Consider the following 144,179-nt stretch of genomic DNA (forward strand, 5'->3'; position numbering starts at 1 on the left):
CGTGAACCCCAATAGGTTTAAATGATGAAGATGGTAATAAAAATCTCTCCTGTTTCCAATGCAGAAAGGAGAAAAAGAAACACTTTGAAATATGCTCAGAGAAGTCTGCTCTCCTTCACAAAGGTATGCTCCCAGGGAAAACGATTTCACTAGAGCCTAACCATAGGGGGATTTATCAGAGTCTAACCAACATGGGGAATGGGAAACATCCATCTCTTGCCCTAATAGCCTTCCTGTATTAATTAAGGGGGAAAAAATTCCAGAAGCACTTGTCAAAGTCACAGCCCAGGGTACAGGTTTGCTAAAAGCCTTACACCCAACCTAATGATAGGGCATTTCTTACACTCCCAACTTTTATTGCTACATTAATTATAGGCTTCTGTATTGTGACTTAACTTAGCTGAAAAGAACTACAGGACTCATACCTTTAAAAAATAAAAATAAAAGAGTCCCTAGGAAAACCCAAGACAGTGAGGGAGACAAGGGCACCACAGAAATTTTAGCCTCTGACACCTACCTCTACAGCAAACAGTGAACACAGCATAGCTCCACAAAGCCTCACACTGAAATCCTATTTACCTCAGTTTCTAAAGTTAACATTATTGATTTAAAAAATTCATCATAAGAATAAAGTGCATCCCTAGGAGCTGTCGTGTGTGTATGTGTGTTTGTGATTGTCTCTATTATTTAAACAAATTAATAATCTTATAAATCAATGAAAGGGAATAGACTATTTAAAAAACTATACTATTCTATTTTCTGTTTTGTTACTTGCTAATAAATATACAACTTCGACTATAGAGACAGTAGCTTGCAAGACTTGTTCATAACAGTTTCCAGTAATTTACATTTTTCTGAAAATATTCTGGTTAATCATGGATTGCATATGATCTTACTTTGTCTATCTTAAATGATTTTTTTCTTAATCCAAGTAAGTTATTAGCCATAGAATATTTATATCCTATTACTTATTCCTCCCATCAATTTTCTTGAAAACAACCTAGAATCTCAGCTCTTTCTCTCTTTTTACCCGGATCAAAAGCATAAACCCATGCTATCATTAAAGGGAAATGATAGCATAACAAAAATGAATTAATTGCATATAAAACTTCAAAAGACTAAACATAGCACCTCAAAACATAACCAAATTGAGATTTAACCTTTGATGAACTAAATATATCTCCACTTTCTCCTTCAGAATCCTTGTTATCCCTGTCTCAGTTTTCACTATGTCACCGTTTCTGACTCTCTTTTCTACCTTTCACTCTAATTTGCCTGTCTCTTCTTCTATCATTATTCTTTATTTACCTGAACAAAATAGCACAAGAAGAAACTATGTACTGTAAACTATGTTGATTTTATTCTACAAGTCTGCACTAAGCTATTAGTGTTTTTATAGGTAGGTAGCTTTATTTATTTAGGTGTTTGGAAGGAAACATAGTCAGGAAGTAGATATTATGCTGTGAAAGGAGCAATAAGGAATATGTTTCATCTGGAGGAAAACATTATCATCAACTATCCTGACTAGGAAACTTCACAAAATTCAATCATAGATTTATAGTCTCTCAATTCTATTGAGAAAATCTCATTTGGGAGTAATCAAAATTATCTTTTGACCAAAAAAGTTTAAAAAAGGTTATAAACCATAAAAGTTAGAATGATTAGATCTTCAAGAAATTACATTAAATCAAGGTTACATATATTAAACATTAGGCATATCCATAATTTATTTACTACAAGCCATATATTTCTATTTGTTCACGTCAGTGAAATATAAATGAGGTGGTAAAATGAATTAGTTATGAATCACTGTATATTGAGTGAATGCTAATGTTATAATTATTGATTTTCTATGATTTTTTTCCTTCAAATTCTGGAGAAAATGTCCTTCAATTCAAGTTTAGCCTTGTTATATTATGTTATTTTCTGTGAATATATATTTGCATTAGTAGGTGGTCTAGTCTATTAGACTCTTTGCAAGTATACTCTAAACGCCTATTCTAACCTTTCGATCTGAAAGTCATTTTTTTCCTCCTTTTTAAAAGAATACTTCATCCGTTTTCAAATCAAAAGTCCTAATACACAAAAATGAAAATCTTGTAATCATTAAGAAACCTCAATAAGCTGAGGAAAGACCAAAAGAAAGGTATTCCTAAAAGTGTCATGCTATTCGTCTTATCTTTGGTGATATTTTGTTTCTGGCAATGTTTGACTACTTTCAGACCAATTCTTCCTCTGAGACTGATTTTAAAATCTTGACAAAATGTAAATATCTTATGTATGAAGGAAAGCTACAAAGAGAACGGAAATTTCAGGGGCTGTAAACTTGTATTGGAGGAAAGCGCAGATTGACTATCAGGTACTTTGGGACCTCTTTTCCTTCTCAGGTGATTGCTGATTCAAAAACTGAGAGTGGTAGCAATAGACTGAGAAGCTGAGCAAAGATTTCTGCAGTCTCATGAGACTTTGAAAGTCCACTTTAAATGAAGACTTGTAAATTTCCCAAGCTATTGATTGGGACTCTAAGGGGGTCCATACTGGGATGACAGATGAAGCATAATAGATCATAGACTCCCAAGGACCAAAGACAGGCTTCACATAATCTTGGTCCCCAACAGGGAAAAGGGATATGGTACCCCAACAGTAGCTGCCTGCCCCAAGGAACCATACATTTTCTCTGAAGAAAGATGACAACCACAGTCTCTAATTCTTTCTATTATATTTTTTATAGCCAAGATTCATCATTTAGTTTTAAAAAAGCACCATTTTTAAAACACAAAAGTTTAAGGAAATCAAAGTATTTTTAACAGCAATTTTCAGATACGGACTTCAAAATAACTATGACAAATCCCAGCAGTTAAGAATCAACAAAGAAAGTATTGGCAGATATTATAAAGGAGAAACAAGTGGGAATTCTTAAAAAACCTAATATTTTTAAAATCTGCAATAGGTTTAACAACAGATGAAATGGAGATTTTAAAATGAAAAAGATATTTAAAATATTCAGACTGAAGAATAGAGTGGCAAATTTATGGGAAGTATATAAGAGATTACATGAGATATATAAAACAAAATGAAATAACTAACAAAAGTATAATTACTTTTGCAGAATAAACTATGTAGAATAGAACAGATTCCATCGTTGAAGGGATAACAAGGACAAAATTCCCAAAATAGAGCATATAAATTAGGTCACATATCAAGCAGAATAAACATTATGAATGCCACACCTAATCTCAGAGAAGAATAAAGCTATGTTTAGGTTTAACGCTGCTACAGGTGTTTATATTTGTCCTGTTTTTCCTTTCCTTTGTTTATTCTTTCTAGCTTTCTTGTGTTTCATTCACCTTTTATATTTTAGTATTCAATTTCTCTCTATTTGCTTTTCAGTATAATTAATTTTAAAAAGATATTTTAGGTTCTTTTAGGCTTTACAATACGCATGCTTTTTTTTAAATCATAGAATTCTAGGTAGCTGTATTTTATACTATTTCACCTATAAAAGTTTTACAAAACTGTATTTCCATTTAATTCTTACTTGTTATCTATATTATTGTTGCCCTTTATTTCACTTTTTTATATATTATCCATATAATAATACTATTTTATTGTTTTTGTTTAAAGAAACTTAGGAAGAAAAACAGGCTTTTAATTATTTATTCTTTGCTGTTTCTCATGCTCTTTATTCTTACATGTTTATTTCTATACTGAAATCCCCTTTCTGCTTACTCATTTGTATTCACTTTTTCAAGGAGTCAAGTAACAATTGCTTAAAGGGCCACAAAGTTAATATTTTAAGGTTGGAGACCATATGGTCTCTATCACAACTACTATACTCAAGCCCACTGATTTCTGGCAAATGCAGCCCTAAACAATTTGCATATGATAGCTGTTTTCCAGTAAATTTTATAAAAAATAATTAGCCAGTGTGTAGGCCATAATTTGTCCATTCTAATATTTTCCATTATGTCTTTCAGCATATTTGTAAATGCTGTTTTCATTTCTGATAATGGTGAGCTTCGTGTCAAATCTGAATTTATTTTGTTATATTTTCCTGCTTACGATAGACATATTTCTGCTTATTCACATGTCTAATATATATATTTATATATTTTCTTTCCTTAAAAATTTTACATTGGTCATTATAGATACTGTGATGTTGAAGATTGTGATTTTATTTTCTTTCATTAAATAGTGTTAAATTTTGTTTGGAAGGCAGGCAATTTACTGGCAAATGAATTTGATCTTCCAGCTTATATTTAAGTTTTGTTAGCAAGATGCTATATAGCCATTATTCTGGGGCTAAGACAGGGCTACTATGAATGAAACTCTTTGGCTGACTTCAGGGAACGGTCTGGAATGTTCAGGTTAGTTTCTTCACTCTGGCTTGTGTATTCTTCTGTTTCTCAATATAATGTAACTTGTGGAATCTCTATTGAACTCCCAGATACCTAGTAATTGTTTTGTACTGAGGCTTGCAGAATTCACCATATGCATACATAACTCAGTAGTCATCCAAAGTACAAAGTTCTCGTATGCAAAGTTTAAAGCTATGGCTATTTTTCCATAAACATTTCCAAAAATAGGTCGCCAGACACCAAACTATCATTTACGGACCATTTCTCTAGAGTATAAAACTATGTGACTTAATATCCTCATCCTTCCTAAACTTGAGTTCGAATTTTGGTATTACTGTGTATTAAAAACATTTCTTGGGGTAAGAGATTTAAGGTTTTCAAATGTAATTTTTCCAATACATACATTAGCTTATTATAGAAGAACTTCATAAAATTGTTGGAAGAATTAAATTAGATAATTTATATTGTATAGTCCCTTGCACTGAAAGATAGCAAAAATAATGTAACCACTATTATTCCTGTTATTTTAATTTTTTATTATAAATTCACTGCTAAGTTGTCTTTTTTCTCTGACAGAAAAATATAATGCTAATTAACTTAGAAATGTCTTAGAACCTATATCAGAGGACACTGTGACTGAGAAAGACTTCCAAATATGCTCTGACATTGAATAGCATGATTTTTTAAATCCATATTTAAATATGAACATTTCATTTAGTGTCTCAAAATATTGCTTTTCTTGCTGTCTCAACTTCCTATTGGCTTACCGTAAGTTTAACTTTAGGAACTCGGTTTCCTTTATAAATTACAAAGTTAGCTTTCTGCTGTAGCCTAAGATGACTATATTAAAGTGATTAATATTGGAATGTCTTACACAAACATCATTCTCTTTTTTCCACTAACTCTAAATTTTATTGATCTACAATGACCAAAAAGTGAATACCCTTTATCAGTCACTTTGTAATATTTTACACTAAGATGGAAACAATATGAATAACCTTACATACTTATAAGCTTTTCAAGCACTTACCAAGCTTAAATGGCTAATTAATTCCATAAAACATAACAATGTGTTTTACAACCCAAGGAACTTGCCACTGCCAGCTCTAACACTGAATAAAAGTTAATAATGAGAGCAATATAGAACAATTCACATAATCAAGAGGTGACTTAGTCAAAACACATGTAAATTAGTATTGTAAATTTGTTCACACTAATAAAAACTTATTTTATTTAGGCGGACAACTTAATTTAAGTCTGTGCCCCTATGTCAAAATGATAGTCTCTCTTAAATATGAGTCCTAAATAATCCAGGAGTCAGGTCCTGAAAATGTTGAGATATTCTATGGTACTCTAATGTGAATAAAAATAAAATTCACTTAAAATTAAGCAAAAGCACATGGTGGATTAACAGATCCTCAAAACATATATAAATTAGCATTGAGTTAAAGTAATTCTCAACCTGGATATCATTCTCAGCATATATGAATATTCAGTTCCACTGAATATTTTAAATTCATATCTTCAGGATAAATTCTGATCAGATAATTTAGATCTGACACATGTGAACTTAATGTATTAGACAATTATATTTTCATTTGGTTATATGCTTTAAGCAAATCATCTAATTATCTGCTTCTATGGCATCAACAAGTTTAATCATTGACACAGAGTCGCTCTCTGTGTCTCTACATATGTGTATACATATAATGTAGACATTTATGTTCATTATATATATTATATAATTATGCATGTAATATATATTTTGGCTGGCGTATATATAAATATATAATAGATATGATTTACATATCTATATCCATCTTATACATGTGATCTACATATCTATATCTATTAGATGTATAAAACTATATATCTAATATATATTTATACCTACCATATTATATATATATGGAGAGAGATAATTTAATAGATTTTGTAATATCATATGAAGTAAAGATAGTTTAGACAAATTTCATGTAGTCCTGAGCAGTTTATTCTTGGAAGAAAGTGCCAAACTATCTTTTAAAGTGGCTGTACCACATTGCATTCCCAACATAAATCCCAAGAAGCACAATTGCTGGATCCAAGAGCATGGTTAATCTTGGAAGAAACTGCCAAATTGTCTTCCAAAGCAGCTGTACTATTATGCGGTACTACCAGCAATGAATGAGAATTCCTTTTGCCTCGTATCCTAAGCTACAATTGTTATTGTCAGCGTTTTGAACTAGTAATTTTAATAGGAGCATAATAGTATCTCATTATTGTTTTAATTTGTAATTTCCTAGTGATATATTATTCATCATATTTTTAAGAGCCTACCTTGGTGCTAGGCACTAATTCAATAGAACTTAACAAGGAATATCCATACTCATTTTGATGAGGAGGAGGAATCACAAAATAATAAAATAAGTAATTAACATAATGTGATATTACATAGTCTAATATAGCATGATATCTAAGGCTTTATTCAATAGGATATTTTATAATTTAAATAATGATAATCGCTATGAATTAAATAAGTGTGGGGTAAGAAAATAGATGTATGTGTATGTGTGGGAGATTTGCTAGAGTTCAAAAGTGGTGTGAGCAGGGTGTTAGCTGTACAGTTGGTAGTAATGGTGGCAGTTTGAAAGATTAGCTAAGATATGTGTTATGAGAAGCAAATAAGAACTACTCCCAGATTTTTGAACTGAGTAACTCGATGTATTGTGGTGTTATTTGCTGAGGTAGATAGGACTCAATAAAGAAGTCGGGGAAAAGCTGATATAAAGACTTTATTTTGCAATCTGGCCGGGCACAGTAGCTCACACCTGTAATCCCAGCACTTTGGGAAGCCAAGGCAGGTGGATTATTGAGGTGAGAAGTTCAACTCAGGCTGGCCAACATGGCAAAACCCCGTCTCTCCTAAAAATATAAAAATTAGCTGTGAGTGGTGGCTGGCCCCTGTAATCTCAGCTACTCAGAAGGCTGAGGCAGGAGAATTGCTAAAACCCAGGAGGCAGAAGTTGCAGTGAGCTGAGATCGCGCCACTACACTGCAGCCTGGGTGACAGAGCAAGACTCTGACATAAAAAGAAAAAAAAAAAAAAAAAGACTTTCCTTTGCAATCTGTTAAAGTTCTTAAAGGCTAAAAATTCAGCATACAAACCACAAAAAATTCATTAATTCAATCATTATTTATCATATTTCTAATATAGCTTACCGCTATTATGGGAATAACAAGTCTAAAACACAATTTTATTATAGAAGTGTAAATTATTTCACTGTTTAGGAAGAACAGCGGGATAAAATAATTTTAAAATCTCTTCTTGTCTACTTATTCACATCCCTTGCCAAGAGTGGTTTACTTCCCAGATGCTTGAGAAGGGGGAAAAAAAAAAAAAAAAAAAAAATCAAGCCTATCTGAGAACTCAAGATGCAGCAACAAATTTGTATCTTTAGATGCGAAGTATTTATTATAAAGCCTCGCTCATACTGTTCAAACACAGATGTCCCTTCAGTTAAAACTTTCTCTGTACTGTATGTAATATAGTTATATATTTTCTGCCCAAATTAAATCTCTTTCTGTCTCTCTCTGATTTGCATTTTAACAAGATCATTCTGGCAGTTGCTGCTGAACAACAGATAGGAGTTCCAAGAGTGAATGGAAAAAGTGAACTCACACTGGAGGCTGTTGGAGTGAGTGAGTGGTAGATGGCAGAAATGGTTTAATTCTGTTATGATTCTGCAGATGTGGAAAGATTTAATACAATTTGTAATCATCTGGATGTGGATAGTGAGAACAAATAGAATATAGGAGGATTACTGATTTTTGACTTTGAGAAAATGGATAGATGAGGGAGGCAATTATAGGAAAATATTCTTCGTGGGTTATATATTTTTATTTTCATTTATTTCTATATACATCTTTTGTAAATATAAATGAACATATTTCATAGGTATTATCTGTATTATTTGTTTAACCTTCTGGTTAATTTTCTTAAGAAAATTTCTTTTCTTGAGAGATTTTAAAAAGTATACATACTTTTACTATATTAATAGTTTTTGTTTCCAATTTTAAGTATTAATTTAGCTTAAATTAACTTGTATATGGTGTGTGAAAGGGTAATGTGATGGTTAACTTTATGTATCAACTTGGCTAGGTTAAGGGATGCCGGGATAGTTGCTAAAATATTTCTAGATGTACGCATGAGGGTCTTTGCAAAGGAAATTCAAATCAGTAGACTGAGTAAAGAAGATCATCCTCAACAATGTGAGTGGACATTAGCCAATCCATTGAATACCTGAATAGAACTAAAAAGTATCGGAAGGGCAAATTTACCTTTTTTCGTTGTTGTTGTTAGATCTGGGACAGAAATCTTCTGCCCACTTGGGCATCCAGCTCCTCCTTTGGACTTGAAATAAATTGCAACTCAAGCTTTGCTGGTTTTCAATCGTGCAGAAAGCAGATAGTAGGCCTTCCTATCTACTACAATTGCATGAGCCAATGCCCATAACAAATATCTCCCTCTAAGTATCTATATTTATCCCATTAATCTCCTTTCTCTGGATAACCAGCACTGATAAATGTATTAATTAATTTTTGTCTTCAAAATGGCTTTCACTTATCTGAATACTGGTTATTAGTTAATGACATGGAGTTTAATGAGTCATTATCTTATAAGTATTGGGATATCTGCAAGTTATGTCAAATATTATCTAGATGATTTTTCTGGAGATTAAATATCATGCGTTTTGGAAATACATGAAGTAGTCAGATAAAGATTCAAATGCATACATTTCAGACTAGGCTTTTCTGATGCATGTGTTAATATATAATTACAAATTGGTAATATTTTGTAAGAAATGTAGGATTTAAATATATATTGAAATTCATTTAGCATAAATGTGTGTTGAGAAAGGTACAAGGATTAATTAATGAAAATATCTTATTTCTCATACTTTTGTCGGATTCATAGAAAAATGTGACCTGGAGTATTATTTTCTTCTTTATCATTGAACAAATAATCCAAAAAGTAATTTTCTGAGTGCATATTATTTTAATCAATTTTAATACGAAAAAATGTTATATTTAAGGTTTTTAAAATGGAAAATTTGGTATATACATGTACTGACGTTAGATTATTCCAACTAAACATATTTGTTTTATTTCAAATAAATCTTTTTTTTTTTTTTTGCTTATTTGGAGGGACATTCTATAAAACATTTGATGTACATCTTATTGTTATTAACAATAATTTTAATATTCTCTCTTTTGAAATGTGCAGTACCTATGGGACAACTCTCTGTGTTAAGATTCTTTATTCAAATTACCTTTGTTCTTTTTTCCTGTCTGAAAGATAAGCATCATTCCCACTTTACTAGAATTATTTTTGGGTATTCCTGGGAGGCCTCATATAGCAAATGATCCTATATTTTCCTTCTAGAACATGGCCCTGACCAAATATCTATTCAGTATCGGATTTCTATGTCTATTCTTCCTTCCTTCCTCCCTCCATCCCTCCTTCCCTCCCTCCCTCCCTTCCTTCCTTCCTTTCTTTCCTCCTTCCTTCCTTCCTTCCTTCCTTCCTTCCTTCCTTCCTTCCTTCCTTCCTTCCTTCCTTCCTTCCCTCTCTCCCTCCCTCCCTTCCTCCCTCCCTCTCTCTCTTTCTTTTTCTTTCTTTCTCCCTTTTCATTTTTTTTAAGGTTTTCACCTTGGTATCCCAGTATCCCAGACATAAGCTGTGTCACTTAGGTGGCTATTGTGTGTGACTACATGCATGCTGCTTTTTTTCCTTATTCTGAAAATGTTGATGGAATAGTTCTGCTTGTATGTGAACAAAACTTAGCTTCAGAGGTATAACTATATCAGGTCTATAAGCCACTGTTAAAAATACCTCAATGCTTCCTTATAATCTATGCAGTAAATCATCAAAATGTGTACACATTTAATAGTTTAAACTTTTTTATGGCAGTAACATTTATGGGAGCAAAAGTTAGAAACAACTATCTTAGAAATTTTTAACTTAATTTTCATATAACTGTGACTTTATTGTTACCATTTAAATTACCAAGGCATAATAAGTAGTCCAACACATTTTAATTTTGTTTTCTTCATAAGAAATAAACTTAGTAGCTTTATTTTCCATCAATTACATTAAATATAATTAGTCTTAAATAATATAATTACGAAGTTTTCTTTTCAATTAGACCTTTATATACTTGTAACAAAAACTGCTTGTGATTCTGTGTACTATATCTAAACAAGGGTCATTATGACCTAAAAGCTTTATGCCTTTTATGTACTTTAGTCTGAAAGGTTTACTGCTACTATTACATTTTGCAATTACAGTGAAGTGAGGCAGAAAATAGCAGTTCAAAAATGTATTCATGTAATGAAGTCGGAACCATTAGTTTCAAGGCTCTTGTTATTTTGGTAAATATTTAATCTTTCTAGCAGCATGGGTTCCTAATTGATCTTTAAGTATTATTGTTCTTGGACATTTCTAATCGACTTCTAATTGCTACATTAAGGCAGTTAGGGAATAAAATGTAATGGATGGTGGAGACTATTACAGTACACTAAATCAGCAGAATATAGTAAAACTTATAACTCATTTCTATTATTGAAATTTAAATCAAAATATACTAAAGTCTACCTTTATATCCATCTTCTTATTTTGAAGAGTTCTACCAATCTAAAGAAAGCCATAAATAATGTATTCCATTTATGCTAAGATAGATATGTGCAATAAATTATTAAGATGTGATTTAAAATCTCTTTTAATAATAGTTATTTTTGGTAATTCCCAGGTTCCTATGTATTTCACTTTAATTTTATTCAGATCACCTTTAATTTTCATGTATATCTATCTCTCTATCTTCCTAACTTGTAGAAAGTGAACCAGTTCTTTCCTTTATGAGAAATGTATTGAACATTTAAAAGCAATTTAAAAGCAAGTTAGTATAAACAAGAAATATAAAATAAAGTCCTTCACTTATTATTAATAATAGTTGCATAGACACTAGAAGATAACTCTTACATTCCATACCAGATCCAGATGGAACAAGACCTGAGAGACACAACTAGAGAAACTGTTCTGCTGATTCTATTTGAGTTCCTTTTGCTGCTTAAAAATTACAAACCACTCAATTTTTCAGTTGATAGTGAATCTATGAATTCACTTTATTCTTCTCCTCTCTTTTTTTTAATGTTAACAGGAATTTGGAAGAATGTTTTTTATAATATATTTTAGTTAGTTTTTTTCATATAAAACAGGAAGAATAATAAAATAAATGAATTGGTAATGAGGTCATTGAATCTCTTATTTTGATTATATCTTACTATATTTCTTCTCTGAAATTATGAATAGTGGTTAATTACTAATTCTCACTTTATTTTAGATTCATGTTTTGTCATTCGAAAATAATAAAATGTTTCTGGAAACATGACAGGATATTATTTGAATTAAAAATTACTCAGCTTTGAATATATTAACTAAGTCAAGAGATTTTACTAAACTTCAATTGAGACTCAAATTTATAGGTTAGAAATTCATTATTGTATTACAGTCGAAGTAACTTATGTTCAATTTAGGGAAGCAATGAATACCACAAATCTGAAATGGTGAGCCGGTCATACCCATTGACTATTGGAGTCATGATAAATCTCATCTTCATTGAATTTACTTATTAAATTTGGTCAATTTCTAAAAGGTAATTTATTTCCTCATTATACTTGTGATGAGACTGGTAGCTACAGAACTGGTTAATTATGAAAAAAATTTCTGAAAAACTGGCTAATTAAAGTCACTAAACTTCTTGATGTTTTTCCTAATTAAGCCTAAGGGAAATGTAAAGAGTATTTTCAATTAACTTAAACTATATAAATATACTGATTGCTGCAATTTGAAGTTTTTTCCTTATATCTAAAGATTTATAAGTCATAGTGCATCCAAAGAAAAATCAATCTTAAAACTTAATAAAAACTAAGCAAATAAATTCATCCTTAAAATATTATGTAATTTCAAAAGGAAAAAAAATAAAGGGAGAAGGAAAATATGGTTTCATATTATAAAACTCTTGATGTCAGAGACAATAAATTATGATTTTTCTAAATTAACAATATTAGCATAGAGTATGGGAAGATTTTTTTCAGTATTAATAAGGGAAGAAATATAGATTTAATTCCTTAAAATAATCAGAATGAGGAAAATATTCAAAGAGGGAAGAAAACAATCAGTGAGAATATACGTTAATTATTAATTATAATTAATTAAAAAGTGGCAGTTAAATCATTCAGTTGGAAAGGTTTAACACAGTTTATTAGAGAAAATGATTAAAAGTGTGAACATTTTTATTTTTCAGTAGAAATTTTAAGTAGAAAAACATGAGATGAATTTTTGTATTTTAATCAATTGATTGAATGATTCATAATTACTTGTATGGTACTCTTGATTCCCCAAAATAACACCTGAGAAACTGTTAATTGAATGAAACTAAATTCACTACAACAACGGAGAAAACCATCTGTCTCATTCTTAGCATCCTCTCAGAAGGGAAGTTCAAAGGAGGAATAAGATTAGGACTTTGCGGTCTGGATAAAGTAATTTAAGGTGGATTTTTCAAGATGGGAAATTGCTTTAGATTTGGCATTTGATGATTTGATTTGGCATTAGTCATGCTATTAGGACTGGACAGAGTGAAGCAAGGATCTTGAAGTGAATGTTGATGAGTAGACTGCTGTTTGATAAAGGAGTCACTGTTATCATCTGATAAATTGATCTCTTATAATTCCAGTAAACAGCAAAGTTATTTATTAGTTCATGGTTTTGTATGTCTTTGGCATAAATTTCCTCAAAGAAACAACTAAGTTATATTAATGTGGGTAGACTATCGTTCTATTACTCATGTTGACAAAGACAGCTTTGATGATTACATTTAACTATATGCCTGATCTTCTTTATGTGCTTTTTAATTATCTAACTTAATTCTCATTAAAAATTTGTGGATTTTTCATGTTCTATTCTTGTCCTTATTTTATAGATGAATAAATTGAGTATCAGAAATGTTAAGAACCTTGTCCAGGATCAAACCAGTATGTAAACATTTCTATATGAATCTGTTCATAGTGTTTATGTTTGAAGTAGAGAGGTTGTAGAGAGATGGGGAGGTTGAAGAAAGGTTGAATAAAGAGTTATTGCATTCTATTGCTTGTTATTGTTAGTATTAAATAAATGTATAAATACTGAAAATAAAAAAAATCAAGAGCTGGCATTGAGGTATTTCCTTTTTCAAGTTTATCACCTCAGATATTTGGAAAATTTACAGCGATCAAATTGTTTCTTTTTATTTAAAATACTAGTATTTTCAGAGACAACTAAAAATGAGATTTAGAAAATAATGTTGCCAATATAGTGCCCGTAATGTTTTTGTATATCTATATAATATACATATATATACACATTTATATAAATATAAGATGCTGTCAAAATAACATACAGAAGTGTAACATACCACTATATTGGCAAAATTCTTTTTTTTTTTTTTTTTTTTTGAGATGTAGTCTCTCTCTGTCGCCCAGGCTGGAGGGCAGTGGCGCAATCTTGCTCACTGCAAGGTTCGCCTCCCGGGTTCACGCCATTCTCCTGCCTCAGCCTCCCCAGTAGCTGGGACTACAGGCACCCGCCACCACGCCCGGCTAATTTTTTGTATTTTTAGTAGAGATGGGATTTCACCGTGTTGGACAATATGGTCTCCATCTCCTGACCTCATGATCCGCCCGCCTCGGCCTCCCAAAGTGCTGAGATTACAGGCGTGAGCCACCGAGCCCGGCCGGCAAAATTCTTTTCTAAACCATATTTTTAGTTGATTCTGTAAACAGAAGCGTTTCAAATAAAAGGTATTTAATACTGACAATAACATATATGCATGTCTTTAATGTTTTTGTATACAATATCTATATTTTTAGGTACTTTCAAAGTAACATATATGGAAATATAACAGGCTGCTATGTTGGCAAAATTCTCTTCAAATTGTATTTTCAGGTGATTTAGGAAATATTAGTATCTGAAATAAAAGTATTTAATAATGATAATATATATGCATGCCTTTAAGGATTTGCTTATCAAATAGTGAATTTGCTTATCAAATAGTGAAAATAACTTATTTCTGAATGTTGATAAATGTAACAGGTGTTTATTAGGACTATGTTTAAGAGCATATTTTTGCAAATGCTATTGCAAATGTGTGAATTTCTAGAACCAAATTTATGGTCTGCTATTGAAGAATTTAAAACAAGAATAAATAGTAGAATGAATGTATGTACATCTGAGATGCTAAAGGAATAATAGGTTGTATGATGTCATATGTTACAAAAGTGCTTTATCTCATGTAAATAAAAAAAATAAAATAATTGTTTTCTAATCACTATGTGTATATTTTTGGAAAGGTCTCTGATGCATAATTTTATGTAACATGTCTAAAATTTATGATAGAAGTATTATAGTGTTACAACTCTTTGGTACGACTAGATTAAAATAGAATTTTCTGACAGATGGGGCTTTTATTCTATAGAGAGGAGAAAGGCAACTTTAGGAAATACAAAGAAATTGATCAGAAGCAGTTTTAAAAGGCCCTTCATGTTTTCAAGAAATTACAAGAAGTCCAGAATGATTATAGATTTCCAGTAAGAGGAAAAAAAATGTAGCTATCTAAAGACAGGTCAAAATGAATTTTGGAATATGGAGTTCGGTCTTATACTTCTTTTAAAGAATTGTCTGTGATATTTGAGTAAGGAAGTAAAATTATATTTGCCTTTTAGAAAGATTAAAATGTTAGCAAAATATGATACTCTGGAAAATTGATTTTAGTATGGGAAGTATCAAGGACCTCAATTAGGAAATACTTGTATCATTTTCATCAAGGGAGTTAAGTCTGACCAATATTTGAAATCACACTGAATAAAGTTCTAATTATACCTTTGCCACTTAGTACCTACAGGGGACTTACTCAGACTAGAAATTATGAGTGATTGAAAATTATGTGAAATAATGTTTGAAAATCCTTTAGTATCGATTCTAGCACCTAGTGAACAGCAAGATATGATACTATGTTGTCTGTGTGTGTGTGTCTGCATGTGTGTGTGTGCATTTCTACGTCTTTGAAATACGTGTGATTTGTAAAGCATAACCAATAAGCAGTGTTTAACAAATAAAGTTTCACAAATGTAGTGCGCCGACATGCACAATCAAAATGCAATCTAGAAGATTTGAGAGTCAGTTCACACTTATAATCACCAATAATGGCTATGAGGAGTAAAGGACAGGTGATTTAGTAGATGGGAGATTGTGGGTTCCTCAAGATAGAGAAGATAGAAAAAGATCTAGGTTTAATAGAAAGAACACAATGTAGCTTTGTATATGTTGGATTAGATATGACAGTAGGAAAACATAAAATTGACCTGCGGCGGTATTTGATGAGAGGTCAAGAGACCCATGATGGAACAAGAGTAAATAATGTGAGGGTTAAACAGGACAAAAGAAGGATTTAGATACTGCATGATGAACTGCCAAAAAGCAGTGTTACTTATATGAGTGCAATGTTTCCGCTTTTGGAAGAAAGAAAGGAGATAAAACCACTTTATTGTCACTTTTGAAAACACGTATGAAAACATATTGGTTTTAATTGGGAAAATATATCAAGCAGAAAATTTGCCACTCACATCAATTTGGTATACCTAAATACAAAAATAGAAGACTGGGTTTATAACATATTATTTTCACTAATGGAAAGCAAACAATAGCTAAAATGTAAAAAAGTCTGGTATCCTAGAATGTAGCTTATTTTAAAATGTTTTGATAATGCAGTTTTTTTTCTCTTAGGTGACACAATAAATCAAATCAAATCCAGAACAGGTTCATAACAAATTGTGAGGTTTTGCCCAACCACATTGGTATAGGAAAATAAATGTTTCCACTCCTACATTTCATTTTATCTTTTATGTGTTTATTCCTCATTTTCATAAAATGCTTCTTGACATAAAGATTAATAAATATTTAATAAACAGAAAACAATGGGGTAAGCAAAATTAAAATAATTTTCTTGATGTGATGTTTAATTCAGTTAATCTATTTCAGAAGAATTATCATGATTTTTATTTATTTAAAAATGTCTTTCAAGTACTAGATATTGTAATAAAACTTAGATTATGATTAAAAATGATGATCAATCAAATAAGAGAAAAGCACTGCTCTGTCAGCAAAAGAGTCCCCCGCTAAGACAGGGAAAGTAAACCAACTCTGTTGAAGCAGAGGCACTCACTGAGTGTTCAATTAATTCTAATCATGAACATAGTTACTATCTCAACTATAAAAGATTTGTTCTCTACTTTAACATTTTAAGATTAAAACAAATTGGATTAAGGGTTAAGACGCTGACATTCATGATCTTTTTTGCTGCCTAAATGTTTAAACAGGAAGAGACCTTGGTAAATTCCACGTCTTTGAAATATAAGTGATTTGTGAAGCATAACCAGTAAGCAGTGTTTAACAAATAGAGATTAACAAAGAGTCTGGGATACTGTTGTGGTCTTGCAGTTTATAAAGGAATCCTGAGGCAACCTTTAACTACCAAAGTAAAAAGAAAATAGGAACTCAAACATTGATTTCACATGTAATAAATCTAAAATATATGGTTAATATTTCCACTCATTAAATTACATTTGTAGAAATCATTAGTGCTCTAGAGATTGTGTATGTTCCACAAGGACTATGAGGACTCTTGTCTTGGTTAGCATGTATTAACACAATGCACTTAGTCTCAGTTCATCTTTTTATCATAGTATTCATGTGATATTATTTATCTTTTTAAAAATGTTTACTTGTTGATATTGAACTCTTACATCAAAGCTTCAATTCATAAAAATAGATCAATGGCTCAAAAGTGGTTTGTTGATGCATCATAGCAGTGTTGAAACAAAAACATAACTATAATAACGTAGAATCCAATTTTAAATATAAGAAGTAAAGAGAACTTAGGGAGAAATTTACTTTATTCCTATCTTAGTCCTCTGAAAGCTTTGAAAGATCACTCTACTGTCTTTGCCATTTGGATAGCTCTTCAAGCTCTTGACAATTCCCACATTTAGAACATGCTCGTTCATATTCTTACTCACTTTGAGCTATGAGAACTAGAGATACATGACTTCTTTAGAAAGCAAAGTCCTTAAAGGTGGATATAGAGCCTACTATGTCCCTCTCTGAACTATCCCAGTATCCTTTAAGGCCTGAGGTTATTATTATTATTATTCTATTACTACTAACCTATTATTTAAGGACTCCTTGGCAAGGTCTCCTTGCTTCCAACTTTTGCCCATGCAAAACATTCATTTTACCTGGGGATGACGATGGGAGTGAGTAAACTAATGGAAGTGTTAGCAATTAGTCAAATATTTACCAGTCATAAATGAAATTGTAAAACCCAGATTCCTTTGGATCCCAAACTCCAATACTACTGTCACTTTCATACTCTCCAGTATCACTCATTTGCCACTGTTGACTTATGCTCTTATTTCCTCAGCATGCCTCTTCACCCTTACTCTCAATAGCTAATCTCCTTTACATGGGACAAGCAACAGTATACTTGGATAGTCATTTACCAGAGACTTAGAGAAGACCCCAGTCATTTTCCCTGGACATTCAATGCAAATCCGAGGGGATTTCATCTTCCTTTCCAATTTAATGCTTATCCAATATGTAGATGGCTTCCTTCTTTATTCTATAACATATTATAATTCTTTGAAAACCACACACTACTTATTAAAAACCTTGGCTCTAAAGGGACATAAGATATCAAAAAATAAAACCATCTCCATTCACCTGGAATAATAGAGCTAATGGAATACTAAAATAAAAAATTGCTAAAATGAAGAAAGGACTTAATCTCCAATGATATAGGAGATTCTTAGGTCCCAGTATAAAATAATACCTGGCTGACACAAAGATTCTCTGTTTTTCCTGCCTCTTGAATATTTGAATGTGGTAAATTCATATGTTCTAAAATACTTCAAGAGATATATTAATTATATTCACTTACCATCAACAGGTTGAAGCTGCTTTTCTCTAGTTCTATGCAAACCACTCTCCAACCTAGAAATTGGAGACCGAATTCTCTGGAAGGGGCATCATCAGAAAACTAATCTTTTACCTTGTCCACAGGGCCCTTATGTCATACTCCTCGCCACTAAGATTGCTGCAAAATTCCAATAGATCCAATCTAGATGCATGTCGTTCAACTATAAACATCCAAAAGCTCCTCAAATAGCAGTCCATCTAAATTGGACACTGAAAACTGTGGCTCTCTCAAGATTCCTCCATAAACAAATGGCATCAAAAGGTAGATAGCTTTCGTAAGAACTTTGGACCAACCAGATGAAAATAGGAGTTAGTTACCTTTCCCTTAAAATGTTGAAAGCAAAATCCCCTAGGATTTCCTTGTTTATTTCCTAACTTCAGTATTTTTGTTATGTTTCTTGACTGTATTCTTCTTCTCTGTCTCCTTCAAGTTGGTATTTACATAAATTTTTACCCCCACTACACTTCAGCTTTCCAATAACAGACCTTGCTTTGCACTCTCTCTTCCCTGCTTCACCCAAGCTGTTCCTTCATTAATAATTCCATGAGTCTAACCAAGATCTCTGAGTCCATGGTATTCATTCACTCAGTTCATAGCAAAATCTCACAACCCTATTGTTGATTGCTAGTTATATCCTCTCTTGCTTTTAGAAGCTTCTAGATTATCCTAAATGTTTATGCTATTTCAGGTTCAAGGGCATTTATGTTATCACTCAGAAGCCCTTTAGGTTTTCTCTTTAAACTTCAACAATAACTTTCTTCAACTTCAATATGTTTTCAAAAGAACTGTATCTGATTCCACCCTAACATAACCAAGGACAGTTTCATGGGCCTAAGTGTCTGTAATTATAAATACTCTGCAACCACTAAAAATACCTATGTTTGTATGATGAAAGGCAAGAGTTCATATTCCTTGCCTTGTTATGTACTTTAATACACCTAGAAAATCGTAAATGTAATTTTATCTGATATGCTTGGGATAATTCTCTTCATTAAAGAAACGTTCCTCTTCCTAATTGGACAAGATGGTATCTTCATCCAAAGGGGTCCTATAGACTCCAAAATGCAAAATCATGGGACAATTATTTATACAAAACCTGGAGAACCACTAATAAGACATATTTTATTTGTGACAACCGAGCCTATAGGTATCTGCCCACTAATTAGATCCTGTTATTCAGCTAACTTTATTAGTTCTTAACAAATCTTTAACCACATTGTCTTCTTTTCTCACCTTAACCACTCTATTACATAAGGTTTAAGTGTTCTAGGTACCAGATGATCCAAAAGTCTACAAAAATGTATTACAGTTACAGACTTTGGTGCAAAATTCCAGCCCCAGAAGGAGGTTGTAACCTTACTTTCTCATAAGATTCTTAATTAGCCTTAGAATGAAAGGCTAAAAGAGTGAGAGTAAACTTAGAGGACTTGATTATTGCAGCAGATCGTGTATTCTTTCCTGGATCAGCTGCCACATGGTCAATCAAAGTCAATAGAATGCCAATATTTTCAGAGTTCTGCCTTAAGAAATAATCAGGACTGTCATTCTTACCAAAACCACCAACATCATCACTAGAGAACTACAGTAACTCCAATGAGTGGTCCTCTACAATCATCTGCCATTAGGCATCTCTGGAGGAAGCTCTTCCACAGTTATCACAAGTGATGGTTATGTATATCTTCCATGGGACTTCTCTGGTGTCTATGTCAATAGCCAAAAATATTTAGATGGGAAACAGGGAAATTAGCTAGATTACCTCTCTTGTCCCCATTCTGCAATCTAATACACTTTGAATCCAATGTCTTGAAATCCTTTAACGTGACTCCCTTCAGACTTTAGATCCTGTTTCACTCCCTGAAAACATTGCAATTGTTATTTCTATTATATTACTATTCATACCTCTTACCAAGTGCCTACTCTCTCACTCCCTCCAACAGCTGTCATTCAGACAACATACTTAACAGTTGATATGGCTTGTCGTTCAAGGCCAGCTATAACATAAAGTCCAGCCCACTTCTGAAAATTGCATTGGTTAGCCTCAGCCCCACAATGACTCTTATTTTATCCCTTATTGTGTTTAAGTACAGTCTTTGTCTTCTCTGACAGAGGGAACTTAGCCAAATGCTCACAATTTTCCATTACTGAACCTCTAACTTGGCTTGACCACACTTTAGTCAGGCTTTTATTGTCTTTACAATATCTTTAACTTTGGTTCGCTTTTAGGTTTATCCGAGCAGACATCTTTTTTTATTAGCTCATTCCAATCACAGAAATGCATGTTTCCTGGTAAACTGTCTCAGTCATGGTGTCACCTCCAACTCTTGCCATGATTCTCCTAAAAGTTCTTATTCATGATGTTTTATTCACCCCATAAAACAAAGCCTTTTACTGTTTGATATTGAGCTGCCTACACATTCTGAGGTAGAAACATTATCAATATTGCAGTAATCTTTTCTATTAAAGTCTCTCCTTACTTAGGTCTGATTTTTTTTTTATTTGATGATGCCTATGCTTCAGTTTTGTAATAATTAACTGAAAAAATTTACTCTCTGAGTGCCTGCAGTTCCTGATTTACCATAGAATTAATATTTCTGCAAATGCTCTCGGAGTCTACAGACAAAATGACCTCTCAATTCAGGGCTCATGCTTCCCCCAGGAAGAGCACCTGCCTCCTCTTTCCCAGGACTGTAACCTTTATTTTCATTGTGATTACTTCTGCTGTTATTGCCCTTATCACTGTCATAATTTTTATCCCTAGGACATCACCTCTGAGCCATGGCTCCAGTTACTCAGGCGTGTATGTGTATGCTGGCGAGCCATGTCCACTACTCAAGGCACACATTGCTTACTGTATCCCCTAGATAATTCTTAACCCCCTCCTCCCATCTACCATGACCATGGCCTGAGCCTGTATGTGCTTGCTGCTACCCAGCATATCTCCTCTGCTCACAGGCATATTCTACTGTCCAGTGAAACTTCACCTACAAAACACAAGTTCAAAGATGAAATGTTTAAGAATTTCAAGACAATTGACAGCAGAGCATTTAATCAAGAGCAGAAAAATTCCTGAAAGTAGGATTCTGTATGTCTACACTTGTCTCATGCTCATAAAACCAGTTCTACTGGGGAGCTTTCCACAGGATTGGAATCAGGGCCTAATCAAGGCATAGTTTCTATCCCATTGTGGAAGGTCACCACAAATTCTGTGTAGTGAGACTTAGCAAAAGCTACCAACAAGTGGCTATTGACCGAACTTTGTACCTGTTTATTATAGGGGTGTTTGCTATAGTTATTCCATCTCTGTTCAATTATTAAATATGAGTTAACAAAAGAGTCTTTTTTTTTTTTTATTTGAGATGGAGTCTTGCTCTGTCGTCCAGGCTGGAGTGCAGTGGCACGATCTCGGCTCACTGCAAGCTCCACCTCCCAGGTTCACGCCATTCTCCTGCCTCAGCCTCCCAAGTATAGTAGCTGGGACTACAGGTGCCCACCACCACACCTGGCTAATTTTTTGTATTTTTGGTAGAGACAGGGTTTCACCATGTTAGCCAGGATGGTCTCAATCTCCTGACCTTGTGATCTACCCGCCTCGGCCTCTCAAAGTGCTAGGATTACAGTCATGAGCCACCAAGCCCGGCCACAAAAGAGTCTTTTAAATTAGAAGTTTTCTGGACCAAGACATATCACACTGGGGCTTTGAGTTTGAGACTGTTATTAGGTTAGGCTTTGTAGTTTTCTCTGTTGAGAAAGAGGAAACTTATAAAAGTAACATTTAGTGTTAGAAAGAAGTATGAGCCTAATATGAATATTTTTTTACCTGAAGTATTGTTTATTCATTCAGGTTATTCATGAATGTCCTATTGTCTTGTGCTAGAGATAATCTGAGATCACTCTTTTTGTTTACTGGGACTCAGGAATTATTTTGGCTAATGAATTGCAAAAACATGTATGTGTAGTGTTTGGGCAGGAGCTCTAAAGCCAGTAACCACCTTGTTTTGTCCCTGCTCTTGATATAGTAACAGTGTGTGTCACATCGGACCCTCTATCAGCCAGTGTCCCTGAGAGACAAATATGATCAATCTCTTGTGCCAAACCATGATAGGCATACTTATCGGGAGAACCCTCCCCCAGTATTTCGATGTAGGTTCTTTCTATTTTCCCTAAATGTTGGCAGGTCTGAGAAATAAAGAGAAAAAGTACAAAGAGAGAAATTTTACAACTGGGCCACCGAAGGTGACATCACATATCTCTGGGTCCGTGATATCCACCTGAGCAGCATAACTAGCAGGTTTTTATTAAAGACTTTAAAAGGGGAGGGGTTGTATGAACAGGGAGTAGGTCACAAAGATCACATGCTTCTGAGGTCAATAAAGACCACAAGGCAAAAGGCAAAGCAAAGATCACAAGGCAAAGGGTGAAATCAAAAATTCCTGATAAGGGTCTATGTTCAGCTGTGCACGTATTGTCTTGATAAACATCTTAAACAACAGAAAATAGGGTTTGAGAGCAGTCAACTGGTCTGACCTCAAATTCACCAGGGTGGGGCTTTTCCCCCACCCTAATAAGCCTGAGGGTACTGCAGGAGAACAGGGCGTATTTCAGTCCTGATCTCAACTGCATAAGACAGACAATCCCAGAGCAGCCATTTTTAGACCTCCCCCACGGAATGCATTCCTTTCCCAGGGTCTTAATTATTAATATTCCTTGCTAGGAAAATAATTCAGTGATATCTTCCCTAGTTGCACATCTGTTTATAGGCTCTCTGCAAGAAAAAAAACGTGTCTCTATTCTTCCTGACCCCGCAGGCAGTCAGACCTTATGGTTGTCTTCCCTTGTTCCCTGAAAATCGCTGTTATTCTGCTCTTTTTCAAGGTGCACTGATTTCATATTGTTCAAACACGCATTTTACAATCAATTTGTACAATAGTGGTCCTGATGTGATGTACATTCTCAGCTTATGAAGATAACAGGATTAAGAGATTAAAGTAAAGACACGCATAAGAAATTATAGAAATATTAATTTTGGGAACTGATAAATGTCCATGAAATCTTCACAATTTATGTTCCTCTGCCACTGCCCCAGCTGGTCCCTCCATTTGGGGTCCCTTACTTACCACAACACATACTCATTGAACAACAACAAAAAAATGTTTAAAATAACTAAAAGTTTAGTTTTATACCCTATGGGTAATTCAGAATATTACCAGTAATAAATTATGCAGCACAATGAAAAGATAGCAACTATGGAAAAAATTGACTAAAGGCCAGGTTGAATTCTCAATTGGAACTATGTCACAGTATAACTTACTGCAAAGATTTTTGTCTATCTTTGAATAAAAACCAGTTTTCTCCTGTATAAGCCAGTTGTAACTTTGAAAAAAAAAGAAAATAATATTTAGTGGAGCTAACTTAGTAACTATTGCCAATGAGAACAATGAAGGGATGAAAACTTGCTATAACATTTAAAATTGAAGCTCATTAATAAAAATAAAAGTGAGTACATTATGTAGTTAAGTAACTTGCAAAATAATATTTGAAGTTAGTAGAAAATACACTCTAAAGAAAAAGTAGATTATTGGCAAATTACTTTTTTTACATTACACTTCTGGTACATGTATATTAACTATAATATATTAGAATAATTAAAAGTTAACACCTTTTTTTAACAAATGATTAGTTTCAAATGGGACGAAACCACTAGTAGACACATATATGAAGCAGGAGAGCTTAATGACTTTTTAATGTGTTTATTGTTAAAAATTCATGATATAGAAAAAAATTCCTTAGTTAATGAGAACTTTTAAGACACTGCCTAGAATGGAAAATAAGTGTAAGTACCAATGGAATATCAACTATGTCATAAAAAGGATGGATATCCTTCAAAATTAATAATAATAAGGCAGGCTCAGTGGCTTGTGTGTGTAACCCCAACACTTTGGGAGACTGAGGTTGGAGGATTGCTTGAGCACAGGAGGTTGAGACCAGCCAATCAACATAGGGAGACCCTGTCTCTACAAAAAATAAAATTAAAAAATTAGCTAGGCATGGCAGCTCACATTTGTGGTCCCAGCTACTCAAAGACTGAGGCAGGAGGATCAGTTGAGCTCGAGAGGTCAAGGCTGCAGTGAGCCATGATTGTGCCACTACACTCCAGCCTGGGCAACATAGGAAGACCCTTTCTAAAATAAATACATTAAATAAAATGAAAAGCCCTCAAACCAATTAAGAAACTGCATCTGAATTCTAAGCCTTTTTTTAGATGTTCAAACAGAAAAACTGAAAGCTAAAATATTTTTCTAGATAATTATTCCATGTTGAAGAACATCCTAAACTTTTGTCATTATTAATGAATCCATGAGTGTATATCTATTCAAATATGTGATGCTTATAACCAGAGCGTTAGCACAGAAGTATAACAAAATTAGAAGAAAAACATTTAGATTGTTTAAACATTCTTAAAAGGCATAAAAATTGTTTATAGAATCGCTTTCAGTAAAACTAGATTGGTGCGAATGTAACCGTGGTTTCAGATCTTAAATTTTAAATCATTATAAATAGGCTCAAACACATCTTTATTAATCAAAATAGGAACCATTATCGTCAACACACTTTTGCCAACAAGAAATGAATTTGTTTATTCCTATAGTGTAAAAATTCATGCTTTGGGATTCAGCGAATTATTGGAAAACATTTTCTGCATCCTGCTGGTTGTGGAAGCATTTTCCCTGCAAAAAGTTGTTGAGATGCTTGAAGAAGTGGTAGTCAGTTGAAAAGAGGTCAGGTGAATATGGTGGATGAGACAAGATTGTAGTCCAATCACCTTTTGAAGCATTGGTTGTGCGACATGCAGTTGGGCATTGTCATGGAGAAGAATTGTACTCTTTCTGTTAACCAATGCCAGCTGCAGGCATTACAGTTTTTGGTGCATCTCATCAATTTGTTGAGCATACTTCTCAGATGTAATGGTTTCGCTGGGATTTAGAAAGCTGTGCTTGATCAGACCCACAGCAGACCATTGAATAGTGACCATGACCTCTTTTTTTTGCTGCAAATGTGGCTTTGAGAAGTGCTTTGGAGCTTCCTCTCGGTCCAGTCAATGAGGTGGTTATCTCTGGTTGTCCTACAAAATCTACTTTTCATGGCACGTCATGTTCCGATTGACAAATGGTTTGTTGTTTAGTAGAATAAGAGAAGACTACATGTCAAAATGATGATTTTTTTAAAAATTTTCACTCAGCTCTTGTGGCACCCACTTACTGAACTTTTTCACTTTTCCAATTTGCTTCCAATGCAAATGACCATAGAATGGTTGATGTTGAGTTCTTTGACAACTTCTTTTGTAGTTGTAGGATGATCAGTTACAATGATTGCTCTCAGTTGATCATTGTCAACTTCTGATGGCCGGCCACCATTCTCATCTTCAAAGTTTTTGTTTTCTTTGCAAAGCTTCTTGAACTATCACTGCACTGTATGTTCATTAGCTGTTCCCAGACCAAATGCATTGTTGATGTAAGTTTCTGTTGCTTTACGACCCATTTTGAACTCAAATAAGAAAATTGCTCAAATTTGCTTTTTGTCTACCATCATTTCCATACTCTAAAATAGATATAAAAAAAATCAAGTAGCAAGTCATTAGCAAGAAAATATAAAGCAAGAAATGCCCATTAAAATAATATGTGACATAACCACATTTGTTAATATTTAAGAGTGTTTCCAATATCAAACGGCAAATTCCAATAATGCAAAAACCACAATTATTTTTGCACTTACCGAATTTCTACTGTGTAAAGTAAGTTCCTTTAGTTTGGATCTCAGTGATATATTCCATACGTTAAAGAAACTAAACTGATTGATTCAGAACCATTTGACATTCTGAGGTTTTCATTTAGGAAGAAAAATATTTTATTTGCAGTCATCTAAACTGTAATATGTAAATTCAGGATTGACATATCATTCCCTTTAATTATGCATTTCTGACCTTTACATCCACTTGATTCCTAATAAATTTTAATCAGAGACATATTACTTACCCAAGCTTTATTTATTTGAACTATTTAGCTGTATAAAATTAGCATAAGAAAAGATAAGTTTGAGTATATTAAAAATAGTGTGCTAGGGATAAGGATAACTAACATTTGAGCATTGTGCCAAGGACTTTGCTAAGAGGATCACACAAATTATTTTATGTAGCCTTAAAAGCCACTGTTATCTCCTTTTTAAAGACCTGTAGACTTAGGTTTGGTGAAGTCAGGTATTAATATTTCCAGAGCTATGCAGCTAATTAGACCAATGTCAACATTGTGTCTCTAGATTAATAGTCTTAATGTCACTCTCTTCTTGTGTCTTACTGAATCACCCTATGTTGCACATCTGTGTCTTTCATTCAACATCCATTGATAACACTTATTCCAAAAGCTATTACAATTAGGTGGGCCAGTATAATACAACTATTATAACTTTCCTTGCCTTCATGCTTCCCCCACACTGGAATTGCATAGTATTACATCATCCTTTGCACAAAAATCTTAAATAATTTCTCATTGTTTATCTGTCTAAATATTTTAGTGTTTGAGATCTTCCACAATATAATAATAATTTAGGTTTTCAAAACTTAACTGTTTTTCTCATGTAAAGTCAATATACATTTTTCATACACTTAATATGAAAGTACTATGGAAGGCAGAGGCAGTTCCATTCAAATACTTGTATGCCACACCCATTTGCCAAACCTATATATTGTAACCCTTTTCATTCTTTAAATAGTAGCTCAAAACAGCAATCCTTTATTTTCTAACCGGAAATGATTTATCTTTTATGTAATCTTTGTGAAATAATGGTTATATTGCTACCTAGACTTATTTTGATGAAATTATATAAATATTTGCTAAAAACATATTCACTTTAAAGACCAGAATTGGCGTCTAGAAATACAAATTCCACGACTCAAAAATATCTAAATTTCATGTCAATTTAAGAGAAACAAAACAGTAGTTGTGAATTTCGGAAAAGACACTAGTATCACGTGTGTGTATTTTTTAAATATAAAGTATCAGATTCAAATAAAAATGTTATCAAATTGATATGTGACATTTTAATATTTTTTTCTTAATTTTCATTCAGAGTGACTCTGAACTTAAATGACCTTTTATTAAATGTTATTATTGGGAAGTTTCAAGTGGCTCTGGATATTTAGGACAAGATCTCACACTTGAATATTATGAGAAATGAGCTATATCAAAACACATGAAAAGGGAAGCTAGACAAAGTCAAGTCAGATGCAGCAAATGACAATGTAGTTTTCCAAAGGTCTCTTTCTCCATCATCTCTGCAAGTGGTTTTCTCTGTTTCTTGATGTTGTCAGCAAATGGTTGGTTGCCTCATTTCCAGAAGCTGAATTCTGTACCTTATCACAATCCTTCTATACTTAGATCGTACACCACCATTTTGTAAGATCCTTTAGAAATAACCTGTATATTCAGTATTACCCTTAGAGTGATGATTTACAGATGCTAGAGGCTTCATAAATCCTAACCCACACTATCAGCTCACTCAGACTGAAGATGTGTCTGAGGTTTTCTGCCACCAGAGGGCTAGTAAGGAAAAAAATTAAATTATTAGGAGTTCTGTGAGTAAACTGAACACTCATAAGTGTATTTTTATGTATTCCTGCCATTTTATTTATGTATTTACGTATTTATTTATTCATTTATTTATTTATTGACTGGGTCTTGCTCTGCCACCCAGACTGGAGTGCAGCAGCACAACTGTAGTTTGCTTAACTTCAAACTCCTGGGCTCAGGGGATCCTCCTGCCTCAGCCTCCCAAGTAGCTGGAACTATAGGCATGTGATTTTTTTTTTTTTTTTTTTTTTTTTTGGTAGAGACAAGGACTCCCTATGTTGCCCAGGCTAATCTCAAACTCTTGGCCTCAAGTCTGCCTCTTCCCTCTCAAAGGACTGAGATTATAAGTGTGAGATACCACACCAAGCATCAGCAGCTTTAAAAACTTACTCTTTCTCTAAAAATTTTACTCTGAATAAAGCAGTCATATTTAATTAGATATAACTGATTACTTAAATTAGTAATGGTGAAACTTCCTATATTCTGCTTTTTCTAGACAGTGAGTAGATGAATTTTAAGGAAATTCAGTCCTACACATGTTCATGTTTATATCTAAGCCTATATTGCTGATAGTTGAAGTATAACATGACTTCTTGTGAAAGTGTAACACAAATTATCAGTAGACATCGATTTTCATTCTCTTAGAGTGTATAGAAAACATAATTTGCATGTATTCCATGTGGCTCTGAAATTTTTAGAATAATATCATATAAATGATCCATGAAATATTAGGCCCAAATATATTTTAACATGTGCTTTTTAAAAAGAGATTTATTCGTTACTTTAGGCAAATAAGTCTGGGAATTTCCAGCTTAAACAACATCAAACATATTTCCTTATTGCAGGCATTCTCAGAGCTTTTAATACAATAAATTATTTTGTAGAGGAGAACATAATTGGCAGTATTTACAAAATTGATTTGCCCTTGGAAAACATTTCTCATTAAGTGTTTGTTAGATCTGTATTCTGTAAGACACATTTTAATAAATATTGCTCTAGTAAATGGCCACAGTGTAAAATAATTTTTCTCTTCCCAACAAGATCCAAGCTGTGGACCTCTGCCAATGGGTATTGGATCAGGATTAAATAACTATTTAAAATCATTTCATATAATGAAGCTAGTTATTAGGAGCAGTATATTACTTTCAAATGTTAGATAAGTAACAGCTTCCAAAAGGGTATGACCTAGCGAATTCACTTGCAAAGTAGGTAGCTAATAATTATATCACGTGGATGCTACTCGGTTTAAGTTGCCAGTGTGAGAAAATAATCAGCTGAAGGGAATGATAATTCTCTTACAGAAATCAGGCATTTTGACTGAGCTTGAGGTTGACTTTTCAGCCATATTTAAAACGCTGATATCTGAATAAAGCTATTTAGGAAATGGGGGTTTTAAGCATTCAAAAATCGTGTTTAATCCAATTTAATTTGTAATATGAAAAAGATAAAAATTTGAGCCCTTTAAGGAGAATTATGATATAAATAGAGGAGAAATAGGAAATGAAATTAGCTATACAAAGTAAAAATCTTAGGTTTTAACAGCAGTATGTCTCTGATTGAAGGCTAATGAAGGTATTCGTTTTAAGGTCAGGGAGTTTTAGCAGAATGGAAAGTGCAAGAGGTCAGGAGTTGGGAGGCCAGGTACTCCATTAAACTATTGACTAGATAGCTTTGCTGACCTTCCTGATTAGAAGATGAAAGCAAGAACCTTTAGAAATTAGTTGAAGGAGACTAGTTTCTTCCTGAATTTTTTTTCATTCTTATAAAAAATAAAGATAAAGAATAATGAATGTAAGCAAAAAACTTAAGAGTTCTTAAATAAATCGAAAGATAAGAGATAAACAGCATCTTATAATGAGGCAAAAGAACTCCATATCAAAGAGTAAAATGGGTTGGTTAAAATTCTCAATGGATTATTGTTCTGTGGACAAAAAATGACAAGGAACTCTAATCTTAATAAATAGAAAAATCGTATAAAGCTGCACAACAGCCTTATTATGGCCAGTTGATTTTTATGTCAACACAATATAAGAAGCAACCACCAAAGTTTCTCACCATTGAAATAAAATTTACTCATTAAACTTTTTATTTGCACCTGAGAGACTATCAAAGACTTAATTCACAAAATGCTCTAACTGCCACCTGACCTTATTTGATTTATCATTTCCCAGGCTACCTACCAGCAGTCACCTTACCATGTATCATGAACTGAAAAGTGATATAAAATCCTCCTATTGCTTATTATCATCTAGGAGTCACATGTTTCAATATCCAGTAAGTAACGTAAAGTACACAATTATAAGACAATAGGGATTGTCTGAGAGCAATGGGGAACATTGCAAAGTTGTACAGCATATGTTTTGACTAAGCATACTCTGATTCTCTTTCAATTTATTAAAATTTTTTGTAAACTTAACACACACATGAGCACACATACATATATCTTGGTCACAAGTCATTTTGTCTTAATGATGATGCTGTCACTTATAATGTGGAGCAACTTGATGTAATCTATTAAGAGACCCATGTTCAGGAGACAGCTTTGAAGATTGGCGTGCTTCACATTTAGATGAATTTTGAATTCTGTGGCTCTTTTAGAAATTAATAAATTTCTGAAAGTCACATTCATCTCTATTCTTTAGGGAAGTGAATTCCTGTTTCTTATCTAACAAGCAGACATGGGTTTGTGGGCAGCCTGTGTGTAAAATACATGAGGGGGACAGCTGGATCTCCCGTTCTGTACAGAAACATTGGCTCAAATTTACTCCCACTGTCTCCTGCAAATATGGTATTGCAGTTCTATAATTCTCTTGGTTTGGGGAGAAGCAATCGGTTGCACTTCTATCTGTATCCTTCTCAGTGAGATCTAGAAACTGCAGCTACAAAAAATTTCTCCCTGAACTATCCAATTGTTGACCTCCAAATTTTGTTGTAATTGAGTCTCTGTTAGTAACCCATTTCCCAAGGCGGTGTTGTTATTAATAGCTATATTTTACTTCATTTTTAGTAAGATGAAGAACTAAATGTTTATTTTTAATACACTAGCTTTAGCCATTAATACTGCATCTTAATGATTTATGAGTATAGATTTACTTAATCTTTTCAAAGGTTCTCATTGAGTTGGACAGTTAGAGTTCTGAAAAAGTGTAATGTGAATAAGACTATAATTTACTTGTTAGATATATTGTTTACAGTCCTGTGTGGCTTAATGATGATGATAAATTCTGAGAAAAGTGTTGTTAGGCAATTTTGTTGCTGTGTGAGTATCACAGAGTGTACTTATACAAACCTAGATAGTATAGCCTACTTCACTAAGCAATATGTATAGCCCATTGCTCCTAGACTACAAAACTGTTACTGTACTGAATACTGTAAGTAATTGCAGCAAAATGGTAAGTATTCTTGTATTGTTCAGTAAAAATACACTATAAAAGATCAAAAATGTTGTACATGTTTTTGGCACTTACCGTGAATAAGGCTTGCAGGACTGGAAGTTGCTCTGGGTGTCAGTAAGTGAGTGGTTAGTGAATGTGAAGGTCTTGAACATTACTATACACTGCTCTAAACCTTACAGACACTGTATAGTTAGATTACACTAAATTCATAAAAAATGTTTTCTTCCCTCAATAGCAAATTAACCTTAGCTTACTGTAACTTTTTTGTTTTATAATCTTTTAAATGTTATTATACTTTTGAATTATTTTGTAATTTTATACATCATAAAATACAAACACATTGTACAGTTGTACAAAGTATTTTCTTTCTACATAGCCTTATCTTATAAGTCTTTTTCCATTTTTAAAATTTTCAATTTTCAATTGTTTATGTTTTAAACTTTCTTTTGTGAAACACAAAGACACAAACACACAGGTTACTCTAGGCCAACACAAGGTCAGGATCATCATCACTGTCTTTCACCTCCACTCCTTATCCCACTGGGAGGTCTTCAGGGGCAATAAAATGCATGGAGCTCTTATCGTCTATGTTAACAATACTTTCTGGAATACCTCCTGAAAGACCTGCCACACGCTGTTTTACCTTTAATTTTTTTTTAATACGTAGAAACAGAACCCTTTAAAATAATGACGAAGTATGGTATGGTAGATAGACAAACCAGTAACATAGTCATTTATTATCATCAAGTATTATGTACAGTGCATAATTGTATGGGCTAAACTATTAGATGACTAGAAGCACAGTGGGTTTAATGATGCCAGCATAACCATAAATACATGAGCAATGCATTGTGCTGTTATGTCACTAGGTGATAGAATTTTTTCAGTTCCAATAAAGTCTTATAGAACCACAGTCATATATGCAGTTGGTCATTGACCGATACGGTGTTAGGAGGTGCCTTCGTGTATAGATACCACCCACCCCCCACCCCCACTTTACCTCTGGGGGCAGGAATATTGGCATTTCCTAAGAGCGTATCAAAGTAAAGCACTCAAAACCTCACATGTCTTAATGGGAACATGTCTAGTCACTGTATATAAACGTTCTTTTCTCCTATTAGATGTCGAGTACCTAGTTCTTTGCTAATATGTAATCATCTATTTATGTTTGTTTTAATCCTGTCACTCTGGATCCATATTCTGATGCGTTACATTGAAACTAGAGTACTTTGTAGCTGATAGAAGAGATTGAACTTAAGAATGTATAACTATGGTGTTAATGCCAAGTCAGAGGTACAGGCAAAGGTAAGTGTCAGTATGCTCTTAAACCGGGAGTTTCCCCTCTGGTGTGTTGTTGTATACTAATGTGCCTCAAATGGCTTACAGTTGTGAGATGCTGATTGCCTCTTCCTATATGTGCTATAGACAAAGATTGAAAGACATTGCTTTACCAAGAGCATTTATCTAAACATATTTTCATTTATTTATAAGAATTATTTCTATGTTTTTGATGTCAACTTATTATTATTTATTATCACTGAGGCAAATATTTTATCCCTGTATTGCTGATTGCTCAGGTTTGTTGCTTTTTACATTTGCTCCAAAATGTGATTTTTTGTTTTGTTTTGTTTTGTTTTGTTGGTCACTATGATTTTACAATTATGGAACACAAAACTCTTGGATTCTGCAAATCTGGCAGAAGTCTTCAAAGTAGGTATTTGGACTTTTCAAATTCACTTTAATCATTGGTTTGCTGCTGATAAGAATTTCACATATTTCTCTTCTAAGAAAGATTTTATTTGAAGAAAACTCTAGGTTTTTCATTTAATGAGTTTTATGTATTAAAAATATATTAAATAAGTCAAATTTAAGCCTATGATATTTTCATTAAAAAGATAATTTTCTATCAAGGATTGTCTTGTCTCATAGCATATTATGACACTGATAATTATTATAGTCTTAAATTATATTTTAATATCTAGTAGAATAAATTAGATATCACTCTTATTAAAGCAATATAACTATTTCATCTATTGATTCTTTTAAATAAATTTAATTTGTTTGCAAGTCATGTTAAACTAATAAAACAAAATTTTCATATGACTCAAATAATTAACTGATAATTCTTAGGGTAATCTCATCATATTGGGTTTGGTATCTCATATTTTGTATTGTGCAAGTGATACATACTTACATTTGAACAATTCCATGATATTTCATTAGAGTTACCTACTGAATGCTACTTGAATAACCAACACAACAATATTACCTTGTGCTACGTTCTGAATGTCTATGTTCTCCCAAAAGGTATATATTAAAATCTTATCACCAATGTGATGGTATTATTAATAGAAAATGGGGACTTTGGGAGGTGAGTAGGTCATGAGGCAGAACTCTCATGGTTATTAGGGCTCTTACAAAAGAGGCCCCAGAAAGCTGCCTTGACCATTCCACCATATGAGGACACTGCAAGGAGGCACCAGCTATTAACCAAAAAACAGATCCTCACCAGACACTGAATCTGCATCAACTTCAATTGACTCCCCAGCCTAGAGATCTACGAGAAATAAATTTCGGATGTTTATACGCTACTCAGTTTATGGTATTCTGTTGTAGCCACCCAAATAGACAGAGAAACCTTGTAAACTTGTGATGCAGCATAATAGATATCTTAGTACTGAGCTCATTGTCATGATAAAAGTAAATCATTTTAGGTTTAATGTCTAAAAATAAACAAGACTGGTTAAAAAAAAAAAACTTCATGGTGTGGTGTATTTTTGGTTCTCAAAATACTCATAAGTCTTTAGGATTTTGAATTAGTAAATATTCCTGGTGTGTGAAACAGCATGATACATACTTCATAAAATGAGATGTTATGACTATACACACACAGGACCTAGAAGGACACATCAAACTGTAAACTGCTTATGACTGTGGATACATTGGTTATTTGCCTTTTGTGATTTTTAGTTTCCTATAATACAGATATCCCAACTACTCTGGAGGCTGCGGCAGGAGAATTCCTTGAACCCAGGGGACAGAGGTTGCAGTGAGCCGAGATCGCATCATTGCACTCTAGCCTGGGCTACAAGAGCAAAATTCCATCTCAAAACAAAAACAAAAACAAACAAACAAATAATTATTTTAAAAACCTTTAAATAACAAGGTAAAATGACTTAACTTGCCATATATTTAAGACAACGTAGGATACTGGATCAAAGACAGGCAAATATTACCTACTTTGCTTCCAAAACTAATCCACTCATTAATACACTACAAAAATTTTGATGTGGGAGACTTTACCAATCAATATAAAGTGTTGATATTTTAAATAAATAAGGCTGGGTCAATTCAATATCTGTAAGCAAAAACTAAAACTTGATCCCTATCCATATTCTACTTAAAAATCAAATTTCAAATTGATTACATAATTTGTAAATGTGAATAAAAACTAATAAAAATGCTAAAATATAGAATATAAGAAAAATACCTTCATCAGCTTGAGAGATAAGCATATTTTGTAAAAACAGCATCAAAACTACTAAACACAAAGAAAAATATTACTAAATGTAACAAGTTGGAATTACAAACTCTGGTAATTAAAGGGCACCCATCAAGTGAGTATAAAGCAAGGCTATTAATAGAAGAACATGGAACACATATTCAAAAATAACCTTATAATCACATTATTTCAGGGACTCATAAATCAATAAGCAAAAGATAAATTATTCAATAAAAAACAGGCAAAAGTCTTGAATACGAACTTCATACGGAAGACAATTCAGATGTCAAAGCATATAATAACACACACTTCTTAAAAATCTAGAAAATATAAATTAAAGCTATACTAGGCCGAGACGGGTGGATCACGAGGTCGGGAGATCGAGACCATCCTGGTTAACACGGTGAAACCCCGTCTCTACTAAAAAATACAAAAAACTAGCCGGGCGAGGTGGCGGGCGCCTGTAGTCCCAGCTACTCGGGAGGCTGAGGCAGGAGAATGGTGTGAACCCGGGAGGCGGAGCTTGCAGTGAGCTGAGATCCGGCCACTGCACTCCAGCCTGGGTGACAGCGCGAGACTCCGTCTCAAAAAAAAAAATAAAATAAAATAAAAAAATAAAGCTATACTGAGATACAAATATTTACCGTAATGGTGAAAAATTAAAAATATCAGTAATACAGACTATGAATTCCTAAAAATTCTTTGGAAAATTGTCTACTATAGTTTCTATAAACGTGTGTGTGCATAATGCATATATGTAATATATGTATGTGTACACATATATGTGTGTTCATGTACACACACACATATATGTGTACACATACATATATTCTGAGTCAGCAACATCATTACTATGCATAGACCTAACAAAAATGCATTCTGTTAAGTAAAAAATACACATACAGTTATAAAACCTGGAATATCTATTACCTACCAATGTCATCACTTAATATACAATGGATAAATAAAGAAATTTTGTACACAAAGCTAAAAATATGTTTTGAAGAATGCTCATAAAAGCATTACCTTAATAACAGCAAAAGGGAAAAATATGCATTAACAATAAAATAGTATTGCCAATTGAATATCCCCAAATTAGTTCTACCAATACATCCCATCCCACATATTGTTCCTACAATGTGACATTGATACACCTCTACTCTATCAAGACATGGAATATATTTTACAACATATGTGGGGCCAGACTTAGTCTCTGTCTGTTTACTGTAGATGTCAGTAACCACAAAGTGTGAATGCCAGGTCACATGTTATGGTTATGTTTAAATATTACATCCAAAATCTCTGCTATGGGCTTAGCTAACAGCCAGCATCAATTGATGCCAGGCATATAACTAAGTTTTGACATGATTACAGCCTCTGGCTTTCAGTTCTCTTGCTGAGGCTGTAGAGACCATGGACAATAGCCATTCTAACCATTCCTCAACTAAATTTTCTGCCATTGAAACTGTGATCATAATAAATTGTTGGTTTGCTAAATTTTGGAGCCATTTCTTTAATAGCCATAGTGACTGGAAATACTTATTGTAACAGAATGGTGTGGTACTGTGAAAAATACCTAAAACAATGTGGGAATGGTGTGCACGAGCTGGATGGACCTTGTAGACACTGTTGGTTAAAGCCTCTCAGAGAGCACAAATCTGATGGCCAACCGAGGAGTCTGATACTAAAGGGTCAAATTAAACTGAAGTTTTTATTGAAAGTTGGAAGAAAGATGTTGGAAAGTTTAGAAACATCTTTCCTAGGTAGATAGGTATAATACAAAATGTATCTAACAAAATGGATTAGGGGATTTGTAAGCAGAGGGTTGAAGGTGCTGTCTGGCTTCTTCTAGCTGCCTATAAAAGGATCAAGAGAGAATTCCTTACTATGATGTATTAGTCTTTTAACTTCTGTATCTAATTTAACAGTCTGATTTCACATTCCAATATTCATTACAAATTCCTCTGTGCTTTATCCATACTAGCATGTGACCACTCCTGTAGCATTAAATTTTCTCATATTTTATTACAAGATTTAGAAAGATTATAAGACTAGATATAACAAAACAAATAAATCAAAAATGTGGATTAAAACAAAAATAAGAATGATAAAATTGAATAAATCTAAGAGTAAAGCTAACATGTAACCATACATATCTTACAGTATTATTACTTGGATAGAGATTGGAACTACATTTGTCTGAGCAAGTTCTGATCAAGAGAAATATATATAACATGCTTACAAGACAGTAAGTTTTTCTGGACACTGAAATCTGAGGCAAATTTCTCTAGGATTCATAGAAAATATAAAGTAGTACACAAAGTCGTCATAAACATAGTTCAACATGACAATTTTATATATGTTAAGATCATTTTATTGTACGGAATCTTCTCATTTTACAGAAATATTTATTTGAATTACTAGTGTGTGTGTGACATTACCAAGTGCTGAATCTGATTCATGGAACTAAATGGCCTAGGTTATAAGTGGGTCTCATTAGGGAACCTACATTTTATTTCCCTGCATTACATTCTCTGCATTTCATATGGATACATTTATTGTGAAAATAAAAATATTTTAAATATCTGCAATTTCTCATAATGTGACTGTCATGAATATTATAGCACATTCTCTACAATTGGCCTTAATAATGCTTTTCTTTGAAAGTGTATTTCAGGTCGGGTGCGGTGGCTCACGCCTATAGTCCCAAAACTTTGGGAGACCGAGGCAGACGGATCACGAGGTCAGGAGATCGAGATCATCCTGGCCAACATGGTGAAACCCCATCTCTACTGAAAATATAAAAATTAGCGGGGCATGGTGGCGCTTGCCTATGTAATCACAACTACTCGGGAGGCTGAGGCAGGAGAGAATCTCTTGAACCAGGGTGTCAGAGGTTGCAATGAGCCGAGGTCGCGCCACTGCACTCCAGACTTGGTGACAGAGCAAGACTCGGTCTAAAAAAAAAAAAGAAAAAGAAAAAAAGAAAAAAGAAAGTGTATTTCAAAGAGAAATTGCAATAAAAAATTATATGAGTCCCAAACAAGTCAACTTGCTTTGATCAACCATATCAACTATATAATATGATCAGTGTATAATCAGACAGAATGCTTAATATAAAAATACATTATATCTTCAGTTCACCTTCAACAAATATCAATAGAATTGTTACTGATTGATTGATTGATTGTTGTTCTGTTCATTTATACTGAAAACCTCATTGGCTATTTACTATTCATCCCAGGTTACGAAATTACAAGAAATAAAACTTGGATGGAATAAAAATTAACATGAGGGCAAATAATTAGTAACTCTAAACCTGGCAAATTACATAATAAGAAATCAATAGATGTTAATTATTTTTATCATCAACATCATCATCAATATCTTTATTTGGTGCCAAACATGACAATTTATTTTTAAGCACTTTTTATAAGGGGGCATTTAGAGTAACAAATCCTCTAGTTATAATATCTCCTCTCTGCTGGGTTCGGTGACTCATGCCTGTAATCCCAGCACTTTGGGACGCTGAGGCGAGTGAATCACAAGGTTAGGAGTTCAAGACCACACCGGCCAACATGGTGAAACACCATCTCTACTTAAAAAAAAAAAAAAAGCCGGGAGCAGTGGTGGGTGCCTGTAATTCCAGCTATTTGGGAGGCTGAGACAGGAGAATTGTTTGAACCCAGGAGGCGGAGGTTACAGTGAGCCGAGATGGTGGCCACTACACTCTAGCCTGGGCAACAGAGCAAGACTCTGTCTCAAAAAAAAAAAAAAAAAAAAAAATTCTCCTCTCCAGTATTAATCATTACTTGTTTCTGGCTCTGAGAGAAGTACCATATAACATACCTTTTAAAACGTATAAGACATCTGGGGGTAGGTATTAATCTTTTACCAACTGTAAATGTGGATACTTAGCTTATTTGCTTTTAGGTCTAGTAACAGTGAAAACCATCAAGTACATCTATGGTAATTACTATGGGCTGGACACTCTTCCAAATACTTTGTGTGTATTAATTAATCTTCACAGCGCAACAGGTATGTTTTCTTATTATCTTTATTTTGCATAAGAGCACATTGAGACTTAAACAATCCTGTCTCAAAGTCACATAATGGTACAATTAACTATTTAGTGAGCATAACATGAGAAAAATATTGTTTTATTTTTATGTCTTATAAAACAAAACTCTCAAAATTATGTTGAAAATAGTGGTTACAGCTTATAACTTTGGCTTTTTCCCAGTATAAAATGTATTTTGGCATTCCATTAGTCTATATGATATTGATTTTTTTGTTGAGAAAATTATACTGTGAACATTTTATTTACATTTAACAGATACACTTAATGAATGAGTGCTAATTTTTTTATCAAGCCTATAAAAATCTTTTTTTACTTTGTATAGAATTATGTTAATTGGTTCTTTGGTACATTGTTTTATCCTTGAAAGACTAAAACTTATTTAACTATGTTATAGTATTCTTTGTTTCAGTTGCTGAACTCAAGTTATTACAATTTTGTCTGTATCTTTAGTTTTTACTGATTTTTATTTTAGGCTCATGGGCATTTTTTAAATACTAGTAAATTATGTGTTGCTGAGGTTTGGTATACAAATGATCCTGGTACCCAGAGGATGAATATAGTACCCAACAGGTAGTTTTTCAATCCACAATTCCCTCTCTCTCTCCCTTCTCTAGTAGTCCTCAATGTCTATTGTTCTTATATTTATATTCATGTTTACACAATGTGTAGCTCCCACTTATAAGTGAAAACATGCAATATTTGGTTTTCTATTTCTGTATTAATTCACTTAGAATAATGTACTCAGCTACATTCATGTTACTGAAGAGGACATGATTTCCTTCCCTTTTATGGCTGAGTAGTATTCCACAGTGTATGTCTACTACATATTTTTTATCCAATCCACTGTTGATGGAAATCTAGGTTGATTCTACATCTTTGTTATTTTGAATAGAGCTGCAATTAACATACGAGTGCGTTTGTCTTTTTTGTAGAATGACTTACTTTCATTTGGATATGTATCCGGTAGTGGGATTACTAGGTTGAAGAATAGCTCTGTTTTAAGTTATTTGAGAAATCTCCACACTGCTTTCTATGGTGGCTGAACTAAATTACATTTCTACCAACAGTGTATAAGTGTTCCCTTTTCTCTGCAATCTTGCCAACATCTGTTATTTTTTGACTTTCTAATAATAGTCATTTTGACTGGTGTGAGATAGTATCTCATTGTGGCTTTGATTTGCATTTATCTAATGATTAGTGATATTGAGCATTTATTCATATATTTGTTGACAGCATGTATGTCTTCTTTTGAGACATGTCTGTTCACGTCTTTTGCCTGCTTTTTAATGGGATTGTTTGTTGTTGCCTATTAAATTGTTTAAGTCACGTGGTGTGATGCCTACAACTTTGTTCTTCTTGCTTAGGATTCCTTTGGATATTTGGGTTCTTCTTTGGTTTCACATGAATTTTAGAATAATGGTTTCTAATTCATTGGAAAATAATGTTTGTAGCTGACAGGAATAACATGGAATCTGTAAATTGCTTTTCGCAGGGTGGCCGTTTTAATAATATTGATTCCTGCTATCCATGAGCATAGAATATTTTTCCATTTGTTTGTGTTGTCCCTTATTTTTTTTTCAATAGTGTTTTGTAATTCTCATTGTGGAGATCCTTCACGTTGGTTATCTGTATTTTTAGGTATTTTATTCTTTTTGTGGCTACTGTAAATAAAATTCCATTCTCATTTGGCTCTCAGCTCAGACATTATAGATGTATGGAAATACAATTAATTTTTGTACATTGATTCGATATCCTAAAACTTTTCTGAAGCCATTTATCAGTTCTAGGAGGCATTTAGCAGAATTCATAGGGTTTTCTAAGTCTAGAATAATATCTTCTGTGAAAGGGATTGCTTAACTTCCTCCCTTATTATTTGGATGCCTTTTATTTCTTTCTCTTGCCTGGTTGCCCTGGCTAAGACTTCCAGTACTGTGATGAATAGGAGTGGTGGAATTGGGCCTTCTTCTTGACTTGTTCCAGTTCTCAAGTGGAAATGCTTTGAACTTTTTCCCATTCAGTATGATACTGGCTGTGTGTTTCTCATAGATGTCTCTTATTATTTTGAGGTATGTTCCTTAGATGCTTATATTTCTTGAGGGTTTTTAATATGAAGGGATGTTGAATTTTATGAAAAGCCTTTCTGCGTCTATTGAGATAATCATGTAGATTTTGTTTTTAATTCTGCTTCTGTGGAGGATCACATTTATTGACTTGTTTATGTTGAACCAACTTTCATCCCAAAAATAAAGCCTACTTCATCATGTTGAATTAATTTTTTATGTACTACTGGATTCAATTTGCAACTACTTTGTTGATGACTGTATTCATCAGGGTTACTGACCTGAAGATTCCATTTATTGTTGCGTCTCTGCCAGGTTTTGGTATCAGAATGATACTGACCTCCGACAATGAGTTAGGCAGAAGGCCCTTCTTGATTTTTTGGAATAATTTTAGGAGGGCTGCTACTAGCTCTTCTTTGTACATCTGGTAAAAGTCAGATGTGAGTTCATCTGGTCCAGGGCTTCATTAGTTGGTAGGTCTTTTGGAACTCATTATTGGTGTCTTCAGGATAACACTTCTTCCCAGTTCAGTCTTGAAGGGTTGTGTGTTTCCAGGAATGTATTCATCTTTTCTAGATTTTCTTGTTTGTGTGCATAAAGGTGTGCATAATCATCCCTGGGGATTTTTTGTATTTTGAGGAGGTGAGTTGTAATGTCACTTTTGTCATTTCTGATTGTGCTTGTTTAGATCTCTCTTATTTTCTTTATTAATCTAGCTAGTGTTTTATCAATCTCGTTTATTCTTTCAAAGAACAAGTTTTGGGTATGGTTGATCTTTTGAATTTATTTTCACTTGTCAATTTCATTCAGTTTGGTTCAGATTATGGTGATTTATTTTCTGCTGCTAGCTTTGTGGTTGGTTTACTTTTGCTATACTAGTTCTTGGTGCAATGTTATGTTTTCATTTGAGATATTTTTAACCTTTTGTTGTAGGTGTTTAGCACTGTAAATTTTTGTCTTAACACTACATTAGCTGTGTCTCAAAGATTTGGGTATGTTGTGTCTTGATTTTCATTTGTCTGAAATAATTTTTTGACTTCTGCCTTAATTTTGTCCTTTATTCAAAAATCAGTCATGAGCAAGTTTTTAAGAGATCTTCGGGGAGCTTGAGAGATCTTCTTGGTATTAATTGCTATTTTTATTACACTGTGGCCTGAGAGTGTAGTTGGTATAATTTCAGTTTTTTAAATTTTGTTGAGACTTGCTTTGTAGCCAAGTTTGTCATCTCTCTTACAGTATATTCCATGTGTAGGTGAGAAGAATGAATATTCTATTGTTGTTGAGTAGAGTATTCTGGAGGTGTCTATTAGGTCCAATTGTTCAAGTGTCGAGTTTAAGTCCAGTATATCTTTCTTTGCTTTGTGCCTCAATTATCTCTCTAATACTGTCAGTGGGGTGTTGAAATCTCCCAATTTTATTGTTATCTAAGTCTAAGACCTCTTTGTAGGTCTCTAAGAAGTTGTTTTATAAATCTGGTTGCTCAATGTCAGGTACCTATAAATTTATAATAGTGGAGTCTTGTTGAACACTTTATTATTCTATAATGTCCTTCTTTGTCTTTTTTGATCATTGTTGGTTTAACATCTGTTTTATATGCTAGAAAAATAACAACCACTACCCCTTTTTTGTTGCTTGACTAATAGATCTTACTCCATCCCTTTACTTTGAACTTATAGGTGTCATTTTATTTGAGATGAATCTCTTGAAGACAGCAGAAAGTTGGGTCTTACCTCTTTATCCAACGTGCCACTCTATACTTTTCTAGTGGGAGCATTTACCTTGTTTACAATTAAAGTCAATATTGATCCTGTCATCTTATTGTTAGCTGTTTGTTGTGTAGACCTGATTGTACAGTTGCTTTATAGTATCAGTCAGTGATGTACTCAAGTGTGTTTTTGTGGTATCACGTATTTTTGTTTTTTCATTTGCATGTTTATAACTCTGAGAAACTCTTGTTAGGCAAGTCTAGTGGTAATAAATTATCTTAGTGTTTGCTTTCTGAAAATGATTTTATTTCTCTTTGCTTATGAAGTTTAGTTTGTTGGGATATTAAATTCTTGGTTAGAACTTCTTTTCTTAAGGATGCTAAAAAGAGGCCCTCAATCTCTTCTCACTTGTACAGTTTCTGCTGAAAGGTCTGCTTTTGACTTGATGGGTTTCCCTCTGTAAGTCACCTTCTCCTTCTCCTTAGCTGCTTTTAATGTGTGTGTGTGTGTGTGTGTGTGTGTGTGTGTGTGTGTGTGTGTGTGTGTTGCCATTGGAGAATCTGATGACTGTGTATTTGGTGGATGGCTGTCTTATATAGTATCTCACAGGGGTTTTTTGAATTTCTTCAATTTGCATGTTGACCTCTCCACTGAGACCAGCAAAATTTTTATGGAATTTAAGTATTTTTTAAGTCTTTAATTTTAATTTAATTATATGAAAATATAATTTTAAACTTATATTTAATTTTAAATATAATATGTGCTATTATACATATTTTGGCATATGTCCTGTTTGGAATTTTCTATAATTTTTTTTGTTTTGTTTTCTATAATTAGTTTTGGAAAATTCTGATCTATTATTACTTCAAATATTTCTTCTTCTCTTCTTGTCTTTTCCTTTTGTTATTTTCATTGTCCATATGTTATACTTCCTGTCATAGTGCCGCAATTCATGGATATTTTTTTCATGTTTAAATTATTTTTTTATCTTCACTTTTCAGCTGCGAAAGTCTCTACGAACACATTTTCAAACTCAATGATTCTTTGCTCAGCCATTTCCATTGTAGTGATTATCAGATCAAAGGAATTCTTCATTTCTGTCAGTGTTTTGATTTTTAGCTCTTCCATTTGATTTTACCTACATTGCTCATTGCCCATCTATTCTTGCATATTGTCCACTTTTTCCATAAGAGTCTCCAATATATTACCCAAAATTATTTTAAATTTTCAGTCTGGTAATTCTAAAACTTCTGCTATGTATAAGTTTGGCTATAATGCTGCTTTGTCTCTTCAGACTGTTATTTTTGTGTTTTGTTTATGCTGTTTATCATAACTTTTAATCTTTTGTTGAAAGCTGAATATAATGTTTGGTAAAAAAAAAAAAAAAAACCAACAACAACTGAAATAAACAGATCTCTCATGTGAGGACTTCTGTTTATCTAAGTCATTGTTTGCTGTTTTTGTAGAGGTAAGAGGTTAAAATTTTCTCTAATGACGTGGTTGTTGCCTCTTATGTCATCTTCAGATTTCCCTACAGACGACTTCTTAAATAAGGTCTGAGCTGCACAGTTCTTTTCACCTATAATTCTCTTTCTTTATACAGGACTCCTATTTATGTGATGGCATGGTATTGAGGGAAGGGAAGCATTCTTTATTCCTGTGATTAGTTATCATTCTTCTACTGGGCCTTTTACCCTCACTGTGACCTTCACAAGTGCATCTCAGCTTCCTCACTTCCTTGTTAGTAGGACAGAAAGCTGGAATTGGGAATTTCCCTTTCCCCATGTCAAAGATTAGAGGGGGCTCAAGTTGGATATTTATTTATCCCCTTAATCAATTGGGATCAGGTAAAATAATATCCCTTCAGGGAAACCCTTTATTAATGAAAAAAGAATGCTCTGGGTGTATTTCAAAGTGGTTACTCTCACCTCATCCCCTGTTGCAAGCATTAGGACATATTTTCTTTTATAATCACCGTGATAAACAGATCTAGCTCCTGGAGATAGAACTCATGAATGTTTGTAGGTACCTGCTAAGGTGTGGCATCCATGAATTATGTCTTAAGCTAGAGTACAGTCCATATCCAGCAATTAATCAATTACCCTGTAAGTGCTTCTCCCAGTCTCTGATCTGATATCTCCCAGATGCACCTTCTCCTCTCTGTGCATTTTGATTCTCTGTAGTCACCTGTCTCTAAATTCTAGGACTGAAGCTATAAAGAGTTGTTGATTTTCAATCTGTTAGCTTTTCTCTTGTGAGAATGAAGACTTCCAAGCTCTTTTTATGTCAGATAAGAATAAATGTATCTATTTTCAATATACGTGATTTTTTTTTCTCAACATTTCATTCTTTTGCTTATGTACTGAGAACTTATCTTTTTCTATATCATTTTCTTGGCACTTGGTCACAGCAATGACTTACCTTGGACATTTTACTTTTCCTCTAATTGCTGCTGTCTAAACTCCATGAGTTTGGTGTAGTTAGTGGGAGCTGTAACCTTCCTCATGTTTCGAAGAAAATATTATGACTCCTACTTTATTTAAAAGACAAGTTGAAAACATAATTTGTGACTTTAAGTCATGGAGCTCCTTTCAAGTCTATCACTTAAACTGCAGGTACAGATGTATTTTTTAAATTATAATTCAATCATTGCACGGCTCAATTTACCAGACTAAATGTTTACAAAGACATCTCCCACAAAAAAACAGTATATACCTAAGGAGCAATAGATAATCTCTACTCAATTTCGATATTATAGAACTGGAAATACATATCTAAAGTAGCAAGTGAATTTCATTGGAAAATATATAGGTCTACTTGCAATAAAATGGAAAGATGAAATGACTGCTAGAAAAGGAATAACTTGAGAAAGTTAACAGACATAAATAAAAATAAAATAAAAAAGAAAGAAATTAGGAATATTTTCATTAACTTTAACCAAATAGTATACCTTAAAAAGTATTCTTTCCTGTCTACCTAAGAAATCAGTTATAATGTATTCAACTGAAATTTGATTTTTTGAGGGTGCATGATACTTCAAAGTTCAGAGTATTGCCTCAAAGTTGATAATGGTTCAGGGTAGGGAACGTACATGAAAGTTACCCCCACCAATACAACGCAAGTATTTTACTCAGAATATTCCTGGTTTTCTAAATGATCAGAAGTTTCAAAAACTGTCTTCGTGAATGTATCCATTAGTGGTATATTACAAATGATCATGACCAATACTAAATAGACATTGGAAAGTTTGCAATCCAATGAAGTAAATTGTTCTTAGAGTTATAAATAAAATCTACCACCAGAAAGGCTAAACAAAATGAGAAGAAATTAAATGTGTTTATTAAATAATATTAATTTAATTTTTTCTCACTAGGTACTAGAGTTTGAACATTTCACAAGCTTTATTTAATACTGTTAGGTCTGGACAATATTTACTCCGTTGTTTTGTGCATACTTTATTTTAAAATGAGAGTAACCATGGCACTTATTTGAATGATGTGAAAAGAGTCAAGTGTCATAAATATGTTAAGCTCTCAGTGCAGTATCTTGCTTAGAAGCCATCAGACCTCACAATTTTTGATACCTGCAGTGCAATAGTAAGTAAGCATTCTTATAGGATATCAATTTTTTAAATTGTAACTGTTATTTGAATAATTATTATGTTGATGTTAATAATTCCCTAAGACAATTTTATTCACAGAATATTTGGTTTCAATTTTTATTTTCCTTGCACATACTGAAAAAGTATAAAGCTACTTGGTGTGAACACATATAAAAATTAATCCATTTAAAATCTAAATTCCTGCTGTGCAACATACTTTTTATTATCTGCGGTATAGAAATTATTGGAAGGTTATATATATTTGATATAGTTAGCAGACCTTTACTGATCACACAGCTCACATGAAAATAGAGACCTCAGAAAATTATGTGATCCTTATAATTAATATACCAGGGATGGTTTCTGTGCATGCTTGGAAACAAGTAATGGTTTCTTTATGTTCTTTCCTCCCTGCCCATTGTCACTGAGTAAAGGTTTTGTAATTACCTGACCACAGTTTAAATAGATCATATCAGGAATTTAACACCTCTCATGTGCAGGGATAAATAGCCTTCAATATAATTACTGACACCTAGTCTAATACAAAGTGTGAGAAGTGATCATGCCCCTTGATGAGATACACCTTCGAATTATATTCTCCCTCACCATGGGCAGGAGAATATGATTGTGGGCAGGAAAGAGATAGGGACAAAATAATGGAAACATTATACTTATCTCACTCTGCTTCCCATAAAACAAATAGAAATAAATCAATAATGCATAAACAAACAAACAGGTATAATGCAAATATCTTGACATTTTACATTTATCAGCATTTTTTACTGGCTCTTCTTTCAGTAGGTGTATGTTTAACTTCTATGAACAAGATGGGAACTATGATCTAATACTATAAGTGAAATTATTTTAAATATAAGGATATCATACATAAATTTTGTCTACTATGAAGTCATGCTTATATTGCTGATGTATTTGGTTTCAGTAACAAAATATTCTGCAAACTTCATCCTATATGCTTCCTTGAAGTAATTATCCTTGAAGTAATTATAATGTACAGAGAGATATATTATTTCTGCCAAATTAAATGATTGAATGCTTTCAATACATACAGAAGGAAACTTCAGAATTCACAAAAGAGTACTTTATAAGTGATGATATTTCTAATATAGCTACATATCTCTAAATTTGTGTAGGAGTAAGACATGCATGTCTTTTCAATTGCTGCTGAAACAAATTACCAAAGACTTCATGGCTTAAAACACAAATTTACTATCTTACAGTTCTATAAGTTAGAAGTTCAACACAAGTCTTATTGGGCTAAAATAAAAGTGTTAGTAGGTTATTATTATTTTTTTTTCTGGAATCCCTATAGGAAAATTTGCTGTCTTGACTTTTCTTGCTTCTGGAAGTTACTTGCATTCCTTGAGTTTTAGTCTCCTCATTCCATCTCCAAAGACAGCAAGGGCAGGTTGAATTTGTTTCACATTGCAACATGATGGTATCTTTCATAGTCACATCTCCCTTCAATCGAGACTTTCTTCCACTTTCAAGAACTCTTGTAATCACATTTGGCACACCTAGACAATTTAGGAGACTCTCACATAGATGAAGCTGGAAACCACCATTCTCAGCAAACTAACACAGAAACAGAAAATCAAACCCCACATGTTCTCACTCATAAGTGGGAGTTGAACAAAGAGAACACAAGAACACAGGGAGGGGAACATCACACACTGGGTCCTATTAGGGGGTGGTGGGCAAGGGGAGGGATAGCATTAGGAGAAAATCTTAATGTAGATGGTGGGTTGATGGGTGCAGCAAACCACCATGGCTCATGTATCCCTATGAAACAAGCCTGCTCCCTCTGTACATGTATCCCAGAACTTAAGGTATAATTTTAAAAAGCTAGCGATTAGTGTATTAGTTATGGTTCTCCAGAGAAACGTAGCAAATAAGATATGTGTATCTACAGAGATGCAGATTTAATTTTAGGAACTGGCACGTGCAATGTGGAGACTGGAAAATTTGGTATCTGAAGGATAGACCAAGAAACCAAAGGAGACCCAGGGAAGAGTTCATGTTGCAGCTCCAGCTTTCAAGTAGTCTGGAGGAAGAATCCCCTCTTCCTCAGAAGATGTCAGTCTTTTTTCTTAAGGCCTTCAACTGATTGGAAGAGGTCCGCCCACATTATGGAAAAGTATAAGCTTACCTGAAAGTCCACAGATTTAAATATTATCCTCATCTAAAAATTACTTTCACATAACATCTAGACTGGTATTTGACCAAATATTTGGATACCGTGGCCTAGGCAAGCAGACTTATAAAATAAGCCATCAGAAGTAGCAAGCCTAATTTTCCTCTTCCATGCAATCTAACATGTCTGCAGGTTTCATGGTTTTAGGAGATTGACATTTATTGTTGATCATTACTCTGCACATCACAGACAATGCACGTGTGTGCGCACATATATAGGTGCATGCTCCTGTGTATTTGTCCTTCTCATTTGTCCAAAACTCCTTGTGCAATGCCTATGCACAGAAACTTAGGACATAAATATGTTAAATATGTTGTTTCCTCCCTCCTTCCCCTAATTTCTTCCTTCTTAACCTGCTGGAACAGTATAAATTTAATATTTGATAATATGTCATTTTCATTTGCTGTTTTTAACACTTCTCTTTTTGTTGCTATTTTTGAGTATTTTTTTCTTATGATTTGGAGTGTTCATCAACTTATAAACATTGTGGTCTTGGGAAAATTACTTTGACCTTTCTAAAAATTGATATCTTTATCAGTAAAATACACTCAATAATTATTGAGATTTTAGTGTAAATAAGTAACACAATACATGTACACTCTACACTCTACCCTTGAACAACATGGATTTGAGCTGTGTGGGTCTAATTATGTGTGTATTTTCCAAATAAATATATTATAAAAACTTTTGCATATTTGTGACACTGTGAAAAACTAGCAGGTATACTTCATAGTCTATAAATATTTATTTAAAGCTTAAAAATTATATATGTCATGAATGCATAAAATATATGTAAGTACTCATCTATTTTATCATTCACTACTAGTCTATTTAATCTAATGAATGATACTATTTTACCATTATAGATCCATAGATACTATAGACTAGCATCTATAGATCTGTATACTATAATACTATCGCTACTACAGATACTAGTCTATTTTATCATTCACTTTCTCTTATAAAACATTAAAATTTATCAAAATATACATACGCAGAGTGTAAATGGCATCACTTTCAGTAGAAACATAAACAAACATAAAGATGCAGTACTAAATCATAACTGCATAAAATTAACTGCAGTGCATACTCTACTACTGTCATAATGTTGTAGCCACCTTCTGTTTCTATTGCTGTGAGCTCAAGTGTTACAAGTATCCACTTAAAATGCCATGTGATGCTAATCATCTCCATGGAAGCAGTTCTTTCCAACTGCATATCAGAGTAAAAGTGATATCTTACAACTCTCACTTACTGTTAATCATGCTTAGTACACTACAATAAACTTTGAGTAACACCATGGGACTCAGAAAGTGCCACTAGTGATATTGGAAATGCTCTTGAGAAGCAGAGAAAAATCATGACTTTAAAAGAAAAAGTTGAATTGCTTGATAGGTACCATACATTGAAATCTGTGAAGAGGATTGGTAATCTAGAGAAATATTTTTAGAGAAATGGAAAAGCAAAAACTTGGAAAAAAATCACGATGTGTTTCTGTAAAATCACACGAAGTATGCCCATCTCTCCTTCCTCTTTTTCACCTCCTCTGCCTTTCCTGCCTCTGCCCACCCCTGAGACAAGACCAAGCCAACCATTTCTTCTTAGTCCTCAGTCTACTCAATGTGAAGACAATGAAAATTAAGTTCTTTATGATGATCCACTTCCAATTAATGAATATTAAATATAATTTCTTTTACTTATGATTTTTTTAACAACATTTTCTTTTCTGTAGCTTTCTTTATTGTAAGAGTGATTTATGTAATGCATATAAACATACAAAATATGGTTGACTGCTTATGTTATCTATAAGACTTCCAGTCAACAGTAGGCTATTTGTAAAGCTTTTAGAGAGTAAAACCTTCTGTGTATATTTTTGACTGTATGGAAAGTCTGTATTCCTAACCCCTGTGTTGTTTGAGGGTCAACTGTACAACCATTATGAAAATGCCTGATACTTTAAGAAAGGTTAATGTTAATCTTAAATTTTTAAGAACATTTCTAAGAAGTAGATATTAATCGTTTTTCATATTTACTAGAAATGTTTTTGTAATTTTTCCATAAAAATATATTGTTAATTATGTTGTTCTATATAATTTTAAACTTTCATTTAGTAAAGAATACTGGCTTATTTCTTTGTGATTTCATGTACTTCATTGAAAATTGAGAAGTTATTCCCCATCTTAAAGTCTATTAAATTTTCACCTATTTTGTGTTGTTCATGTGTGTACGTGTGTGTGTGTGTGTTTTCTTTTACATGTATTGTTTTGAAGCATAGGCTCTGTATTTGTTCTATATTTCTCTTAAGATATTCTCAGAGATGCCCTCTGGCAATGACATGTAATATAGTCACAAAGTCACATTTTTCTTTATGAGAAATCAGATAGCCTCTGTTTTCTAGACTCCTGAAGTTAGGTGGCACTGTGTGACTGAGTTCAGGCCAAAGGCATGCAGGTTGGTGGGTAGAGAGGGATGGCACTTTCAGGATGCCCCTAGTAAAACTGCCTGCATACTTCCTCTATGCTCCCTTCCTGGAAGCTTTTGACAATTGGCCAGATTATATGACCCCAGGGGGTAATAGAGCCCCTAGATAGAAACAGTCTGAATTTCTGAATGGTTGTACAGAACACAAAGCTTTGGAGGGCATTGTTCTGTGAAGTGAGTGAGAGTGAAGAAAACAAACACAAATAAAAAACAATTATTTTCAATTAAGCCACTAAAGCAGTTGTTATAGTAGTTAACCTACGTTGATGATAAATGACCCTTGTTCTATTTCCACCGTTCTAAATACCAGAAAGCACTTACACAAGGCTGGCTTTGCCTGGGAAGGCTAAAGGTAAAAAATGATGACTGGGCAATTCCCTGGTTGTAATATACACTTCCTTAATTAGATAGTACATGCATAACTTTTATGAAAGTACTGTCACATAAAAAGAGGTTAATGTCAGTCTTAATCTTTTGAAAGTTTTTATTAATGGCATAAATTAAGAATTTGCCAAATTTGGTGGTAATATATTCCCACATTATATCTATTTGTATGTTATATGCATTGTATACTGTGTTCACATTGAATAGTATCTAAACTAATTTTTAATATGATGACTCCTAGCATATAGGTAACATAACCTGTTCACAGAGCTGTTTTATCCTTATTTCTTTGAAACTGCGCTTGAATGAAGCACAAATGTGACACTGATTCACTCAGGTGTTGTCATCTGTAGCTCATCTCCCCTTGGTGAAGATGTTTGAGACCTGAAACCTCGAAATATTGTACATCCTAAAAAATTATATTCATTATTCAGCTGTTTAATCTTGATTCCTTGATCCACTAACTTCTTTCTTTCTATCCATTAGCTAAATAAATCTTGGTTGATTTATGCAAATAGCATGCAGGTCATCTCTGTCATTGTCTGCTGTCATTTTTCCATCAGTCTGAATGTACTATTTACCTATATCAAGATAGGTTGTGCACTGACTTAATTTAACCAGATTTTATTTTGGTGCTCAGTGAAAACCAATGATTTAAATCGATATAGGACCATTGAATTTTCCACACAATTTGTTAAAAATTAGATTTATTTCCATAGAAATTTGACAATTTCATTAAATTAAGTTTTTTCTCAGTTGAGTATGCTTGCAGGTTGCTTCTTTCTAGTTTCTAAACTAGATATTTTTAAATATTTCAAATTATAAAAGCCATGCATGTTTTTGATTACATGCATTCTACTCGACACTGTCATTTCCAGTCACCAGCAAAACCACTGTTAACATTGGTGAGTTCTTTTTCTGTGTGCTATGGAAAGATACATAAGATTAGACAGAGTAGATAAATAGCAAAAGAGATAATGTTCAACAGAATTTTTTTACTTTTTACAAAAATATAATCATACTTTGGATGTTTTTATGAATCTTGCTATGTTAACAATTATTTGTTTAATATGTATCAATTTATCAAAGTATAAAAGTAAATATTTAGTTTTGTAAACAGCTTGAAAGCACTGATATAATCGTGTACCTTATAAATATAATTATTTTGCTGTCAATGAATTTTTAATGGTTAAGCTTTTCTTTTAAAATTATGGACCAAATTGTTACATATCATTGAACACAAATCTTAATAATGGTGTTTTTCCCTGATTCCTTGCATTGAACTGTTTATAATAGCATGAATGGGATTATTAAATTACTTTTTATTATTTCTACCTTGTGACAGGTTTATTTTAAGTTATATATTAACATATAGGCAGCATCACTATACACAATTTCTATATGCACAAATTTCTGTTACCATGGCTAAGTTAAGTAACACCAGTACCCACAACACACAGTACAAATTTCAGTTACTATGGTATATCAACTGTGAATAATCGCATATAGCATTAAGTTGATGGTTAGCTCTCTATTCTACAAATCACTACATATGTAACAAATGTATATCATGATTAATAACTAATCACATCACATCAATCAAGGTTGGACAGTAATAGGTCACTATTCATCTGTTATTCTGCTCACACGCAGACAGCAAAGTGTGTGATATTATTTTACTGTATCATGTGATAAACCCACATATCATTTTACAAAAAACAAATACATAAATAAAAGAGATGGGCCAGAAAAGGTGAAATGCAACAAAAAATAAATGTAATAGCAGTGAAAGTAAAATTTAAATTGAATGTATATGGCACGATAGAAGACATAGCTGACCATGATTCTAATGTGCAGGCAAGGAGACTTAGTTAAGGCGATCTTATCAATAGAATTGAGAAAAGCGATTATAATATAAATAATGATGTCTGGAGGAATTGACATGGGCAAAAACCTTCCCATTAATGGAATTCAGAGATATTTCAAGACACTGACATTGCAAAAGGTAACACGTTGAAATCTTATCCAAACTTAGCAAAAAGTTCTGATATTTTGCCTAAGCATGGAAAGATGAGCTCATTTTATCATAAATCACATGGTGAGAAATGCAGAAGGACAGTATTCTTCAAACTTAATAAGACTTTAAATGGGAACGGGGAAAAATAACACTGTAATTTACCATTTAAAATTACAGTGTAATGAATATTAGCTACAATAGTTATATTTTTCACTTCCGTATAAAAATAAGATCAATAGTTAGAAAGTTTTGAATGTTTTAACAAAATAAATAATGGTTACAGAACAATAATAACTTTTCCTATGTATTTATAAAATCAATTTCTGTCATAAGTTTTATACTCCAAGTGTTAGTTTTCTATATCACATCATTTTATATACAAATAGTTTAATTTTTGTTCATGTTTGACATTTCTGTCTAAAACCTATTAAAACATGGTATCAACCTAAATGCCCATCAATGGTAGACTGGATAAATAAAATGTGATACATATACATCATGGAATATTATACAGCCATAAAAAAAATGAGATCGTTTCCTTTGCAGGAACATGGATAAAGCTGGAGGCCATTATCCTTAGCAAACTAATGCAGAAACAGAAAACCAAATACCACATGCTCTCGCTTATAAGTAGAAGCTAAATGATGAGAACACATGGACACATAGAGGGGAATAACAGACACAGGAGCCTATCAGAGGGTGGAGGGTGGAAGAAAGGAGTGGATCAGAAAAAGTAACTAATGAGTACTGGGCTTAATACTGGGGTGATGAAATAACTTGTAAAACAAACTCCCATGACATAAGTTTACCTATATAATAAACCTACATATGTACCCCTGAACTTACAATAAAAATTAAAGCAAAACAAAACCAAAAAAACACTCGCTCTAAAAAAATAAATAATTAATCTTAATATGGTTTTAGCCATTACAATTGAATGAAAAAAACAAGCAGATGTACAGGTGTACAATGTAAATTCTAGAATTTTCTATAAGGAAATTCTGTATTTCATAAAATAGTAAGGGTTTAAAATGATTGAGTTGACACCAACATGTTGACATCTCTTTTTGAATCTCAATTAGATAAATATTTACAATTGAATTAATACTCTTCTGATACTCTTTACTTTCTCAAGATAATGCAAAGATTTTATAAATAAAATGCCTGAGACAAATTAAGAACTTTTTGTCATTGCCATTAATATTTTAGGCGACCTGTCTCAAATATCTACAATTAGACACACAAAAGTAATTACTTTATTAATAATAATTTTTCTTTATATAATCAGGAAAAAAACCAAAAATATTTCAGATCTAAGAATAAAGAAGAGATAAAAAGCCAGTGCAGATGTAGGGGTATCACTTGTAAATAATGATAGCAGGGATTTAATAAAACTTGACACCCAATTGAGCAATAAATTGGCCTAAATTTTAAAACCAATCTATTCATTTAAATCCAATCCTCTATCAAATATAGATTCAAAATCGTAAATCACCTAATTTCCCTATGGTGTCCAATTTATTCATATAGCACAGACTGAATATCTGTTATTTGGAATGCTTGGGACCAGAAGTATTCCAAATTTTGTATTTTAGGGATTTTGAAATACATGCAGTATACTTAAATGCTGATCATATCAAATTTGAAAATCTGAAATCCCAAATGCTCTAATTTCATTTCCTTTTAGTGTCACATTGGCATCCAAAATGTTTCAGATTTTCGAACATTCTAGATTTCAGATTTTTAGACTTGAGATGCTCAATCTCTAATATCTAAAAAATTTTAAATTATTGTATATGTATATTTATATATTATGTATACTTATGTACATAGGAATTTATATGAATATATGCCATGTTTATCTATGTTTCATATGCCCATCTTAACAGTAAGGATACATTGACAATCTCTATTGGCTTTATGTTTCCAATAATGCTGATAAAACAAATATACTTGATTAAAATGAAATCACTCGTAAATAATAATCACCAATACTTTCATTGCTTTCTTTATTTGTCCTTTATTTTCTCAGATTTGAGAAATTCATAGAAACAGAGTAGTGTTTTGTAATTCTTGTGACTAAAGAAAATTGTGTTAGTATAAAAATGTATTTTCTTTAAACTCCTTTAATGAATACAAGGTGATATTTTGTATTTCGTGTTATTTTGAAAGATCAAGTTTTGATTTTTAAAAATATAAAAATACCAAATAAGTATTTATTCATGCATTTTGGTCCAATATAATACATGCGCTCACGTCTGTAATCCCAGCACTTTGGGAGGCCGAGGCAGGTGGATCACGAGGTCAGGAGTTTGAGACCAGTTTGCCCAACATGGTGAAACCCCATCTCTACTAAAAATACAAAAATGAGCTGGGCGTCGTGGCATGCCTGTAATCCCAGGTACTCAGGAGACTGAGACAAGAGAGTCACTTGAACCCGGGAAGTGGGGGTTGCAGTGAGTCGAGATTGTGCCACTGCACTCCAGCCTGGGCAAAAGAGCGAGACTCCATCTCAAAAATATAAAAATAAGATAAAATAATGAATAAATAAATAAATAAATGTGTTTGTGGGTACATATATCATATGTGTTACAAGAAACAAAATTGTGTTTGTTGATTTCCTACTTATAATTGACTGACAGAGTTATATCAACTGGAATTACCTGAAGTGCAGATTTCTCTTGACTATGTAGGATGGTAACCTTGAACTACCATATAGAAACTTAGAAATTTTTGAAGCATTGCAGCATCCACAAACTCATTTAAACCATTTAAGTCATTTTATAGTATTATATCAGCAACAATTATATTTGCTTTGGAGCTTGGTTTTACTAACGTCCCTTCTATTTTTTTGAAAAATCTCAAAATGTGTTAACTTGGGACTGTGTGAGCTTTCTATAGCATGAACATTTATTTAGGTAACATAGTGGTTTTATTTTAGATAACACTTTCAGATTACTGTCTAAAACCTTGCAGGCAAAACAATTAAATACACAGTGATCTTATCAAATGATTTCTAAGCCATTGGTTGAATAAGTTGTACAGTATTCTGGCAACGCTGCTTGGATATGTGATTTTTGCTTTTAACAGAAATATATGAGTGAAGCAAAACAACTATTTGACCACACTTTAGTAGATCTTGTGAGACTATCAAATTTCCACTGACATATGACTTATGGCATTAATATTTTAACCCTGCAAATAATTTTTAAAAATAGATATAATTTTAGTTGAACAAACTATACAATTATCTGCTTGTCAACAGTTGATAAATCGTTTTTTTTTTCTGTTCCACTGTAATACTCAATAAAAAATAAAAAATCCTGATGCCATAATCAAAGTGTATTGCTGTATATCATTCAATGACAATCTAGAGCAAATTTCAATTACTCTAAGGACAGATTTGTTTCTTGAATTGACTTGACAGAAGGAGCAGGAAAGATTTAAGAAATATCTTAGCTGAAAACTTCTTGCCAAATATCATCAATCTATATTCTACTGAGACCAAATTTAACAGATAGTTACATTGAACATAAGTTTTTCTCCTGCAAATTTTGATGATGGATGGTAAAAATTCTTATATTTCTCAAATTTTTGATATTGTAAATGGTTTCAAATTTTGAGAATGCCTTCATTAACCACCTGCTTTCTTGATTAAATTACAATACTGGAACGCAGTACTATTTTTATATCTTGAAAGCGAAATATGTCTGTTTGGTAATGAGTAACATTAAAATTCCTTAATGTGTAAATCTTAATACCACAAAAAATATAAAAAAGAATTAAAACACATATAATGGAGTAATGGTTGGTCATTAAGGGATAGTTTTCTATTTAGCATTTCTTTATTTGTTTTACTGTGCTAGAAATGGTCATGCAGTTAGTTCTGTGATTGCGTTATAGTTTTATTCACAGTTAACAAAAGATGTGTAGAATAGGATGAACACTTGCTTATACTTACACCTATGTAAAAAGTAACAAAATTACATGCATTTTATTTGGAGAGATAAAAATGTGGATAACAAACAATCCATATTTTTCTCTCTCCAAATAAAATGTATGTAATTTATATAGAACAAAAAAGTATACATAAATGTTGGTTTCTGTTTTTTAAAAATGCCTGAAATATATGCTATTATTTATTTAAATGTAAAATGTAAATCAATACTAATCTTTTTAATTGCCAAGGTTGTTATTGCCTTAATATCAGGTTACATAATACATTTTTTTCTTGACATCATCTGGACCTTACGTTACTATTAGGTGGTTAGTCTTCTTTCTAAATTCTGAAGTCTGAAGAATAATTTTGCATGTATCATGTCACAACATGTTTTTATAAAAGACAAAACTGCATAGAAGTATGAATACTTATGCAGAGGTGGTAATACTCTTACTTATCTTGATACAACCAAGGCCACAGGGCTCGGGCTGCAAATTTATGCTCATTACTTCACAATCACAGCTCAGTACTTTTTTAAAAAGCATGTTGCTGGTTGAAATCAGACTCAAAATAGATTCTGACTTGCTGAACTTTGGGTTAAATTCTGTGCTGAAAATAGGCCACCTAAAAAATCCTTAGGTTCTTGTCTTGAGCCTGGAGTACTAGCTGAACAGTCCCCTTCCATATGGTAATGTTCCCTTTGGGGAGCATATGTTCCTTCCCTGTATGTGCACTTTGTTCAGAGCCTCTGTGACCTATTCTGACAGTTGTCTTAACTTTCAATAGCAGGAAGAATCGTCAAGTTAGATTTTTTTGAGATTCTTTTTTTTTTTTTTTCAAGGGAGGCATTTACCACTATAAACTACCCTCTAAGTTCTGTGTTTGCTGCTTCCTGTGAGTTTTAGCAGGTGCTGTTTTGTTTTCACATGTTTTGAGATATTTTCTAATTTTCCTTTTGGTTTCTTTTTTAACCCATTGGTTGTTCAAGGATGTTTGGCTCAATTTCCACATATTTGTAAATTTTAATCTATTTTTCTTCGGTTACTGATTTCCCATTCATTTTATTTTCGTTAGAAAAGATACTTGGTATGATTTAAATCTTAATATTTTTGACTTATTTTGTGATCCAACTTGTGATCTGTAGTGGAAAATGTTACATGTGTGCTTGAGAAGAAGATAAATTCTGTTTTTCTTGGGTTAAATGTCCTGTGTGTGTCTGTTAGACCAATTAGGTCTATTGTGTTGTTCAAATCTGTCATCTCTGTTGATTATCTGTCAGGCGTTTTTTCCATAATTGAAAGTAGTATATTGAAGACTCCTACTATTTTTGTATTACTGTCTATTTCTCTCTTCAGTTCTGCCAATGTTTGTTTTACATATTCAGCTTGTTTTATATACGTGATGTTGTGTGTCTATATATCAAAATTTGTTAAATTAATATCTTGCCAATAAATTGACACTTTCTCATTATATGTTTCCTTGTCTCTTATGACAGTCTTTTCCCCTAACAACTATTTTGCTTATATGGGTATATTCATCTTTGCTCTCTTGTGGTTGCTATTTCTAAGAGGTATCTTTTTCTATCTTTTTACTTTCAGCCTATGCACGTCCTTAAAGCTGAAGTTTATTTCTTATAGATAACATCTAGTTGGGTCTTATTTTCTTTAAACCATTCAGTCACTTCATGTCTTTGATCAGGAACCATAACCCATTTACATTTAAAGTTGTTGTTGATAGGAAATTATTTACTGTTGCATTTTGCTTATGTTTTCCATTTGTCTTATAATTCTTTTGTTTTCTCTCTTGCTATTTCTTTGTGTTTTCTTAACTTTCCATATTAATATGATTTGATTTCTTTATCTTTTTTTGTGTGTAACTTCTACAGGTATTTTACTTGTGTTTACCTTAGGGTTTAAAGAAAATATCCTATAGTTTATAAGTTAATTTTGTTTTTGTTTTTGCTTGTTTCGGAGTACTTTCTAATTTCCCTTTTGATTTCTTTTGTGTCTCATGGGTTGTTTAAGAGTGTTTTGTTAATTTTGTTTAATTTCAAGTGCATTAATTTTTTTCTTCTCCTTGATTTACTCTTCTATTAATCTCCAGTAGAATTTTCTAATTCAGTTTGGTATGGTATGGATCTGTGCCCTCACAAAATCTCATATCAAATTATTATACCCAGTATTGGATGTGGGCCTGGTGGGAGGTGGCTGGATTATGAGAGTAAATTTCTAGTGAATGGTTTAGCACCATCTTTTTTGGTGCTGTTCTCATGACAATGAGTGAGTTCTCTTAAGACCCGGTTGTTTAAAACTTTGCAGCATCTCTCCCCTCACTTTCCCTTGCTCCTTTATAGCAATTCAAGAACTGACTAATATAGAAAATTGGTACTGAGGAGTAGGGTTTTGCTCTAAAGATACCCAAAAGTGTGGAAGCAGCTTTGGAACTGGATAATGGGCAGAGGTTGGAAAAATTTGCCATGCTCAGAAGAAGACTGGAAGATGAGGGATAGTTTGGAACTTCCTAGAGACTGGTTGAATGGTTATCAACAAAACCCTGGCAGTTATGAAGACAGTGAAGGCCAGGCTGATGAGGTCTCAGATGGAAATGAGTTACTTATAGGGAACGGAAGTAAAGGCCACTTTTGTTTTGCCTTAGGAAAGAACTTGCCTGCATTGTGCCACTGCCCTAGGGGTCTGTGAAACTTTGAACTTGAGAGTATTGATTTAGGGTATCTGGTGGAAGAAATGTCTAAGCAGCAAGGCATTGATGATGTGGCCTGGCTTCTTACTAACAACTTATTTGTGTGAGCAAAGAAAAGATCTAAAGTTGAAACTTATATATAAAAGGGAAGCAGACTGTAAATGTTTGGAAAATTTGCATGCTGTCCATATGGTAGAAAGCCCATTTTCAGGGAAAGAATTTAAGTGAGCTATAGGAATTTGCATAAATAAAAAGGAGCCAAGTGCTAATAGTCAAGAAAAGAGTACAGAATAGCTTCATGTTCCAGACCCAGGACCCCACTGCCATGGACAGCCACAGGACATTGCTCTGCACATCCCAGTGGCTCCATCTCTAGCCATGGGCCAAAGAGGTCCAGGCGTAGCTCAGACCACTGCTTCAGAGGGTGTGAGCCATAAACCTTGGCAGCTACCACATGATGCTAAGCCTCCAGGTGCACAGAGTGCAATCATTGAGTCTTGGTAGCCTCTTCCTGAATTTCAGATTGTGTATGAAAAATCCTGGATGTCCAGGCAGAAGCCTGCTGTAGAAGTGGAGCCCTCATGGAGAACCTTGTCTAGGGCAATGTAGAAGGACAATGTGGCGTTGGAGACCTTACAAAGAGCCCCCACTGGGGTGCTGTCCAGTGGATCTGTGAGAAGAGGGCTACTGTCTCTGCCTCAGAATGGCAGATCCACCAACAGCTTGCATCCTCAGCTTGGAAAAGCCAGACACTCAACGCCAACTCTGCGAGCAGCCTTGGGGACAGAGCCATGCAAAGCCACAGGGGTGGAGCTGCCCAAGGTCTCAGGAGCCTACCCCTTGCATCAATGTTCCTTGGATGTGGAACAAGGAATCAAAGAAGATTATTATGGAGCCTTAAGATTTAATGACAATCCTGCTTGTTTTAGACTGACACAGGGCTGATAGCCCCTTACTTTTGGTTGATTTCTCTCTTTTGCAATGATAGTTATTTACCCAATGCCTATACCCCCAATTTTGTCTTGGGAGTAATTAACATGTTTTTTATTTTACTGGCTCATAGGCAAAATATACTAGCCTTGTCTCAGATGAGACTTTGGACTTTTAACTTAATGCTAAAATGAATTAAGACGTTAGGGGACTGTTGAAAAGAGATGATCACATTTGGAATGGGAGAAGGACATGAGATTTGGGGGACCAGAGGCAGAGTGATATGGTTTGGATCTGCATCCTCACCAAATCTCATGTTGAATTAATCATAGTCCCCAGTGTTGGAGGTGAAGCCTGGTGATAGGTGGATGGATCATGGAGATGGATTTCTTATGAATGATTTAACACCATCCCCTTGGTGCTGTTCTCATGATAGTGAGTGAGTTCTTGCAAGTTCTAGTTGTTTAAAAGTGTGAGGCATCTCCCCCAAACTCTCTCTTGCTCCTACTTCCTCTATGTGAGACACCTCATTCCCCCTTTTTTTCATTATGACTGGAAGTTTCCTCAGGGTTCCCCAGAAGCAAAAGCCACTATGCTTTGTCTAAGGCCTGCAGAACTGTGAACCAACTAAGCCTTTTTTTTTTTTTTTTTATGTTACCAAGTTTAAGGTCTTTCTTTATAGCAATGTGAGAATAGACAAATGCAAGTTATTATATTCTTAGCTCCATGATTTCTGTTTGGTAACTTAATATTTTCCTATCTTTTGAAATTCTAACTTTGTTAAGCATTGTTCTCCTGAATCCAATAAGCATCTTTAGGATGGTTATTTTTTAGTTGATTTTTGTTTAGAATACTTTACCTGTTTCTTCATATTTTTTAACTCTCTATGTTGGAATCATCACATTAGCTAAAACAACTATCTCTCCAAGTCTTCACAAACTTGCTTTGAACATGAGAAGAAACTCATTAATTAGACTAGACAGGAATTCTGGCTTTTTCTCCAACACTTCTGCTACTCCAGACTGTTTTCTTTTTTTCTTAGTTTCCCCTAGGCATCTATTTAGATTATGACAGGTCCTGTCACTTTTCTGAGCTGAACAAGACTGAATCTAGTTCTTCAAGTAGTTCTCAGAAAAGTTGAATTCTTGGATGCTCAGTCCAACTCTTTATCTCTGAAGGAATAAACTGACATTTGAAGATTTTCATTCACTTTCTCTGTGCTTAACAAGGCAAAGGGATTACTGTGCTATGGCTACTGCTAGACCAAACTGTCATCTCAGTTCTTCTTGGCTGCAGTCAGCTTAATTATGCCTGGTTCCATCAGCACTCTGAGATGAGCAAAAGAGAAGTTAGTTCTGTGTATAGCCCTATGAAAATTTGGGCCATTTGGCATGTAGTCTACATCTATCACATCTCAGAGACAGGCTAGAAGCTTGAGTGGGGAGATTCTTTACAATCCATGGCACTGTGCTAGGGGTAGGATTATGTCAAAGATAGTACCTTGTCTCAAACCTCTCTGCTGGCTTCAATGTAGGTAGTTTTTTTACTCACCTTGGGTGCAGGAGCCTCTATATTCATTTCTGGATTTCCAACAAAGGGAGTTTGCTTATGAATTGTTGAATTGGTGTATTCACAACAGGAAAGAGGGTGCAGAACTTTCTAGTCTGTCAGCTTGTCAATACACTTCAAATTCAGGGCAATTTAAAAGAATTGAGAGATAGTGGCAGGTAGAAACTTTCTGCTCATAAACACTGTATTCTTTATTTCCTGGTTTACCAATTCATTTGATAAACAATTTCAAAAGCATAAGCCTGGTCAACAATAAAAGGTGAGGCCTATAGTATTTGCCAAAGAAGCTTTTTTAAATAGCTATTCTGTGAATGTCCAATTTAATAAATCATAGAAAACAAGTCATCAAATGTTACCAAATATGTTGCCATTGATATTAACTTTGCTCCAAGGATTTTGAGGCCATCCAAGAACTGAATTTAGAATGAAAACGTTGTTTATTCATTCAGTAGCAACTATATTTAAAGTATGAATATACATAGGAACAAAGCTATAAAAGTATAATTCAACCTAAACCAGGACTAAGCATTTCAAAAATGAATGTTGTTTCTTTGTTGGCTATGCCTTACAATTCTTTATCAAAAATGAGGTAAACCTAAACACATTAAATGTTTATCAGTAATTCATGAAAATGTCTTTTTACTGTGGAACTCAAGTGATTTGTTGAGCTTACCAAAATTTATGTGCGGATTCCAACATAGGAGAGTCAAGACACACCAAAACAATGGAAAATTGTGATATAAACAATGTAAACCAGGACGTGGTATAGTCGAGAGCCCCCAAGAATATTTTTTCTCCAGGAATCTCTTCATCTCAAAGAAAACTGCCTTGGAAACTAAGTTTAAAATGTGAAAGAATTAAAAAGTCTTGTCTTTGCCAAGGATACTTTAATATAGATGAAAATTAAAGGGAGGCTTTCCATTCTAGTATTTATACTTACTGCAGGAGAAGGTTATATTTTACCTATATGTATGGCTTTTAGGGAAAGAGAAAATCGGAGGAATATGATGTCATGTACTATAAAATCTTAAACAGGAAACAAGACTATAGTCTTTTTTGAAATTTTTATCACTGGCTTTACATTAGAAAACCAGTGACTAAATGCTGGTTGAATGACTTATAATGTTATGGCTTTAGAGTCAGATTTTTTATCATCAAAATATCTGTATAATAAAGCTTACTTAAAGGTGAGTTTTTTTATTTATATATTAAAATAGTGCAGGCCCGGTGTGGTGGCTCATGACTGTAATCCCAGCGCTTGGGGAGGCCAAGGTGGGTGGATCACCTGAGGTCAAGAGTTCGAGATCAGCCTTGCCAACATGGTGAAACCCCCTCTTTACTAAAAACACAAAAATTAGCTGGGTGTGGTGACAGGCACCTGTAATCCCACCTACTAGGAAGGCTGATGCAGAAGAATTGCTTGAGCCTGGGGGGCGGAGATTGCAGTGAGCTAACATGGTGCCACTGCACTCCAGTCTGGGTGACAGAGTGAGACTCCATCAAAATAAAATAATAATAAAATAAAATAAAATAGTGTAATTTTATAATTTAGGGAGGGTCTGCAAATCTACTATCTCTTTGGCAATGCTGCTAACCATATACTTAGTTTATTCATGTGAACTGTATTAGGTCAACTATTCATTTACACATTCAATATTTCACAGATGTAAGACTCATGAAGTGTGTGAGCAATTTTCATGAATAATATTAGTACGCAACATTTGTTTCCAATTGATCAATAAATAAAAGATTGAGGTTATCATATACTTTGGGTGAAAAAGCATATATTTTTGCTTGAAATAAGCAATGCTTAACAGGTATCAGTTTTGTTTAAATTAGAAGCATACTAACACACCCACGGAAACACAAAACAAAAAAATGAAGAAAGTTCCAAAGAGGTATGCCAGATTTTTACATTAAGAGTGCCTTAATGCCGGAAAGAAATGAAGAAAAGTATAGTCATGTGCCATGTAATGATGTTTCAGTCAATAACTGACCACATATATGACTATGTTTCCTTAAGATTATAACTGACCACATATATGACTATGGTTCCCTAAGATTATAATGGAGCTGAAAAATTCCTGTTGTTTAGTGATATTGTAGCCTTCGTGATGTGACAGTAAAATGTATTACTCACATGTCTGTGGTGATGTTGGTATAAATAAACCTACTGTGCTGTCAGTTGTGTAAAAGTATAGCACGTCTAACTTTGTACAAGATACAGTATTTGATAATGATAACAAATTAGTATGTTACTGGTTTATATGTTCACTAGTTTGTGCTTTTCATTGTTATTTTAGCCTGTACTTCTCCTATTTAGAAAAAAAAAAAAAAAAAAAAGGAAGTTACCTGTAAAACAGCCTTAAGCGGAACCTTCAGGAGGTATTCCAGAAAAAGGCATTGCTATCATAGAAGATGACAGCTCCATTTGTGTTTGTGCCCCTCAATACCTTCTTGTGGAACTAGATGTGGAAGACAGTGATGATGCTGACTCTGTGTAGACCTGGACGAATGTGTGTGTGTGTGTCTGTTTTTTAACAAAAATTTAAAAGTTTAAAAAATTAAGAGTTTATAGAATAAGAATATAACGAAAATATGTTTGCACAGCTGTACAAATGTTTGTGTGTTAAGCGGTGTTATTACAAGAGTGCAAAAGTTAAAAGCAAAAGTTTATACAGTAAAAATGTTAGTTAGCAAAGGTTAATTTACTAGTGAAGAAAGACAAATATTTTATATTAATTTAGTATAGCGTAGCTCTACAGTATTTATAACCTACAAAACTGTTCAGTAATATCCAGGGTCTTCACATTCACTCACCACTCACTGATTCACCCAAAGCAGCTACTGGTGCTATAAGCTCCATTCAGGGTAAGAGACCTATACAAGTGTATAATTTTTGACCATTTATATTACATTTTAACTGTATTCTTTCTATGTATAGATATGTTTAGATACACAAGTATTTACAATTATTTTACAATTGCCTACAGTATTCAATACAGTAAAATGCTGCACAAGTTTGTAGCCTAGGAGAAACAGTCTATAGCCTATAGCCTAGATTTGCAATGGGCTATACCTTCCAGGTTTGTGTTAATATATTCTATGATGTCCACACAAAACTAAAATATCCTAATGATATATTTCTTGGAATGTATCCCCATTATTAAGCGATACATGTCTGTATTTATGAGTATTTGAAAAGAAAACAATTGTAATACTATTTTCTGAATCTTTTAAAATAATTAATTTTCATCAAGTCATTTACTATGGATTTCCACATAGATATATTATTTTGTAATAGGGAAGTCCCATATATGTAGAAATAAAAGAATACTTTTAAAAATATTAGTAGGCTTTGTTTTTAGAGCTGAGGTATACAGAAAAATTGAGCAGAAAGTTCCCATAGACTTCTACCCCACCTCCCACAGTTTCTCCTACAACTAACATCTCTTATGAGTGTGTACAATTAATGAATGAATATGACACATTGTTATTAGCTAAATACCACAGTTTACATTGTTTCAGCCCTTGTGTTGTACATTTCTGTGGGTTTTGATGAATGCATATTATCCTGTACCCCATCTTACAATACCATGCAGACTGTTTCACTGCCTAAAATCTCCCAAGTCCCACCTATTCATTCCTCCCTCTCCCCAACATTTGGCTCTGATTTATCTTTTTACTCTCCATAGTTTTGCCTTTTTAAGAATGTCATATAGTTGGAATCGTACAGTGTGTAGTCTTTTCAGGCTGGCATTTTTTCTTATCAATATTCATTTAAGGTCCCTTCATATATTTTTATGAATTGGCAGCTTAGTTCTTTATATCACTTTATAATGTTTAATTATATGAATGTACCACAGAATCTTTATCCATTCACTTTCTGAAGAACATCTTGATGGTTTCCAGGTTTTGATGATTATGGATAAAGCTCCTATAAACATTAGTGTGTAGGGTTTTGTGTGAACATAATTTTTAACTCATTTGGGTGAACACCTAGACACACAGTTCCTACACTTATATGGTCAGGCTATGTTTAGCTTTTAAAAAACTGCCAAAATATGTTTCAAAGTTGCTGTACTCTTTTGCATTTCTACCAGCAATAGATAAGAATTCTTGTTGCTGCACATTATGGCCAGCATTTGGGTTTGTCAAGTGTTTTGGGTTTTAAACATTCTAACAGGTTTGTAGTAATAGCCTATTGTTTCAATCTGTAATTCAATAATGACATATAATGTTTAGCATTTTTTGATATGCTTATTCACTAACTGTATATCTTTGGTGAGGTGTCTGTTTAGATATTTTGCTCATTTATTTTTTTTAAATAGGTATTGTCCATTCTTGGTATATTTTAGATATAAGTCTTTTATCAGAAATAGATTTCGTGAATATATTCTTCTAGTTTGTGACTTGTTCTTTCATTCTCTGAATGAAATCTTTTACAGAGCAGAAATTGTCAACTTTAAAATATTTATCAATTTTTCTTATATTTTGCTTCTGGTGTGGTATCTAAAATGTCATCACCAAACTCAAGGTAACCTAGATTCTCCTATGTAACCTCCTCAAATTTCGATAGTTTTATGCTTTACGTGTAGGTCTGTGATCCATTTTGAATTTTTGTGATATAAAGTTTGTGTCTATATTTTTTTGCACATAGATATTCAGCTGTTCATCATTTGTTTAAACATATTATCCTTCCACCATTGTCTTTGCTCCTTTGTCAAAGATCTGTTGACTATATTTGCATAGGTCTGTTTCTGAACTCCCATATCAGTTCAATTGATCTATTTCTCTTTTGTTTTGCCAATATCACTTTGTCTCAATATCTGTAGCTTCATAGTGTCTTAAAGTCAGATAGTGTTAAATCTCCTACTTTTTTCTTTTTTAGTATCATGTTAGCTGTTAAAATATTTTTGTCTTTCCACATAAACTTTAGTGAATTGTTATGAAACTTTCTTGGACCATTGGTATATTGAAAATAGAAAAGAATGGTCTGAAGGAGAATTTGATAAGGACTCTTAATATGTATAATGTGTTTTTGTCTTTTAAACTGAAAATTTATTTCTATTGATTTGACTAAAAAAATTATTAGTGGTGTGCACAAGAGTTTAGCATAAGGCTGTTTATAACACATTTTAGTAAAAGAAAATGAAAGAAAGCAATTAAAATGTTAATTATCCATTAGTTATATGATAAATAGATATAATACTATTTGCCAGGTATTTCCCGAAGAGTGTAGATGTTTTTTTAAAAATGATGGCATACAAAAATATGTACTATTATTCAGTTATTAAAATGTATACTGCAGAATAATTATCAGTAATATGGAAAAAGTTTAAAATCTGAAGTTTAGTTAGAAAAGGACAGCAAATCATTTGAGCAATACATTCCCAAATTTGAAGTAAAAATTGCATACAAATATTTCTACTATATAAATATCTCTGGTATATACTAGTATACACTAGTGATTTCTAGTATGGAAAAAGAAAAAAATAATATTTGTTACCATGCTAATTACAGTTTTTCCTGTATTTTATATATTTTGTAAATTTGTCACTAAATTGTTAGTTTGTATGCAAAATAATAATAATCATATTTAAAGAAAAAGTTTTATTTCAGATTTGGTTTTGATTGTTCTTTTAAGGATGCCAAAGCTTAAAGCTATTTTTCTATATGTGAAGACTGCAAAGTTTTATGGTAGTTGAAACATAAATAAATGTTTAGAGGGGAAAAATTGTTGAAGGGTTTGCCTATACCTTCCTTATACTTCTAATTAACTCTTTATAAAATGGATTCACTTTTAGTGAAATCAACCAAATTCTCTACAGAAAATTATTGGAGGGATTTCTATGAGATAGTTAATGTGTATTAACTGCTTAGGATGACATTGTTTTCTAATCAAAATTAGAAGGAAATATCTTGTTCTCATGTGCAAAAGGGGAATATACCATGAAATACATCTTTACTATTTATATCACTTATGAGAGTTAATATCTGTAAAAAATAACTCAAAATAATATTTTAATTAATAAATAATATCTTTTTTAAAAAATAATATTTTTAAAATGTCAGTAAAATTGTTTTGTAATATTTACCCAAACATGCTAATCGAGGTTAATTCCACCACAATGTTACTGTCTTGGATTTTAGTAGCTACAGACAACTATAAAGCATTATCATTGCATGAATCAACACAATTTAAAGAACCTGTACATAATGAACTAACAAAAGAGAGCAAACAGTTTATTTATTCAAAATAATGCATGCATATAGTTTTTTATCATGGCATATTCCTAAGAGTCATTAAAAAAAAAAAAATCAGTCTTCTTCCTCAACTTTCTGAAACTTTTATTCTGGAGGCCCCAAAATAATCCATCTCTACTTTGTGATACATTTATCTTGCCTTTGCATTCATATTGGCATTGCTTGATTTTTCAATGTTATATATGTTGTGTTGATTTACTATTATAATAGTCAAGGATTAGGCTCTTCTCTATCACCCTTACTGTTCACTTAGCTATCTTCATATAGTATATTTTATAACATTTTTCAATTTTGATACATAGTAGAATTTCTCCTTTATTCTTGAATTTCTAAAATGTCAAAATAAAGCTTTCTAAAATGTGTTAATTTTTGCAATTAACCATCCTTCCTTGGTCAAGCTTTTAATTGGAGATACATACTGTTCTGAGATTTCTTGCTTCATTTCTTTGATTACTTCTTCTCTTCAGATTTTTCTTGTTGTCTCTTCCTGGTGTAGTTAACAATTACCTAGATTCAGTCCAGTTTTCTTATGTTAAGTCTCTTACGTTCTGTATCTTTAAGGTTTTTTTTTTTTTTTCTCTTTATTTCACCTGGTATTCCTTTAACTCTATCTTTTAATCCTCCTAATTATTGTTTTTATTTATGTATTGTATATACAATTTCTAACAACTTTTCTTCTCATATGTTTCTTATTTTTTAATATTATAATCTTTTAATTTCTCTGAAAGTATATTATATTTTCTTATATATTTTATTCTTGTTTTTATGTTTGAGACAATGCCGATTCCTTACTCTTGATCATTTCTTTGGTATAGAAGAAAATATATAACATAACCCACATGAATTTTTTCACTGTCTCTCTAACATTGTAAGACAGAGCAAGTGGAGTAACTCATCCACTGGTGAGTTTTGGAGGAGAAAATAAGCATGTATACCTCTGTGCCTTTGTATATGTGTGTGTGTCTTGGAATCAAGTGACTTCTCTAGGTCATACGTGCTGCTGTATTCCATGTACAAGGCTTGTACTTAGAGACAGGAATGAAGAGGACTATATGTAGCACTGGTCTGCATTGACATATCTGGATATTTCCTATATCTCATACTAGGAAACACATTTATCTAATATCTAACTTGAATTTTGCAGAAATACCTTGATCAGTTATTAAGAGAAGTAAAAAAATAATTGTCTATATGTCAACTCTCAGAGTTATTTCTTAAGTTTTATCAGCAGGGAAGGGAGTACTACTAATCACTCCCACTCTTACTTAGACATTAAGACTTGGTGTTATTTTTTTCCCTCTGGATTAAAAAAATTTTTATTCATCCCAGTTGTATAACATGCCTTGTCTTCAAGCACTAAATTCATATTTAATAATGAGGCACTAACAGCTGATTTAAAGTTTGTGTAAAATGGTAAGATTTATCTAACATAGGATTTCCCAGCAGCAGCAATATTGGCATTTAGAATCAGTTAATACTTTGTTGTGGGAGGCTGTCCTGTGTATTGTAGATATTTAGCACCATCCCTAGCTTCTACCCACTAGATCCCTGTAGTCATTTCCTCAGTTGTGAGCATATTAAAAAAAATTAGACTTTGTCAAATATCTCCTAGGAGCAACATTTTCCCTAGGTGAGATCTACTGATCTAGTATGATATGGGATCATATTGTCAAGATTGGCAGCATTTTATTGGCAGCATTTTGTTAAGATACAGAAATATCACACACAGTAGAGTTTTTCATTCAAATATTTAGTTTCTCTAGAGGAGAAAAATGATCCTGGCACATTCCTCTCTTTTCTGAATTCCAAATATAAAGTTGGAATATCTTTTATCAATGTATAACATCCTGCAATCTTTGTCTTTTTAAGCATTGCCATTCTATCATTTCAAAGGGATCTTGAGCAGAGGAGGAAACAAGGGTGTAATTGATTGTGGATTAATTGCCATGCATAAATAAAATCCAGACAGAATTTGTAGACCCAAAGTGCACAGCTTTTTTATTCACTTGCTCACTTAATAAATATGTATTTAATATATATTGTTCATAATTCAGTTATCTATAAGACTCCAGGGAAGTTTTTCAAGTATAGATCATTCAGATTTAGATTTCAGTGTTAAAAATTACTACAAATGTCTTAGTTCATAAGAATCATAGGTATATTTAGATTCAATGACAAATCCAATTTAACAAATTTTTAAGAAAATCTCTGGATATTTATACTCAATCAGTGTGAAACAACCTGTTCATTTTTAAATTTACTTATAGTTGGCAGTATACAATATGTAAAATGCCTAACAGTCCCCTTAATAGACACAGCTACCTTCAAATACTTCCTGTGATGGGACGAATTATGTCCCCTTGATATCCATATGCTGAAGTCCTAACTTCTATTATGTCAGAATGTGATTATACTTGGGTACAGAGTCTTTAAAGAAGTAATCAAGTTAGGACAAGGTCACTGGTATGCCTTAATTCAATGTGACTGATGTGCTTATAAGAAGAGATTAGTATAAACACACACATACACACACACACACACACACACACACACACACACACACACACAGAGGGAAGACCCTGTCAAGACACAGGGAGAAGATGACCCTGTGTAAGCCAAGTAGAGAGGTCTCAGAAGAAAGCAACCCTGCTGTTACTTTTCTCTTAGACTTCTAACTTCCAGAATTGTGAGAAAATAAATTTCTGTTGTTTAAGCCATGTAGTCCGTGGTACTTTGTTATTGGCAGCTCTAGCAAACAAACTTACTTTTTAAAACCTCACTTAAATGACAGTAAAGAGAGAAAAGAGCATAAACCTACGAGAAAGCAAAGGGGACAGAAGCAACAAAAGTTACTAACAGGTCAGTGAAAACAACGAAGGGCCCTGAGAATACATCAGTTCACATCACAGAAGTTAGAAAGATTTCAAGAATTGGTGTGGAAGGGGAAAGATATGTGAAGCTGAAAATAGGAGGACAGCTCTAAAGCCTGTGAAAAGAGCTATAATATGCCAATCAAAAGTAATATTAATGATACACATACATATGTAAAAAGCTGTGACATTTTTTGACTCTCACCCTCACCTGCACTTACACAACATGATGACATTTTTTCCTGTCAGAAGACTTGGAGGCATTAAATCAGAAGTTTGTAGTATAAACCAAAAATAAAATCTAAACTTCACAACTGACTGACTAAATGGACCCCTTCTGATGGCCAAGAAGTTTCCAAAGAAACCTGAAAAACTGGTTCAGCTCATGATGGGAAGTTGGGAGTTGGATATGCCCCATTATATTATCCTCCTTTTAAATGCCCTGATAAGAAACATTTGCCATATTGTCTCTAAGGGCTGTCACCTATGAGACTTCATCTACATAACAAAAACTTCAGCCTCCACAACCCCTTATCTTAACCCAGACCCTCTTCCTATTGATTCCAGGTTTTTAAATAATAACTCTTTCAATGAACTGGCAATCAGAAAATATTTGAATACATCTATAACCTATAAGCTCTCACTTCCAGTTGTCCCACCTTTCTAGACTGAACCAATGTATACCTCATATGTATTGATTATTAATATTATTTTTTAAGATGTAGTCTTGCTCTTGTCGCCCTGGCTGGAGTGCAGTAGTGCGATCTTGGCTCACTGCAACCTCCATCCCCCGGGTTCAAGTGATTTTCCTGCCTCAGCCTCCCAAGTAGCTGGGATTACAGGCATCTGATACCACTCCTGGCTAATTTTGTATTTTTAGTAGAGATGGGGTTTTGCTATGTTGACCAGACTCATCTCGAACTCCTGACTTCAGGTGATCCACCCACCTTGGTCTCCGAAAGTACTAGGATTACAGGCATGAGCCACGGTGCCCAGCCTGACTGATTTCTTATGTCTCCCTAAAATATACAAAATGAAGCTGTAACCCAACCACCTTGGGCACATGTTCTTAGGAGGTTGTTCAAGAGGTCATGGTCCTCACATTTGACCCAGAATACATCTCTTCAAATATCTTAAAGTGTTAGGCTTATTTTTTTCAACATGACTTAGAAGCAAAGGCATTAGGAAAGTTAGCTACTGAAGACATGAGAGATGACATTCATTCTAAGTGAGACTCCTCCCCTCTGCCCCAACACCCTGCTCAGGACTTTCTATCACTGCCTCACAGAATGATGGCAGCCAAGCATCTGCTTAGACATGATACTGAATGTTCATCCTTGAGCAAGTAATAAAGCAAATTACAAAATAACAATATATATTTACACTATGTGCTACACATATATATATTTATTTTACTATGTATATGTCTAGATTACAACTACTATATATATTATAATGTGCTATGCATATATATCTTTTTTAACTTTAATATATAATAATAATCAGCTTTAATAACGATTCTATGGATTAAGTACTTTTACTACTATTTTATTTTCTATTTGTCCTCAATATAATGAATGTTCCAAAAGGGTTAACAATTGGAGATTTAGTCTTTTATTATTATTTTTTCACTAATCTATTTTCAATCTAAAAATGTATGCCTCAAAATAATAAGCACTTAATGAATATTTGATGAATGAAGGAATACTTGAATTATTATCTCATAGATGAGGAAACTAAAGTCTATAGAGGTTAAACTATTAGCTTAAGCTGTAAAAAAGGAATAACATACTTAAAATTCATTCCCAAATGCCTATAGATATTAATAGTTGGGGGTCTTACCCCAAAAAGCACATCTTCGTTATCCATCACGCTGCAAGGCATGCCCATGGATTTTCGTTTCTTACTGAGTCATTATTTGGATACCATAAATTTTGCCTCTTCATGTGTACAAGTCTATGAACTTTGATGAGTGTATCCAATCATGCAGCCTCCATCTAAAATGAAGATAGTCTCAACATCAAAAAATAAATAAATAAATAACCATATGCCCCTGTATAATCAATCCTCTTTTACCATCCCAGCCCTTGGGAACCACTGTTTTGATGTCAGTTCTTATGCGTTTGCCTTTACCAGAATATCATATAAATGAAATCACAGAATATATTGCCTTGTATGCCTAGTTTGTTAACTTAACATAATGTGTTTTAGTTCCCACCTTTTTATAATGTATCAGTATTTCATTCTTTCTCATTGCTCAGTAGTATTTTATTATAAGAGTTACCACATGTAGCCGGGAGCGGTGGCTCATACCTGTAATCCCAGCACTTTGAGGGACCAATGTGGGCAGATCGCCTGAGGTCAGGAGTTCAAGACCAGCCTGACCAACATGGTGAAACCTCATCTCTACTAAAAATACAAAAATTAGTCAGGTGTGATGGCAGGTGCCTGTAATCTCAGCTACTCAGGAGGTTGAGGCAGGAGAATCGCTTGAAGCTGGGAGGCGGAGTTGCAGTGAGCCTCTGTGAGATTTGCACTATTGCACTCCAGCCTGGGCAACAAGAGCAAAACTCCATCCCCAAACACCTCCAAGACTCCCCCCCCCAAAAAAAAAGAATTACCACAGTGCAGTTGTTTTTAGTTTTTGGCAATTATGAATAATCTTTCAATAATAACTGACTTACAAGTTTTTATGTAGGCATATTTTTCTTGGGCTAACACCAGGAGTATTGGATTGCTGGATCACATGCTAAGAGCACATTTAATTTCACAAGAAACCACCAAGCCCTTTTTCAAAGGGGCTGTTCTATTTTGCATTGCCACCAGCATTGCATGAGAGTTCAAAATGCTTCAAAATTTCCCCAGCAATTAGCATTTACAGCATTTTTCTTTTTATTTATTCCCCTCCCTCCTGTCTTTTCACTTTTTTGGTCATTCTCATGAGTACATAGTGATATCACATTGTGGTTTTATTTATATTTCCCTAATTAAGCATCTTTACTTATGTTTATTTGCCATCCCTATCCATGAATATTTTATTCACATAAATATAGATCTGGATCTCTACACTATCTCTTTAAGAACATTTTTATTTTTGTTATTTTTTTTTAACTCACGTTTAAAATGCAATAAAATGTTCATATGGGGATTAAGTAGGTTCTTATGAAAAACCTATCCTAGACCAACATTTTTTCCTTTAAACTTATTTGATATGTCACTGCTCTGTTGAAAAACTATCAATATTTCCTTATTGTCAACAGAACAAACCAGGATTTAAGCTTGTTTTTAACTTATTTGACAGACTGTGTTCTCTCAAATCTTTTTTTCTGATAATCACATTATGTCCAATTTAGGAAGTGCACCATAACTTTATATTATTGTTATTATGTTCTAAATAATGTATTTGCCTCCCCATATGTGTACTTTTCCTTGTTATCCCTTCTCTAATCTATATTCATGTTTCTCATGTCATTGAGTCTCAACAACTTTTACGTCCAACGACTGCAGAGACTATGTCTGTCTTTTTGACCATTAGGTATTTTCCCAGAGCCTTGAATAGAGTGTGGCGTATGTTACATATTCAATTAAATGCTTGTTGAATAAACGAAGGCATATACTCCACTGTCATCTATTGTTTGTTTCCTGTTCTACTCTAAAGATTTAATTTCCTCTGATATTGAATGCCATGTTTTTGTACCTTTAACTCTCATTTGGTATAACACATTTAAATTTTCTTTAAAATAACATCAGGTTTTTCAAAATAACGTAGATTAAACATATATCTTCCAGTTACATGTGTTCATGCTCTATCTCCCCAACTAGTTGAAAGTTGAGAACTAGTTGAAAGCTGAGAACAGGAATAATTTATGCCAAAAACTTGACATTTGAAAACCCCGAACAAAAGTTGTGTGATAAAAATCTTTATCTTCTACTTAAGAGCAAATTTTCATATTCTACTTAGGAGAATATAATAATAAGATTAAGAAAATGGTTTACAGATCACAGGACTATATATAAAACAAATGGTTATAAAATATTTTAAAATATTATTGATATGTTGGCAAAAAACTAAAAGAAAAAGGAATGTGTGTGTGAGAGAGGGAGTGAGACAGAGAGACAGAGATTACCAGTAAAGAAAAAAGAGTAACTTTTCCTAATGGAAAAAGGAGATATGGGGAAAAAAAGCCTTGAAAACAACCAACTAAACATGTTTTTTATTGAGAATTTATAAGGTATAAGAACAGATTGTTTTTGTATTTTTCCAAATGTTCGTGGGTCCTTTTCCATCAAAAAATAAAAGAAAAATGGTACTGATATTTAGATAGAATTACAAATACAACTGACAATAGATTTCCAGTAGTTATTTAATAAATGGCATACTTCAATTTCCCTCCCTTTACATTCAGCGTACATTCTGGCTTCCTACCCCTTATAAAGTTAATGTACGAGAGATATTTTTAAAATTAGCTAACCACAGGAATAACTTTTTAAAAACTCTTTATTCAACAGCCTATTCAAATAGTAGTAGTTGATCTGGAATATGTGCAGCCCAGGGATTACACTCAACATATTTCTGCTTGATTTGGCTTTGAAAATGACCACCCGCTGTGGATACCCTGCCAAACCTAACACGGATATGCCTATTCCAGGAATCCTTCAGATGGGTGTCCTTTGTGTCCCCAGGAGCCTCTCATTGTTATGCTAAAAGCACATCACCAGTAAGTTAACTTTGATTGAGATTGTCACAATGTATATGATCCTTCAATGATTTTGAAATTATGAAAAGTATTTTTATATAATTGTGAGCATTATGCTTGACCCCATGATTATAGAAAATTTTAGATGTATATTTAAACCATTACAGGCTTCGCATTAGTTCAACCATTTTTCATCTATCAAGCCCACAGCAGGATTTCAAGAATAAATCTTAGACAAACTCATGTTGAATTTGTTTCATTATATGCCTTTATCATGTTTATGTAGCTGAAATATGCCACAAAAGGCCATGTTCAAATAATTTTACCTACTTTTAAATGAATTAAGTTTATAAAGTTCCCCAACCTTATAAAACAAGAAGTGAGTACAATTTACATCAGGATCTATACTATCTGGCTTGACACACACACTGTCCTCATTCTGACCTGGGAAACACTGGTGCAAAGCAGCTTGTGGAGTAAGAGTCCCTGGGATGGTATAACAGCTCTTCAACTTACTAGCTGTGTAATCCTAATCAAATTGGGTTGATGTGGTGATTAAATTAAATTAGATTATCCATTTAAAGTGCTTGCACATAGCAAACACTTACTTAACATTTGTTATTAGTTATATTAATTGCACCATTCTACCAGCTGTATGCAGCCTCGTATCAAGGGAAATTCAAGTGGATTGAAATTGCCATGCAATAAACCAAATATGTAGTCCTTCCATTAGCATTACTCCTTTAGAGACTCTGAGGAAGCAACTGGAGTTTGCTTCTGTAAATTGTTAGATATATGAGCAAGCCATTGTCATTTGGGTTAAGCCCAAATTTGTACTTCATATTTCTCACTTTCTTCAAATGACCATTAATCTTTAATAATGTGGTATCTCATTTTTTCCCCTTATACTCACAAACCAGAGACTTGGATGGCTTTTCATGATAGGAAAGTAGTGTATTTTTTGTAAATATTTTTCATTTCTTTTTCAACCACTTCATTGTTTTTGTTTTGTTTTGTTTTGTTTTGTTTGTGATTGAATAGTAGGAAAAACTAATTTTATTGGTAAACTATTAAAAATACAATTAACCTTTTATTTTCAAAGATATTTGAGATTATTTAAGAAAGAGAGTATACACTCATCTTAAACTCTTGGATTTGCCTATCATCAGGAATAATGAGTCTGTGCTTTCAGTTTTTACGAATGAAGACTCTAATATTTAGAGTGCAAGTGTTGAATGGTAGTATTCAGGTACTACACCCACACTTCAGTCTCTATCACCGTCTCCACTGTTCAGAAAACGTCTGTGTGTTGTGTTTTTCTGTGGTGATTTCTTTCATTAGTTTCCTTCAAAACACTGATGTTCTCATTAGAGTCATGTTCTAGCAAATATGTAATTCTCGAATTAACTTTGTATTGCACATGGTCAAGATAAAGAGGAAGAGGAGGAGATGAAAAGGAGAAGGAGGAGAAACAGAAACTCTAGGTAAATAATGATTCCGGGTACCATTTTCTTCTAGATCTATGGCATACTTTTTAAATTTTAACTTTTTGTGAAAGTGTGCTAGGCAAAGTGCTGATTCTCTCTGTTAGTGAGCATCAACACTATTAAATACATAACCAAAGCTTTAAGAGTTCAAACTGCTAATATGTTATTACCAGTAAGTAAAATTAATATCCAGGATCAACGGAAAAGTAAAAGTATAGGAAATCCTATATCTATGAAACTGTATGTGGCATGTCTGCCCTTTCTGTCTCGGTGCATAGGCAGGAGTGAAGAGCATCCAAAGCTCATGATGATCCAAGGAATTTTTTTTTTTTTTTTTTCATCTCTTAGACATCATCAGCTGGAGTGAGAATGAGATTACTGAACTCTGTGTGTCTCTTGCCACATGGCTTCTCCTGAGGAGAGGGGAAAAGAGCACTCACTATGTGTACCGCTCTACTTGCAAATAGGCAAACACTCTCAGTCACAAACACCCCAGTCTGCCTAAGAAACAATCAAGACATCCCATCATCACTTCCATCCTTGTTCTATCAACTACCACAAGAAATACAAAACTACCGAGATACCACTCACTGCCTATCACTCCCCTTCCTAGGTAGCTCTGCACAATCCTAATCTACTGCATGCACCCTGTTTCAAGTTCAATGTACTCAGTGCCAATATGGTTAAAATGTGCTATATCCTTAACCTCTTTTCTCACTGTTTCTTTCAACTACTGCCCCTAACTGAAATCCAAATCTCCCTTGAAAATATTGTTTTTGGTGAAGACCTCCCTAGCCACTATATTTTGTTTTGTTTTCCCCTTCCCCACTACTCTTACATGTCAAAGAGCTTGCAATCAGACAGTTACATTCCTTTACTCTTATTGCTAATCCCAGACCATTGTCTTAGCCACATGGGTCCTTCAAAAAGCTTAGCATATCATTAGACCATGCCAATTGTCTTCAGTGAGTTAGACAATAAAGGATGTGATATCTACAACATTGCAAATATGATCAACTGTCTAACTATATTTTTTAAATAGTATTTTCTTCTTCTGGTGGAAAAGATGATTCCTAGTTCAGTTGTCACTAAATTAGTGCTACTAAAATTGTCTTCGGTAACTAACGCCAGCCAATAAATTGTTTATAATTTGTTTGTGATACAATTATTATAAACTTTGAGAAAATATTTTACAAATGTTATTATGGTTCAATAGAGTAAATTCCTGTCCATTGAATCTTATATTTTTAAAAGACTTGTATTTTTTATATATTTATTTTATTTTCTACTCATTTATTGTAGTTTAGAATGGTATCAGTATGTAACAGTTTGGGAAAGTATTAATCACAATAAAAATAAGAAGCATATAATAGTAGGGACTTTCAACCACAATACAGCAAAGTGCACAAGTTTATCCACTTAAGTGCTGAACTGCCCAAAGCCCAAATACCCAGAGGTACTAGCTTTAAGCAAAGCATATAATATTTATTTCTAAGCAACTACCTATACTCAGGGGAATAAACCTAAGCAGTGTACCTTGATCCAACAAAAGTTCACTGTGATTAAACTGAAACAAAATAGACATGTTATACTCTTTGGTGATAATCTACCAAACAGGTGGCAGTACAGAGAAGGGACACCTGCTCTCAGCCTATCACCACCCAAAATGTTGGTCTGGAAATACTGAGAATTATTCACATTGGAAATAAAACAGACATTAACTGTCTTGCAAAATAGATAAAATCCTAATTTTAAATAAAGGAAAATAGCAGTGTTTTCTTTAAAACCTTTACTTAAAGCACTATTTACCTGTTATATAAATATCGGTGTTCTGTTTCAATAATATATTTTCAAAAGAAATTTATTTGATGAATACAAACTAAATACATGAGTCAAAGCATAGTATACAAATTGAACATACAACTTTAAAAATTTGACATATAGTGCAATACTTTACATGTTTATCCATAATTTATCATAAGCTAGAAAGTAACAAACATAAATTTTTTTTCTTAAGTAAAATTTATTTTGTTTTCAAATCCAGTTTTAGGGACACAAAACAAATCCACTTTATTTAATGACCCCATTTTTACTATTCCACTGAAGTATAAGATTTGAGAATTGATTTCCAGAGAGCTAATTTCATACAGAAAATTAAAGCATTTACCTTTCCAGTTTATTAATTAAAGCATTTACCTTTCCAGTTTATTATTTCCTGAATGTGAAGTCACTACATGAGCATACTATTATGTGTAAGAGTCCATCTTTCGGGAGCTAAGATGCCGAATTACTAATTATGATGAGGATGTCTGGGGCTTTCTAGATTAAGTTACTTGCATAGAGATAATTTCACTCATTTATTGACCCACTCATGAATATATATTGAGTGCTTACTATGTGCAACAATGTTCTAGAAGCTAGAACTAGGGCTAAAAATAAGTAGAAGAAATTAAGGAAATAAATAAGAATGTATGTGCTGATAAATTTCCAAAGACTGACCAACTGAAATATCTTTGAGAAATAACTTTGAGTAGAAATCTGAAGAGAATGGGATAGACAAGCATGTGCATATGAGGATAAAGAATTTTTTTTTAAAAAAGTGAGTACAGGTGCCCAGAGGTGGAAATGTCCAAGGCATTTTGTAGAAGCAGTATGGAGGACAGTGTGCCTGCAATGGAGAGGACGGGAAATAAATAACAGGATGTGAGGTCAAAGAGCGGGTGGCAGGTCTTTCTTTCTTTCTTTCTCTCTTTCTTTCTTTCTTTCTTTCTTTCTTTCTTTCTTTCTTTCTTTCTTTCTTTCTTTCTTCTTTTTTTCTTTCTTTGTTTCTGTCTAGTTTGGAATGAGATAGCTTCAATTTCTGCTTTCAGTTCATCTGCAGATGTAGTTCATAAGAAAGTAGGTAAAGATAAAACAGAGTTCTAACTCTAGAAATGAGCTGTTGAAATACACCAGCAGACTTGCCACTGTCTTAGGGGAAAGGCCACATTAATGTATTGGTGCACTGGATTAGTAGTTCTAACAGATTGAAACTCAATAAATAGGAAATAGAAACTTTACTTAGAAAATTAACAAGATGGAAAAATATATTTCTTATTGATTGTACAGAACACCCACATAAACATATAGCTTGTAAGAGAATGATAAAAACAAATTAAAATATTCAAAGTAAATGACTAAAACCAAATGAAAAATAGAATGAAGCTAAAATTTAATCTGTATTTGCAGTAAGCAAAAGGTAAAAAACAATTTAAAAACTTAGAAAGTAGGATATAAAAAATAGACTACATGCCAAATTTTTAAAAATATTATAAAATCTACTAAAAACAAAAGTTTAAAATATAATAAAACATAAATTGAGCTTAATGTAAATTTAATATACATTAAATGACCAATAAATGTCCCAACTTGCTCTGTCCTTATGCGCAGAAATAATCTGGCATTGACTTAAGATGACAGAAATGTAAAATTTCTGTACAGTGACTTCCATGGGCTGCGGGCCCAGTAATTTTTCAAATTTTTAATTGTATACTTTCAAAGAGTGCAATAATTTCAATATTCAAACTGCATCAATAATAGTATATGTAACAATAAAATTTTAATTGTTCTTTTCTTTTACACTAGATTAAAGCAAATAAGGAAACACACTTGCAATAGCTTTATTTTTCCCAAGTCTCTATTGGCTATTCAGGGTCTTCACTGGTTCTACACAGATTTTTGAAGGTATTTATCTATTTCTGTGAAAATTAACACTGGAATTTTGTAGATTGCTTGAGTAGTATAAGCATTTTAGCAATATTTATTCTTCCAGTCCATGAACACAGTGTATCTTTCCATTTATTTTTATCAACTTCAATTTCTTTTCATCAATATTTTATAGTTTTCAGTATATAGTTTTATAATATATATAGTTTTATAGTTTTCACCTCATTGGTTAAGTTTATTCCTAAGTTTTTTTTTTTATTATTTTTGTAGCTATGGTATGAGGTTTTTTTCTTGATTTTTGGGGGCAGTTTGTTTTTGGTATAAAAAATGCTACTTATTTTCTTATTTCTGTTTATTGATTTTATATCCTAAAGCTTTACTGAATTCACTTATTCTAACAGTTCATTGTTAGAGTCTAAGGTTTTCTACATGAAAAATCTTGTCACCTGTAATCAGAAACAATGTTGCATCTTTGCATAAAGGAACAAAACTGAAGGCATAATTCCACCTGATCTTAAATCTACTATAAATTTATACTAATCAAGAGCCTGGTGCTGCACAAAAACAGACATAGGTAAATTAAACAAAATGGAAAGCCCGGGAATAAGCCCACAAATTTATGGTTAACCGATATTTGATAAAGATGATAAGAACGCACAATGGGGAAAAGAGTGTTTTCAATAAATGGCTTTGGCGAAATTGGATATCTACATGCAAAAGAAAGAAAGTGGACCCTCACTTCACACCGTATGCAAAAATCAACTCAAAATGGATTCAAGACTTAAACATAAGACCTGAACTCTAAAATTATTAAATAAAAAAAGAAAAGAAAAGAAAAAGGAAAACAAAGAAAAAGCTTGGCATTGGTCTTTACCAAGATTTCTTTGGATATAACCCAAAAGTACAGGCAACAAAATCAAAATACACAAGTAGTATTACATCAAACTAAGATGCTTCTGCACGGCAAAAGAAACAGTCAGTAGAGTAAAAAGGCAACTGAAGCAATGGGAGAAAATATTTCCCATATTGAATAAGGGAATTTTTAACTTTTCCAATTTTCCAATATTGAATAAGGGAGTTATTATCCAAAATATATAACAAATGTGAACAATTCAGTAGAAAGAAAATAAATAACCTGATTAAAAAGGGGAAAAGATTGAGTAGACACATCTCCAAAGAAGACATATGAATTGCCAACATGTATATTAAAAAAAAAATGCTCAACATCAGTAATCATTAGGAAATGCAAGTTAAAATCATAATAAGATATTGCTTCACACTTGTTAGGAGAGCTGTTATAAAAGAGAAAAATAACAGATATTGCTGAGGATTTGGAGAAGAGGGAATTCTTGTATATTGCTGGTGGGAATGTAAATTGGTACAGTCAGTATGGAAAACAGAATAGTAGCTCCTCAAAAGATTAAAAATACAACTACCATATTATCTAGCAATTCCACTTCTGGGTTTATATTAAAATGAATAAAAATCAATATTTTGCAGCTATTTCTACACTTGGATGTTTATTGTAGCATTATACACAATAACAATAGCCAAGAGATAAAATCAATCCTAAGTGTCTACCAATGGAGAAAGCGGTATATATACACAATGGAATAGTATTCAGTCTTAGAAAAGCAGGGAATTTTGTCATTTATGACAACGTGGATGAACCTGGAGTAGTAGATTATGTTAAGTGAAAAGTATCAGACACAGGAAGATAAATGCTGCATATTTATATATTAAATGTAAAAAAGTCTAACTCATAGAAGCAGAGACTCAAATGATGGTTACCAGGGATTGGGGGATGATGGAGATATGTTGGCTGAATGATACAAAGTTTTAGTTAGATAGAAGGAATAAGTTCTGGAGACTATTGTACAGCAGGGTGACTATAGTTAGTAATAATGTATTGTATAGTTGCAAATTGCTGAGAGTAGATTTCAAATGTTCACATCACATACAGTCAATATGTTAAGTGATAGATATGTTAATTAGTTTGATTTTATCATTCAACAAGGATACATATATTAAAACAGCATGTTGTGCACTGTAAATATATACAATTATCTTTTTCAATTTACCCCATTTTAAAAAATAAAAATAAAAAATGAAACTCTATTAACAGATTGTTTCTCAGGTCAAAATGTCTTTCTCTAGGAATGTGCAGCATTGGTAAATGTACTTGAAAATAAGATGCTTGAGTGTCTTATAATTGGTAGTTCTATAACTACAAGTGTGCCAGCAAGTTTATTCAAATTTAAAATTATTTTTATAATTCTTACTATAGGTGAAAAACGTATACTATATTTCAAATCTGTTTAAAGGAAGGATTTTAGCTGCTTAAGCCTTTTTCAGATATCTCCTTTTACCATGATGATCACACTAAAACTGTACTTCACTTACTCTTCTGATTAACTGAACTTCCCAAAACTTCAGGTCTTAAGCAATATTATCCATTTTATCCAAAGGAAATTTTACAAGATTAAAAGATTTCACATAACTGCTTGTTCATTAATAAGGGAGGTCTACAATGTGTGCATCTTATATCTAAATAGAAGTTCAGCTCACATAATTATAAGTTCACTTACTGAAATAATTTTACTCCAGAGAAAATTGCACATTTAAATGAAAGTAGTAATCAAGTATGATCCTTCTATGGGAACAAAAAGGTTTCCTTTTTTTCCAGTATTTGAAAATTTGCACTATATTTATGTCTTCATTTGCTTAGCTCCAAATCTTGGAGTACTTCTTTAACCTTCTCTTTCTTCTAAATATCCTAACCAAGGTATTTGCGATTACAGGCATCTGTATCTTTGATATATGCAAAATGTAAATACTTAACACCATTTCATCCTAAACCAGTCTCATCTCTTATTCGGACTACTTTATACCCTTTAAGTGGGAATGATTTCTCTGCTTTTACACTTGCTCCAAAGAGATTGTTCACACAGTAGCCAAAATGATCTTATTGAAATAGTACAGATCCTGTCACTCCTGATTCAAATTCTTCCAAAGCCTGCTTATATAATTCAAAAAAAAAGGAGGTCCCTACTCTCCATACTAATAATGTTCTTCAGAATCCTAAATACTATTTTCAACTACCACTCTGATGTCATCTTCTACCTGTCTCCCTCTGCTTGATTGGCATCAGTTTACACCTTGCTTTGTGGTTTCTTGACCACATCACAAATATCCTCCCCTTCTGACAAAGGGCTGGTTCTGGTCCCTGGATAGCTCATCTCCAAATTCTGCAAGGCATGTCTCCTCACTTCATTTGGGTCTCTGGTCAAATACTCAAATATTAAATGATGACACTTTATAAAACAGCATTGCCAGGTGTCCATTTGTCCACTTTGTTTATCTTACATATAGCTGCTTGCATTCAACATTATGCTTTTATTTATTTTTGTCTATCATCTTCCACTATAATTTTCTTGACATCTTATATTATTTCACAATAAGGTATATTAAAATTTAATTCAAAATAATAATAAATCTTTTTTATCTTGTTAAAATCATCAAATATAAAAATATAATTTAGAAAACATTGACCAATGTTACAAATCATATACATCAATTCAAGTATCCATTATCTTATTATCTCTATTTCATTTTCTTTATTTCATACTTGCTGACCAAAATTTTACATTCTCTTTTTATGAAAATTAGCAAAATGAAAGGCTCAAATTTTTTGATTAAAGCTGATCTTATTTTGAATTCCAAAGTTTATCAGTTGTGAGGGTTAAAACTGAGTGTCAACTTGATTGGCCTGAAGGATGCAAAGTATTGATCCTGACTGTGTCTGTGAGGGTGTTACCAAAGGAGATTAACATTTGAATCAGTGGGCTGAAAACGCAGACCCACTCTTAATCTGGGTAGGCAACATCTACTCAGCTGCCAGTGCAGCTAGAATATAAAGCAGGCAGAAAAACGTCAAAAGACTAGACTGGCCTAGCCTACAATCCTACATCTTTCTCCTGTGCTGGCTCCTTCTTGCCCTCAAACATTGGACTCCAGCTTCTTCAGTTTGGGACTCAAACTGGCTCCCCTTGCTCCTCACCTTGCAGATGGCCTACTGTGGGACCTTGTGATTCTGCAAGTTAATACTTAATAAATAATTAACTCACACTATAAGTAAATAAATATATATATATATATATGTGTGTGTGTGTGTGTGTGTGTCCTGTCTCTCTAGAGAACACTAACTAATACAGATTTTCGTACCAGGAGTGGTTCTAGAGGAACAGAATATTAAGGATGGAGTTCTTTCGTTGGTTTTGGGGTTTCTGGAATTGGCTGCTTAATACAGTTAGTCCCCAAAATGCTAAGGATGCTACTTTTAGTAGTATGGAGAACACTGATAGTCTTTGGTGTGAACTGTTTAGAGTTATGCAAAATAAATGCATTCGACACTCCTGAGTCACCATTCACAAAAGTCAAGGAGTTTAGTGACCCTATACATAATACTCTTTATTTATTTATTTATTTATTTATTTATTTATTTATTTATTTTTGAGACGGAGTCTCGCTCTGTCGCCCAGGCTGGAGTGCAGTGGCCAGATCTCAGCTCACTGCAAGCTCCGCCTCCCGGGTTTACGCCATTCTCCTGCCTCAGCCTCCCAAGTAGCTGGGACTACAGGCGCCCACCACCTCGCCCGGCTAGTTTTTTTTTTTTTTGTACTTTTTAGTAGAGATGGGGTTTCACCGTGTTAGCCAGGATGGTCTCGATCTCCTGACCTTGTGATCCGCCCGTCTCGGCCTCCCAAAGTGCTGGGATTACAGGCTTGAGCCACCGCGCCCGGCCTACATAATACTCTTGACCAATATCTTGAAAAACAGATTTGTGAGGGAAGCACCTGCATCTTTGAAGAGTCCTGTAGTTGCTCTTCTCTATATGTCAGATCTAACAGTAGGAACCGCAGTCACTCAATTACAAAATTTAAATAAAATAGGAATAATTGTGTCCCGAGGTGGCAGGGGCCAAGTGCTGACACTCAACCATCAAAGGCATGGTGGGAATATCTACCATAATGGACAGCAGAGGCAAAGCAGCAGTCAGAATAGTCTGATTTATGTAGAGCTCTGGCACTGGCTAATTAATCACTGTGTTCCTAGAAGTGAAATTGGTAGGAAGCCCACTGCATTCCTGCCTAATTTATATAAGTAAAAAACTTATGGGTCGTATGGACAAAAGACTAATTTGAGCTATGAAAACAGAGAATCATTGTCCTTCAATCAATATCCAGGCTTGAGCCAATTTACAGACCCAGAACCCGTTGAATGAAGGGGAGGCCGAGTCCCTGGAGGAAGGATCCCACTACATTACCAACAATTTATGCTGTTAAATTTTCTCCCATCCTTCCTCAAGGAGACCTCTGGCCTTTTACCAGATTAATTGTGCAGTGGGAAAATAAAAATGATCAGACATTTGGGGATGACTGGACACTGGCTTTGAACTGACATTGATTCCAGGGGACTCAAAATGTAATTGTGTTTCTCCAGGTAAAGTAAGGGCTTATGGAGTCCAGGTAATTAATGAAGTTATAGCTCAAGTATGACTTACAGTGGGTTCAGTGGGTCCCTGGAGCCATCCTGCAGTCATTTCCTCAGTGCCAGAATGCACAATTGACATAGACATACTCGGCAGCTGGCAGAACCCCCACATTGGCTCCCTGACTGGTAGGGTGAGTCAGGAGAGCCACCCTACTTCCCAGCTTATGGTGGGAAAGGCCAAATGGAAGCCACCAGAGCTGCTCTGACTAAAAAATAAAAGTCAAAAACAATATTACATCATTGCAGAGATTAGTGCCACTAACAAGGACTTGAGAGATGCGGGGGTGATGATTACCACCACCTCCTCATTCAATTCTCCCATTTAGTCTGTGCGAAGACTGATGAATCTTGGAGAATGACAGTGCATTACTATAAGCTTAACCATGTGGTTACTCCCATTGCAGCTGCTGTACCAGATGTGGTTTCATTACTTGAGAAAATTAACACACCTCATGGTACCTGGTATGCAGCCTTTGACTTGGAAAATGCCTTTTGTTCCACTCCTGTCCATAAGACCTACCAGAAGCAATTTACCTTCAGATGTCAAGGCCAGCAATAAACTTCTACTGTCCTACCTCATGGGTTTATCAACCCTCTGATTGGTGTCATAGTCTTAATTGGAGAGACCTGGATTGCTTTTGCCTCTGCGAAATATCACTCTGGTCAATTACATTGATGACATTATGCTGATTGGATCCACTGAACAAGAAGTAGCAAACACAGTGGACTCATTCATGAGACATTTGTGAGCCAGAGGACTGGAAATAAATATGACTAAAATTTAGGGAACTTCTACCTCAGTAAAATTTTCAGGGGTCCAGTGGTGTGGGGTTTGTCAAGACATTCCTTCTAAGGTGATGGGTAAGTTGCTGCATTTGACCCCTCCCACAATGAAGAATGAGATCAAATGCCTAGTAGACCTATTTGGATTTTAGAGGCAACACATTCCTCATTTTGGTGTGTTACTCCAGCCCATTTATTGAGTGACCTGAAGGGCTGCCTGTTTTGAGGGATTTCCAAAACAGCAGAAGGCTCTACAACAGTCCAGACTGCTGTGCAAGCTGCTCTGCCACTTAAACCATATGACGCAGCAGATCCAGTGGTGCTCGAGGTGTCACTCGCAGATAGGAATACCATTTGGAGCCTTTGTCAGACCCCATAGGTGAAACACAGTGGAGGTCTCTAGGATTTTGGAACAAGGTCTCACCATCTACTTCAGATAACTACTTTCCTTTTGAGAGACAGGTCTTGGCCTGCTACTGGACTTTGGTGGAAGCTGAACATTTGACTTTGGGTCATCAAGCCACCATGCAGCCTGAACTTCCTATCATGAACTGGGTGCTTTCTGACCCATGTAGCCATAAAGTGGGTCATGCACATCAGCATTCTGTCATCAAATGGGAGTGATATACAGGTGATCCGGCTTGAGCAGGTCCTGAAGGCACAAGTAAGCTACATGAGGAAGTGGCTCAAATGCCCATAGCCTCCACTCCTGCCACCCTACCTTTTCTTCCCCAGCCTGTACAGATGGCCTCATGGGGAATTCCCTATGATAAGTGGACAGAAGAAGAGAAGACTAGGGCCTGTTTCCCAGATGGTTCTGCATGATATGCAGGCACCACACAAAAGTGGACAGCTGCAGCACTGCAACTCCTTTCTTGGACATCCCTGAAGTACAGTGGTAAAGGGACAGCTACCCAGTGGGCAGAACCTCAATCAGTGCACCTGAGTGTACACTTCACATAGAAGGAGAAATGGCCAGATGGGCAATTATATACTGATTCATGGGCTGTAGCCAATGGTTTGGCTGCTGGATGGTCAAGGACTTGGAAGAAACATGATTGGAAAATTGGTGGCAAAGAATTTTGCAGAAGAGGTACGTGGATGAACCTCTCTGAGTGGTCAAAACTGTGAGGATATTTGTATCTCATGTGTGTGCTCACCAACAAGTGACCTCAGCAGAAAAAGATTTTAAGAATCAAGTGGATAGTATGACTGATTCTGTTGACAATACTCAGCCCCTATCCCCTGCCACCCCTATCATTGTCCAATCGGCCCATGGTCAAAGTGGTCTGGTGGCAGGGATGAAGGATTTGCATGGGCTTAGCAACATGGACTTCCATTCACCAAGGCTGACTTCGCTATGGCCACTGCTGAATACCCAATTTTCCAGCAGCAGAGGCCAACACTTAGCCCTCAATATGGCACCATTCCTTGGAATGATCAGCCAACCACCTGTTGGCAGGTTGATTATATGGGACCTCTTCCATCATGAAAAGGGCAGAGGTTTATACTCACTGGAATAGACACATGTTCTGGTTGTAGGTTTGCCTATTCTGCATGCAATGCTTCTGCCAAGACTACCATCCATGGACTCACAAATTGCCTTTTCCACCTTCACGGTATTCCATACAGCATTGATGCTGACAGAGGCACTCACTTTGTAGCTAAAGAAGTGCAGCAGTGGGTTCATGCTCATGCTCAGGGAATTCACCGGTCTTACCATGTTCTCCATCATCCTGAGGCAGCTGGATTAATAGAATGGTGGAAGGGCTTAATGAAGTCACAATTACAAGGCCAACTAGGTGTCAATACTTTGCAGTGCTGGGGCAAAGTTCTCCAGAAGGCCATGTATGCTCTGAATCAGCATCCAATATATGGTACTCTTTCTCCCATAGCCAGGATTCACGGATCCAGGAATCAAGGGGTGGAAGTGGAAGTGGCACAACTCACCATCCCACCTAGTGATCCACTACCAAAATTTTTGCTTCCTGTTCCCACGACATTCCATTCTGCTGGCCTAGAGGCCTTAGTTCCAGAGAAAGGAATGCTGCCACCAGGAGACACAGCTACAATTCCATTAAACTGAAAGTAAAGATTGCCACCTGGACACTTTCGGATCCTCCTACATTAAAGTCAACAGGCTAAGAAGGGAGTTACAGTATTGGCTGGGGTGATCAGCCCAGACTATCAAGATGAAATCAATCTACTGCTCCACAATGGAAGTAAGGAATGGTATGCATGGAATACATGAGATCCATTAGGGCATCTCTTAGTATTACTATGCCCTGTGATTAAGGTCAATAGGAAACTACAACAGCCCAATCCAAGCAGGACTACAAATGACCCAGACCCTTCAGAAATGAAGGTTTGGATCACTGCACCAGGCAAAACAAAACAAAACAAAAACACGACCTGCTGAGGTACTTGCTGAAGGCAAAGAGAACACCGAAAGGCAAAGAGAACACCGAATGTGTAGTAGAAAGAAGAAAGTAGTCATCAATACCAGTTTTGACCATGTGGTCACCTGCAGAAACGAGGACTGTAATTGTCATGAATATTTCCTCCTTTTGTTAAAAACATGTTTGTGCATGTATACACTTGTACTAAGAAAATGTCTTCATTTTATTTCCTTTCTCCTTTATCATGGGACGTAAGATTTATTGACTTCCTGTCAGCATTTCATTATTGTTAACTTTATGCAATAGTATTTGGGTTGGGGATTGGTGTATTTCCAGTTGCACGAAGGATGGTTGTATTATGTCAGGTATCATTATTACCACAGTATTGTATTTATTTGAAGATTATTTATAATCTCAAGAGATGTGTATGGTTCAACTTACAATGGGTGAACTTATGTTGGTTAATACTGAGTGTCAACTTGATTGGATTGAAGCATGCAAAGTATTGACCCTGGGTATATCTGTGAGGGTGTTGCCAAAGGAGATTAACATTTAATCAGTAGGCTGGGAAAGGCAGATCCACCCTTAATCTGGGTGGGCACCATCTAATCAGCTGCCAAGGAGGCTAGAATATAAAGGAGAAAGAAAAAAAGTAAAAAGACTAGACTGGCCTAGCTTCCTGTCCTAAGACTTTCTCCCATGCTTGATGCTTCCTGCCCTGGAACAATAGACTCCAAGTTCTTCAGTTTTGGGACTTAGACTGGCTTTTCTTGCTCCTGAGCTTACAGATGGCCTATTGTGGGGCCTTGTGTTCATGTGCATTAATACTTAATAAACTCTTCTGTATACACACACACACACACACACACACACACACGTATATATATATATGTATCCTATTAGTTCTGTCTCTCTAGAGAACACTGAGTAAAATACATCAGTAAACAGTGGTCTGACCTTGCCCAAGTCACAATTTCAAATTCTCATTTTTTGATATGTGAAACTGGGATATTACTATACCCCTAAATTTCTACCTCATAGACTTTTGAATTTTTAGGACTAATTGGTACCATCTATATTATGTTAATCATTTTTTCTGGCACAAAGTCCTAAGAGATGTGGATAATTCCCATTTGGTATTGATACACTAAACAAATATAAATAATTAGTTATGTTTTAAAATGTCAAAATTTTTACTAAAAAAGGAAAAATAATAGTGGTCTTCCCATAAGATATTTGAAAAATAAGTGTACTTAGGCTGTCATCTTAATATTAAGCTCCTTATCATTCTTAATATTAGTATCATAACTAATCATGAGTCCTTTTGCATAAGTCTCAAGTAAAGATAGTTGTAATTCCTGGCTGAGAAAACTAAAATATTAAGTAATTCAAACAATCACTTTTGGGAGATATATATATAGATATATATATATATATTATTTTTAGGTGAATGCCCGTGATAAATATTTAAATAATCTGAAAACAGAAATATCACAATTTTAAACATATATGTATATATATATGTATTTTTCTTGTCTAGTTTTAACAGTCCTACAAAATTTGAATTAAACAAGTCTTTCTCATTTGTAGCTTGTTACCTTATCTAGTCATTGAAAATTTAACACACTTAAGTACTGTCTGAAATATATGCAAGCTAGTATAAATAATGCATAGCACACATTTTAAAATGGCATTTCACAAGTTATGCCAAAGAGGTGAAAGCACTGATATTTAAAGAGATTGACATTATGATAGTGCCTCTCACCCATAATGACATTAAATATATTTAGAGAATTGTAAAAGTAAGAGTTGTAAAAGTAAGAGAATAGCTCTGTAATTAACTTGAATTGTTTAAGATAGTAATGATGCCTTAGGATAATTACTCACTAAAACCTAGAAATTGGAAGAAAGATTATTTTCTTGAGAATATAATCGATTTTTAAAAGCACAATTTGAATTGTACATACTATAAGAGAGGAGAGAGAAATAAAAAAAAAAAAACACAGATATCAAGTGAATGGAACTGAATATTTTTTCTTCATTTTTAGAAATATGTTGAAGTTTTCATAGAGCTGAAAGAAATCCTCATTATAATGCATTTTTAAATGAAAAATGGAAGCTCTGAACTCACTGCCAAGCTACAACATAGGCATATTGAGCTGTATTTATCTCATGAATGATTCTTGGAATTTTTACATCATTAGCCCTGTGTCTTTTTTTCTTTTTCTTTTTTTTTTTTTTTTAACATCTGTTCTTTCTATTATTCTACTGCAATATTGAAAACACCACTCAACATGTATCATGTTTCACCAGCTACAAAAGTAATTGTTTTCCTTACATGAAGAAAATGTATGCTTACATATCTGAACATTTTAGAATCAAGAAAGTGCTTCATGGGTCACATTTCTTTTATCACTAAAAGGAATTCTTAACACCAATTTTCATTGACTTTATTAGTAAAAAAATTTTGAATAGTGCATAATCATAACTTATTTTATATATAAATGGGGAGAATTGTGTAATACCCTTGCCACTTGTCCCGGTTTGAATCTGAAAATGATGTAAATTTTGTTGTTGATAGGGTTGCTCAGTGTGTGATTATATTTGGAGAAAGCCTTTAAGAGACAAAGTTATCATTTGACATTCTTGAGGATTTTCTTTTCATTCATCCATGTTGCTTGAGAGCAAGAGTAGAAAAAACATCCACATAAGACTTTGAAAACTGGATGTTTTATTATATGACATAATATTTTAGTATTTATGCTAGGATGGAATTTCAGAATCTTAGAAAAATATATAAATACATATATTTTGCTCTCATTCAATGAGGAAACAAACACAATAGATAAAAATGCAGTTTTTTTGTTCTGCAATAGAAGTGAGAAAAGATGAATGACATACCATGTTTATAGCATGAAAAAAATAAATGTTAAAATTTTCTAATGAAATGATGAACCATTCTGCAGAAATTATTTCAAGTTAATAAAGAAAAGTTACTTGTCTGACAGTTATGATTTCATGTTAAAGAATATTTCAGTTTTTAGAACAGAAATGTTTTAAAGTCATATAGTCCATAGACTTGAACAATTAACCGTTTGGGAAAATAAACATAAATAAATGAAAATCCAATATTAAACAATAAGTTTATTATAAAGCTACAAATAAAATATCAGAAAACATATGGGGAAAAGTGGATAAATCTATCTGGAACACTACGTACAATATTTTTAGAGGACATAATTAAGTTGATTCAGGGTTTATTATTTTTTAATCAGATTAATTTTCAAACCTCAATCCCTATTTTCCTATGACTTAACTGTCTTTCTCAAATATGGTGACAATCATTTCTGTATTTTCACATACTACAGCTAATAAAATAAGCTCTCTGTCTCACTGTGTCTTCAATAATATTCTGAAAGGTAGGTCTTGAAACTGTGAAATTGAGATTTAAATAACTTTATCTGTGGATTGCTTCTGGATATTAAAAGGCCATAAAATTAACAGACTTTTAATAAATATATGACTGATATTTATATTAGGATAATATAAGTATAAATATTTTATGTATCTTAATATCTATATGTCTTTATTATAATCTAGTTGATTATTATTAATTACATTGTTAAATACATTTATTGACAACTCATATTATCTTTGGCTTAGAACATATCTCAGATTCATAAGTTTCTGTTTAACAAAGGATAAAATCTACAAATGATCTTGAAACTTGTCACACTCTGATTTTTGTGTATGCCTAAAGGTTCATTATCTGACGTGTTGAATAATTTTATTTGTCTCCATTAACTCAAGATATTCCTATGTAAAATAACTTTAAAAAAGTAACAGGGCTAGTGTGAGTTATTCTCTTGAGTAAGAGAAGGATGTAATCTTGGTAAATTATATTTGTATACTAATGATCATCCTATATATTTATTTAGATTATTAACTTTAGAAAATACATAATGATCTGACTTTCATTTGAATACTTTTATTTCAGATATATTTTGTTTAATAATAATATTTGTAGTTTTAAAACTTACTGCTTATGCTGAAAATGCATTAACAGCACCAATATACACCCAGGTGAATATACATAACTATGTGTGTGTGTAAATATGCATGTACACATATATATGACTGTAAAATCAGTAATTATTAGAGGGTTACTGAGGTAACTAAGATTAGAGGTGACAACATTGAAAAGTAAAATAAACCACAAAATAAATGTTGACATTCCACAGTAGCTTTCTTTCGGGGCTTGCTGGTAGTAAACATGGGGCGAAATTGTGATAATGCATGTTTTGCCCCCAAAACAGTCTGCTTATATATTTGGGTTTCAATCCTTGATCTTACTATTTGGTTTACGTTTGTTTCTCCTTTCTTTTCCTCTTTTCAGCCAATTGTTTGTTTGTTAGTTGTATTTATGTAAACTTTTATTATTGTTTATTTGTTTCTTTGTTTCCTGTCGGTGCTGTAAAAAATTATCACAAATGTCATGGCTTAAAAACAACAGAAATTTATTCTCACAGCTCTGGAGGCCAGAACAGTTTCACATGAGTCAAAACCAAGGTGCCAACAGGACCTTAATCCTTGAAGACCTGTTAAAGAATTTATTTCTTGCCTCTGCCAGTTTCTGGCAACTGTTGACGTTTATTTATATGTGGCTGCATCACTGCAATCTCTGCTTCTGTGAACACATAGCCTCCTCTTGCTTTGTGCATAAAATCTCCCTCTGTCTTCCTCTTATAGAGGCACTTCTAATTGGATTCAGGGCCCACTCCATTGACTCCAGATAATCACTGTATGTCAAGATGCTTAACCACTTACGTAAAGATCCTTTTTCCTTGTAAGGAATAGGTTCAGAGACAGAACCTGATGTCTTTGGGTGGCCATTGCTCGGCCTCCTACAGTTACTCCTGAGACAATAGCATACATGTATGATTTTGCAGACCTTCCTGAGAATTACAATTTCCAAATCATATATAGATCCCTGAACTCTTTAATGCTATATATTTTCTCCCACTTGTTGAGAAACATCCTCTGCTAATCACTATGGAGTAATGGTTGCCTTCCTACCTGTAAGCAGCAAGAACAACCAAGCCAAATCCTGATATAATCCTTTTTTGAGACCTTAATCATTGGGCAACAAAGGACAGTATTACCTGAGAAATTTGGTTGGGGACATGAATCTTACAATTTTCTTTGTTTATTTGGCTGCGGGATAGGGAAAGGAAACTGAGAGTCCAATAGGCTCTTTAAGATGAAGAGATAGAGCTGAGATTTAGAGGAGTGCAAGGCAACTAGAGTTCAAAAGAAAATTTTCTGATTCTGATAGGGGAGGGTTACACTGAGGAAAAAAACCCTAAAAATTTGCAGAGGTGATCCTTCAGGAATTCAGCAGAATCGTATTCAATATATACATGTAAGGAAACTATGCATGGCTGGGAGATGGGGAGAATTCGAATACTGGATTCTCAACCAGGGGATATTCACCACTACTCTCTCCCACCCCGACCAGGTAACTTTTGCAATGTCTGAAAACATTTTTGACTCACACTACTGGGGAAACGTTCCTGGTATCTAGTCTGTGGGGGACAGATATACTGCTAAATATCCTGCAATGTACAGGACTGCCACTCTCCCCACAATAGAATTATCCAAATCAGAATGTCTATAGTACTAAGGTTGAAAAACCACATATTATAGCAGACAGTAGCTCCATTACACAGATAATGTGTACTGTGAACAGGGCCTATTCTCATCAGTTACCTTACAAAAATTCATAATTATGTGCAACTGGAAAGAGAACTACAACGTCTTTCCTGAGTAGAAGGGAATACTCAGAATTGCTGTACACCCACGTAACAAATAATAAGATCAATATCAAGTAGAATAAAATGACTTCCAGGTAACTTAACTGTACATTAGAAGAAGGTCAAGAATTATTTGTAGAAGTATAGAAATATCCAGAACCTGAAAAGGAGTAATACTCAATGTCTGGTATTCAATCAAACATTATGGGGCATCCAAAGAGGCAGAAAAAAAAAAAAAAAGGTTCACAAAGATGAGGGTAATCATTAAATCAAAGCTAAATGAGAAATGAGGCATATGTTACAGTTTTCAAAGAAAGACATTAAAATATGGGTTATTAGTATGTTCAGTTTCAAAGGTTCAAAAAGTAGAAAAATTAAAAATGGCTTATTGTTTTCATGAATATTATATTTAATCAGTATGTTAAATTTCAAGAGCTAAAAGTTGTTTTACATAGTCAACATTTAGATTTGTATACATATTTAAACATCTATATGTTCACCTTTCCTTTCTTCATTTTTTATTTTACATTCAGAATCATATTTTATCTTGAAGAATTTCTTAAATTATTTTTATTATAATGACTGATTGGTGTTAAATTTAGTTTTAATTTATTTGAAAATTATTTCTTTCAATTTCACTTTTGAAGAATTTTTTTGTTGTTGAGCATAGAATTCCAGCATTCAGCAGTTAATGAGGTTATTCACTGTTTTCTGGCCTTCCATATTTCTATTGACAATTCGGTTATAACACATAATTCTATCTTTCCATATATATATCTATCTGTAGCATAGGAAGTATTCATATATTTGCACTGATAAATGTATTTAAAATACATGCATTTATATGTACATACATTTAAATCTATTAATCAGTACATATCTATGAATAGTTGCTATACTAGAGAAAAATTGCCTACATATGTGCAAAACTCAGATTTCGTCTATAGACTTATGTTATATGCCTATATAAGTACAAAACACAGATCCAATTCATTCTTTCATTAAAGAAAACTGGCATTTCTTAGCAGCAACTTTTATTATACCAAGACTTGGTAGTTTTGAAGTTCATACTTGCGTTTATCTTTGGTTAAGGAAAATTCGGGGTATAATTTACTTCCCCAGCCATTTCTGCAAGTCTAAAAGCTAGAGCCTGGATTATCACATTGTTCTGGCTGGACTTCTGTCTACATATCCACTCCAAGAGCTAGGGAGAGACTCCATATTGTTTGTCATTTTACTAGTAATTCTTTAGGGAAGGAGGTCAATAATTTTCATATTTTTAATTTTCCCTAGTTGACTCAATGCTGACTATATTTGGAAGCAGACAGACAGGAAGTGAAGGCAGGCAGAAAGTGAATGAAGAGTGAAAGAATAAAATGCCTGAAGGTCACACCCTAAGGAACTTCAGCATTCATTTATGGTACGAGATTATAGTTCAACAATGGATGCAACTTAGAATAAAGTGGTAAAGTTGAGAAATACTTGTGGCCTATACAGTGAAGAACTAAATGCAAAGAGCATTTTAAAAATCAGAGGTTGGTCAAACATTTGGAATGCTGCTAAAGAGGTCAAGAAAAGTGAAAAATTTGATTTGAGTGACCAGAGCAAAGTAATTTTCAGTGGAGTGGTGAAGAAAAAAGTCAAAAAAAAAAAAAAAAGTAATTTCAAAAAGAGGTGGGGGTGAGGAAGAAATGTAGCTATTCACTCAGTAGTTATTTATTTATTTAGGATAAACTAAGATTATGTGCAAAAACATGTTTCTTTGAAAACTTAACTAAGGGAGTTGGATGTGCTGGCTTATGCCTATAATCCCGGTACTTTGGGAGGCTGAGGGAGGAGGATTACTTGAGGTCAGGAGTTCAGGACCAGCCTGGCCAATATGGTGAAACCCCATCTCTAGTAAAAATATAAAAATTAGCCAGACATTGTGGCAGCTACTCAGGAGGCTGAGGCAGGAGAATAGCTTGAACAACCCAGGAGGCAGAGGTTGCAGTGAGTTGAGATTGCACTACCACAGCACTCCAGCCTGGGCAACACAGCAAGATCCCGTCTCAAAAAAACAAAGAAAGAAAACAACTTTCTAAACTAAAATGCATGTATTGTTTCAAATGTTCTTTCTACTTAAAAATATTTTATATCATTTGCCTGAATCTTCTCATATGTACTAATAGCATAGAGTGTTATGATAAAAATTGTTATTTAGCATAACAGTTGTAGGTACTAATGAAATATGATGGCATATCATACTGAAAATTGCCCATTATAATTTACTTTAAAATATGTGGAGTTCTGTTTTACATGCTTCGTGTGTTTCCAGAAGTAGCCATCAATTTTGTTTACTACCTAACATTTCATTAAAAGCAAAGGGAAAATCACCCTTGTATTCTAAAAACGAGCCAAGGAAATATGATCCAGAATGACGGAGAATATGCTGAAAGTATGATTAAAAATGATGATAAAATACAATAAAAGTACAAATAAGATAAAAGTAAATAGCAAAGACGGAAAAAGAGAGCCAAAAAATTTAATTTATAACATTGTGTCAAACTTTTCTTTAAAAGGTAACTTTGCAGTAGCTTGGATTTCAAGAAAGTTAATATGAAGAATTAAAGGTAAAAATGTAGTCTACTAAATATCTTTAAATGAAACTCTGCAGTAGCTTGGATTTGAAGAAAATTAATATGAAGAATTCAAAATAAAAATGTAGTCTACTAAGTACAGGTTAAAATGGAGACTAAAGCATACTCACTCATGTATTTTTAAATATAACCATTTGAAATGCATATTCATATGAACTAATTCATCCAACTCCAATCACATCTTATTTTAGTTCACAAGCACTGGCAATTTTTGCCTTTATTATGAGGAAAGAACAATCACATTAGAAAGCCTTGTCATTCTCCCAGTAATGAGTTCAATACGACATTTTGGAAAATGCTTTGCTGTGACTAGAATAGCAATGTTGATTTTATATTTTGAAAAGATGCTTCAAAACACAGACAGTGAGAACAATTTCATATAGGGATTTATTTTTTTCCCATTTCAATTTGAATGTGAGTTAAATTCTAAATTATAGTAATTGTGTACTGTTTTCATGTTACTATGAAGTTTCAAATTGTGGGCTAAGTCTTTTTCTGGAAGCAGAATTTCATCAATAGAAAATGATTTTAAAAACTGCTATTACTGATTTTTAGTACAAGATATTTGATTTACATCCATGGAAAATACCAGTTATCATGTGTTAAATCAGAAGCATTTAAATGAACATAATTCTCATAGTTCAGTCATAGTGAGGAAAAGAAAATTTCTTATTAGTTCCACCTTTTAAAGCTGCTGTATCTAGTTTTAGAGTTGAAAGGTGTGTGAATGTATACTTACTTAAGGACACTTTGCAGAAAACAAAGAGAAGCCTATTATAACACAGCTTATTTCTGATTAGCATCATTCATCTGTATTTTCCATCCCATAGTTCTTTGTTGAAACTGTCATGTCACAAAACCAAATGACCCTAGGTAATGTCAAATAAAAAAATAACACTAGACAAAATTAAATAGATAAGGAAAACTTTATTCAAGGCAGTGAGAAAGAAGATGACACAGTCTGAAGTTAACTCAGCTAAAACAAAGGGCAGAATTTTTAAAAGCAGAGTTGGGAAGATCTTAGGCCATCTCTGCCTGCTAATTGCACTTACCCAGAAGAAAAGCAAGCTCTGTCCTGCCTTCCCAACAGAAGCAAGGTAGCCACTGAAGTTGTGCAGAGACTAGGGGATGGGGTGCTATCTTTCTTGATGATTTCATTTCAAAGAAATGGTCCTCAGGACCTGGTGGAAAACAGTCTTGGCTTATAAAACTGGCAAAAGAGACTTTTTGAAAAATTTAAAGCTCAATGGGTCGGAGAAAGAATGTACGGTCATTTTTTTTTTTTTTTTTTTTTACTTAAATGCTTCAGGAAAAGGGAGAGAAAGGGTGTCTACAGTTAGGATATATGGATTCTGTAAGGGCTGGAGTGAGAGGAAGGTCAAGGGCCAAGTCTGGCTAAAGTCTAGTAAAGCTGAGGGAAATGTTAAGGCCATCTTCGTCAGTATTTATTTTTAAGTATGGACAATCTAGAATTACTCATTCCTGTTTTAGAAATACATGGGTTTTCTATAATGTGATGATTAACTTCAGAGTTCAATTTAAAAAAGTAACAAATGATATAAAAATTATTTTTATTAAAATGCAAAAGGAGGCATACATTGTGGTAAGGGGCATAGGCTGAAAATAGCAAACTAATTAGGTGCTCAGCAAAAACGTTTGTATTCTCAAGCCTCCTTTTCAATTAGGTTGAGATCATGTACCTGGACCTCGATTCTCATCAATGGAATGGGTGTCTAGTTTAACATGCCATGAACTGACTTCTTTAACATGACAAATAATTCAGTTGATCCTTAATTCTAATATTCAGTACTAGGTGCTATAATTATTTACATTTAAAGTAAGTTTCCATATTGAAAACTTATAAATAAAAATAGGAAATTATACTAAAACTACTTCAAACATTCCTGAACCATCTGAGCAAAGCTACGGATATGATTATAATAAACTGGGTAAAATTTAAAAATATTTAATTGATACCTTTGTTTGAATTTCTTTCATTTACTTTTATTAATATGTTACAAATCACATCTAGAATATTATGTTTTTCTAAGAACAGTTAAAAGAAAGAGGTTTGCACTATGGCTTTCACTAACAATTCATAACCGCTGACTTTCTGTGGTACAAAATGCCCCAGGACATGTATTTTCCTATTCCATTTATTCAACCATTTGTTAAGATGAGACTATTTAATTCTTCTCTTTTTCTCCTACAGTATTCAGTAACTTCACTCACTGAGAAACTTGAAGCAATTAAAAAAGAACTTCTATATGCTCCCACTGTTCATATATTAAACATTTTTATCCATATGTTTTAGCCTGTTTTTCTTTAGATTTACATGAATTTCCCTCATTCCATTTAATTTCAGTCCCCCTTCTTATGCACTAGATGTCATGACTTATTTTTCATTACAGACATTGTTCTAGAAATTTTCCCTTCTCTTGACACATTTCAAAATGTTCCTCACTCTACTAAAAGATTGTCATCAGCATACACTCACACATACATGCTCACACACACATATATGCACCCCATAACCTTAACAAAAGTATTTTGTAAATTACAAATGGTCTCCACTTTGCTAAACGTAATTGTCATTTAAATGTATTCATATTACTTGATATATCATAGGAATTCGATACATTCTCATTTGGCCTTTAGGATATCATAGTCATCTAATTTACCTCCAACTAAATTTTCCAAACATTTCTTTACATTTTCTTTTGGCAAATCTTCCTCTCCTTCCCCACCTCCCACTGCCCTGGTACTCAATCTCTGAAAATGGTCTCTCTTCTTCTTTCTTCTACATTGTGATTCTACATGGACTTCCTTGTAGATCTCATGCATTATCAAATCTTTAAATAAAATATGTATCTTTACTCCTTCCAAATTTATATCTGCACTCTAAATATGTGCCTTGAATGTCAATTATATATATTCAAGCTAAGTGTCATCACTACATAGCACTTGTAGCAGACATCTAGACATTTTCATGTCCTAAATTTAATTCCTTAATTTCCAGAGAAAACTTGTTCAGGACACATACTTTCTTTTTACCAATCAACTAATGGTAAGTTCATCCTTACATTTACTCAGGCAAAATGCCTTGGAGTTATCCTTGCCTCTTTTCTCTCTCTACTTCACCTGACATTCGGTCCATAAGGAGTTCTCATTGAGTTTACATTTAAATATATACATAAGCTAACTACTTCTCACTATCTTCATTGTTTCATTGTGTTTCAAGCCACCATCAATTTTTGTACAGATTCCTGCAAGAGACTCAAAACTTGTCTCCATGTTTCCACCTCTGCTCATTTATATTCATTTTCAACACAAACTACACCCAGAGTCATTTTTCAAAGCTAAAACACAATCTTACGATTTCTGTAATCAAAAATTCTAATGATTCCCTATTTCTCTCAGTTAAAACCTATAGTTCTCATAGTGAACACATTTTGCACCAACTGTGCTCTCTGCCTGGGATTGCCTTTCCCTGGATACATGCATTGCTACCTTGATCACTGTCTTCATGTTTTTATTTAAGTATCTGCTGTTTGACTGGACTTATTTCAAATATCCCTGCTTAAATTATACTTACCTTGAACCCCTGATCTTCACTATCTTGAGTTTTTATACTTTCTAACATACAACATACTCTAAATATTATTGTGTTTAACAGTAATTATCTAAATTCTCCCAATAGAGTGCTAATTCTCTAGAGGCAGAAACATTTGTTGTTGTTTTGCCTCACTCACGGATAATTCCGTAGATCTAGAGTGTTTTAAATATTATTTGAACAGCTTTCCTCCCTTGTTGCTTGCTTAGTGTGGATCCCAACATTTAAGGACACTGGTTGGACTCATCGCCTAAATGTACCCACCTCTTAGATAAATGAGAAGCAAGTTTATGACCAATATTAGCCAATTGGTAACAGGCTACATCATTGATTGGACTCTTGAAAAGAAAGCTTATTGGTAGATGGAGCTGAAAAGATGCGAGGGTGGGAACTGCTGTGATTACTTAGCAAACATAACATGACATTCTGGGGAGAACAACGGCATCTTTGGGGACCAACAAGAAGATGAAAAGGGGGAGCATGTGCTGACACAGATGTGTACCACTTCCCAGTGATCTATGAGGGATTGAAAAAATAGACATCAGTGGAGCAAAAAGCATTATATTTTGACTTGAAATAAACCTTTGATTTATATTTTAGGTTTTATTTTTCTTTGTAGTGGTCAGTTATATGTACTTATATTTTTATTTTCAATACTTTGGATAAAGTATAACTGGTATGGAAATATGCTTCCTCTAAATTACTTTTACATCTTCAAATTTTTCTTTAATATGTTGTCCAAACATTACATTGAAATATGAAAATAAAATATCACTGTCCAGCGCGGTGGCTCATGCCTGTAATTCTAGCATTTTAGAAGGCTGAAGTGGGCTGAATGCTTGAAGTCAGGAGTTCGAGACCAGTCTGTTCAACATGGTGAAACCCTGCCTCTTCTAAAAATACCAAAATTAGCCAAGCATGGTGGCATGCACCTGTAGTCCTAGCTACTCCAGTAGCTGAGGCAGGAAAATCTCTTGAGCCCAGGAGGCAGAGGTTGCAGTGAACAGAGATCGCACCATTGCACTCCATCCTGGGAGATAGAGATTTACTCTGTTTGAAAAAAAAAAAGAAGAAAGAACAGAAAGAAAAAATTAAAAATCACTTACATTTGCTATCATTACCGTCTACTATAAAATTTGAGGAACAACAAAAAATGAAAAGGTGATATGCTCCATATATTTAAAATTTTTTCATTTAAATTGATATCATTAGCTTTATGAAAAGCTTAGTTTATTGTCTTACATTATGAACTCCATTACAAACGGGCACTGTTCCAAACTATTATTCTGCAGGACACTAACTAGGTGTCTGGCGTCAGAAAATGGATTATTACTCATGTTGTAGTATTGTCATGAGGATTGAAGGATGAGTAAATGCTGGCTATGTGTAAAAGAAAAGAAGAAATATTAAACCTCTATTTGTTGTTATGTCTGCATTAAATCAATTCAAAGGATAATTTTGTGTGTGTGTTTAATCATGCCCTTTGATAATGTATTAGCATGTTTGTGTGGATATTTGATACTTCAGAGAATTCTAAAAAATATGTACTGTATTATTTTCATATTGATCTATTCATTAGTCAAAACTACTGAGTTATTATTGTCCAAGGTAGTGCAACACAAGTAGTAACCATTTTTTTTTCTCTATAATATTGGATGAAGCCATGCTAACAGAGAAATAATTGAAATTTATGTGTGGAGTTTTCTTTCAAATAAGATGAGTTTAATGATAATTTGATTGTGTTTGCTGACATAATTATCCATATTGCTTTAAAAACCTTAAAATAATTAGTATTTAATACTTACACACCCTGCGATAAAACTATAACAGACTCACCTTAAATGTATTATCTTTTTAATTGCTTTTGGCTACTAAATTATATGAGAATCTATCTTCCATGTCAGCAGAATTACAAATTCTCCAGTATTTCATTGGATGGAATTTGGGATTTTTTTTTAATTTCTGAAAATGGATGTTCGAGTCAATACACACAGGGTATACACATTTGCATGCTTTATAACAATTCTAGCAACCTCGTAAAAAGTGCAAATTATTTCTAAATTTCTGGGAATAACTGTGATTTATATATTAAACATAGTAGGATAATATAAATATATAAGTCAAGTAGTAAAGGAAACAAAGAGAGTTTGATAAATGATATGTTATATAAAACAGAAAAGATTTTAGTAAAACTATATGGAAATTAAAAAATATATAAACTTAAGTATAATACTTAAGAAATGTTTTTTGCTCAATCATTAAAGTATGCAGTAGTTCCTAAGCTGTCATACATTTCACCCACAAATTTTTAAAATGTAATATATAGTTCAAAACTGTGTAAATAATATTAAATATAGAATAAGAAGAATAAAAATATAGTGAAAGTATTTTTAAAAATGCATGCGAATCTCCAAATTTAAGACTGAAATTTCCTCTGACTAAAATATTTGGGAAATAGATTGATAAATGGAATACTGGAGCTTTAATTCTTTCATAATGTTTGCTTCTTTTTAAATCTTTAATTTTCATTGATACATAGTATTTGTACATATTTATGGGGTAAATATGATATTTTAATACAGGCATACAATGTGTAATGATCAATCAAGATAATTGAGATATCTATTACCTTAAATATTTGTCATTTCCTTGTGTTAAAACATCCTGATTACCCTCTTACAGATCTTCTGAAATATACAATAAATTATTGTTAATTATAGTTGCCTTACTGTGCTCCCAAACACTAGATCTTATGTCTTCTACCTAACCAAATTTTTGTACCCATTAAGCATGCCAATTTACTCCCCCTCCCTTGCTATCTTCCCAGCCTTTGGTAACCATCATCCTATTTTCTCTCTTCTTAAGATCTAATTTTTGAGCTCCCACGTGTAAGTGAGAATATGCAATATTTGTATTTCTGTGCCTGGCTTATTCACTTAACGTTCTCCAGTGCCATCCATGTTGTTTCAAACAACAGAACTTTATTCTTTTATAAGGTTAATATTAGACTGTGTATATGTACTATATTCTTTTTATGCATCTGTTGATGGACACTTAGGTTAATTACATATCTTGGCTATTGTCAAGAGAACTGCAATAAACGTGGGAGTACAGATATCTCTTTAATGTACTGACATCCTTTCTTTTGTATATATACCCAGCAGTGGGATCACTGGATCTGAAAAAGATCTGAAATAGTTTTTATGATTTTATATAGCTGAGGAATTGATACATGATTTCTCCTTATATTTTCATTGCATTTTTTGATTGATGAGAAATAGCAAATTTTTTCTTAAATAACATACACTAACAAGGGGTCTGTTAAAATTATTTTATCTTCAGATTTGGTGTGGAAAATAATAGAGCAGGTATTCATTTTTCTTCATAAAACTGATATGACATTTCTCATTTTGGAAAAGCAGAAAAAAGGTCAGACCAATATATTATGTTCAAGAAGTAATTTTTGAATGCAAATACATCAAGAATTTCACAATATTCTTACTCTTCCAACTAAATAAACCTATTTGCTGAAAAATGCCAGATAAGTTCATTCAGTATTAATCCAATCCTTAAAACTGAGTCTGAGAAATAAAAGTGAATGAGAGATGATTTCTTCATTATTAAATTACACTTTCAAAATAAATTGATGATTGCTAATAAATATTTAAAATTTGAGTGCAATTTTCTCAATCAATGTTCCAAAACCATCACTATATTAATCTCATGAAAGGATAAGAAATTCTATAATTTTATATTTTTCTGTGTGCGTGTGTGCGTGTGTGTGTGTTTTCTGTATCTATTCTATAATGTTTCAGAGGTAACAAAATTTTTCATCTACAAGGTTATATAATTCCTTTGGGCTTATGTTGAAGAGAATATATTTGGACTGTCTTAGAGTATGCTACATGAAAGAAAAAGTTAGAAGAAGCAAAACTGCAGTTTCATAACCTGTAGCATTTTTTTTTCTTTAAAAGATAGGAAACTTTTTCAAACACTCTTTAAATCAAAGAAATGTTTAGTGTGCATGGCTACAGAAACCATTTATTACCAAAGTTAAACGTCCAAAGTGAGCTAAAATGACAGTTCAAAACCCTGTCAACTTAATAAACTTCAAAGTCTCTTGGAAGCAAAGAACCTTTGATAACACTTTCCAGATGATCTTCTTTAATAGGACATTTACATACACATTCTAATTCCAGATGCATTTTAATTTGCTCTTAAAATATGAACCCTCTCCTTCGAAAGGTGATGTGTATACATAAAAATCAATTTTTCTTTTCCCAATTAATTTTATTAAAGCCTGATTTGAGGCAGCATTACTGACTGACTTGTCTTAAATGCACCATACTTAAATTAAATGGGAAAACCATTACTAATCAGGTTCAAATTGCATCTCTCTAAGAATAAGATTGCTTAGTTATAATTTCAAAACAGTCCCATTTGCAGATGGTGTCCTTAACTGTTCTCCATCTACTTCTAATTTTATCTTTTTCTCAGTGTCCCATGCTTTCATTTACCTAGAATTTCCTATACAACTTTTCTAATTTCATAAAGACACGTCGGATAATGACATGGATTTCCAGGTAATCTACATATAATTTACAAAAATAGAGAAAATTTTACTCAATTTTTCTAATGCATAGTGCCTAATTTCTTGCCTTTAATTGTATTAACTAATGCATTTAATTCAATGATAGAAAAGGAAATGGGCACCTGTGACTTAATAAGATTATCTCTAATATTTTTCTAATAAATAGTATTAAAGTTTTTGGCCTTAAGTATGAATATTTTAATATTTTTAAATTAAACTTCAATTTCTAATTTACTGAGTGATTTTCAACAGAAATAAGTGTTGAATTTTGAGTCCTTTGCAAATTCAGCAAGGCTAATCATGTGATCTTCTTTCTCAATCTTATTAATATGGTATCGATATTAATTGATTTCCGAATATTGAATCATCTGCATGTTTAGAATAAATTACACTTGGCAAAGATGCATAATTTTATGTGATATTGCAGTCTGTTGGCTAATATATATTTCAGGTATTATATGCCTATCTATAAGTAAGTTTATGCTATAGTTTTTCTGATCAAAGTTTATAACCTCTGAATATCTATAAATATACTACACTTACTGCATATAAAGTATTTGGAACATTTTAAGTATCATTATGCCTCTGGTCTTTTAAATTGTGTTGCACCTGTGATCTTTTTCTGGAATAGAAGTTTGGGGGAGTTTATCATCTACAGATGAAAACTATGAAAATAAAACCTAGAGTGAAAAGATAATCAACCTGACCCAGACATAACTCATATGCTAGAATTAGCAAGCAATAATATTACAATAATTATTGTTAACATTACATTTTATATGTCAAGAAGACACAAGAAATACTAAGCATGTTAGTAAAAATGTGGAAGCAATAACAAAGCCCCAAAACAAACTTCTAGAGACGGAAATCACAATATCTAAGATAAAAAACATACACTGCCTAGAATTAACAAAAGATTAACAATTACAGAAAAAAAAATAGAAACTTGAAAACATAGAATTAGAAACAATACAAAATAAAACACAAAAGAAAAATAAAATCCAAAAAATAAACAAACAGCATCGGTGAGCTGTGTTACTTCAAGTAACCTCATGTAGATCAAACTGGAGTTCCTTAAGGAGAAGAAAGAAATGGGATTAAAGGAAAAACATGTTTAAGTAAATATGGATGAAAACTTTATAAATTTGATAAAAATAATAAACTTATAAAGAAGCTATTACCAAAAAATATATAGAAAACATGTAAAAAACTACATTAAGCCACAGTGTAATAAAATAGCTTACAACCAATGGTAACGAGAAACTCGTAAAAGGAGCCAAGACACAGACACACACACACACACACACACACACACACACACAACATTACACATACAGTAACAGAAAACAATGTAAGTCAGAAATAAAGGAAGGCAACATCTTTCCAATACTGAAAGGAAAGCAAACAAATAAACCTGCCAACTTAGAGCTGTATTTTTAGTAAAAACACTCTTCAAAAATAAAGGAAAAATAAAGACTTATTTTCAGACATACGACAGCTGAAATAATCACCCATTCACCTGTATCAGGAAAAAATACTGAATAAAAATCCTCAAACAGAAAGAAAACTATGACATCTGGAATAAAAAACACTGGAAACAGTGAACGTGGCGAAATATAAAATACTTTGTGTTTTATAAATCTCTATACATGATAATGGACTCATTAAATATAAAAAAAAATATTTTGTGATATTTCTAATATAGAGAAAGATAAAGTTTCTTATAAGCATGAAAGCCAGACAATGACAAAATGTACTATATTGTGTACAATATTCTTATAATATGTGTGATATGATATCATATTACTCAAATACAGGTTATGATAAATTAAAGGGCTATGATATATTATACAACCACTAAAATAACAAAACAAAGAATCACAGGCAATAGCAACAAAGATGGAAAGATAAAAAAAAAATAGAATTGGCAAAATTATTCGTAACCAAGTAGAAAAAAGCATGAAAACAATGAAGAGGTGAGATGAATAGAAAACAAATATCATACTCATAGATTTAAACGCAAGCATATCAAAATGACATAAAATATAAACTCCAGTTTAAAGGAAAAGATGGTAATAATAATTTTACAAATACATTAATTGACCTGAATTTCAATTGGAAAAGCATCGCATTTCTAAGGAATACTGCCAGTGGGCAGAATCTGGTCTTTGGTGACTCTGCTGCTGCATATTGAGCAGTTTTCCAAAGAAGGCAGTCATCGTTTCCCAAGATAATTTCAGTGATTGGAATGCACTGAGTCCAAGGCAAAAAGTAAAGAGAAATATGTGAGGAAACTAATCAAATGAGCAAACGAAATACCAAAGCACTTAGAATGATGTCTGTCACATAAAAGGAAGTGACATAGTTGTTGAAGAAAATGCATTTCCTCAAGATCAGTGTGACTAAAATGGCAGAAAAATACACTCGAAATTGTTTGGTTCTTTTCTCATAGCTATTTTAACGTTGGCAAAATAAACTCAATGGTGCCTTTTGTTAATAAACACTTTTTAGGGAGGTATGCAGCCTAGGTGTACTTTGAGATGTACTTCTATTTAATGAGGTAGTGAGATAGAGAAAGCACATCAGTGTTGTAGTGGTTTTAAAATAATATTTTCTTTCCAACTTTTATGATAGGTTTTACACTTCAGTAATATGTGAGCTTCCAAAAAGTTCCAGGAACCTTTATTTAGGATATTATGTGGGATATTGAGATAAATGACCAGTTTTTGAGGCATACATACGATTTCTTTCTGTTGATATTGAGTTGTGAGGTCAGCTTCATGGGAGTAATGCATCAATTTTTGCCAAGAAATCCTTAAAGAAGTAAATCATCTTTGGCAGCAAAGATTTAAAAGCCATCACTAAACTCTAGTGTTGTGGCAAGATACTGCTAAATGGTGAGCTAATTGACAAGGATTTCTATAGCAGCTTCAGCTGAGTCAGTGTGATTTTTGGCACTTCCGGAAAGAGTAAGGCGTGAAAGAAATAATCTTTGGAACAAACTAAAAGTATCGAAATTTTGCTGTCCAAATTCTTGAAATTGGTACTAGCTTCTTCCTGCCTATGTGCCTTTATTCTCATTATTTTTTATGTCTGCCACTCCCCTAAAATCTTTTTGTGGTTTATTCCTTTATTCCATGTTTATTCCTACATGACTCTTTTCAAATTATCATCTCAGAAACACCTTGTGAACTCCAATTAACATTTCATGACTTACTCTGCTTTGTTTTTAATCATAGTCATTATCACTACTGGAATTTTGTTATGTTTTTTCCAATGGTATGTTGGTATATGATTCACTAGATCAAAAGCTTTATGAATATAAGAAAATTATCTTTCAATGACATATTTCCACTCTCCTATAAAGCTTCATATTCCATAATTAACAATAACAGTACTTTCTCCAATTTAGTTATTGAGAAAGTTCTTAGAATTTAACTTTTGTTTCCATTGATTTTGGTCTTGTCACAAAGGAGCTCTAAAGCCAGGCATGAATAATTAAGCCAGTGCAATGGAACTTGGATTGTCCTTAATAACAAGTCATCAGAATTTGGAGATTCCGTATGTGCGTAAAAAATAAAAAATGCTTTCATTATAATATATATTAGTAAGATATGGAAATAGTAGGAAGGGAAATCTGTTAAATTCTGATTTGTTTTTTCTCACAGTATGTCTGTTTCCTAGTTATTCTAATATAAAATCTTGATGCTTTATAACGTACCCTCATCGGTACCATCTTATTGTCATTTGTTATCCTTTACTGTGTAAGGGAGACTACTACACTGTTGACATTGGAGGACACCAGTGAGTTATATATACTTCCTGGTGCTTATTCTATGCTATAGTCCCTTCCTAATAAATGTGTGTGTGGTGTGAGATTTTCTGTATCCAATCAAATTCAGCAGAGATAACACTATATGTCTTCCAGTTCTAAGCCTTTAGAATCCTGGCAGCTTCTGCTGTCGGGTTTTTGGTAATGTAAGCATGCACGCAGGAAGTCTATCTACCCAGCTACAGGGACCGAGTAGAGAAATGTGGTGTCAAAGGCTTCGGAGAAGGAGGGATGCTGTGACTGCCTGAAGAGAAAAAGGGGTGACTAGTATGAAGTACCTCAGGCTGCAGTAACAGATTACCACAAACTGGGTAGCTTAAAACAACAGAAATGTATTACCTCACAGTTTTGGAGGCTAGAAGTCCCAATCAGGTGTTAGCTGGGCTTGTTCCTTGTGGAAGCTGAAGGCAGAATCTGTTCCATGCCTCTCTTCTAGCTTATGGTGGTTACCAGCGATCTTTGGCATTATGTATAACACTCCAAACTCTGCCTCAGTCTTCAGTGGTGTTCTTCCCTTTGTGTCTCTTGTCCCTACGTAGAAATCTCTCTCTTTCTCTTAAAAAGATACCACTTATTGAATTTCCTCCCCCGCCCCAGTCCAGGATGCCCTCATCCTATCTAGGTACATCTTCAAGGACTCTATTCACAAACAAGCTCACATTCTGAGGTTGTAAGTGAACATGCATTGATAGGAATACTATTTAACACAGTACACCAGTCACCCAGTACACCAGTACACTGATTTCAGTCTTCCCCTTCCAGCTGAAAGAAGCAACACCATAACGGTAGCCCAGCTAATCTCAATCCATACTAAAGCATAATGATAGAAAATAAAAATGGTTGTTGGACTACACCTCTATTGGTTGCAGTTTTTTGCTATGCATCAGATTCTTGAGTAACACTATTGAGTAAAATACAGCAGGTTCTTGAGGAACATAATTTTGTTTAAGGTTGTTTCATTGTAACGTTAATTTAAAAAAAATCAGTTTCTGGCTGGGGCCACAGTCTATGTGGAGTTTTCTTGTTCTATGTCTGCATGGGTTTTCTCCGTTTACTCGGGTTTCCGAGTAAAACTGGCCAGGGGTGATTCCCAACTGGCATCCTGAGTCGCCTGAGATGGGCTCTGGCCACCTGAAACCCTGGACCACAATATTTCAGTCAATAATTCAGCTTACTTATTTATTATTTATTTATTTATTTATTTATTTATTTATTTTTGAGACAGAGTCTTGCTCTGTCGCCCAGGCTGGAGTGCAGTAGCACAATCTTGGCTCACTGCAAGCTCCACCTCCCGGGTTCCCACCATTCTCCTGCCTCAGTGTCCTGAGTTGCTGGGACTATAGGCACCCGCCACCATGCCAGACTAATTTTTTTTGTATTTTTAGTAGAGATGGGGTTTCACTGTGTTAGCCAGGATGGTCTCGATCTCCTGACCTCGTGATCCGCCCGCCTCAGCCTCCCAAAGTGCTGGGATAACAGATGTGAGCCACCGCGCCCGGCCCAGCTTGCTCTTTTTAATCTTTTAAAATGTATGTACAGCTTTCATTTATTTTAATATTAGAAAAGATTTAGTCTTTACTTAGAAGTTTTGTGATGTTTTCGTGATTAGAAATATGCCCTGGGACATTACCTCTTCTTTAAATCATTTAGCCTATGACAAAATTGGTTTTGTTAAAAGTCATTTCACACCAAATTGAAGTTAAAGTTAGACTTCACTTGAAGTCTTTAACTTGATATTACCAGTCAATGACATTAAATGAGGATTTACTGTAATAGCAAAACTGGTTACTATTTCTCTACTCAATCCCTTATGGACTCATCTTGAGAGTTTATAAATATATGAATACATAAATAAACAAATGACAAAGTGAAAGAATGAACAAGGTCCCAGTATTTAACCTAAATATGTTGACTGTCTAGCAAAGATATTCTAAACAAAAGCACCACAGAGAAGCACTATTGAAAACAGAGGTTAACACAACCAGAGTTACTATTGTTCATGCTGGTCAATACAAGCCAATTTGTAAAGTCATCTGTTTGTGCTAGCTACATTTACTATTAAGGATTACAGTCAATTTTATATGTCCTTTTAAAAAAAGACGATATTGTTAGTCAATTTGAACTTTTACTTATCATTCCACTCTGCCAATATTAGCTAGTGTTTATTTAATGTTGTTTTATAAAATGATGTATGACAATGCATCTTATTTACTTACAGTCATAACACTGAAATCAACAGTTTCAATTTTCCCTTTTATATATGAATATAAATTTCAAATAACTCTTCCCTGCCTCACCCTCCTGAAGCATTTTTGTACATGATAACTTCACATAAGTAATCTTTTCTTCAGTTTTCTTTGGTATGGGAGAGAGAATTCTTCATAAATTGTTTGTTTCAGCCACATGCCTGTAATTGTTTATTTATTTTGTTAACATTCTTTCTTTCTTTTAAAAATGTATTGAAGAGATTACCTTTTCCCTGGTGTATGTCCTTTGTACTTTTGTCAAAAATCATGTCTCTGTGATTGGATGGATTTATTTATGTGTTCTCTGTGCTTTTCTGTGTGTCTGTTTTTATGCCGGCACCATGATATTTTAGTGACTCTAGCTCTGTAATATAATTTGAGATCATGTAATATTCCTCCTTCAGCTTTGCTCTTTTTAGTCAAGATAGCAAAATTAGTGGTTCCATATATGTGGATCTGTTACAGGATTTTTCAGTGCTGCTTCACCAGCCGGAAATCCCTGCAGCCACCATTACCTCTTTCTGGGGCATCACTCTTGCCTGCCAGATCTGCTCTACATGCTCAGCCTGGCAGGCTGTGCCCGACTAGCTCCCCAGCCCAATCCCGTGCATGCTGCAGGATCCACTCTCAGCCTGTGGCTGGACCGAATGTGCCACAAGTGGCTTCTGCTTTAGGCACTAGCATCCAGATGAGGGGAATGTAGTGGCACCCAAAAACTCAGAATGCAGCAACCAAGGAGCTCCAAGATGTGTTATAGCTCTCACCTGGAAAATCCCAAGGTCTGAGCCCCCCAAGAAATGCTGTGGCTTTTGTGAGCCAGCCAGGAGGGAATGATGCCCAGCAGCTTTGCTTCACACATGCAGCTTGGCAAATTGGGGTGTGTTACAACTCTCATTCCCACCACCCACAGCTCAGTGGATGGGGACATGTTACAGCCCTTGTTCCTGCCTCTGACAGCTTGGTGCATTCCAGGTTCTTGTCTTGCAACCAAGAGGAATGGTGTAGGCAAACACTGGAGAGTGAACAAGGCAGAGAGGAATTTTATTGAGCAACCAAAAAGCTCTCAACACAAGAGAGGACCCAAAGTGAGTAGCCTTCTGTGTGAAAGGCAGCCTGAAAGCAGGTAGCCAACCATGAGGCTGAGTCCAGGGTTTTTATGGGCTCAGAATTGGGGAGTGCATGGTGATTGGTCTATATGTGGGCATTTGGTTGGTTAAAAGGGACCCAGAAAGTTATTACTGCAGTCATGAACTCTATCTGGAGCTTGTAGCTCATTTTTCAGGCTTTAAACTGTCTTTGGCTTGAAGGTCAAGTTTTGCCTGGGACCCATCCCTGTCTGCCTAGGAATTGGTCTGTCTCCTTCACTATCAGTTCCATATATACTTTAGAATTATTATTTCTATTTTTATGACAAATGTCATTGGTATTTTGATAAGGATTGCACTGAATCTGTAGACTGCTTTAGAGTATGAACATTTTAATAATATTGATCATTCCAATCCATAAACATGGAATATCTTTACTTATTTTATGTTCCCTTCAATTAATTGCATCAATGTAATTTTCATTGTAAACAATTTGTCTTCTTTGATTAAGTTTATTCCTAGGTTTTTTTTTGTTTGTTTGTTTTTTTTTTTGGTAATTATTGTAAATAGACTTAATTTATTGAAATCTCTTTCAGATTTTCACTGTTGGCATGTAGAAATGCTACTGATTTCATATGTCAACTTTGTGGAGTCTTAGGTTTTTTCAAGTATATGAGTATATTATCCGCAAACAATGATAATTGACTTCTGTCTTTCCAGTTTGAAAGCCCTTTATTTCTTTCTCTTGTCTGATAGCTTTGACTGGGACTTCTAGCACTATGTTGAATAGTAGTGGGAAAAGTGGGCATTCTAGTCTTGTTTCAGATCTTAGAGGAAAAGCGTTCAGTTTTTCCCAATTTAGTATGATGCTAGCTGTGGGCATGTCATATATGGCTTTTATTTTGTTGAGGTATATTCCAGTTCCAGATTTTTGAGGGTTTTTATCATGAAAGGATGTTGAATTTTATCAAATGTTTTTTCAGCATCAATTGAAATGGTTATATGATTTTTGTCCTTTATTCTATTTATACAATGTATTACATGATTTATTAGTATAGGTTGAAACATTCTTACATCCTAGAGATAAATCCCACTTGGTCATGATGAATAATATTGAAATGTTTTGTTGAATTCAGTTTACTGTTATTTTAATGAGGATTTATTCATCCAGTATTCATCAGGGATATTGACATCTTTGTCTTGTTTTGGAATCATGGTAATACTGGCCTGTTAGAATGAGTTTGGAAGCATTCCCTCTTCCTTTATTTTTTGGGATAATTTGAGTAGGTTTGGTATTAATTCTTCATTAAATGTGTGGTAAAATTCAGCAGTGAAGCCATCAGGTCCTGAGCTTTTCTTTGCTGAAAGACTTCTCACACCTTTGATATCATTACTTGTCATTAGTCTGCTCCAGTTTTAGATCTCTTCATGGTTCAGTCCTGGTAGGTTGTATGTGTCTAGAAATTTATGCATTGCTTTTAGGTTTTGTGACTTATTAGCACATAACTGCTCATCGTAGCCTCTAATTATTTTTTGAATTTTGGTACTGTTGGTTGTAGTGCTGCTTTTTCATCTCTGATTTTATTTATTTTGGTGTTCTCTTGCTTTTCTTGTTGGGATAAAGGTTTGTTGATTTTGCTTATCTTTTTAGAAAAAGAAATTTTCATTTCATTGACCTTTTGTATTTTTTTTTCTGTTTCAGTTTCATTTATTCCTACTTAGATCTTTATTACTACTTTTCCTCTACTTATTTTTTGCTTATTTTGCTCTTTTTTTTCCTAGTTATTGGGGACTTATCATTAATTTGTTTATTTGAAGTTTTTTCTACTTTTTTGATGTAGAGACATATTGTTAGAAACTTTCCTCTTATTACTGCTTTTGCTGTATTCCATACATTTTGTTATGCTGTGGTTCCATTATTATTTGTTTCAATAAATTTTTAAATTTCATCCTTAATTTCTTTATTGAACCACTGGTCATTCAGGAGCATAGTGTTTAATTTGCATGTGTTTGTACAATTTCAATAATCTTCTTTGTTGTTGATTTCTAGTTTTATTCCATTGTGATCAGAGAAGCTAATAGATACAATTTCCAATTTTTGAAAATTTTTATTTATTTGTGTCCTAACTTATAGTGTATACTTGAGAATGATTCGTATGGTGAGGAGAAGAATGTTGATTCTGCACCTACTGATAAAATGTTCTGTAGATATCTATTAGGTCCCTTTGTTCTGTAGTGCAGATTAAATCTGATGTTTCTTTGTTGATTTTCAGTCTGGATGATCTTTTTAATGCTGAAAGTGAGGTCTGAAAACCTCCATCTTTTATTGTATTGGAACTTGTCTGTCTCTCTTTAGCTATAATAATGTTTGCTTTACATATCTGGGTGCTACAGTATAGGGTGCATATATATCTACAAGTGTTTTGTTCTCTTGATGAATTTCTCTCTTTTTATTTTATAATGATATTTATCTCTTTTTATAGTTTTAACCTTAAAATGTATTTTGTTTCATATAAGTGTATCTATTCCAGCTTTTTACAGTTGTAATCTATTTTGTCTTATATAAATATATCTACTCCTGATCTTTTCTTACTTCCATTTGCATAGAATAACTTTTTCCATCATTTTATTTTCAGCCTATGTGTTTCTTTATAGGTGAAGTATCTTGTAAGCAACAGTTTGTTGGATCTTGCTTTTTTATCTATTCTATCATGTTACGTTTTTGAGTAGTTTAGTTCATTCACATTGAATGCCAGTATTGGTAAGTAAGGACTTATTCCTGTGATTTCATTAGTCATTTTTTGGTTGTATTGTGATCTTCTCTTCCTTCTTTCATTTCTTCCTGACTTCCTTTCAGGACATGCAATTTTCTCTGATGGCATATTTTAATTTCTTGCTTTTTATCTTTTGTATATTGGTTGTATTTTTTTTATTTAAGGTTACTATGAACAATTAAAATAACATCCTATATTGTTTTAAACTGACAAGAACTGAATACTTATTATATAAACAAATAGCCAAACTAACAGATAAGCAGAGAGTAAACTAATAAAAACTCTACACTTTAACTTCATCCCCCTGCCCTTTTTGTTGTTTCTATTTATATTTTATAATGCTGTCTATGTCTTGAAAAGTTGTTGTAATTATTTTTCTCAGGTTCATTGTTCAATTCAAGATCTGAGTACTTTACACACAGTTATAGTACTATAAAATTCTGTGTTTTTGTGTACATTCTAATACCCAAAATTTTGTACCATCAGATTATTTCTTATTGCCCATTAACATCCTTTTCTTTCAGATTGAAGAACACTAGCATTTTTTCATTTCTGAGAGATCAGGTCAGGTGTTGATGAAATATCTCATCTTTTGTTTGTCTAGGAAACTATTTCTCCTTCATGTTAGAAGGATATTTTCCTGAGATATACTTGTATTAGTCAGGGTTCTCTAGAGGGATGGAACTAATGGAATGTATGGATGGAACTAATGGAATGCTTGTATTAGTCAGGGTTGTCTAGAGGGTTGGAACTAATGGAGAGAGAGAGAGAGAGAAAGAGAGAGAGAGAGAGAGAGAGAGAGTTTAAGTATTAACTCTTACAATCACAAGGTCCCATTATAGGCTGTCTGCAGGCTGAGGAACAAAGAGAGCCACTCCAAGTTCCAAAACTGAAGAAGTTGGAGTCTGATATTCAAAGGCAGGAAGCATCCAGCATGGGAGAAAGATGTAGGCTGGAAGGCTAGGTCAGTCTCTCTTTTCACATTTTTCTGCCTGCTTATATTCTAGTTACAACTGATTACATGGTGCCTACCCAAATTAAGGGTGGGTCTGCCTTTCCCAGCCCACTGACTCAAATGTTAATCTCATTTGGCAACACCCTGACAGACATACCCAGGACAAATACTTTGCATCCTCCAAGCCAATCAAGTTGATACTATTAACTATCACAATCCACCCCTCGTCAATTTGAACCCATATACATCTCCTGAGATCATACATAATCTTCAAATAAAGACAATAACGAGGTCATAATTACACCTAACATAATACAACTATCAATCATACAACCAGAAGTTCACCAACCCCCAACCCAAATACTATTACATAAAGTTAACAGTACTTAAATTCTGATGTGAAGTCAAGAAATCTTATGTCACATGATAAAGGAAAAATAATAAAATAAAATGGAGATTTTTTTTTTTTTTAGTACAAGTATATACATACATAAGCCTGTTCTTGACAAAATAAGGAGGAAATACAATGACTACAGTCCTCATTTCTGTAGCTGGTCACGTGGTCCTAGCTGGTATTGATGAGAACCTTCTTCTACTACACAATCTGTATTTTCTTTACCTTCAGCAAGCATCTCAGAAGGTTTTATTTTGTTTTGTTTTGTTTTCCTGGTGAAGTGACTGAAACCTTCATTCTTGAAGTGTCTGGGTCATTTGTAGTCCTGCCTGGATTGGGCTGTTGTAGTTTCCCATTGACCTTAATCCAGGGCATAGTAATAATAAAAGATGCCCTAATGGATCTCCTGTATTCCATGCAAACTTTTCCTTACTTCTGTTGTGGTGTAGTAGACTGATTTCATCTTGATAGTCTGGGTCAATCACCCTAACCAACACTATAATTCCCTTCTTAGCCAGTTGACATAAAGATAGGAGGAGCCCAAAGTGTCAAGGCAATCTTAACTTCCAGTTTAATGGAATTGTTGTTGTATCTCCAGGTGGCAGCAAGCCTCCCTATGGAACTAAGATATCTAGGCCAGCAGAATGCAATGTTGTAGGAATGGATCACTAAGGATAATGGTGTGTGTTTCCACTTCCCCTTCCACCCCTTGATTCCTGGACCCATAAATCCTGGCTATGGGAGAAAAAATACCATATATTGGACACTAATTCGGAGCATGTAAGGCCTTCAGGAGAACTTTGCCCAGCACTGCAAAGTACTGTCATCTAGTTGACATTGTAATTGTGACTTCACAAGGCCATTCCACCTTTTGTTCTATCAGTTCAGCTGCTTCAGGACGATGGGGAACATGGTAAGACCAGTGAATTTCATAAGCATGAGCTCACTTCATCACTTCTTTTTTTTTTTTTTTTTTTTTGAGACGGAGTCTCGTTCCGTCGCCCAGGCTGGGGTGCAGTGGCCAGATCTCAGCTCACTGCAAGCTCCGCCTCCCGGGTTTACGCCATTCTCCTGCCTCAGCCTCCCGAGTAGCTGGGACTACAGGCGCCCGCCACCTCGCCCGGCTAGTTTTTGTATTTTTTAGTAGAGACGGGGTTTCACCGTGCACCATGTTAGCCAGGATGGTCTCGATCTCTGACCTCGTGATCCACCCGTCTCGGCCTCCCAGAGTGCTGGGATTACAGGCTTGAGCCACCGCGCCCGGCCACTTCATCACTTCTTTAGACGTAAAGTAAGTGCCTTGGTCAGAGGAAATGCTATGTGGAATACCATGATGGTGGATAAGACATTCTGTGAGTCCACAGATGGTGGAATTGGGAGAAGCATTTATTGCATGTAGGATAGGCAAATCCATATCCATAGTGTGTATTCCAATGAGGACAAACCTCTGTCATTTCCATGATGGAAGAGGTGCAATATAATAAATCTGCCATTAGGTACCTGGCTGGTCACCCCAGAAATGGTGCCATATTGAGGGCTTAGTGTTGGTCTCTGCTGCTGGCAAACTGGTCATTCAGCAGTGGTTGTAGCCAGGTCAGCGTTGGTGAGTGGAAGTCCATGTTGCTGAGCTCATGCATAATCTTCATCCCTGCCACCATGGCCACATTGTTTGTGGGCCCACTGGGTGACGACAAGGGTGACTGGGGAAAGAGGCTGAGTGGTGTCCACAGAATGGGTCATTCCATCCCCTTGGTTATTAAAATCCTCCTTTGCTAAGGTCACCCATTGGTGAGCACTCACATGAGATACAAATATCTTCACAGTTTTTGACCACTCAGAGAGGTCCATCCACATACCTCTTCCCAAAATTTCTTTGTCATCAATTTTCCAATTATGTTTCTTCCAAGTCCCTGACCATTCATTGGCTACAGCCCATGAATCAGTATATGATTGCATATCTGGTCATATCTTCTTTCATGCAAAGTGCACAACTAGGTGCACTGCTCAAGGTTCTACCCACTGGGGAGATTGACCTTCACCGCCATCTTTCAGCAATGCCCTAGAAAAGGGCTGTAGTGCTATAGCAGTCCACTTTTGAGTGGTGCCTGCCTATTGTGCAGAATCATCTGTGAACCATGCCCTAGCCTCCCTCTGTCAATTGATTATAACGAACTCCCCATGAAGCCACCAGTGCAGCCTGGGAGAGAGAGGGCAGAGTGGCAGGAGTGGAGACTATGGGCATTTAAGCCCCTTTCTCACATAACTTACTTGTGCTTTCAGGACCTGCTCTTGATCACCTATATACCACTTACTTTTGATGATGGAATGCTGATGCACATGACCCACTTTACAGCTAGATGGGTCACAAAACACCCAGTTCATGACAGGCAGTTCAGATCACGTGGTGACTTGATGACTCACCATCAAATGTTCTGTATTCACTAAAGCTCAGTAGCAGGCCAAGAGCTGTCTGTCAAAAAAAAAAAAAAAAAAAAAAAGAGTATTTATCTGCAGTAGATGGAAGGGACTTGCTCCAAAATCCTAGAGGCTTCTGCTGTGATTCATCTGTGGGGGCCTGCCAAAGGCTTCAAACAGAATCCCTATCTGCCACTGACACCTTAAGCATCATTGGATCTGCTGAGTCATATGGCCCAAGTAGCCAAGCAGCTTGCATAGCAGCCTGGACTGGTTGCAGAGCCTTCTCCTATTCTGGACCCCACTCAAAACTGTCAGCCTTTTGAGTCACTCTATAAATGGGCTGAAGTAACCCCCCAAAATGAGGAATGTGTTTTCTCTCAAATCCAAACAGACCCACTAGGCATTGTGCGTCTTTCTTGATTGTAGGAAGGACCAAAAGCAGCAATTTATCCTTTTCCCTAGAAGTAATCTCTAGATAGGCCCCACAACACTGAACCCTAGAAATTGTACTGAGGTAAAAGGTCCCGGAATTTTAGTTTATTTCCCATCCTCTGGCAAGCAAGTGTCTGGCCAAAAAGTCCACTGTGTTTGCTACTTCTTGCTCACTGGATCCAATCAACATAATGCCATCAGTATAATGGGCTTTTGTGGAAGCGAAACATGATTAATGTCTCTTTGAATAAGATTATGACACAAAGCTGGAGAGTTGATACACCCTTGAGATAGGGTAGTAAAAGTATATTGCTGGCCTTGCCAGCTAAAGACAAGTGCTTCTGTTGGGTCTTATGAACAGGAATGGAGAAAAAGGCATTTGCCCAGCTAGTGGAAGCATACTGGGCCCCAGGAGATGTTTTAATTTGCTCAAGCAATAAAACCACATCTGGTACAGCAGCTGCATTTGGAGTCACCACTTGGTTAAGCTTACCATAATCCACTGTCAAATCACCACCTCTGCATCTTTCAAGTCCTTGATGGTGGCACTAATCTCTGCAGTCCCTCCAAGGATGCAATAGTGTTTTTGATTTACTATTTTCCTAGGTAGAAGCAGCTCTAATTGTTTTCATTTGCCTTTTCCACCATAATAGCCCTCACCCTGCCAGTCAGAGTCAATGTGGGAGTTCTGTCAGTTGCTAAGTACAACTATGCCAATTTTGCATTCTGGCACTGGGGAAATGACCACTGGATTAGTGCTGGGGCGCACTGTAAGTCAAACCTGAGCTAAAACTCCATTAATTACGTGACCTGCATAAAGTTCTACTTTAACTGGAGGACCACAATGATGTAGTAGGTCCCATGGAATCAATGTCAGTTCAGAGCCAGTGTCCAGCAGTCTCCAAAATATCTGATCGTTTCTGTTTTCCCAATGCAGAGTTACCCTGGTAAAAGGTCTGAGGTCTCCTTGGAGAAGGATGGGAGAAATATTAACAGAATAAATTGTCAGTAATGTAGTGGGGTTCTTCCACAAGGGGACACAGCCTCCTCTTCATTCAAGGGGTTCTGGGTCTGTAAATTGCCTCATGTCTGGAAATTGATTGAGGGGGTGTGATTCTCTGTTCTTATAATTCAAAGTAGTCTTTTGTCCATTCGACCTAGAATTTTTCTGTTTATATAAATTAAGAATGAATACAGTAGGCTTCCTATCAATTTCACTTCTAGGAAAACTGATTAATTAGCCAATGCCAGAGCTCTACACAAGTCAGACTATTCTAAATGCCGCTTTGCCTTTGCTATCCACTATGGTAGCAATGTTCACCTTGCCACTGATGGTCGAGTGCCGCCACTTGGCCCCTGCCACCTCAGGATCTAATTATTCTCATTGTATTTAAATTTTGTAGTTGAGTGACTACGGTTTCCACTATTAGACCTGACATACAGAGAAGATCAATTACAGGGCTCTTCAAAGATGGAGATGCTGCCTGCCATCACAAATCTATTTTTGCAAGGCATTTGTCAAAGGTATATCTTCTGGACCCTCCTAGCTGGGATGGGTAGGTCTAAAGTGACTAATCCATCCTATCATCACAACCTCCCTAAGCCTTTGTATCTCTTCCTCTACATTAAATTAAGGCATTTCCAGCTTGCTCATAGTGGTCCATCTTTTAATCCTCATTTCAGCTAACCAAGCAAATAAACTATTAAAACCTTTTTTTTTAACTCCCCTACCTGCAATATTAAATGCAGAATCCCTACTTGGTGGGTCCAAATCAATAAATTCAGTCTGATCCAACTCTATGTTCCTTCCACCATTATCCCACACCCTTAATATTCATTCTCATGTCTGTTCTTGCGATTTCTGTTTATATAAATTAGAAAATTCAAGCAGTTCTTCTGGAGAGTAGCACACCTCCTTATGGGTCACACTGAACCTCATCTCTAGGGTCCCAACAGGACTTTCATCTAGTTATTCGTCTGGAAGCAAATAGGGGTGTTGAGGGTGATCCTGAGGAGAATCAACATTGTCTTGCCTGGTGACTGCCTCAGGGAAGGCCATCACTGCTGCCTCAGGCAGCGCAGGGTTTATCTCCTCAGACAAAGTGGAAAGGCTGATGGCAGCATGGGTCAGGGAGCGAATGTTGCCACCACTGGGGATGGGGAAGCTGTTCCTTTGGCAAAGGGTTCATCAGAGTTTACGAACTCAGTGTCCCCAACATCACCAGGGTCCTCCTACATGTCCCCATTCCAAGTTGCAGGGTCTCATTCTTTTCCAGTCAGTGCCCTCACTTTAACAGGAGACACCTGGCAAGGCTGTGCATGCACTTTTCACTGCAGGTCAGCCACTCACATAATAACAGCTTGTGTCTGTTTTTCCACAATTTCAGCTCTTTCTCTACAGGAGGTAAGATCTTACTCAGGGCAATCTTAGCAGATTTGAGGCTCAGTATCTACTTCTGAAGCTGGGCGATAAGAATCCCTGAGTTCATAAATCTTTTTCATCACTTTGTCTACTGAACTTGGGAGCAACCAATCAGCTTCATTATGTTCCTTGGTTCTCCACATATGGTCAAAGGTGCTATGTATAGAGTTACTAAACTCCTTGCCTCTTACAAGTGATCAGTCAGGAGTATCAAATGTATTTATTTTGCATAACTCTCTAAACAGTTCACATCAAGGACTATCAGTGTTCTTCATACTATTAGAAGTAGACTTCTTAGTATTTTGGGTCTATTCATATTAAGCAGTGAACTCCAGAAATCCCCAAACCAATGAAAGAACTCCATCCTTAATATTCTGTTCCTCTATAATCAGTTCTGGTGCCACAATTTATTTTAATCAGGGTTCTCTAGAGCGATGGAACTAATGGAATAAATATATATGTAAAGGGGAGTTTATGAAGTCTTCACTCACACAATCACAAGGTCCCACAATAGGCTCTCGCAGGCTGAAGAGCAAAGAGAGCCCAAAATGAAGAACTTGGAGTCCAATGTTCGAAGGCAGGAAGGATTTAGCTTGAGGAAAGGTGTAGGCTGGGAGATTAAGTCAGTCTCTCTTTTCACCTTTTTCTGCCTGCTTACACTCTAGCCATGCTGGTAGCTGATTGAATTTTACCCTCCAGATTAAAGGTAGGTCTGCCTTTCCCATCCCACTGATTCAAATGTTAATCTCCTTTGTCAACACCCTCACAGACACATCCTCTATGAATACTTTGTACCCTTCAACCCAATCAAGGTGATCCTCTGTATTAACCATCACAGTACAGTTCTAAGATAAAGGGTTATTTTTCATCAGCAATTTAAATATATCTTTCCAGGCCAGGCATAGTGGCTCATGCCTGTGATCTTAGCACTTTGGGAGGCTGAGGCAGGCAGATGACCTGAGGTCAGGAGTTTGAGACTAGCCTGTCGAACATTGTGAAAACCCATCTCTACTAAAAATACAAAAATTAGTTGCGTGTGGTGGCAGGTGCCTGTAATCCCAGCTACTCAGGAAGCTAAGGCATAGAGAAATGCTTGAACCAGGGAGGCAGAGGTTTCAGTGAGCTGAGATTGTTCCACTGCACTCCAGTCTGGGCAACAGAGCAAGACTCAAAAAAATAAAATAAAATAAAGTTAATAAATAAATTAATTAATTATTCTACCATCACCTGGCCTGGAAGGTCTCCACTTAAAAGAGTGCTAACAGATATATGGAGTCCTTTTGTATGTTATTCATTTCTTTTCTCCTGCTGCTTTTGGGATCCTTTCTTTGTCCTTAAACTTTTGGAGTTTGATTATTAAATGTCTTGAGATAGTCTTATTCGGGTTAAAGTTGCTTGGTATGCTATAACCTTCTTGTACTTGTACATCATTCTCTAGATTTGGGAAGTACTCTGCTATCATTTCCATCAATAAACTTTCTCCCAAGCTCTCTCTCTCTACTCCTTTTTAAGGTCAATAACTCTTAGGTTTGCCCTTTTGAAGCTATTTCAAGATCTTGTAGGCATGCTTCATTCTTTTTTCTTCTTTTGTCTCTTCTGACCGTGTATTTTCAAATAGCCTGTCTTCAGGGTCGTTAATTGTTTCTCCTGCTTGATTGATTTTGCTTTAAGAGACTTGACACATTCTTTATTATGTCCTTTGCATTTTTTGGCTTCAGAATTTCTGCTTGATTCTTTTAAGTAATCTCAGTCTCTTTATTAAATATATATCACATGACTCTGAATTCCTTCTCTGTTTTATCTTGAATATTTTAAGTTTCATCAGAACAGCTATTTTGAATTCTTCGTCTGGAAGGCTATATACCTCTGTCTTTCTGGGATCAGTTACTGTTGTCTTATTTAGTTCATTTGGTAAGAACATGTTTTCCTGGATCACTGTGATGCTTGTGGATGTTTTTCAGTATCTGAACCTTGAAGAGTTAAGCATTTATTGTGGTCTTTGCAGTCCAGACTTGTTTGTACCCATCCTTCTTTGGAAGGGTTTCCAAGTATTGGAAGGGACTGGAGTGTTGTAATCTAAGTCTTTGGTCACTGCAGCCATATCTGCATTAGGGAATACCCCAAGCCCAGTAATACTGTGGCTTTTGCAGTCTCACAGAGGTACTGTTTTGGTGGTCTTGGGTATGATCCAGGAGATTTCCTGGAACATAAAAAAAGAGACTTTCGTTCTTTCTACTTACTTTCCCCCCAAAAAGAGTCTCTCTCTCTCTTTCTCTTTGCTGAGCTTTCTAGAACTGGAGGAGGGGTGACACAATGGGGACTGTGCTGGGTCAGACCTGAAGAAAGTACAGTACTGGGTTTCACTCCAGACTTATGACAACCACTGCCTGCCTGATGCTGAGGTTTCCTCAAGGCCCAGGGGCTCTACAATCGTCAGGTGGCAAATCCAGCTGGGCTTCTATCCTTCCCTTCAGGGCATGAGCTCCCTGTGATCCCAGGTGGGTCCAGAGATTCCATCCAGGAGCCAGGGTCTGGAGTCCAGAACTTTAGGAATCTACCTTATGCTCCATTCTACTGCAGCTGATCTGGCATCCAAATGGCAAGACAGAGTCCTTCTCCCTCTTCTCTCTCCTTTCTCAAGCAGAGGACTTTCCCCTGTGGCTACTACTGACTCAGGATCAGTACAAGTACTGCTTGGATACTGGCAATATTTACTTAAGGACCAAGGGCTCTTCTGTCAGCTTGTTGTAAATGCTGCCAGAACTAAATGTCTTTCTTTAGGGAACTAGGCTTCCCTCTGGTTCAGGGCAGATACGGAAATCTCATAAAGGAGTCAAGACCTGGAATAGGTGACCCCAGGTGCCTGCTTGGTGATCTCAAACTGTGACCAAACTGATACCCAAGCTGCAAGACAAAGTCCCCTTTACTCTTCCCTTTCTTTTCCTTAAGCATAAAGAGTTCTGCCCATAGCCACCACAGCTGGGAATGTGCTGGGTCACTCCTGAAGTCAGCATGGTTTTGAGTCTACCCAAAGCCAGCATGGAGTACTGCCTGGCTATCACTGCTGATTACGCAGAGCCCAAGGGCTCTTTAGTCAGCAGGTGTTCAATACTTCAGGACTGAATTCTTCCCTTCAAGGCAAGCAGCAGGTTCCCTTCTGGCCGGTGGTATGTCAATAAAAGTAATTTTGGAGCTAGTGCCTGGATAGCAGGCCTCAGGACTCTGCCTAGTGCCCTATTCTATTGAAGCTGGTCTGGTACTGAAAAGGCAAGACAAAGTCCTCTTTACTCTCCCTATCCTCTCATCAAGTAAAAGGAAACAGCCTCCTCCAGAGCTGTGAGCTATGCTCCCTGGGGTTGGGGGAAGGTCACACGAGCAATCCCTGGGCTGCCCCAGCTGGTTTCTCACTAGGTCATGTGCAGTGGAAGTCCACTGGCTCTGAGCACAGCACAGCACCAGGACTTGCCCAGGAATTGCGGTGTCTGTGGCCTAGACTGCCTTTCAAATGTGTCCAGGACCCCAGAGTACTGTAGTACACGGTGGCAAAGCTTGGAAGAACTCGGGTTCCAATCACTGAGATGGATGATCCACCTCTAGCTAGGGATGTTTTAAATGCTCCCTTTGTGAGCACTGGTTCAGTTCTTCCCTCGTTGCTTTTTTCTGTGACAGGGCAGCACTGAATCATTGAAGGTTCACAATCACTGGGCTCCCCTTTCCCAAAACGCACAGATCCTGTGTACCAGGTGGCTGTCGCTGGGGGACTGCGGGGGGATTACTGTGAGTGATTCAAAACTGCCTTTCCTACATTCTTCAGTGCGCTTTCCTTAACATAATATTAAAACCAGGTACTTTCATTGCTCACCTGATTTTGGGTTCTTATGAAACTTTTTTTTGCATGTAGATAGTTGTTAAATTTGGTGCTCCTGCAAGGGGGCAGTTGCTGGGGGCTTCAGTTCAGACATGTTGCTCTGCCTCTCCTCAATATCATATTTTTAAAAACTTAAACTTCTGACCGGGCGCGATGGCTCAAGCCTGTAATCCCAGCACTTTGGGAGGCCGAGACCGGTGGATCACGAGGTCAGGAGATCGAGACCATCCTGGCTAACATGGTGAAACCCCGTCTCTACTAAAAAATACGAAAAACTAGCCGGGCGAGGTGGCGGGCGCCTGTAGTCCCAGCTACTCGGGAGGCTGAGGCAGGAGAATGGCGTGAACCCGGGAGGTGGAGCTTGCAGTGAGCTGAGATCTGGCCACTGCACTCCAGCCCGGGCGACAGAGTGAGACTCCGTCTCAAAAAAAAAAAACACTTAAACTTCTAAAATTTTATAATTAGAAAAAAACCTAACCTTATGAATCATTTCAAGAACTGGGTTTTAATCTGTTTATTTTTATATTTATTTTTTAATTGGTTTATTTTAAAAAGAGTTGTTGGTTTAACCATAAAACCATGAATTTTTTTCCCCAGACTCATGATTAACCTTCCCTGCAAAAGAAAAAAAAAGATTGACATAACTATTTTATCAATTTTACTAAAATAATCATCTCATTTTAAATAATTTTGTGGAAATAAATAATTTGATAAAATTTTAGATTTCTCAAAAATAATATGCCTGATTCAATATAATTGACTGGAATTCAGGTAGAAGATTTTACAAAAGAATACTCAACCTTTATTCTTTTCTTCTAACAACACATTTTTATCTACTGTATAACTGTATTGATGAAGATAATTTAATTTCTACTCTATCAAAATTATATTGTAGTTTTCTTCTTCACTTTTTTTTTTTTTTTTTTTTTGAGATGGAGTTTTGCACTTGTTGCCCAGGCTGGAGTGCAGCAGTGCGATCTCGGCTCACTGCAACCTCCACCACCCGGGTTCAAGCCATTCTCCCATGTCAGCCTCCTGATTAGCTGGGATTACAGGCATGCACCACCATGCCCGGCTAATTTTATATTTTTAGTAGAGACGGAGTTTCACCATGTTGGCCGGGCTGGTTTCAAATTCCCGAACTCAGGTGATGCTACACCTTAGCCACACAAAGTGCTGGGATGATAGGTGTGAGCAACCATGCCTGGCCTCTTCTTCACTTTAAAATACATATGCCATGAGTATCAGTTATTCATTTTATATATGTTAGATTTGCATATGAAAAGGTTTAGAAAGTAGCTACTTGATTCTCTAGAAATGTACACATGAATGTGTTTTGTCCTCTTAGGAATAGAACGATTTTGTGAAAACAATAAGATATAATTTTATTTTATTCTCTACCCTGACTTTTTTAAAAATCATCTTGCTTGGCTATATTACACCATTCTTTCTGACCTTCAGTCTAAAAGAAAAATAAAATTAATTTTATTGTGAATAAATTGCTAAAGTCATATGTAGATATAGATCTGAAATTTCACTAATGTGCTTTAACTTTCTTTATTCAAGCAGAGGTTGTGTTCCTTTTATTATTCTTTTGAATCACATAAAATCACCAAACACAACTATTAAATGTAATAGCTGTACACATTAGAAATTCAAGGTTGAAGTAACTAGAATGAAACAGCAGATTTTAAAGGAACAAGACTGTCACTTAGTGTCAATGTTACAATTCCATTTATCAGCTCCATTAACTTAATGGCCAAAAAAAAAAAATTCTTCATACTTGCTTCTCCCTGGTGCATATTCGCTCTCATACACATCTAAACTAATGCTAATAGAGAGTAAAGTGATGCTATCAGCATTCTTTTATGTAGCTTTTATTGTTTTCCATAAAATTCTGTCACTGAGATAAAACTAATGATTTTATACATCTGGCCCAGCCATACAAACTCCAATTTTTACTTTTCTAATTTTCATTCAAACCTTCTTTTCCACTCCTATAACTTAGTGTACTTTTGTGTCATGAAAGTTGAAATATCAAAGAGTCAAAAATCTCATCAAAGAAAAACAGGTGCTTCACCACTTTTTGATTGTAGATCTTCATACGAACCATTTTAGATTACTATTTACCTCTCCAGTCCTCATTTATATCGCAGACAGCCACACAATAGACTTTCTGGTATTTAATGCTGAAAAACCCAATTGGTGACGTGTCGTAAAATTTTACTGCTTGTCTCAGTTAAAAAGGGACCAATTTCTATACCTACTTTGCAGTTGAAAAGTTCAACCTGTATCTGCTTAGCCAGCTTTAATTCCAGAATAGGTCTCTTTCCTCAGAGAGGAGAAACGCTGAGGCATCAAGCTCTTTTTAGCAATCCCTTGTGCAAGCTGATTTGCCTGCTGATGTTCAGGCATTTTTTCCCACTGCCAGGGAGTTTAGATTGTTTCATTTATAAAGAACCTTACCTGATAAATGTGCCAATAACTTACTACCTCTTTCTGGCTTTGCCAATTTCTTTCTGTATTCATTTATACACATTAAGTGTACAATATTATCACTCAGCTATATACCTTATAAATTGCATGAAATCTCTTGAGAGTCCTGATCTAGAGTATTTGAGTAATATGTATAAATTGATTTTGACATGTAGCTAATTGACACAAATCAGTATGTCACACTTGTAGGTACCTGATTATGGAGATAATTATCTCAACTTCTCTAATGCACAGTTCTTTTAGTGTACACATATATTTCTAAAATGCTTAACTATAGCCATAGTCTCTGTCGTTTTGCTTTATAGGCATTCATATATGTTAAAGATATAAAAATAATTAAAGAAAGCCACTTATATCTCCCTCATCTTTCTTCTTACATTGGGATACACAGTTTGTTAACTTTTTGAGGGCTCAGGCTTATTTATTGTTTTCTCGATTCAAGTTTTCACAAAGAATAGTAGCCAAAAAATATATTATATGCTCTGATTCTATCGCTTATATGTTGTGTAACAAAAAAAAAATTGCTCTTTTTGTTAGCAATTATTTTAACTGTTCTGACAGTATAATAACTACTGACTTCACAGAGTTATGGGAAAATCAAATGAAATAAAAATGTAGTGGCTATTTTCTGAAAAGCCTACAATGCCATACCTAAAACGTGAAATTACTAAAATGCACAAAATTAATTCAAATATGTTTTCTCTTAGACATCTAAGAATATTTACAATGTTGCAGAGATAAAAACAAAACAAAATCACATAATACATTTAGAAAACCTGTAGTTTTCTCACCACTATGAAATTAAGCCATTGAATAGATACAAGAAAAATTTTAGGTCTTCCTGAGGACTAAAAGTCTAAAGTCTTAGTGAGGAACTAAGATGATGGCTTTGTGGTTAGAATGGTAAGGGGAAAAGTAGTTCTTTTTCCATTTAATAGAGTTTCTGAATTTTTCTAAGATGTAAGGTGAGCTTTAAGAAATAGTGGGTCAAGCCTGTTCACTTGCTACACACAAAAAACCTGCATTTAATTTGAAATGCATTGCACCTCCTGAGGCTCTGCCCTTTGCATTTTTACTTATCCTCTGCATAGCAAGGAAGTATGTAAGATTTTGACTTCATTTTTACATTTCATTTAAATGCATTTTACCAAATGGTGATAGAAAGTGCAGGTGTGACTAGTTTTCACTTTTAGTTTTCTTAGCAAGTGCTTTTAAAACTTTCCAAGTGAAATTTTAATCATTTGGCAATGTATTTGAACTCCAGCACTCACCTGATAAATAATTATTTAGGATTTGTACTTGCATATTGATCATTCTTTCCTTTATGCACATCCTTCAGTATTTATATATGTTTCTAGTTTTGATAAAATGTTATGTTCCATGATTCTGAGATCAGTAATACTATTTAGGATTTCTGTATCTTCTCCATATTTGTTATTTAAAATATAGATTTATAAGAAATTTCATTGTTCATAAATTTATAGAAATGCTATTGGAATATAAATCAAATATATAACAAACATATTTAGCTGGATTTTTACATGTAAAAACATGAAACAAGAATACATTTTATTACTATGTGATAAAATAATTTTCAAAAGGTATTTAAAATACGTAAAAATTAGGCCAGGGCGGTGGCTCACATCTGTATTCCCAACACTTTGGGAGGCCAAGGTGGGCAGGACACTTGAGTTCAGGAGTTTGAGATCAGCCTGGCCAACGTGGTAAAACTCTGTCTCTACTAAAAAATACAAAAATTAGCTGGGTGTCGTGGCAAGCATCTGTAATCACAGCTACTTGGGAGGCTCAGGCAGGAGAATTGCTTGAATCCGGAAGGCAGAGGTTGCAGTGAGCTGAGATCGCACCACTGCATTCCAGCCTGGGTGACAGAGTGAGACTTTGTCTTAAAAATAAATAAATAAATAAAATTAAAAATAAAATAAAACGAGAAAATCAAATAAAAACCTAAACTATTTGATTGGTGTTAAAGTTTTCATCCAGAAACATTTATGTATTTTCTATCACTGATTGCCTTATGATATTTTAGTCATAATGGAAAAAATATTTAATGTTAAAATTACATTTCATTCCTTGATGAGGACAATAAAGATAATACCAGGGTAAGGTAATATAGGCAGAGATGTTAAAAAATAGAAACAAAAATATTAACATACAATTTTAAGGTTTACATTAATCATAGTAGGTAATAGATTCTTCATTTTATTGATAAAAATAATTTGATAAAATATACATGGTCATGTTCACACAATCTAAGAGAAAAAGAAGATATCCATAGCTTCAAAAGGAGTCTAAAGAGCCATCTATGATAATCCACCTGGTTCTTAATTTATAAAAATGGCTTTATTAACAAACACACCGACGTGTGATAGAAGCACACATAGAATAAAGACGACAACCGACAGCAGCAGAAGCAGAAAACATGGAACAGAGAACAACATTACAAATATTTTTAAGTCAAAATTGCTATACAATTTAAAATAATGACATGGCAATTGTAATTAACAGACAGGTAGCTATGGGTAGAATCAATTCGTATCAAATAGAATTATTTACATTTAAACACATTATTGCTTTTTTTTTTTTTTTTTTTTGAAACTGTCTCACTCTGTCCCCCAGGCTACAGTACAGTGGCATGATCTCAGCTCACTGCAACCTCCACATGCCAGGTTCAAGCAATTCTTCTGCCTCAGCCTCCCAAGTAACGAGGACTACATGCATGCTCCACCATGCCCAGCTCATTTTTGTATTTTTACTAGAGACAAGGTTTCACCATATTGGCCAGGCTGGTCTCGAACTTCTGACCTTGTGATCCGCCTGTCTTGGCCTCCCAAAGTGCTGGGATTACAGGTGTGGGACACTGCACCCAGACCTAAACATATTATTGCTATTTTCTTTGAAATAAAAGGTGAAAATAAAATGTACTCAGTCAATAACCACATATGATTTAAGCAAATATATGATCAGTTAACATCTGTTGGCAAGTGTGGTGTGTATCCTTAAAAGTATAATTTACCAGATAGTTTTGGAAGAAGAGCTTTTGAAAGGATTTAGGAATTAGAAAGGCATTGAGGGGATTTTATTTTTCAAAAGGTTCACGATGAGTGAGATCACATAGGCTTGAGATAGTTATTCTTGCCTGTAATGCAAATTCAATGGCCAATTTCTTTCACATACTAAAAACACTGAAAATAAAGTCTCTGATCTCAGAAATTCATGTTTAATGTTTTCACCCTAGGTTATTTTTCTTTAACTCAAAACTCTGCTAACAGAAGTCTAGATTATGAAAATATACTTAAATGATGTGTATGTATTTGTGCATGCACATACAAATATTCAAAACAACATCAGAATATTATTTTAGTTCTTTTTTATTATTATTCTTTAAATTATAGGGTACACGTGCGCAACATGCAGATTTGTTACATATGTATACATGAGCCATGTTGGTGTGCTGCACCCATTAATTCGTCGTTTACATTAAGTATATCTCCTAATGCTATCCCTCCCCTCTCCCCAACCCCCAAAACAGGCCCCGGGGTGTGATGTTCTCCTTCCTGTGTCCAAGTGATCTCATTGTTCAATTCCCACCTGTAAGTGAGAACATGCAGTGTTTGGTTTTCTGTTCTTGCGATAGTTTGCTGAGAATAACGGTTTCCAGCTGCATCCATGTCCCTACAAAGGACACGAACTCATCTTTTTTATGGCTGCATGGTATTCCATGGTGTATATGTGCCACATTTTCTTAATCCAGTCTGTCACTGATGGACATTTGGGTTGGTTCCAAGTCTTTGCTATTGTGAATAGTGCCACGATAAACATACATGAGCATGTGTCTTTATAGCAGCATTATTGATAATCCTTTGGGTATATACCCAGCAATGGGATGGCTGGGTCAAATGGTATTTCTAGTTTTAGATACTTGAGGAATCATCACACTGTTTTCCACAATGGTTGAACTAGTTTACAGTCCCACCAACAGTGTAAAGGTGTCCCTATTTCTCCACATCCACAAAATCTCTAAGCATTTGCTTGTCTGTAAAGGATTTTATTTCTCCTTCACTTGTGAAACTTAGTTTGGCAGGATATGAAATTCTGGGTTGAAAATTATTTTCTTTAAGAATGTTGAATGTTGGCCTCCACTCTCTTCTGGCTTGTAGAGTTTCTGCTGAGAGATCTGCTGTTAGTCTGAGGGGCTTCCCTTTGTGGGTAACACGACCTTTCTCTCTGGCTGCCCTTAACCTTTTTTCCTTCATTTCAACTTTGGTGAATCTGACAATTATGTGTCTTGGAGTTGCTCTTCTCAAGGAGTATCTTTGTGGCATTCTCTGTATTTCCTGAATTTGAATGTTGGCCTGCCTTGCTAGGTTGGAGAAGTTCTCCTGTATAATATCCTTCATAGTGGTTTCCAGCTTGGTTCCATTCTCCCTGTCACTTTCAGGTACACCAACCAGATGTAGATTTGGTCTTTTCACATAATCCCATATTTCTTGGAGGCTTTGTTCTTTTCTTTTTACTCTTTTTTCTCTAAACTTCTCTTCTCGCTTCATTTCATTCATTTGATCTCCAATCATTGATACTCTTTCTTCCAGTTGATCGAGTCAGTTACTGAAGCTTGTGCATTTGTCACATAGTTCTCGTGTCATGGTTTTCATCTCTATCAGTTCGTTTATGGACTTCACTGCATTGGTTATTCTAGTTATCCATTCTTCCATTTTTTTTTCAAGGTTTTTAGTTTCTTTGCACTGGGTACATAGTTCCTCCTTTATCTCGGAGAAGTTTGATGGACTGAAGCCTTCTTCTCTCAACTCATCAAAGTCATTCTCCGTCCAGCTTTGTTCCGTTGTTGGCGATGAGCTGCGTTCCTTTGGAGGGGGAGATGTGCTCTGATTTTTGAATTTCCAGCTTTTCTGCACTGCTTTTTCTCCATCTTTGTGGTTTTATCTGCCTTTGGTCTTTGATGATAGTGACGTACTGATGGGGTTTTGGTGTGGGTGTCCTTTCTGTTTGTTAGTTTTCCATCTAACAGTCAGGACCCTCAGCTGCAGGTCTGTTGGAGTTTGCTTGAGGTCTACTCCAGACCATGTTTGCCTGGGTATCAGCAACAGAGGCTGCAGAAGATAGAATATTGCTGAACAGCAAGTGTTGCTGTCTGATTCTTGCTCTGGAAGCTTTGTCTCAGAGGTGTACCCAGCCATGCAAGGTGTGAGGTGTCAGTCTGCACCTAGTGGGGGATGTCTCCCAGTTAGCCTATTCAGGGGTCAGGGACCCACTTGAGCAGGCAGTCTGTCCGTTCTCAGATCTCAACCTCTGTGCTGGGAGAACCATTGCTCTCTTCAAAGCTGTCAGGCGGGGACATTTGCATCTGCCGAGGTTTCTGCTGCTTTGTGTTTAGCTATGCCCTGTCCCCAGAGGTGGAGTCTACAGAGGCAGGTAGGCCTCCTTGAGCTGTGATAGGCTCCACCCAGTTTGAGCTTCCTGGTGACTTTGTTTACCTACTTAAACCTCAGCAATGGCAGGCACCCCTCCCCCAGCCTCACTGCCACCTTGCAGTAAGATCTCAGACTGCTGTGCTAGCAATGAAGGAGGCTCCGTGGGCATGGGACCCTCCAGGCCAGGCATGGGATGTAATCTTCTGGGGTGCTGTTTCCTAAGACCCTTGGTAAAGCGCAGTAGTAGGGTGGGAGTTACCCGATTTTCCAGGTGTTGTGTGTCTCACTTTCCCTCGGCTAGGAAAATGAATTCCTTTCCCCCTTGTGCTTCCCAGATGAGGTGATGCCTCTCCCTGCTTCAGCCCTCGCTGGTTGGGCTGCACCCACTGACCAGCACCGACTGTACGACACACCCCAGTGATATGAACCCGGTACCTTAGTTGAAAATGCAGAAATCACCTGTCTTCTGTGTCGCTCACACTGGGAGCAGAGGCTGGAGCTGTTCCTATTCGGCCATCTTGGGCAGCTCTCTTGTAATTTTAGTTCTTAATCTGCATTTTCCTTCCCTTCATTTTTCCTCCACATCTTTTTCAATCAGCTTACTTTATTTTATTTGAATACATTCTTTTCTGCATGTCCTTATTTCTGAAGCACATATATGTACTATATATGTGTGTGTACTAGAAGAAAACAATGTAAAACAAAAATCCAATGTCATTTCACTGAAAATAAAAGCGTAACCATGTAACAAAGTAAATACTGTAACATATAGACCTATGCTAAATTAGCAGTAAATCATAAAAATTCAAGAGAAAGTATTTTTGTTACAAATACCCTGACATTGCAAATAGAAAAATGTATAAAACAAGGTTTCAAAATCATTGACATTTTATGGACATGATAATTGTGACTTTACTGTATTGGCAAAGAGACAACTCTGTATAAATTGCATAAAAACAGGGCACTTCAAAATTTGCTTTACTTATTAATTTAAATTTGCATTAAGCAATTTACATGTATGCCATTTTCACCCTTGCTATTTCCATATTTTAATTAGCTTAATTTAACTAGAATCTCTAGATAGGTCACAGCTCTCAAGTTTAATAAAATAGAGTAAAATGAGTTTAACAGAAATTCATAAATGATCAATATTTTACAGTAATACATACATAATTTATATCTTGTCAATGCCCTGTGCATCTTGTAATATTCAAGTAAATAGAAGAACTACTAGTGTTACGTGTGATGGCCTTATTAGCATATCTTTCAAAATTAAGTAGTAATCTGCTGCTGTTAGAGTTGGGTCTATGGTATAATATATAAGTATACTGCTATATGTATATAATTATGCAGTACATATATATAGCAGTCTGCTATATATATAATATATAATTCATGTATATAATTATAATTACTGTATATATTGCTATGGGACCTGAAGTTGGTTGACTTAAGAAAAAAAGTTATATTAAATAAATAATAATGTTATGGTTACTCTGAAGGACACCAAAATTTACCTAGGGAACAGCTGGCATTAAGGTCATGTTTAAACTGCATCCAACAATTCATGCAATGACAATTTGGCATTATCTCAGAAGTTATCAGACCCACCTAAAATGAAATTTATCATCAAGATTCTGTCATAAAAGAGATATCCTTTCATAAACTGATTACCAATAAGAGAATTGTCTAAATAAAAGTTCAAATATTCTTGAGCCAGAATCCTACTTTGTGGCTTTAACTTATCATTTGCAGCAACATGGATGAAACTGAAGGGCATTATGTTAAGTGAAATAAACCAGACGCAGGAAGACAAGTATCACATGTTCTCAGCTCATATGTGGTAGCTACTCTACAAAAGTAGAGAGTAGAATGGGGTTACCAGAGGCTGAGAAGGGAAGTAGGGAAAAGGAGATGAAGAGAAATTAGTTAATGAGTACAAAAATACAGTTAGATAGAAGAAATAAATTATAGTGTTTAATAGCACTATAAGAAGACTATGACTCATGTAATTTATTATATATTTCAAAATAGGTAGAAGAGAAGATTTGGAATGTTCCCAATTCAAAACAATAAATGCTTGAGGTGATGAATACCCCAACTATCCTAATTTCATTATAACATATTGTATGGATGTATCAAAATAGCACATGTATCCCAGAAATGTGTACAATCATTATGTACCAATTTAAAAAGCTAAAAGAAACACAAAAAACAAAATATGAAGATGTATATATACAGAGTTTTTTTGTTTTAGTGATAGTATCACAGGTGTACGCACATGTTCAAACTCATCAAATTATACATATTAAACCTGTGTAGTTTTTTTTTGGGGGGGGTTATCAATTATACCTCAATAAAGTTACACTAAAAATGAAAAGAAATGGAAACAAAACTTGACCATAAAATTCCGCTTACCAATAGAATTCTTAGAAAGACCAACGAATTTTACATGTAAGCAAGTACTTTCTGTTCAAATTGATCAACTGAGTTCATGTTTGTCTGCCCTCCATGTTTAGGTTCTGTTAAAATACAAATAATTACAAAATCAGTACCATCACACCAAAATAAACAAATAATTCATTAATGGAATCAATATTAAGACATTGTCAGGAACAGGTAGCAGATGGAAGCCTGATGAAATAAATTAGAAGAAGACACATACAATAATAAAAGGAATAACAATTTATAGCTTAAATGAAGTCATCCTTCATTTTCTACTTCAGACTCCAGCATGTATTTGGATTTAGCAGTAGGTCTTAAAATAAAGACATTAATTTAAAACCTGTTTAAGGAAGAGCTGTAAACTAAAGTTAAATAAATTTTCAAAACTGTCGATATGAAAGAGATGGATAATAAGCATAAATAAATAATCCAGGAGATCTACCTTTCAAAAATAGAAATCTAGAATGAATAAAGAAAATAAAAATATAAAATTATCAAGTCAATAACAAAACAAATGTTCTAATCATAATCATATATTCTTCATATTGAAAGATTCTTTAATTATACAGTAAAAGTGTATACTTAAGTATACAGTGGAAAAAATAAAGTCCAAAACAAATCCATGAAAACCACATGAAATTTTGGAACAAGATGGAAAAGAAAATACTAGAAATTACAGATCAGGAAAAAATTAACCTCAGAATGGTAGAAGATTTCACATCAGTGATACTAAAAACTGGACTATAGTGAAGAAATAAATTGTTCATGCAGTTATTATTCAAAGTGAGAAGGAAATAATGCATTACCAGCCATGATATAAAAATATTGTGAAGATTTATCTCCCAAGAACACTTTTTTTAGCGGGAATTATCAAGATGAGTTATCCCAAAGCAAGTCGTTAAGCCAAGGAAGTAGGAAACACAAGTTATAGTATCCTTGAATTTATCCCAGAGGAAGAGTTAAGTGGATTCTCAAGGTAATAGCTATGTAGTTGAAATATATTTTAACAATGTGCCAATTAAGAAGGAATTTAAATATCAGCATATGTGACTCAATATAAGAATATCTAGTATTGGTTAGAGGGGAGATTATATCAATAATTTAAATTGGTACCATGATTTTCAAGATGAGTATTTATTAACATGAAAAGATGGATAAAATATACAGGTGATATAAGCAGATAAGCAAGACCAACCTATGTCTGTGATATAGGATGCAGATGAGAGTAAGGTAAAATACAAAATAGAGTAAATGAAGCCATAGCTCAAAATATGCTTTAAGAGGTTTGAATTGCAGAATGCAATATACTCCCTGAAAATTTAAAGAATAGCTGGACTTAGGTTCAACAGATGACTTTATACAATTGAGTTAATTAAATATATTTATAGAGGCGGGGTGTTGTGGCTCATGTCTGTAATCCCAGCACTTTGGGAACCTGAGGTGGGAGGATCGCTTGAGTTCAGGATTTGGAGAACAACCTGGAAGACGTAGTGAAAACTTGTCTCTACAAAAAAAATACAAAAAATCAGTCAGGCATGGTGGTGCTTGTCTGAGGTCTCAGATACTTGGAAGGCTGAGGTGGAGGATTGCTTGAGCCCGGGAGGCACAGTTTGCAGTGATTTGAGATCACACGCTTCACTCCAATCTGGGTGACAGAGTGAGACTTTGTCTTAAAAAATAAAATAAATAAATAAATAAATAAATAAAATAAAAGATATTTATAGGTAAAAACTATGTGAATTCACACCTCTGCTCTGAGCACAGGGTAGAAAAAATGATTTCGATAAGTAAATGAGTGTGAAATGTGAAGACTTCTAGTGTGTTTTGAAGTCCTAAAATTAAATTTCCTGACACTTTTAAGGTACAAGGCAAACTGAGCACCTTGTTCTCTATTTATTTATATGTATACTATTGCACTACTATATTAATGTAATTATGTTATTCTAATTACATATTATGTTATATCTAAATAAACATGTACATAAGCATTAAATATTTATACAATTATATTCATATTTTCTTATTATAATTAACTCTGATGTTTGAAAACCATTTAGTTATATATGCAATTGTGCTTCTTTCTTAAAAATAAATATAAAAGTAGACTCACAAAATATACAGATGGCCCTTGAACATTGCAAGAGTTTGGGGTACAGACCCACTGCACAGTCAAGAATCAACATATAACTTTTGACTTTCCCCAAAATTACCTACTAATAGCCTGCTGTTGATTGGAAGCCTTACCAGTAACATAAACAGTTTATTAACACATATTTTGCATGTTAAATGCATTATATACTCTAGTCTTACAATAAGGTAAGCTAGAGAAAAGAATTTCATTAAGAAAATCATATGGAAGGGAAAATATATTTACAATTCATTAAGTGACTGTAGATTGTCATAAAAATCTTCATCCTCATTGCTTTTACATAGGACAGGCTGAGGAGGAGAAAGAAAAGGAGTTGGTCTTGTGGTTTCAGGGGTGGCAGAGGCAGAAGAGGTGGAGAAGTTGGAAGGGTAGGCAGGAGAGGAAGGCATACTCGGTGTGACTTTACAAAAATACATTTTATTTTTTTTTTCTTTTTAAAATTTCTTTTAAAATGTACATGGAGCCAATCCTTCCTCCACAGTTTGCTTTCATTTCATTGTCCATTTCATAGAAATGTCCATGTCATAAAAGATGTCAAAAACAGTCATGAGAAATCAGAACTCTTCTGCCAGGTTGCTTAATGTCCATTTGTTTTCTGGTACTGCTTTTTCTGCATCTTCTTCTTCATTGTCTGAAACTAATTTGGTGGCACTTATCTCCATCAAGTTACTTCTGTTAATTCCTCTGGTCTGATGCCCATTAGTTCTTGAAGATGCATATTTTCCAAGATTCATATCTTGAAAGCCTTTACCTCTCACCTACCTTTTTTTTTTTTTTTTTTTTTTTACCATATCTACGATCTATTTCATGATTTCCTTGATTGACTCTGTTTCATAAATCCCATGATGTCATGTACAACATATGGACACTGTTTTCTTATGCAGATTTTTGCTGCTTTTGGCTTAATGGCTTTCAGAGCTTTCACTATAACAATGATGGCATCTTCAATGATGATATTGAATCCTTTGAGATTTTGATGATATTCTCTCTAGGGATTCTCTTCCATAGCATTGACAATCCTTTCCATAGAGTAACTTGTATAATAAGGCTTAAAGGTTTTTATGACCCCCTAATACAGAAGCTGAATCAAAAACCTTGTGTTTGTGCACAACACCTGGACACAATTTTCTGCAGAAGGAATTTATTGTTTTGGGCTCCATGAGTTGCACTGTTTTCATTATAACAATGTAGGAACCTTCCGTGGTGTAATCCATACATACTTTCATGGTATGTTCTCTGGCATTGACAATCCTTTGCATAAAGTACCATGAATAATTAGCCTTAAAAATCCTCATGACCCCCTGATGTAGAGTCTGAATTAAAGATCTTGTGTTTGTGGTCAAGTAGACTACTTCAACACCTTTGGTTTTGAACTCACGGGGCCTGGGTGATCAGGATACTTTCTGACTGCAGGAACAAAACATTGAGAAAACCAACCTGGAGAAAGGACTGTTAATGTCCAGTCCTTCTTGTTGAACAACCGAAAGATAGGCAGCTGGTATTTGTCTTTTTTCCTCAGGATTCAGGGGTTAGCAGCTTTATATAAGGACAGTCGCGATCATGAACCCAGTTGCATTTGCAGAAAAGAGTAGAGTTAGCCTACCCCTTCCTGCTTTAAATCTTGGTGCTCACTTCTCTTTCATAGTAATAAATATTCTTTATGACATTGTTTCCCCCCATAATAGGGCACATTTGTCTGCATTAAACATCTGTATAGACAGATATCTTTTCTCCTCAATGATATTCTTACTGATATCTGGAAACTCTTCTACTTCGCTATAGTCAGCAGAGGTTGCTTCTTCTGTTATCTTGACATTTTAAAAGTAAAACCTCTTTCTAACATTTTCAAACTATCCTTGCTGGCATTAAATTTTCCAGCTTTAGATCCTTCACCTTCATTTTGCTTTAAGTTGTCATAGAATGACTTTGCTTTCTCTCAAATCATATTAGAGTCTATAGGTATGCCTGCGTCATAGCAATCCTGCACACATAAAAGCTGCATTTTCAACACAAGAAACAAAGATATCTTGTCAAGAGTACAAAGTTTTTTATGCTTGCTGGTGTAGCTGCTGTGACAGCTTCATGAATTTCTTCTTCTTTTTTTTTTTTGTAATGGTTCTTATGCAGGATTAATTTCTCTTGGAATGGTGGACAACCACCGCTGCAGACCCCAATTTACAGTGTAGAACAAGCAATTCCACTTTTTCTTCTAATGTCATGACTTTTCTCTGCTTCTTGAGAGCACATTCAGCACCACTAGTGATATTTCATATGGATCCCATGGTGTTATTCAAGGTTTACAGTATTGCAGTAAACACAATGAAAAACGCAAGAGAACCACAAAAGCTCCCTTTTTACTGCAAGTTACTCAAGAGACTTAATGTTCATGCAGAGATCATTATTCTCTCATGGTATTTTACAAGGATATTTGCAACACTTGAGGTCAATGCAATAGCAACCAAAGGTGACTACAAGATCATTACTGTATTCCAATGTATACTGCAGTTATGATTTAAAAGTACATGTTTACTTATGTTTATATTTGTCTAAACTGAAAATGGTGCCATGTAAGGTCTAAAGTTTGCATATAAGTTTTGATATTGTAAGTTTTAATAATAGGTTTGTGTATATTTTATGTTAGTAAATGATAAAATAGATTAATATCCTCATACATTAATATTTATGCATTCATGACATAACTAACTTCTTAATTTTTTGACTTTGCAGGCTACATAGTTCATCTTCATTTTTTTCAAACTGTTACAAATCTCCAAAATATTTTCCAATGTATGTATTTTTTGAAACCTGTGTGTAAAGTGGACCTACAGAGTTTCAATCCATATTGTTCAAAGGCCAATGTTATAAGGAAATGGGCAGGATAATATATCAAGATCAACACTATAAAGCTACTGATTCAGGCTGGGTGAGGGGGCTCACACCTGTAACCTCAGCATTTTGGGTTGCCAAGATGGGCAGATCACTTGAGTCCAGGAGTTCAAAACTAGCTGGGCAACATAGTGAGATGCCATTTCTACAATAATACAAAAATTAGCCAAGCATGGTGGGGCATGCCTGTAGTCTTAGCTACGTAGGAGGCTGAGGTACCAACCTCAGGATCACTTGAGCTCAGGCGGTTGAGGCTGCAGTGAGCCGAGATTGCACCACTGCACTCTAGTCTGGGTGAAAAAGCAAGACCCTGTCTCAAAAAACAAACAAACAAATGAACAAAAGAAAAAAAAAACATTTCACAGGGAAGAAACATTTCTGAGTCCTCATCAACCTTTGCATTAAAAGTCCAATGGATGTAAATGGCATAGTACAAATATTTTATCATATACAAATAGAATTTTTACTTTCTATAAACACAATGTCTTTAGACAACTAATCAACTAAATTTCACTCTTCAAGAAATAGTGTTGACATATACGTATGTATATACATGTATTTATATGTGTGTATGTAATAGACAATAGAAAAAACAACTCAACTATAGGAAATATGCTATCATTGCAATTACTAAAGAATAGAGAGTTTGATTTTACTCTAGTTTATACTCATCTTGTCACTGTGTTGCTAAAGTTCCTATATGATTCTACTATGTGGCAAAAAAGACATATGATATATATATAGTGATACTTTAAGGATAATATATTTAACAACCCAGTGCATTTTGTGTTTGTGTACATGTGAGCTGGTGGCATTTACAGTAAAACGTGTAAAGCAGGAAGTGCTTCCTACTGGACAGTTGTATACATAGGTCTTGCTCTTTCACATATGCTCTTTCCACACTTTCAGTTGAAAAATAAAATAATAAAGGAGACACATTTAGTTATAACATAATCAAAGCATATCAATATTAAGTCAATTATTAATTGTTCAGTCCTAGAGAAAGGATCTCTGAATTTTTCTAGTCCAAACCTTCATAATGTTGAAAATACACATGTAAAACTTCCTATATGCATAGATACAGGAATATGTATTCATATTTTATTGTATAACAATGTCTATTTTTTCTATTTAAAATAATCATAACATTTTACTCTAGTATATTTTGTTACAACATTAAAAAACACATATTTCAAAATTAAAAGCACTCTTCAATTTCAAAGATGTACTTTTAAAGTATATG

This window comes from Macaca mulatta, chromosome 1, assembly GCF_049350105.2.
Source record: "Macaca mulatta isolate MMU2019108-1 chromosome 1, T2T-MMU8v2.0, whole genome shotgun sequence".
NCBI lineage: Eukaryota > Metazoa > Chordata > Mammalia > Primates > Cercopithecidae > Macaca > Macaca mulatta.